Here is a 144179-nt window from a genome sequence, read left to right as displayed (position 1 = left end):
TCAGGAGAAGGAAGGTCATTCCCACCAGGGGGAAGAGAGGTTGTTGCAACCACCCTCCCTCTTCTCACACAGGCATCTGTACAAGGGTCCTACACAGACTTCAAGTAAGCTTGCATGTAGCCAGGGGCCATGTGCCTCCATTTCCTCAGAGATAGTTGGACACGCTTGGATCTTGAGGAAAAGTAGAGTCCCTCAAGGAACCAACAGGAGCTTGCTTTGGGAAGGAGGGACCTAGTCTGGCCTCTGGCAGACTGAGTCTGGGATCATGATGGGGAAGTTTTCCGAAGACCACACAATCCTGGGGCTGAAGGGTTTACCTCTTCCTGTCTAATCGAATCCCACCTGCTGCTGGAACCCCCTCTAAAGTATCCCAGTAAAGGTGCCTCCAGGGACAGGGGGCTCACCCCTCCCCATGCAGTCCTTTCTCAGTTACCTCTATTGTGATAATGGCTGGAAGATCTTCATAGGTGATTCTCACTGCTTGAGTGGCTCTCTGGGCATGTTCTCGGGTGTCAGTGACCACAGCACCAATGATGTGCCCAATGCAAGTCACCTGGGAACCGAGCCAAACTGTTAAAGCATATAATGCACTCCTCATGAAGCAAATGATTTTGGATTGCCCAAAAGGCGAAGGAAGTCCTTGCCCCCACAGTTTCCTAAGGGACATTCAGGAATGCCTCTGGGATCTTGGCATGTCTTTTCCTACTGTTTGGGATTATGTGCTTCTTCATTGAGGATTTAGAAGTAGTGGAACTGGACTAGGACTTGGAGGTCACGAGTATCAAGATGGCAAACTTGCTTTATCTCAGGGACCAATTTCATGATTTACCGCTGGCAGCTTGTTGAGAAGTTGCCCAGGATAGACAGTGGTGATTGATTAGTCATGACGCCATGAGCAGCAGAATGGGAGGTATGGAAACTTGATGTCTATTTGCTAACTCATATGCACTCCAACACCCTTGTTCTTCAGGTGAAGAGACGCAGACCCAGAAGGCAAGATCATGGTCTTGCCTTGGCTCGTTAATAGACCATGACTAAATCTCAGGCCCTGGCTTCCGGTTCCATATTCTTTCTAGCACCCCTCTCCCTTTGAATTTATGTTTCCAGATTTACACCAAAGCTTCTCAAAGGCAGCAATCATGTTTTACACTTCATCTAGATGCCCAGAAGCAGTACTTCCCAAATTCTGGTTCTCAGACTTGATAAATAAACCAGTTTTTTGTTAGATTTTCAGAACAATGATTGTCATTTTCTCACTACTTAATGATTCCACTCCTTCAGAGGCATTTTTCTTCCAAAAATCCCCAAACATGAACCAAAAAAAAATTGTCCAACTCATGACTTTGCAATATGAGGTTTCTGACAGTAGAAAGCCATACTGTCTCTGATAGTTATTTCTTAAGGACCCAGCTGAGTTGTTAACTTAATTGGTTTGTGCTCTGGTGGTTTATCCCAGCTAGTTCTCCCTAACCATTATGTTAGCAGTGGTCTTAGAGCTTCTCGAAATTTGCAAAAGCAATTTGTTCTTTTGTCAAATGGAGTCCTTGTGTCTCATAGTTGTAGTTTTTGATTCTCTCTTTCTCTTGTACATTAATAATAAAGTGAATATGCCCTTAGGCAACGCCAACTCATCTCCAATTTGCATTTGAACTGTATTGAAATTGTCATGTGCTTCCACCCTGAAAGTTTCGAAACGTGTGTGTGTGCCTGTGTGTGTCAAAACTCCATATATGCTTGACAGCAAAAGATGAATTTTCGTATAAGTGAATTTTCTTTTTTTTTTTTTTTTTAGATTTTTTTTTTCAACGTTTATTTATTTTTGGGACAGAGAGAGACAGAGCATGAACGGGGGAGGGGCAGAGAGAGAGGGAGACACAGAATCGGAAACAGACTCCAGGCTCTGAGCAGTCAGCACAGAGCCCGACGCGGGGCTCGAACTCACGGACCGCGAGATCGTGACCTGAGCTGAAGTCGGACGCTTAACCGACTGCGCCACCCAGGCGCCCCTCGTATAAGTGAATTTTCAATACACACAGTGACAATATTGTAATTTTTATTTTCTTTTCACAAAGGAGCTATTTATCCCCTGAAGAACCTAACTGGCAGTTTAAAAAATAATCACCAGTCTTGTTTTAATACCAGTTTGGCCTGGAGTCATCCTAACATGTGCAACAAGCCGCCAACAATGAAATAAACAAGTAAACACTAAGTGAAAGTTAAAAGTGCCACCAGACCGATTCCATCCCTGTACTGATCGCCCTGCACGATGAAGGCCACAGTATGTACCAATGTGTAATCTTTTGAAGATTAGGGATTTGGAGGAATGAGCACAAACTAAAACTCAAGTGCCCATTCCACTAACTTCATATCTAAAAACAAAATCCAACACATACCTTATCCTTTGCAAACACCATTTCATCATTACCAATTCCAGTTATATTACTCCCGGGAACATCATCAGCGGAGATAAAGCAGACAAACCCTGGCACCTTCTGAGCTTCTGAAGTATCTATGGACCTGCAAGAATGAGCACAGTGAGGGGCCCAGGCGGGAAACTGAAGCAGAAGACCCACCACCAACTGGATACCACGGTCCTCATGTTGATTTTTCCTCCACTCAAATTCCTTCCTTCTCCATCCACTAGTCTATGCTATCCTTTCCAGATTCTCTATTCTATCCTATCCTACATTCCATAGGCTATCCTACCCTATCCTATTCTGCAAATGCTCATGAAATACGTACCCTGTGAAGGCCACCATGCTGAGTGCTGCAGAGAACAGAAAATGAACAGGACAGGCCCACCCCCATGGACCTTCTACTACGGAACCACATCACAGTGAGTAGCATTTACTCTTGAGAGCTCCAGCTCACACCCACATCACAGCTAATACCCACACAGAATCAGCACTTTTGGGCCCTTGCTGCACCACTGATCGAATGTGCCTGAACATCGTCACAAAGCCAAATTTGTCTCCCCACCTTCATGAAGCTATCCCAGAAGAGCAGGGCAGCCCAGCCATCATCAGGCCCGAGAGGGAGAACACCTGGAGACTGTTTCACTAATAACAGTCTCAGCTATGTTCTGCTCACTCTGGCCCGGGCCCCCAAGGGGAGATAGAGCAGAGGCACCTCACAGAAAGATATGGAAACCACACTGAAGAGCCAAGCAACTTCCAACAGGCAAACCCACCAGAGCCCAGAACGTCATCATCATTATCCTCCTTCTACATTTGGGGCAACTCAAGCTCAGGGAAATTGAGCAGCTTTTCCAAAGTCACCCAGCCAGAGAGCAACGTAGGTGGGATTAGGACTGAGGTTAGGTTATGAAGAGCCAAAGCCAGGTCCTCGCTTCTTTCCAAGTGCACGCAGCCGGGAAAGCCCAGGTCATTGCCATTACTACAGAACCCCCCACCCTCCTCCATCCATTCACACATTGCTCAGATGGAACAAAGAGAGTAGACAATGTGGATCGTGGCCAGTGTGGTCAGTGTGGGCTCAAGACAAGGATAAAGCAAATGAATTTACCCTAGAGATGGCAACCACATCATCTGAAACAGTTTTTTTCAGAGAACTCGAAGACTTTGGGAAGATGGTGCATAAGAGGACGGACGCTGAGATCACCACACGTCCTGCTGATCACTTAGATTCCACCTACACCTGCCTCAATAACGCAGAACCTCCAGAAGACTAGCAGAACGGAGTCTCCGGAGCCAAGTGCAGACGAGAGGCCCACGGAAGAGGGTAGGAAGGGCGGAGAGGCGGTGCACACACCACGGACTGGCGGGAGGGAGCTGGGTCAGAGGGGCGGCCCGCCAGCCAAGCAGAGCCCCTGAGTCTGCCTTGCAAAAGTAGAGGGGCTGGACGGAGTGTGTTCAGACAGCAAGCAGGACTTGACATCTGTAAGATTATAAGCTAACAGCTCTGCTCAGAGAACGGGAGGGCTGGAGGACAACGGGAGGGAGAGTGGTTGAGCCACGGACGACAGAGCTCAGCTTGGCGGGGAACAAAGGCGCTCGCCAGCACCATCTCCCTCGCCCATCCCCCAGCCAAAATCCCAAAGGGAACCAGTTCCTGCCAGGGAACTAGCTTTCACCGCACAAACACCCAACTGTGTGCTTATGCAGATCCATCCCTCCGGTGGGTCTGACTCCCTCTCAGTACCGCAGGGCCCCTCCCGAAGCGGAACTCCAAGGAAAAGCGAGCCTGAGCCTGCCCCTCCCGCCCCTGTGCACCTTGCCGATCCACCCCAGCTAATACGCCAGATCCCCAGCACCACAAGCCTGGCAGTGTGCAAGTAGCCCAGATGGGCCACGCCACCCCAAGTGAATCCCGCCTGTAGGAGAGGGGAGGAGAAGGCACACACCAGTCTGACTGTGGCCCCAGCGGTGGGCTGGAGGTAGACATCAGATCTGCGGCCCCGCCCACCAACACAAGTTATTCAAGACAGCACAGGGGAAGTGCCCCGCAGTCCCGCACCACTCCAGGGACTATCCAAAATGACGAAACAGAAGAATTCCCCTCAGAAAAACGTCCAGGAAATAACAACAGCTAACGAACTGATCAAAAACGATTTAAACAATATAACAGAAAGTGAATTTAGAATAATAGTCATAAAATTAATCGCTGGGCTTGAAAACAGTATAAAGGACAGCAGATAATCTCTTGCTACAGAGATCGAGGGACTGAAGAACAGCCAGGAGGAGCTAAAAAATGCTATCAATGAGCTGCAAAATAAAATGGAGACAACTACGGCTCGGATTGAAGAGGCAGAGGAGAGAATAGGGGAACTAGAAGATAAAATTATGGAAAAAGAAGAAGCTGAGAAAAAGAGAGATAAAAAAATCCAGGAGTATGAGGGGGAAATTAGAGAACTAAGTGATGCACTAAAGAGAAATAATTTACACATAATTGGTATTCCAGAGGAGGAAGAGAGAGGGAAAGGTGCTGAAGGTGTACTTGAAGAAATAATAGCTGAGTACTTTCCAGATCTGGGGAAGGAAAAAAGCATTGAAATCCAAGAGGCACAGAGAACTCCCTTCAGACGTAACTTGAATCGATCTTCTGCACAACATATCATAGTGAAACTGGCAAAATACAAGGATAAAGAGAAAATTCTGAAAGCAGCCAAGGATAAACATGCTCTAACATATAAAGGGAGACCTATAAGACTCGTGACCGATCTCTCTACTGAAACTTGGCAGGCCAGAAAGGAATGGCAGGAGATCTTCCATGTGATGAACAGAAAAAATATGCAGCCGAAAATCCTTTGTCCAGCAAGTCTGTCATTTAGAGTAGAAGGAGAGATAAAGGTCTTCCCAAACAAACAAAAACTGAAGGAATTTGTCACCACTAAACCAGCCCTACAAGAGACCCTAAGGGGGATCCTGTGAGACAAAGTACCAGAGACATCGCTACAAGCATGAAACCTATGGACATCACAATGACTCTAAACCCATATCTTTCTATAATAACACTGAATGTAAATGGACTAAATGTGCCAACCAAAAGACATAGGGTATCAGAATGGATAAAAAAACAAGACCCATCTATTTGCTGTCTACAAGAGACTCATTCTAGACCTGAGGACACCTTCCGACTGAGAGTGAGGGGATGGAGAACTATTTATCATGCTACTGGAAGTCAAAAGAAAACTGGAGTAGCCATACTTATATCAGACAAACTAGACTTTAAATTAAAGGCCGTAACAAGAGATGAAGAAGGGTATTATATAAAAATCACAGGGTCTATCCGTCAGGAAGAGCTAACAATTATAAATGTTTATGCACCAAATACAGGGGCCCCCAAATACATAAAACAATTACTCACAAACATAAGCAACCTTATTCATAAGAATGTGGTAATTGCAAGGGACTTTAACACCCCACTTACAGAAATGGATAGATCATCTAGACACATGGTCAATAAAGAAACAAGGGCCCTGAATGATACATTAGATCAGATGGACTTGACAGATATATTTAGAACTCTGCATCCCAAAGCAACAGAATATACTTTTCTCTCGAGTGCACATGGAACATTCTCCATATAGATCACATACTGGGTCGCAAAACAGCCCTTCATAAGTATACAAGAATTGAGATCATACCATGCATACTTTCAGACCACAGTGCTATGAAGCTTGAAATCAACCACAGGAAAAAGTCTGGAAAACCTCCAAAAGCATGGAGGTTAAAGAACACCCTACTCAAGAATGAATGGGTCAACCAGGCAATTCGAGAAGAAATTAAAAAATATATGGAAATAAATGAAAATGAAAATACAACAATCCAAACGCTTTGGGATGCAGCGAAGGCAGTCCTGAGAAGAAAATACATTGCAATCCAGGCCTATCTCAAGAAACAAGAAAAATCCCAAATATAAAATCTAACAGCACACCTAATCGAAATAGAAGCAGAACAGCAAAGACAGCCTAAACCCAGCAGAAGAAGAGAAATAATAAAGATCAGAGCAGAAATAAACAATATAGAATCTAAAAACACTGTAGAGCAGATCAATGAAACCAAGGGTTGGTTTTTTGAAAAAATAAACAAAATTGATAAACCTCTAGCCATGCTTCTCAAAAAGAAAAGGGAGATGACCCATAGATAAAATCATGAATGAAAATGCAATTATTACAACCAATCCCTCAAATATACAAGCAATTATCAGGGAATACTATGAAAAATTATATGCCAACAAATTGGATAACCTGGAAGAAATGGACAAATTCCTAAACACCCACACGCTTCCAAAACTCAATCAGGAGGAAATAGAAAGCTTGAACAGACCCATAACCATAACCAGCGAAGAAATTGAATCAGTCATCAAAAATCTCCCAACAAATAAGAGTCGAGGGCCAGATGGCTTCCCAGGGGAGTTCTACCAGACGTTTAAAGCAGAGATAATACCTATCCTTCTCAAGCTATTCCAAAAAATAGAAAGGGAAGGAAAACTTCCAGACTCACTCTATGAAGCCAGTATTACTTTGATTCCTAAACCAGACAGAGACCCAGTAAAAAAAGAGAACTACAGGCCAATATCCCTGATGAATATGGATGCAAAAATTCTCAATAAGATACTAGCAAATCGAATTCAACAGCATATAAAAAGAATTATTCACCATGACCAAGTGCGATTCATTCCTGGGATGCAGGGCTGGTTCAACATTCGCAAATCAATCAACGTGATACATCACATTAATAAAAGAAAAGATAAGAACCATATGATCCTGTCAATCAATGCAGAAAAGGCCTTTGACAAAATTCAGCAACGTTTCTTAATAAAAACCCTCCAGAAAGTTGGGATAGAAGGAACATACTTAAAGATCATAAAAGCCATTTATGAAAAGCCCACAGCTAACATCATCCTCAATGGGGAAAAACTGAGAGCTTTTTCCCTGAGATCAGGAACACGACAGGGATGTCCACTCTCACTGCTGTTGTTTAACATAGTGTTGGAAGTTCTAGCATCAGGAATTAGACAAAAAAAGGAAATCACAGGCATCAAAATTGGCAAAGATCAAGTTAAGCTTTCACTTTTTGCAGATGACATATTATACATGGAAAATGTGATAGACTCCACCAGAAGTCTGCTAGAACTGATATATGAATTTAGCAAAGTTGCAGGATACATATTCAACGTACAGAAACCAGTTGCATTCTTATACACTAATAATGAAGCAACAGAAAGACAAAAAAACTGATCACATTCACAATTGCACCAACAAGCATAATACCTAGGAATAAATCTAACCAAAGATGTAAAAGATCTGTATGCTGAAAACTATAGAAAGCTTATGAAAGAAATTGAAGAAGATATAAAGAAATGGAAAAATATTCCGTGCTCACTGATTGGAAGAATAAATATTGTCAAAATGTCAATACTACCCAAAGCTATCTACACATTCAATGCAATCCCAATCAAAATTGCACCAGCACTCTTCTCAAAACTAGAACAAGCAATCCTAAAATTCATATGGAACCACAAAATGCCCCAAATAGCCAAAGTAATTTTGAAGAAGACCAAAGCAGCAGGCATCACAATCCCAGACTTTAGCCTCTACTACAAAGCTGTAATCATCAAGACAGCATGGTATTCGCACAAAAACAGACACATAGGCCAATGGAATAGAATAGAAACCCTAGAACTAGACGCACAAACGTATGGCCAACTAATCTTTGACAAAGCAGGAAAGAATATCCAATGGAAAAAAGACAGTCTCTTTAACAAATAGTGCTGGGAGAACTGGACAGCAACATGCAGAAGGTTGAAACTAGACCACTTTCTCACACCATTCACAAAAATAAACTCAAAATGGATAAAGGACCTGAATGTGAGACATGAAACCATCAAAACCCTAGAGGAGAACACAGAAAAAGACCTCTCTGACCTCAGCCACAGCAATTTCTTACTTGACACATCCCGAAAGGCAAGGGAATTAAAAGCAAAAATGAACTACTGGGACCTTACTAAGATAAAAAGCTTCTGCACAGCAAAGGAAACAACCAACAAACTAAAAGGCAACCAATGGAATGGGAGAAGATCTTTGCAAAGGACATATCGGACAAAGGTCTAGTATCCAAAATCTATAAAGAGCTCACCGAACTCCACACCCAAAAAACAAATAACCCAGTGAAGAAATGGGCAGAAGGCATGAATAGACACTTGTCTAAAGAAGACATCTGGATGGCCAACAGGCCCATCAAAAGATGCTCAACGTCACTCCTCATCAGGGAAATACAAATCAAAACCACACTCAGATATCACCTCATGCCAGTCAGAGTGGCCAAAATGAACAAATCAGCAGACTATAGATGCTGGAGAGGATGTGGAGAAACGGGAACTCTCTTGCACTGTTGGTGGGAATGCAAATTGTTGTAGCCACTCTGGAAAACAGTGTGGAGGTTCCTCAAAAAATTAAAAATACACCTACCCTATGACCCAGCAATAGCACTGCTAGGAATTTACCCAAGGGATACAGGAGTACTGATGCATAGGGGCACTTGTACCCCAATGTTTATAGCAGCACTCTCAACAATAGCCAAATTATGGAAAGAGCCTAAATGCCCATCAACTGATGAATGGATAAAGAAATTGTGGTTTATTTATTTATTTTTTTAAATTTTTAACGTTTTATTTATTTTTGAGACAGACAGAGACAGAACATGAATGGGGGAGGGGCAGAGAGAGAGGGAGACACAGAATGGGAAGCAGGCTCCAGGCTCTGAGCCATCAGCCCAGAGCCCGACGCGGGGCTTGAACTCACGGACCGCGAGATCATGACCTGAGCTGAAGTCGGACGCTTAACCGACTGAGCCACCCAGGCGCCCCAAGAAATTGTGGTTTATATACACAATGGAGTACTACGTGGCAATGAGAAAGAATGAAATATGGCCCTTTGTAGCAACATGGATGGAACTGGAGAGTGTTGTGCTAAGTGAAATAAGCCATACAGAGAAAGACAGATACCATATGGTTTCACTCTTATGTGCATCCTGAGAAACCTAACAGAAACCCATGGGGGAGGGGAAGGAAAAAAAAAAAAGAAGTTAGAGTGGAAGAGAGCCAAAGCATAAGAGACTCTTAAAAACTGAGAACAAACTGAGGGTTGATGGAGGGTGGGAGGGAGGGAGGGTGGATGACGGGTATTGAGGAGGGCACCTTTTGGGATGAGCACTGGGTGTTGTATGAAAAAAAATTGACAATAAACTTCATATATTGAAAAAAAAAGAACTGGAAGACTTTACTTACCTGTTAAGTTTTCTCGGTGTCCAGGTTACCATTCCTACAGCCTGTCTCCAGGCAGCTAGGAGCGGCAGAGGGAAAAACCAGTGATGGGGAGAAGGGATCCCTAATCCAAGCAGTGGCAGCACCCAAGGGAGGGTTTCTCCTAGCTGCTCTGTTCAACAGGATATGTGTCTGATGCCCACCAGGAGATCAATGCAGTCTCTGGCCTGAACATCAAGAGGCAGCACAGCTCAGCTGCTAATGCTGCCTGGCTTCAAACTCCCGCTTGGCTGCTTACCAACTCTGTGCCCTCGGGCACGTAACTTACCACCCTTGTGCCTCAGCTTCCTTATCTGGAACATGGGGATCATAACAGGACCTGCCTGTAGGGTTGTTTTGAGGAGTAGAGGTGCCAATGTATGTAAAACGCTTTAAAGGCCGCAGCAAATATTAAGTGCCACGTGAGTGTTGGGTATTAGTATTATTATAGAGGTGGCGATGCTTGTCATTTGGGCTTTCCAAATTCAACAGACAGGCACGGGTGGCTCTTCTCTGCTAGGTCCTTTGCAGACTCTGTCACTGATCATCATGAAAACACCCGGCTATGAATAGAGAAACTGCGAGCTTAGGCATCCCAGGCCAAGGTCACAGCTGGTAAACACTGGAACAGAGACTCAATCCCGGGTCGGTCTGACTCTAAGGCCACGCTCTTCCCCTTAGTGCTGACTCCAGTTCTCCTGAAATACTGCATTGAAGTTTAGCCCAATATCAAAGTGCAGAGCTGACCTGCTCCTGTTAAAAGCTCCTCGCTGCTTTTTGGCTCAAGTGCAATGTCCTGGTTCAGCATTCCGAGGCTCTCCTGTTCTGGCCCCTGCCTATGCCTCCAACAGCATCCCCTCACCCTGCCAGGCACCACTGAGTCCCTAACCTCTCCCGCTCCTCTCCAGGCTGGTTTTCAGGTGAGTTCCCAGTCCCTCTCTAGACTGGAAGGCCCTGGAGGAGCCTCCCAGCACCCTCCTCCCTCAGGATATTTACTCCACTCACTTGATCTTGGCGTGGGCCCGGGTGCTGGTGACCAACCGGAGGGACAGCTCATTCTCGTAGCGAGGGATGTCGTCACAGTACACGGCCTCCCCAGACGCTTGCATGGCCGCGGCCAGGTGGGGCAGGGGCCGACCCACCATGTCCTCCTCGCACTGACCCTTGGGCACCTCCTGGAACAACATGGTCATCAGTCAAGCTGAGCTGCATAAGACACTGTTTCCCTACAGGCCTGGGGAAACTGCAGGGAGCTTCAGGCCAAAGCAAACCTGAGTGAAGATGGAGGAGGCAGGAGGGACACAGGGCAAAGGAACAGAAAGGCAGAGCAGAGGTGGTCATAGTGTCCCCATATGGGGGGAGAAAGAAATAACTAAACAAGAACCTCAATGTGCACTCATGGGGGGTGGAGTAAAAAGCTGGTGCTCCGTGCATCCAATCAAACGGTATGCAACTATTAAGACATACTTTTGAAGACTTTAAATTAGAAGGCAAGAATGTTCACATTACATGTAAACACAGGACATAAAACATTGTGTGTGCGTATGACGATTTGAATTCTGTAGGGAAAATATGTATGTTATAAACATAGCATGTCAATGTCCATATATGCGTAGGAAAAAATGGAAAGAAGTCAACAAAAATATCATGATTTTCTCTTGGAGGTGGGATCTTGGGTCATTTTTGTTTTCTTCTTTATATCTTTCTGTACTTGCCAAAGTGTTCCAAAATGGATTTGTAACAAAATTCTGTTGCATGTGGTTTTTCAAAGACATAATAATAATGGCTAACATGTCACTGAGTATTTAATATATCCCAGGAGCTAATCTAAGCTATTTACTTTTACTAACACATTTAATCCTCAGAACCATCCTAGGAAACAGGTGCCATCATTAGGGACACTTGCAGGTGGGCACACTTAACTTGCCCAAAAGCCACACAGAGGAAGTGACTTGTCGAAGGTTACACAGTTACAAACTGGCAGAGTTTGAATTCAAGTCGTGGCAGTGGAGCCCAGAGTTCACACTCTGGACCACTAGCCTCTACTGCATGGTTCCACAAATCGTGGCCTGTGGGCCAAATCTGGCCCACTGCCTGCTTCTATAAATAAAGTTTTATTGGTACATACCACACACATTCATTTATGTATTACCTCTGGTTGCTTTTATGCTATAATGACAAAGTTGAGGAGTATCAACTGAAACTATAGGGTCCACAAAATCCAAAGTGTCTACAGAAAAAGTTGACCCTTTCCCTAGTGCTTCTCAAAAACTTGCCATTGAGGGGCGCCTGGGTGGCGCAGTCGGTTAAGCGTCCGACTTCAGCCAGGTCACGATCTCGCGGTCCGTGAGTTCGAGCCCCGCGTCGGGCTCTGGGCTGATGGCTCGGAGCCTGGAGCCTGTTTCCAATTCTGTGTCTCCCTCTCTCTCTGTCCCTCCCCCGTTCATGCTCTGTCTCTCTCTGTCCCAAAAATAAATAAACGTTGAAAAAAAAAATTTTTTTTAAAAAAAAACTTGCCATTGACAGAAAGTTGTTGTTTTGTTGTTATGGCCAGGAGAACTCCTGGCTTTGCACATCAGCCCCACAGAGGCACCAGAAAAGACAAAATCGGGACTTTTTTTTTTATTCTTTAAGGAGCAGGTGAAGATGAGAGTAATCCCAAGAGAGACAAAATTTAGGTAAGGAACGAGGAAAAGAGCTTCGTTGACATTAATATGATTCCCATTTTCTTCACCGGATATTTATGCAAAGCAGTAAGAGCTTTGAGCACCCACACACGACTAAAGCCAGTCATTCACCAAAGGTCAGCATCATCTGATGTGCCCTTGCAGGGCACTGCCCTGTGAGATCAGCCATACATCAGGTATACTCACTTGGAAGAGCTGGACGTTGGCTGGAGGGTCTTTCTGAAAGAGTAAGGTGGCACTGGCATGGGTGGGGTCCAGCTTGCCACACTTCTGTGGAGGTAAGTTAACAGTAGTGATCATGACCAGTTCTATCATTGATCCCACCCTTGGTTGTCCCCAAGTGGCAACACTAACAACTGTTCCCCTCACCTCCTCATTGTACACTCCTCGTGCCGGCTGGATCTATCTCAACGTCAGAACGTGGGCTCTGAGAGCCCAGCATTTTATAACAGCCTCGGGCCCCTTCCCACCCCTGCAGCCTGCATGGTGAATGGTTTGTGCTTCCTCCAACAAACCAAATGGTTTCCCTCCCTCCTGCATTTATTCACGCTGCTCTCTCTCTCTCCTTGCCTTGCTGGAAACCTTCTTCCTCCTAGTTTCTATGGGAAATATTTAATGATACGGAAAATGCGCACAATATAATCTCAACAGAATCAGGGGAAATGGAAAACTCTATATGCAGCATGACCCTAAATCTGTTTAGAAAATGATGTGTCCAGATCAAAAGATAGGAAGACGATAGGTATATAGAGAGAGGGATGGAAGGAGTGATAGAAAGAGGAAGAGAAAAGAGAGAATGACAGATGGACAAATGAATGTAGGAAAAAGATCAGAGGAAAAAGCAAGACAAGTAGCAGTGGTTTCCTCTAGAATCTGAGAGAAAAGCATATTTAATTAAAAAGAAAAGTAATAAAAAAGTATTTAATTTCTTATTTAAAAAGTTGAAATGTTTTTTAATTTTCTATTTTAATTTTTAATATATTTCTGTGTTTTTAAGTTTGCCACAGGAAATGTATTACTCTTATAATCAGAAAAAAACTCAAGGTGCCTTGGTGGCTCAGTCAATTAAGCATCTGACCCTTGCTTTCAGCTCAGGTCATGATCTCACAGTTCTGAGGTCAAGCCCCACGTTGGGCTCTGTGCTGTCAGTGCAGAGCCTACTTGGGATTCTCTCTCTGCCCCTGCCCGCTCACGTGCACACGTGGACTCTCTCTCTCTGTCTCTCAAAATAAATAAATAAATGCTTTTTAAAAAGAAAAAGAAGAAAGCTATTAGGGATGCTTTTTAAAGAGGGATTTCTGTCTGCGGTCCCCACATCTGTGGAAGCTTCTCTCCTTTGCACTCCCCATGCCATCTGCTCAGTTGTCACTCTAGGCTGGCCTTTAGTGATCACGTTCTCTCCCACACGAGGCTGCCCCCGGTGCCAAGTGCAATGTTATGCATAGACGGTGCAAAGTAAATGCTTACTGAACCAATATGGGGAGCTGGGCTTCCGCTCAGCCACACCCGTTCCAGAGCGCACACCTTCTCAGTGACCACCGTCTCCTGACTGTAGCAGCACCTGTTACATTCTCATTCCACCCTCTACCTTCTCATCTCACTCCACATTCCATTCTAACTACAAAACCACAGTTGAAACAGCTAGCCTGTCAAAAGGATCATCTGGTCTACCACCCAGATCAGCAGATTTCCCAACTGAGACTTAAAGAGAGTTGTGACCTATTCAAGTTTCAAGTGAGGTAACGATTCAGTCGGGACCAGAACCCTAGTCGTTGACGCCCAGTTCAGTGTTCTGCCTCTCAACCATCCTGTTGGTTCCCATCTGCATGTGGCTCCCTGGGCCGTGTGTCCTTGGAGCAAAGCCTCCTCTGTCCTTAGATGTCAGAAGGGAGAAGCCAATTTACCACCTGGTCCACTGTACCCCTCCCTCAGACTGGCTTCTTAAATTCCCAAACAAAAGTCCTGCAGAGAGTCTGTATCTTGCCCACACCCCACACTCACATCTTTTGAGTTCTGTATGCCCAGTTTCTGAAGCACTGTCAGGTAGAACTTGAAGAAGAAGCTGAGGGTGAGGGTACGCCGAAACTCCACCATGCCGCCAGGGGCGTCGGGGACCAGGGACAACTCCTCTGCCAGGCCCGCACACACGTTCTGCAGCAGCTCCTCGTTCCAGAAACTGCCAGAGAGCAGAAGGTGGGAGAGCGCTCCTACTCAGCCATCAGAATCACTTGTGTGGGGTGGTAGGCACAGGGCGTAGTCATATGAAACTTGGTTCAAAATTTGGCTTGGATACTTATACTTGTGTAACTTTAGGTAAGTTACTTGCTTGAGCCTTAGTTTCCTCATCTTTTTTAAAAAACCTTTTTTTAATGTTTTTTTTTTTTTCTTTTTGAGAAAGAAGTCAAGCAGGGGAGGGGCAGAGAGTGAGGGACACTAGGAATCTGAAGCAGGCTCCAGGCTCCGCGCTGTTGGCACAGACCCGACATGGGGCTCAAGCTCATGAACCCTGAGATCATGACCCTGAGATCAAGCCAAAGTCAGACACTTAACCGAGTGAGGCACCCGGGCACCCCTCAGTTTCCTAAAATTTAAAACTAGACACAATTTGGGTGCCTTGATGGCTCAGTCGGTTGAGCACCCAACTCTTCATTGCTGCTCAAGTCAGCCCCACTTCTTTTTTTTTTTTTTAACGTTTATTCATTTTTGAGACAGAGAGAGACAGAGCATGAACGGGGGAGGGTCAGAGAGAGGGACACACAGAATCTAAAACAGGCTCCAGGCTCTGAGCTGTCAGCATAGAGCCTGATGCAGGGCTCGAACTCGCGGACAGCAAGATCGTGACCTGAGCCGAAGTCGGCCGCTTAACCGACAGAGCCACCCAGGCGCCCCCAGCCCCACTTCTTAAGATTCTCTCTCTGTCTCTCTCTGTCTCTCCCTCTGTCCCTCTCCCCTGCTCTTGCTCTCTCTCTCTCTCTCTCGCTAAAATATAAAAATAAATATAAATAAATAAATAAATAAATAAATAAATAAATACAGAAATAATACAAATAAAAATAGACACAATTTTAAAACGACCACAAAATTATACTAATTAAATCTATTCAGTCCTTACAATGCCCTGAGCAATGTCCTCCGTGCTTTTTACGAAGGATCACTTTTCATTTCCATGTAAAAGTGTAGCATGGAAAATTTGTATACTCCTTTACCGATGAGGAAACTGAGGCACGGGAAGATTCGGTAACTTGACTTCTCTGAGCCGTCTGGGAAGTGTTGGAGCCAGGCATCGGAACCAAAGAGCCAAACGCCCAATGCCAAACGTAAGCCTTGTTTACCCATCTGCTTATTGGCAGCGTTACAGAGGCCAGCGCTGGGGAAGGGCTCGGGATAACTGCTGCCACACACTAGCCATAGTAGTAGGAGTAGCCACAGTCAGAGTGCAGCGGGAGTGGCAGCAGCAACCGTAGGAGGGATACTAGCAGTGGCCCAACAGTAGCAGCAGAAGTAACAGCCGTGGTAGAAGCGAAAGCAGAAGGCGTAGAAGTCGTGGAAAGAGGAACAGTGGTGAGAGCAGTAGCAGCAGCGCTGGCGACACTGTGACTAGTAGCGGGAGGAGCAGCAGAGGCGCGACCGTGAGTCGTGGCGAGAGTCACGGTGGGGACACACACAACAGTGGCAGCAACAGCATTAACACAGTGGCAGCAGGAACGCCGTGGGCAGTGCTCTCGGGAGGAGCCGCAGGAAGAGTAGAGCCGCAATACGAGCATCGGCGGTAGAGAGACCGCAGTGGTGGCGTCACTGGGAACAGCAGTGGAAGCCACAGCGGCAACACTAGTCCGAGGGGTGACGGTGGCAGAAACAGCAGCAGTGGCAACAGCGGGAAGAGGAGCGACAGAAGTAGCAGTACCAGTGTGAGTAGTGCCAGCCGCAGTAACTGGGGTAGAGGCCCAGCCGTGAGAGCGATGGCAACGGTGGCCGCCCGTGGCCGCAGCAACGGCGGGCCCAGCGGCACCAAGAGCAGCGGAGCCCTAGCAGGCAGGGTGGAACCGGCGCAGCCACAGCCATGCTACCAGGAATCGAGCTACGGGTAGCGGCAGTCAGGGTAGCAGCAGCGGTAACCCCGGTGAGGGCGGAAGTCATGGCTGTAGCGGCGGCAAGAGTAACGGCGCCGGCAGTCCCGGCAGCTAGCAGCACTGCGGGAGTCGGAGCGGCACTGGCCGTTTCACTCTGCCGGCAGCTCTCACTTTGATATCTGCTTCCGCGTGGTCTTGAGGGCTGAGACGGTTCTGTCGTGCATTCCGCCGTAGCAAAGGGCCAGCTCCTTCACCTGCGCGGTTCCCGGGTTGAACAGGACCCTCATGCCGCTGGTCACCTTGGCGATGTCATCTTCTCTCCGAGAGGCCTGCTTGAAGGCTGAGAAATACTCACCCTGCAAAACAAGAGAAAGGTTCCTGCTTCTCCCCTGCATTTGCTACAACTGCGGATGGTGAGGCTGAAGCACGGGGGAGAAAGGGCAGGTGAAGGGACAGGGCCATCGCAACCCCGCAAGGGGCTGCCGGTGGGACTCAAAGATGTGGGCGGCGCCGACTGTCCCCTGCTCAGCACGAGGCCCGGACAACACTCCCAGCATCCGGGAAAGGGGCGAGATTTCCCCTGTCGGTCAGGAACACCCAAAGTCAAGGAAAAGGAGAGCAGGGTTCTCTCAACCAACAGCTGGGAAGAGGAAAGACATGTTCACAAAGGCTGCTCAGGGTCCCCCAGCCCCCAGTCCTCCCATCCTGGTGCCCAGCTTCAGAGCCCACCCAGCCTCTCGGCTGTGCCCAAACCTCTGTTGGCTTAACTGCCTCTCCAGCAGATACAACGAGATGCCACCGGGAGTGTGAAACGCACCCTCACCCACGCCTGTGCACGTGCTCTCTCTAGCTTGTCTCTCCCACTGGTCTATTGTTCACGGTTAGAACCCTTGCCTCCTGAAAGAATGAACCACACTATGAAACACTAGCTGCCTTTGTGCTTTGAGCACACATTTCCCGCTGGGCTCCAGGCAGGCCCTGTCTGTCAGGATAGGAGGCCCGCGTGAGTCACTTTCCAGGTAAGAACGATCTCATATCAAGCCCTTTCTGGCCAGGTTCTGCTGGAGGTCTGAACCCACCTGGCACCGCAAATTCTGATTAACGTCAAAGGCAGAGGCTCAAGGGAAGCGTTGTTGAGAAAGCCCAACGAGGCTCACTGTGGACGCCCACACTGGCCACAAGCTTCTGTTCGAAGAAGTCATCGGGCTTCCTCCTGACCATGACGCTAGTCCGGATTCCCGATGTCAAGCATGGCCCCGGGACCGTGAGCCTGGAGTCTGCGCTTGGTTCTGGAACAGGACTGTGCCAGTCCACGGTGACGTGTCCACTGGGGTGCCACACCATGTCAGTGTCAGATTGGCAGCTGTCCTTTCTTGAGAAAGCCTCCCTACTTCTGGGTATTAAAATCTCCTTTCTGTCATGACATGTTTTTTGTTTTTAAAGATTTTCTTCAGTGTATTTATTTATTTTTGAGAGAGAGACAGAATGAGCAGAGGAGGGACAGAGACAGAGAGAGAGGGACAGAGGATCTGAAGCGGGCTCTGTGCCGACAGCAGAGAGCCCGATGTGGGGCTTGCACTCACGAACCGTGAGATCGTGACCTGAGCTGAAGTCGGAAGCTTAGCTGACTGAGCCACCCGGGTGCCCCTATGACATGTTTTTGGCTAATGTCCCTATCTGGCAAAATAAAAACCGGACTCTTGTATGCCTGTTCCCTCCTCCCTTCTCCAACTCATAATTAAAAAGAGGAAAATTTACTGATCTGTGAAATACAAAAACTCTGGGAATCACTGCTCAAAATGGTCTATAAGGACAAGCTAGAAAATCAGTTAAGAAACCACCTCAGGGACATCATGGCTCTAATTTAATTAGCATTCTCATTAAGGGGGCAAAATTAGCAAGGGCGAACATGCCTTGTAACGCGCGCTCAAGCGCTACCTGGGTAAAACTCCTAATACTCTCCATTACAGCTGCTTTCCCAGCCTCACACAGATCACTTTTCTACACGGCCCATTATGGAATGTGTAGCTGGTGAGGGAGGAGAGAAAGGCACCTGGTGACGACACCACGGGCCCCCAGGAACAACAGCGAGGCAGCCAGAAGTGCCCAGACTTGCCTCAACAGGACAGAAAAACCTCCCATGAGCAGAAATGCAACCACGCCAACTCAGAGCAAGGTCAGCAAATAAACACCTCATCAACATGTGTGGGCCTGACCCACGGGCAGCCCCTCCACTCAGCGTGCAAGCCCCAGTCTCCTCTGACCTGGGGCAGAAGTGCTCAGTGGCTGGATGTGCTCTTGAAATCATGTTGCTAGCTACCAGATGGAGATCCCCACTGGTTTCTGGACATCGGCCTGGAACCTTAGGCATACCTGATTTCAAGCCTCACAATGACCTCCCGGGTAGGTAACACTGTGTCCGTTTTACAGACGAGCAAGCCGAGGCTCAGAAATCTGAAACGATTTGCCCAGGATCATGTGCCATGAGTCCGTGGAATGCCCTCTTCCCTGCCCTGAAGCTCTTCATTGCCCAGAGAACACTATGGCTGGTGAAAGGCAGTGTTCAGAGACTTTGTTAAAGTTGAGAGATGCTGAGCTTGGTCCCCGAGGCAGACTCTGGTCTCTTGTCTGGAGCCTCGCTGCGGTAAGAGTGGTATGGGACGCTCCTGAGCAGCTCACCTCCCTGCTGTAGGGGATCTCGATGGAAAGCAGTATCTCCTCCGGAGCTAGCAGGGTCTTTCTGTACGCGGGGAAGAAGGTGTGATCCATCCGAACCGTTCTCCTGGTGCCTGTACACAGGCCGGATGCAGAGATGTGAGAAAGCAGAGAACGAGGCACTGGTAAATTCCCCATCCTGGTCTCTGGTACCCACAGTCAGAGGGCAGTGCTGGCACAATTAGGGCCAAGGTCCTCCATCTAAAATCCTTACGCAGGGATGTGCTGGTGAATGTTTAACAATGGACTATGTGTGGGCGGAGGGAGTCCTGATTTGCAGTACTTGCTAATTTCTACGGTATCAATACTCCCACCATAGCCAATTTCAGGCTCCCGGAGTGACATCAGTGACCATGAAGTTGGAAAGAGGGTAGCAAAGAGTTGACACGACACGCCTGCTGTCCTCTGAAAGGACTGCCTCCAAAGGTTGGCCATGGCTGTCTTCTGGGAACTTGGATTTCAGCAGATTCCCCGATAAGATGACTGACTGTGTCTACACAACTGTTCATACAAACAGCATGGTTTATGCTGAACATCTGCTTTCTGTCCGGGTGCCTGGGCTTTTGGTACCTGACAAGAAGGGCTACGCAACCAACCCCCCAAAAAGCCCTAGCTGTTCAGTCTCTGACGAGCTTCCCCGGCAGACAACACTTCACGTGCGTTATCACAATGCAGCTTGTGACTGAGGGAATGATGTGTGTCCTGTGTGACGCCACCGGGAGAAGTCTCTGGAAGCTTGTGCCTGGATTCCTCCAGACTATGCCCCATGTCCCTCTTCACTTTGCCAAGTTTACTTTGTGTCCTCCCACTTAATAAGTCATGGCCATGAGTATGACGATAGGCTGAGTCCTGGGAGTCCTCCCTGACTTCCCAGGAGTCATCAAAACTGGGGATGGTCTCGAGGACCCTCCAACAGGACGGTGCATAGCAGCATATCATTACTTAGCATTTCCACTCTACAGATATAACAGACGGGAATAACTCTAAGGGCATGGGCAATAGTAAAATAAACTCAAATATTAGGATGTGATGAATTTTGAGCACTTATTACCTTTATTTTTAATGTAATTTATTTTATTGTAAGTTTCTACAATTCAATTTTTCATAATGGCCATGTCTATCAAACACTCACAGACTCCCTGAAAATCCAGCTGTGGGCTGTGGCGAGCCAGTGCATTCTGGCTCCAGCACACTACTAGGTAGGGCTTCTAGGTGACAGATCCTGTTGGGAATTCTTAATAAGGAAATGGTCTGGCTCTCCTGGCCCCCAATCTGGGTATATCTCCCTTGCAGTTCCCAGGGATCCAAACCTTAGGACGGCTGGGTCATTGACTTGTGGGCCCTGTCTCTCCAAAAAGTCACCTATCTTGTGAGCCTTCTCCCCCGTGGGGCCCTCTTTCCTGACTTGCGCATGACGTAGCTCTCACCTGTGGACACGATGGTCAGCTTGGCCCCACTGGCCATGAACACAGGGTTGAGGTCAGAGATGGGGCTGGCGGTGATGATGTTCCCTCCGATGGACTAGAACAAGCAGAGAGTGTGCGTGAGAGCCCAGCCCACCCAGGAAAACCTTGCTCTCACAGCAGGCTGCAGAACTCAGGCCAGGTGGGGGACACCTGCTCGCTGAAAGCACAAGACCAGCGTAACTGAAGCATCCAGAACCACGTGCAAAACCTGAGATCCGAACACTTGGGATTGGATCTCAGCTCTAAAATTTACTCGTTGGTAATGTGGGTCAGCTCCTTGAAATCTGCTCAATTTCATCCAAACGTTTTCTGAAAGGGTTGAGGTGGTTTATCACATGATGCAAGCAAATACTTCCTGGAAGTAGATTCCCACCCAGCTGGAGAATTTAGGGGAGCTTTCTGAGCTTCTGTCCACTCAGCCACAATCAGAGGTGTCAGGTGCTTGGGGTAGGGTGAGGGAACAGGGTGGGGGCTGTTTCCTTTGGGTTTTGTTCTAATTGAAAACAACAAAATAGAATGGACGGGGTGGCTTTCCTTCCCCCCCCAACCCCCGCCAACCCTACACCGTCAGCTGTTGTGAGCCGGCCAATGGTCCTGGGTGTGTGAATGCCGCTAGCAAATGGGGAACCCGGGGGCTAGTCTGGAGTTTAGTTGTGAACAGTCAACAGCTGGACCCCTCCCTCCTCTCTGGGGGTGTCTGCCTCTGGCTCTGCCCCCAACGATGAAAGGTAGTCCAAGACTACATTTGGCTCAATCTCTCCTCCACTTGCTGATAGCTTCGGCCAAGTTCAGGAACAAGGTGGGCAGGAGGCTCCATCTTGCCAACCTCAGGGGTAAAGACTGAGGCACACAGCATGTGTTTCCAAGAGTGACCCGCAGGCCCCCTTCCCCAGAAGCACCTTTGGGGCTCCATCCCAGCCCTACTGAGTCGGAATCTCTGAGAGCAGTGCCCAGGAAACTGCATTTTTAACAAACACCCCACATAGCGCTAAGCACTAGAGTTTGGGGCGCACCGGATCTTCAGCAGAGGACAGACTAGCGCATCTGCCTCGTGACAAAAGGCCCCATGACCTCAGCCTTGAGGGCTCCTGAACAGGGACTCACCGCCACAGACTTGACCTGCTTTCCAGCAAACCAGCGCAGCTGCTCCAAAACACCTTTGAACACCTCTGTTTGGTGGGCAGGAAGGTTGGCGACTGCATCGAGCAGCGTCTTTTCCACAAAGCTCAAGGGACACGAGGCTCCGAAGGAGATACCTGGGAACACATGCACAGAAAAACAGCGATTCCCTTCACAGTTCAGAAAACACTTGGACACACAGCCCCTACCATGCTTTACTGGTACCTGAGTGACGCTGAACCAGCTCTCACATCCTTATAGGGATGAGGAAATTAACGCCCAGAGAGGTGAAGTGACTTGCCCCATGCCACCCAGCTAATACACCAGCCAGGACTCAACCACAGCCCTCTTGATCCTACAACCAGCATGCTCTCTTCTCTAAACCAGTGGTTCTCATCTCAATACAATCAGGTCTCTGAGGGAGAAGTCCTGTTTCTTTAACAAAGTACCCAAGACCTCCCACACTGACCCCCTTCCCCTATGAGCGATTCTAATGTGGACCCAGGATTGAGGATGCCTGTGGAGAATCTCACAGCCCCCCTTGCCCCCTGGCAGTCTGCCACAGATGCTCAGTGGAGGAAGGCAATGAAGGGCGTCCCTGCTCCCCACGCAAGGCAGCTCCAGGAGAAGCAGGTGGCAGCGCAGCCAAAGGAGAGGCTCTCCTGGCACCAGCCACCCCTCCCAAGGGACCCATCCCCAGCATCCCAGCCTTCCGTGGGCTCAGGGCAAACCCCTCCTTACCCTCAGGTCCATGCTCCACTGAATTCAGCTCAGGGATCCAGGCTGGGCAGACCATCTTAGGAAACAGCTTATTCTTAAATTTCATCTCAATGCCTCGAGAAAAACAAGAAACCCGAAGTTAACAGGCTACTACCAGGCGGGCCTCGGCATTGTTCCCACCACGCACACAGGACCTATGACATATTCATGATCGCATCATGCTCTGTGGGTGTCTTAGGACTGGCAGGTGCAGGAGATAAGATGTGGGGTTCAGTACGGTTTCCACAATATCAGCCGGCAAACTGTGTCTTTCTCTCCCTCCCCCCAAAAATCCTAGTGGAATTCAGATGAGATGAAATTCTTTTTTGCCTTTTGATTTCTTTTATCACCCAGAAAAGCTTCCTTTTTTTTAAATTTAGCTTTCTGACTCTGTGCTTGGACCTTCAACACCTTCAGATTTTCTGCTCTTCAGTAAGGAGAGCCTGCTTGATCCTGTCATACACACTTCGCACACATGGAACCACCATAGGCCCTTCTGACGTGTCTTTTAGTGTTAAATGAGACGAAATGGGAATTAACCTGTGTGTGTGAGGGTGTGTCTGTGTGTGGGCAGGGGTGGGGGATAGTAGATGAAGCCGCAGCATGCTAAAATATGTCAGGAACCCGTGTAAGCACTTTACATGTTTTAACACATTAAATCCTCACAATAGCCTTGGGAGATACTGTGATTTTCAGTTTATAGGAAGAGAAACTGAGGCACAGGAAGGTGAGGCTCTTGCCCACATTACACAGCTAAGAACAGACAATTCTTAGAGTTGGGGTATAATAGTCCTAATAACACGAAAGTCTAGCATTCAGACAAAAAGGAAAATCGTCTGAGAGAGAAAACATCAAATCTGCTACTGGTCCCCGACATCTGCCTGAGCAGGACTTTGCAGGACCACACGTCTCTACCGGCCTTCTGTCAAGTTAGAAAGGTCTGTGAGCAGACGCCCCTCTGTTCTGTTCCTGAGACCTGGTTAGCTCTGCACCTCCCAGCCCCTCCCACAGACCTACAGATGGGAAGGTTCAGAAAGAAATGTCTGCCCATCCTCCCCACCCTCTCGGGGGCTATTCAGAGTGTCTGATGGGTGGCCCAGGCTTTGCGGAGTCTGGCCTGTTTGAATACCGGTTCCCAGGATAAAGACTGCAGACAGAGGCCATCCATGGCCTGTCTTGACAAGGTTCTCTCTATGCCCAGCTTCCCCAGCACCCTACCCTGGCTGTCAGTGGTTACACTGCTGCATGTATGTATGAGGGAGAAGGGGTGAGGCAGAGGGAGTGTTCGTCAGAAATTCCCTCTCACTTGGAGCTCATGAAATTTTTATGGATTCCCTTCTATTAGAATCTAACTGGGTCCAGGATGTTAGGTGACCCATGACAAGGAACATGTCACATGTCAAAGGAGATCAAAGACTCTTCCAGACAGTCGTCCTCCACTTTAACTCGTGCTGCCCTGGACCCCAGGGCCACAGCTACGCAGACCCTCAGGACCACATCACCTGAGGCACATCTCACGTGTCCACGTTACTGCAGCTGGGGTCTCTGTACCACACCTGTGCTCACGGGGCCGGGGCCGCATCTGTACTCTGCTAGCTTAGAGCCAAGCCAGGCCCTCCTCTCTGTGTCCTCAGATCCAACAAAAACCCAGGACCCAGGGGACTCTTTCCAGAACAATAGCCAGGAGTCTCCCACAGGATGGTTGTGGCGGCTTAAAAGTACGTCAATTGCCCCGAAACCAGAGGTCCTCTAAGACCTTGGCTATGCCACGATCCTCTCCTTGGAGCCTCCCTGGGCTTGGGAGCCAGCAAAGGAGAAAAGGGCCAAGCCAGCTCCAGGAACGGATGGACATTAGCAGCGACCTGGGCACCTCTGCTTCCATCCCTTCGAGCACGGGGGAAGAGAGCTACACATCCCTCAGCCACCCTGGCCCATTCACGTATTGTGAGCTTCATGTCCCAGGTGGTGGCAGGAACAGGGCCGGTGGCCACAGTCGTGGGCAACACAGACACAGTCACATTGGCACATCTCTCCTTTGCCTTTACCACATCACCCCCCAGAAAAAGGGGGGGACGAGAGAATGTCATTTCTGGAACCCCTAGCATCTGTCACTGGCCTAGAACCTTACTTCCACTGCTCCCCCCTCACTTCCACTGGGAGGTACTCCAGAGAACGAACAAAGACACTGATCTGGGTAGCCCAGCTCCTCCCACAGTTCCCGGCACATAGCCGGCACCCGACGTGTTTCCGGAGAGCGGTCAGTAAAGATCTCATCCAACACTCAGAACAGCCCTTTGAGGAGGTGTTATTCCCCCCTATATACAATGGGAACCAGGGCCAGGGGAGGAAAAGCAAGTTTTCTGAGGACACACAGCCAGCGTGGGGTTGCCCAGGCAGACTGGCCCCTTGCAGGCTGCAGGCCGGCCCCGCTCTCACCGATCTCCGTGTTCCCCACCACCAGCTTGGCCTCGGGGTCCTGGGCTTTGAGGTCCAGCAGCTCCTGCAGGGTTGAGGCCTGGATCCAGGTCACTCGCTCGCCTTCAAAACGCAGCTGCTTCTGAGGAGTATCTTTCAGCCTCTGGAAAATGTAGTTTCTTGCCACACAGTCTCCTTCCTACGGCCATTCCCTGATGAATTTAGGTCCCCAAAGGGGTCTAGTCTTCTACTGATTCGTTCAATACTGAATTCAGAACGAGGATCCAGGTCCGGGGAGAAGGGAGGGGAACTTCCACGTACTGAGGCAGGGAGGATGTGGCACACACATGATCTCACTTAGGCTTTAGGAGACTTCCGGGGAGGAAGCATCGTTAGCCCCACCTTTCACAGGTGCAGGACGAACCTGAGGACCCAGGAGGTTATGGGACCTTCACCTGCCACCAGGTGACCTGGACTGTTCTGACCAAAAGCCCAGGTTCAGTGCAGTGCCCCCTGTCCCACCCCTGCTGTCCCCAGCAGGTGCAGTGGACAAGGTGTGGGGGGGATGAGGTAGCAAAGGAAGGGGCGTCAGGAGGGAACGCAGCAGAGGCTGGTTCTAGTGTGTGAGGGGTGACCTGGGGCTGGGCGAGAGAAACCCCAAATCAAACTGACAGTTTGCTCAAGGTTACACGATCCAGAGAAAGGTGTGCCGGTGGCCTGCCCCAAAGCCCTTCCTTCTGTCCCATTGGACTCAACAGGCTGTCTTCATGTGCTCAACACCCCCCAGGGAATCTGCACTCGGGAACTTAGAGACAGGCACGATTCTTTCTTTGCCATGAATGTGGGAGCGAAGAAGCAGAATCGTCACGGTGGGAGGGTGGGTGTGAGAGTGTCCTTAAACCAGAGCAGCAAGCCATGCGTTGTGCCCTCTGAGTACAGCTTTGCTTCTTTGTTGTTGGTTTGTAAAACAATGGACTGCTTGCAAGGAGGAGAATGGGTGCTAAGGGACTTACTTTTACATTCGACGTAGCCAGGTCAGCAGATGCTTCTGGAGCACCTGTTACTCTACACAGGGTCCTGGAGGGATCCACTCTCTGTGCTCAGAGTGACATGTGTGCGACAAGTGTGGGTCCCTTTGGGAGTATGTGACAGAGGGACTTGACCTCCAGTGTCAGAAGGAGAAAGGAAAACCCAAAGGACAAGGACACAAAGGTCCCCATTGGTATGAATAAAGTGGGTCTCCAGGGGCTCATGGCACACAGACTTAGCAGGGCCTCTCCGTGGGGCATCACCTACCAGCAACTCTGGGGGGAAGATGGGCTCCTGGGTGGGATCCAGGGGTGTGAACTCCTCCGGGTTGAATAGAGATGGCGAGAGAGTGATCTGCTGGGAAAGGGAACAGATGAGTGATACCTCATCTCCTCCTCTAAACGCCTGTATGATCTACCCAATCCTTTGTCCAAGCGAGCTTGTTTGCACCTCCCCACCCCCACCCCAGGAGGCTTGGCGGGGGGCCGTGCTGCTCCTGGGAAGCAGGAACAAGGAGGTCTCCCCAGAAGCCCCGGGGCTAATGTGCACATTCACCCCCCGCTCAGGGTGGGCATCAACGTTTCCTCTTCTGGCCGCACTGCTGAGGTTGTGAAGAGAGTCCGCTGCTCCTTGGATCTGAGATTGGCCCCCAGGCTTCCAGGGAAAGGAGGTCCCACTCACCTTGTGGTCTGTCTTCTGGTTCATGCAACAGTTCAGGTCGTTCCCACTTCCTCCGCAGCACCCACCATCCTAGAAAGATGACAGATATTCACACAGAAATATTTGCAAAGAGTTTTCACAGAAGCTAAAGACCCTGGATCGTGAATATTCAACGAAACTGAGGCCTGCTGCTGCGCCAGCATCGGTAGAAACAGCCGCCAGCCGCTCCCATTCCACTGACCTCTGCGCAGACGGAAGACCTCTGCTCTAACCACTCTCCCTTTCTTGGTTGATGGAGACTAAGTCACTCACGACTAGACAAGTAAGATCTCTCCTGGAAGCACCAGGAAATTTTGAGAAAATGTCTCTATTAAAGCTAAGTCCTACTCTACCAAAACATATCTTTAGGTCCATTTTCCCCCTTCATTCTCTGGGCCCCCAAGAGCCTCTACTTCTACATCAGTCAAGCTCTGAGGGGGCCCAGATGGGCTCTTTCCAGGCTGGGGTCTGGTGGAGCTCCTTCAAAGCATGTCTGGGACCAGTGTTGGGTTCAAAGAGGTGTCCAGCCAGTGTGCCAGATGACCTCACGAAAGCTAGACATACTTCCTTCCTCACTGTGATCCTATGCTTGAGGATGGGTACAGGTCTGATGACCCATCACCCTGGGGAAAGACTAGCTCAAGATCTTTCAGGGTGCCAGGGGCAGAGCACAGGGTAGAGCTCCCAGAACGAAGGAAATCAGGGTGGGGAAGGGGTGGGTCCACCTGAGTGATCCATCCTGAGAAGACGGGAGTCTCAGCTGAGGACCTGGGAGACACTCTGGAATCATGGAATCATGCTCAGAGGCAAAGGTGGGAGAAACTCCCAGACAATGCCCCGGGCACGCCTCCAAGGCAGCCAGTTCCTACAGCAGCAGGTCTGGGGTGGGCCTTCTGCACTTGAATCATGGGAAACACCATTCCGTGCTGCCAGTTCCCAAGGGATGAGTCACACCCCACTAGTGGGCCCAGGAAAGTCCCCAAAGGGCCACGGAGGCTGAAAGTATGGCCTTTAAGAAAGTGCTGTTAGACCTGTCACCAACAGAGAACCCTGCCCTGGCCTCAGACCCTGCACGTGCTGCCCCGTGCACAGCCGCCTTCTGCACAGCCTTGCCTTGGACGTCATAGTGCTGTCTCCTCTGGACCCTCCCACCACGGCCTTGCCTTTTCTTCTGGAAGAAATAAATGTCCCTGTAGTGTCTCTTCTCAGCTGTCTTCCTGGAGAGGGGTGATGCAGGAGAATCACCAGGCCCTAACCAAAGCGAGGGAACCTGCATACAGCAAGCCATCGGCCTCGCTCACCCGGTGCTTGGCGGGGGAAGGACATATTTCACCAAAGTACCCTTTCTGGATGAAGTGTCAGCTCATTCTTCCTGAAACTGTTCTTCTTGATAATCCATTGCCATGGCCATGACATAAATTACTGGGATATACAATAATGTGTCACTCCCTCAATGTCTAATGTCAATGAGGTTGGATAAGGCTGGGTTTTTCTCCCCTGGAGAGATATCTCCTTTTTTCAGCATACTAGACTACTAGGCTTGTGCTCGTTTTACTGTTCCTCCATTTCCTTCCTTGCTGCTAGATGGACAGTGCCATTTCTTGCTGTGAACAGTGTGCCTCCTTCCGGCAAATCCTCCTCACTTACCTAATGTGTGCTATGGGCATGAAAATGAGGTAGGCAGGTTTGTTAGAACTGTGGGTAAAGTCAGAGTTCAATGGCTCTGAATAAGACCTTGGGGACAGGGGTCTCCAATGACTGGTGTGCATGAGCTTCTGAGCACACCCTGTGTGCGAGTCATTTGGGGAGCTCAGGCCACTCAGCTCTACACCGTCTGGCAGCTGGTCGAGGACCATTTCAACGATGACAAAACTCCAACCCTGAGAAGGGACATAACCATCTACTACACTCAAAAGCCCTTCACTTTTTCAGAAAGTAGGAGGGCTGATAAGATTGTAGCTCTTTGAGAAGTCTCTTAAGAAATAATTACGTGGGCAAGATTAACAATCCTTGGCTCTCAGGGAAGCTTGAGCAATTTATGTGGATCAAATATTGCGTGATAGAAAAAATACTTAATATTTAAGATATGCCAGGCACTGTTTAAGGGCTTTACAAGAAGTACTTTCCACAAACACTATAAGAATCATTATAGGCATTATTATAATTTTGTAATATTATTATAATTATATATGTATTATTACAACGTTATAATATTGTATGTGCCATTATAATCCCCATTTGAGAAACAAGGAAATTGCCCAGGGTCATACATCGGGTAAGTGAAAGACTAGGATTTGAATGAACCCAGGTCTGCAGACTCCAAGACTGGAGGAGTCTTTGGATCTTTTTCATTTAAATCCGCACCTCCTTGTTCTTTGTCATCAAACGCCTTCAGCAGAGTGGGCTGCCCTCCCTCCCATAGGCTCTGTCTGTGTCTCCACTCTTTGTGGTCATCTGGATACAATATCCTTTTCCTAATGTAGCACCCCGAAAGGTCAGTGAAAGGCATCTGACTCTGCCCCCAACCCAAAATTAAATTGAGATGAGACGGTTTGATTGGGGTCAGAGTCAACTCGACCCTGTTGGGGGGTCAGGTAGAAGCTGCGGAGAGAAACCAAGAAGGGAGAGGCCAGCCCTCTGTCCCCCTCCCCTGGCAGATGGCAGGTGTGTGTCGTGTTTATGTAATCAGTGCCCGCACAACAGCCCCAGACTTCTCCCTCGGAGGTGTACGAACACTGCAGGGATTCACACTGTCTGGAGATCTCATTAGCAGGTTTATAGGCCCCGCAGAGTGCCAACCACGGAAAGCAGCTCGGAGAGGAAGGAGGAGAGGCGCAGCTGCGGAGTGGGCTGGGTTGTTACTTAACACCAGGGCTCAGCACCTGGGCCACAAGAGCACTGTCAGACCCAAATGCCCTGGAGGAAATTAGCCTTGGGCATCGGTGCCTCTTCCAGGAACAAGCCTTCCCTGGAAGGGAAGTCCTCGTGCTACTGACGTGGACGGAACAAAGACAACAGAGTCCAACGCAGGTAGATCCACCAGCTGGCCATCCCCCCTTTTCCTCTTCCTCCAGGGGCCCTTGGACCCTACCAACTGGGATTTTGGAGTGTCGCTGCTTGAGGAGCTGTCCCAGAGCCCCCACTTACCCTGGCGAAGGTCCGGAAGCCCTGGAGGATGGGTCTGTAGCCCGTGCAGCGACACAGGTTTCCTGTGGGCCAAGGGACAAAGCTGCATTGTCAGCACAGGCACCGGGGGCAGGTGAGGGGCTTGTGACTTTACTCCTGGCTCAGTTGAATACTCACTTTACATATTCTGTTGTCTCTGCCTGGAACACCCTGTCCTCCTCCTCGTATTTCTGACTTCAAAACATCTATCACTTCTTCCAGGAAGCCTTCCTACACTGCCCAGACCGAATCAGGTGTCTTCTGAGCACTCCCCTGGTGTCTGGTCATGGCCTTCTCAATGAGTTTATCAAACTACATTATAACCTCTCTTCCCATTCAGGCTGCAAACTCCGTGAGCGTAGAGACCATCTTTCATCCCCTGGGACATCCCTATGTCTCTTGTACCTTGTATAGTGCCTGACATATGATAGGACTCAATACAACTGATTGAGTCGATGATGAATTGAAATGGTGAAAGGATGCAAGTCTTCTCTGTTCAATTCAGAGGCACAGACACCATGCCCAGGGTCCTGGGCCCATTCACAAAAGGCCAAGTGGGAAGCCAGTTCCTGCCCAAGGCTCAGAATCACAGCCACCTTCCTCATTAAGTGGCCTTTGCAGGATCCTGTCTAATAAAACTGAGAAGAATGGAAGCCACGTGACTAGCCTCTGTGGAATTTTCCACATGATCTCCTCCTGTGCCAACCAGGCAGTGCCACCCCATCCGAACGCTGAAGGACACCTCGGGAAGATGAACACTAGGGTAGGAGACCCAGGAGGTCTCCAGACCATGGGAGTGTTCTTCAAACTCAGAGAGGGCTAAGCTCCCAGCAGACCGTAGCCACCACGCTGGGGTACCTGAGCCTTTCCTCCAAAAGACAGTGCCCCATCTCCCAACCCATTCCTGGCTGACACTCTGGCCCTTCCCTAACCTCCGCAAAGCCCCAGCTGCTATTCGACCCCTTAGGCTGTGCCTCCAGGCCCGTACCTTGGAAGGCATCCTCGATCTCCTCAATGGTGGGCTCAGGCTGGTTCCGGAGCAGCGTGTACATGCTCATGACGATGCCAGGCGTGCAGAACCCGCACTGGGAGCCATGGCTTTTGGCAATTCTCTCCTAAAAGGGACAGACCACATAGACATATGCATTGGCACAAACGCTCTCAGGCTCTCTAGATGACCCAGCTGAAGCCAGTCCATGTCGACAGGTGGCGTGGGGTAGCAGTCACTGCCCAAAGTCAGTCTTAGTGCCGACTGTGGCCTTGGCCAGGTTAGCAACCCTCTCGGGAGCCATAGGCCCCTCATCTGTATCATGACGACCACCCTAGTACTTATCTCTGGGGCTGTGGTGAGGAGTTAATGACATAATTCACATGACACCCTTGACATTATCATACTTGGCACATAACAGGTAGTCGACCAATGCTAGTTATTCACAGAAAAGCCTCTTCAAAGAAAACTGACCAGTAGAACCGGAAGGGCTTCTCACCCTCCATTCTCTGCACTGGACACAGGACGAAGCAGGCCCAGAGTTTTAAAAGATTTAGCCAAAATCGCACATGGTGAATGGAAGAGCTGTGTCATATTCTTTTAATGCACTAGCCTGCAATCCAACTCAATCAGCATTTTAAAAACATTTTTTATGTTTATTTACTTTTCAGAGACAGACAGAGACAGAGTGTGAGCGGGGGAGGGTCAGAGAGAGAGGGACACACAGAATCTGAAGCAGGCTCCAGGCTCTGAGCTGTCTGCACAGAGCCCGACACAGGCTTGGGATCTCAAACCCAAGAACTGTGAGATCATGACCCGAGCCGAGGTCAGAGGCTTAACCGACTGAGCCATCCCGGCACCCCTCAATCAGCGTTTATTAAGAACGAGATGAACGTGGGCGCCAACTTGGAAGTAGGAGGAATTCGAGCAAAGCGTAGTGTCATAGGAACCACAAGAAAAAAGCCAATGGAAAAGCAGAAGTGAAATCTGGCTCTACAACTTACTTGGGGCCAAAATAAGTGCATTGGGAATAAGAATCTGTACCATTGGAAATGAGGGTTTTGGCTGATTATTCAGACATGATCCCTGTGTTTAAACTGTTCTTTCATCTGCTTTCAAAGAAATTTAAGCTCAAAAATTTCATGCCTCCCCAAGAATGTAGCCAGCTTGCTCAGCCAGAGGCCCTGGCCCCACATTCACATAAAGTGCCCAAGAAAGGCACGATCTGAGCAACATGTCTCCTCAAATGGCCAGTGGGCCTGCCTCTGGTACCTTCTGTGATTGTAATGTCCAGAAGACCCCTGCATCAGTTTCCTCACACAAAGAGCTCTGGAAACAATGGCCTTCCCTTCCCACAGTGCTCTGCTGTCATTTCTTTCCACGTTGTCCCAAAGCATTGGATTCTCTCCACAAAACCTCTCAGATTACTGTCCACTCTTTGTACCTAATTTCCATCCACTGCCAGGTGGCCTGATACCATCAGGAAAAAAGCCTCGGTCAGACATTCAGATGCCTCTATTCTCTTCTTAAGCCCGTCCTAACCTCCATGTTAGTGAGGATAGAGGCATTGTAGCTCACATCTGTATTATCTGCAGGCAGGACATGAGAGGAGCCATGGGATTACCATTGGAGGGAGCAGGGAATAGGCAGGCTTCTTAATCAAGAGCACAGAGCTTTTGGAATCTTGAATATGAGATGACAGGGGTTCCCTAAGCACACTCGGGGGGCTGGGTGGGGAGATCCATCACCGCTCCCCCCTCCGGGTCTGGCATGACCCGACTGCCCTGGCCACCAGATCTGGTTGACCTCGTGGTTCCCTCGGGGTCATGCAATGTTCCCAGGAGGGAGCTTTAGGCCTGGGGCCTCGTCTTTCCACCTCATCACCTTCAGAGGAGATGGAGAGGTGGCCGGGCCACAGCGCCTCCCGGCCTGACAGTGACACTCAGCCTCACATTCCCAAGAAAGTCTGTAGCCCTGGCCTGAGCTTCTGTTTCCTCCAGTTACCTGCACAGGATGCAGCCTCGACTTGGTGCTTCCTATTCCTTCCACAGTCGTCACGGCAACATGATGCAAAGAGCAGATGGGGGCCAGGCAGGCATTGGCAGAAAAGTGTCTGGAGCCCCAGATTAAGGTCATTTCAGTGTCCACACAGGCCATCAGAGACTTTGAGACGCTTTGTGTCATTACTCCTCACTCTACGTTACATTCTGGCCTCTTCCACCGCTGTCCTCAAGTCTCCACCCAGGACTCTGGGCTAGCAACAAAGGAAGCCCCCCCCCCGACGCCCCAGGGAGACACGAGCCCCTGCAGGGTCCTATGGAGCATGCATCAGTGCATCCTAGGCCTCCGAGCTGGAACACGGGCGCCAGGGTCACCCGCAGTCACCTCTTAGCCCGACCCTGGAGGCTGAGTCAAGAGGAAGTTGCCAAAGGTTCCAGGCCCAGCTCATGCTCCTCTCTCTGTAGGGCCCTTCCAAAGCCTCTCCAGTTTCAGAAGCTCCAGTCCCTTTTGCTCCCAGGCTCTCAGCTACCTCCTTTCTCCCATCCTCTGTGGGGAACAGGGAGGGGCAGTCCCTGGGAAACATGAGACACCAGCCCCTTACACAGAGCTTCCTGATATCCATTTTTCTATGAACCCCTCATCCATTTACTCAACATCAGTTACTGAGGGCCAGTCACATGCCAGGCATTCTGCTGAGGGCTGAGGAAATGGAGGTGTGTACGATGCTCTTTAGAAGTCTGCGGTCAACTCAGGAAAACAGAAGCCAGCATAAAGTTGCAATCTAAAGAGTTTATAGTAAGCGTTTCAGGAGGGCTGAGCACAGGGCGCTGTGGGACCTGCACAGACAAGGGGTACCCAACCCAACCTTAGGAGGTCAAGGAAGGCTTCCCAGAGCAGGTAATATTTTACCCAGTCCGAAAGAGCTAGCAAGAGTTAGCCAAGTAGAGAAGGCCTAGAAAAAGGGCACTCTAAGACTTGGATAACAACTTATGCAAAGACCAGGAAATCAGCAGGAAGAGAGTGTTAGGAGTCCATAGTTGTCCTACAGATGGGATGCTGGTCCCACAAAAGGAGAAAGCTGGAGATGGTAAGGTGGGGCACACCTTCCTCTATGGGTCATGAGTGCTAAGCACAGTGATTGGACTTTATCCCGTAGGCAGTTGAGACCAAGTAAAGCATTTTGTGGGATGGGAAATTAATCTGGATCTAGAAAGGTCTCAGGAGAGTCTGGGTGGCTCAGTCGGTTAAGCCTCTGACTTTGGCTCAGGTTATGATCTTGCCGTTTGTTAGTACGAGCCCCGCCTCAGGCTCTGTGCTGACAGCTCAAGTCTGGAGCCTGCTTCGGATTCTGTGTCTCCCTCTCTCTCTGCCCCTCGCCCATCATGCTCTGTCTCTCTCTTTCTCAAAAATAAATAAACATCAAGAAAGGTCTCGTGTGCATGCACACACACACATGCACACACACACTCACAACCTGACCCCTGCATCACAGTCCTTGCATGGACAATCAGTCAGCCGGCAAAGGATACACGATCTTGTTCTGGAAACGATCATACTTGGAAAGCATCACCGTGCAAGCCCCACAGCCCCCTTCTCCACAGCCCAGCTTGGTCCCGCTCAGCCCCACTGGATGGTCGAGGGTTAAGGAACATGAGCTCACAGAAGTGTCTTTGCTGGACCGCTGGGAAGTGCATGTGCAGAGCCAGCCATCGCCCCACATAGGCTCAAGCCCCTCAACCCAAGGAGGTAGCAGACCCACACAGCCTCTGTCTCCAGAAAAGCCTACACTGCACCCCAGAAGGCAGAGAACGGGATCATCCCCACTGCACAGAAGAAAGGTATCAGCGTCCCATCAGACAGCACCCAAGTATTCCCTGGGACTGGGGTCCCACTGCTCTCCAATCCTGGAGATTTTTCTTGACTGCAGGGTCTTCCTGGCATGCTCTTCTAGGCTCCCAACCCTGTGGTCTCACTGGGCCGGTGAATCTGGCACCTCAAAGGCTGAGCATGTGGGGCAGCCCTCACATCATCCTGGCTGGGTATGCAATGAAGCCACTCTGGCCGGAAAGAGACTTTGATCTCTTCTGGGACGTACTGAGTGCCAACTCTTCACCTTGAACCTTTTGGGTTGATGAAGTCCAGGAACCAAAATTAGGGTTGGATGAGGGGCTTTTGAATATCCACCCATAGGCTATGTGAACATAAATTAAAAGGAAGATTCTTTGAGGTTGGGGACCGCTATTGGAGCCATCTCTTACATACACTGGCAGGAACTGATAACTTTGAGTTTGTTAACATGCCTAAGGAATAGGCCAGACTTGCCCTCTCCAGATGGAAAATCCAGGACAAAGTACACGAGAGCCAGACACCATCCGGTAAGAGGTGAGTGAACTAGAGGTAAGCCCATGGACTTCAGACTTTTTTCTGTGGGAACTGAAAAAATCCTTTGTTGTCCCAGGACATATCACCTGAATGAGCCACTGGACATCCCTGCCCCTGGGGTGAGAGGAGGTCAGGATGAGCATCATCCCGACAACCAACCCTGAATAGTTTCCAGTACGGGTGGGAGGTTAAGAGCCTGGCTCTGGGCTTTAGCCTGGGCTCTGTTAGCATTTGCCCAGAACAGGAGCAAGAAGCAGGACCTTCTCATGTGCCAGCCTCACTTCCTCCTCTGTCAAAGGAATGGCTATGGGGATCAGTGAGATCACGTATGAAAATCACCTTGAACTCCACCTACTTATAGTAAATGCTCTTTAAATGCCAGCTCCTATCATATTTTCTCTGTTGTTTCTGTTCTGGGGTCTCAGAGTACTTTCCTACCTTGAAAGACCACAAGGTATTAGATGTTACAGAACCCTGCCTTCGCTGAGGGAAGAGGAGCATCCCAAGGGCCCCTCAGGACTCCACTGTCCCTTGCCTCCTGGGGCCCACCATCTCCACAATGGATGGCACCTCTATACAGTTCCCCAGTTCAGGCATCCTTTCCCAAAGAACACCCCTTCCTCCGACCTTCCCTCCACTTTCACAGAGCTGGGAAGATTGCCAGGAAGCCCTCTATGGGTCAGCAGGGATCTCCTGAGGAAGGCCCCCTCCTCAAGGGGAATGGTGGCGAAGCTTAACCAGGGCTAATGAGGGCCATTCACAGCTCTTCATTTTACACGTCCTGGATTAAACCCTGGCATCACTTGAGTCTTACCTGGAAGAGATCTTAAGAAATATCAGGAAGAATCCTCTCAGTGAACAGCAGGTAATTTTACTCCTGGAAGGTTCAGATGACTTCCCAGAGTCACACAGCTACTGAGTGACAGAGCTACAAAGCAGGGGCCCAGAGCCAGATTCTAGGGCTCTGTCCTCCACACTTCACGGCCTCCCACCCGTCACTAGAAAGTGACATAAGGCCTAGAGAATGAGTCCCCATCGCCCCCTCCCCCTCCAAAGTCAGGATACATTTTCTTCTCAGGTAGGCCAAAAGGGTTGTTTCTGGGTCCGCATTCTTCTCCACCACCTATAAGAGTCAAAAAAGAAAGAAAATAAATCCTAGGTATACTTAGCCACTGTCTTGCCCAAGAATCTGTGGAGTTAATAAGGATGTGCTAAATATGTCATGAAAACCAAGGTCTTTTTCTTGATAATTCCACAAGAATGAACATACGAACTACAAGCCGTTCTGTGTACATGCGGATATTCTCCAATTCTAAAATTCTACCTTAGTGCTTTGCTCTGGACCTACCACGGAGGGCTTAGGTATTGCACCTGCCGTGTTGGGCTGGCCAGGCAGAGCCCCCTTAAAGTCAAACATCTCATTTCCAGCTGTTAGGTCACACCTGTGAATGCCAGGGACAGCTAAGAATGGCAGCATGCAGGTCTCTGGCTATGCCTCCCAGCATGTACATTCTCAGACGGTAGAGAGCCGGTCTGTTGGCCTGTGTTCACAGGGAGTATTGTGTGTGTTGGGCTAGCACAGTCAATAACATTAACACATGTGAGATGTGGAGGAGATCTCAACCCAAAGGCCCACAAATGATGTATTCAACAAGAGGAAAATGTGGTCTACAAAGTGAGGTACCAGTTTTCAATGCAAATAGTCAAAGGAAATCCATGACAACCTGTTTCACTACTCACATTCATCCTATGTTATCAAGGGTAATAGGGTTTGGGTGATTGGGATGATTAAAGAGAGAGAATTTGTGACAAGAATTTCTTTCCAGAGAATGGTGCTGTGAGACTTACATCTTCTTAAGCTTCAGGAGAGGAGGTATCTCACGCCTCAAACTTTGTGAGGGGGCTTCCATAGTCCTACATGTGAAGCTAACATACTGCCCTTGTAGAACAGGGGATATAGCGGTCTGCGTATCTAAAAGCTAGAGATAGGCTTACTGAAGAAGAAATGGCAGCATTGGAATTGGTGAGCACTCTCAGAGTTTGGGAAAGCAGAGGATGTGGAGGGTTGCCTGAGGACCTAGTGTAGTCCATGCAGAAGAGGGAAAGTTGGTGTGGAGTTGTTTAAATCATCCCCAGAACGCTGACTGCAGAGGGTGATGGGACCTCCAACAGAGTCTGTGTGGAGTAGTCCTCCCTAAACTGGAGACTGAGGAAGAGCAGCAGGCCAGAGGAAAACACATGCCTGATGTCGTGAGACTTGCAGTTGAATGCTCCCCGTGGTGGGAAGCCATCTTAACCAGCACTGATTAGATGAGAACTTTCTTGCTATCCTCACCTCTCTATCCTGAATTGAGACTGTGTATGGAAACATAGAAATGACCACAGCACTGCTTTATTGATTAGGAGCAACCCAACAAGTCATAAAACTGACAGAATTTGCCCCTTGAAGAAAGTTTAAAGGAAAATAGAAAAACAAATTAGCTTTCTTTTATTACACCCCACAGATCCAGTTTGTCCAAAGTCCTGGTTACAAGGTGCACACAAGGAGTTATTTCTTTTCTCTCAGAGAAGTCATAAACACACAAATAAAGATCCCTGCCTCCTTTCCTGCAGGAATAAGCCTCTTAGCTTACTACTTCCCCCCAAATTGTAGCTTCTGCTTATCGTCCAACTCAGCTTTCTTCACATCTGCCCCCTGTTCTGTGCCTTCTGTGCCTTCCCATGTGTTCAAGATAACATCCAAGTTCCTTAGACTGTCTTCCAAGGCCTTTTTCCATTATGTTACTAATCTTCATTTTCAGCCTTTTCTTCTTCTACTATCCTGACAATATAGTCTTTATACTATAGTGAAACCTCTCCAGCAAAGACTTTTTATATCACTCCAGGCACACTTGGTCCAACCTTCCTTGAATTCCTACAGAGAATGGCTGTGCCACCTCACAGCACGGCTACAGGGTTGCTCCGGTAAACTCCACAGAATCCTCTCTCAACAGGACGCCAGTGGGCATTCTGAAGGACAAACGCTTCGTGGGGATATGAGCTTAGGAAATGCTGGGTTCAGCAGATTGCTCTGATAAAATTTAAGCATCAAAACAAATAATAGCTCTAATGGATTATAAACCATTAAATAAAACTAAAATTACGAGTCCAAAGTGGTAACTGATAAATAAACAGACTGGAGAGAAAGAAAGTTCTTTCTGACAGAAGAGTTCCAACTAATGAATACAGTTAGCCTAATCTTGCAATCAGCACAATAACTGACCAAGTCAAGAAACATCAATGGGAGCTAAAACTAGTGGGTGAAAGGTTGATGATCAAGATAGTTTCACAGACTCAGAGGATCTTCTCATGAATTATGGATTTACTCATCCCTAAAGAAGAGTAGAATCTTGTCCTGTCACACACAAACTGATGGCATAACAAATAATAGAATCTTAGAGTAAGACACGGCCTTGGAAGTCACTGAATCCAGGTGCTCAGTCGCAAACATTGACTAGAAAAATTCCACAGAAGATGCTTTGTGCGGGTAGCCCTTCCAGAAAGCCAACTCTACTGTTTCTTGACACTCTCCAACGCAACCGCTGAGTGCAACAAAGTTGTTGGAAATGTCAGATGCCAAAGTCTCACAAGCGTCAACAGGGAAGTTTGCCCTGCCTCATGGCTAGCTGCCAGATGCCAGTCCTAAAAAGAAATCTACAGGGAGAGACACACCGAACCCGGAAGAACACGGCTGACCTCATCCTCAGTGCCTCCTGGTGGCACCCCTCAAACTAAATCCAACGGTCTTCAGAGCACGGATGTTGCCATGGCTCATGCAATTCCCTTGCTAGTCACGCAAACACATCCTGACAATTTAACCACTGCACGCCCTGTGAAGTACATTTTCGTTCTTGAAAATTACCTCAAACGTCACCCAATCTCTCAACTCAAAAGTGACAATAGAGCAAAACAGATAAAACTACCCTTGTTTGGAGGGGGTTGGGCACCTTGGACACATTTATCACTCACACCATCCACATGGCCATTTACAAGATAAAACTATGGCTGTCCTTTTACTGTCCCTCTCATTCCCTACTGGGTTTCCGGAGCAGGCCAGGCTACCCCAGCAGTGGTGGGGAGGAAGGGGATGGGATTAGGCACGTGCTTACACCCCCCCCCCCCCCTCACCTGCAGTGAAATTGGCAAACATTCATAGCCTTGCTGTGCCTGGAAGACTGGGACCCACATCATAAGGCCCCCTCTGCTCCACAACCCCTACCTTCTCCACATCCCTATGCACCAGTGGAGGTCACCCAAGGGGCTATTTTATCAAAGTAAGAGACTAGAAACATTTATTGCAATACTGGGGAGGGGGAGAGGGGGAGAGAAACATGCCCCTTACGGGGAGGAAAAAAAAAAAACAAAAAACTGTGGCTTGCCACAAGGTGTCAGTAAATGTCCTCACAAGTTAGCTGTCATATTTACCTATGTGAAATATCTGAATCAAAGGCTACGAACATCTTCTATCTCGGTATTAGCAAGAAAACAAGTTCCTGCTCCTTCTCTCAGTAAAGACAACAACGAAAGCCTCAGGATGTGTTGGAATAAACACAAAGACGGAGGCGTGGCGGGTGACCTCCAGTCCCATCCAGGACCCTGTGCCCTTTTCCGGCTTTGTGCCAGGGTCTCTGCTGCTGCAGAGTCGCTGGCAACTCAGACCGCTCTTCTCGCCTGCCTCCCCCCCCCCACTCCTTTGCCCCTGGAGTGTTTTGACTGTGTTCTAGCTCTGAGAAGGTTTTCTCTCCCCAGTGTTACCCCAAATGCAGCAAGGCTTTGGAGGGAGAGAGAGAAAGAGAATAGGAAAGAGAGAACAGGCCTCTTCCAAAGGACAAACTTCAATTCTGGGGAGCGGAGAAGCCAAACCAAAGGCCAGCTGGATCTTACCTTTTTGCCATTCACAAAGAAAACCAACTCATCCGCTGTCATTGTTACGGGATGGGGTGTGGGCCCCCTGCCTCCAGGTGCTTTGCTCCCAAGAGGCACCAGCAGTTATGGCCCCTTGACAACTTGGAAACTACACCTCCCAATAAAATGAAACCTGGCCAGCCAATGGGAAGAAACCAGCCTAGAGCCTCAGGGCACAGGGTGTTCTTGGCAAAAGCTACCGGTTTACATAATCAAGAAAAATGCAAACACTCCTACCTGGTAAATCGCCCTCCCCACACCTGTGTCAAAGAGCACAGTGGGAGGCCCGTGCAGAAACCCAGAAACCCGGAAGGGGAGGGCCTTGCCACCAAGTGACCTGCTGTCATTAGCACTGCCCTCATGGAACCTGCTTCTCCCCACTGCCGCAGCCACAGAAGGAAGAAGGGCCATGCGCAGAGCCACGGCAGTAGAAATGACCCACACCCTCCACGTCCACACTTGTCATTTTACCATTCAGGTTTACAGCAACCCAGACTCAGCACTTAGACAAAGGACTCATTCTCCCACAGCCTGGAGGACCACAGGGGTCACAAGCCACGGAGCCCAGTGATCCAGAAGCAAAACCTAGCATTGGACCTCAGCATTGTCGTCCTCAGAACTCAGCTGGTTTCATCCTGTAAATGGGTATATGCATGACCCCAAGAGCTGAGTGCCTGAGAGGCAAATGATACGTTTTAGCAGTACTTGGTAAGTTTGCCAAGAACCCAAATATTTCCAACTATTGCACCTGTATTCTCAACAGCACAACAAAAATCATCCTGATAACAAACCATTTTTGAAGTTTTTCTTTTGTTTATTTCTCTCAGGGAAAGGCCTCTCATTGGCTCCCAGAGTAACTCCTAAGAATATTTCAAAATATCAACAATAAACCAAAATCGATATCAATTAGTTAAAACAGCCACACCATAGAGGCACAGGCCAACTTAACACAGAGCTGAAAGCCTTCTCCCATCCAGTATGAATTTCTGGTGTGAACACACCTGAACGTCGCCCACCTGGGCAGCGCCATAGGCTCTCTGTGGTCAGCACCCACCTGTGCCTCCCAGCTCACACACGTGCACACACACGAGTGTTCCCGCCCATCTTCTTCAGTCCTCTAACAACGCACGTGGCCACTCAGCCAGCCTCTCTGAAGGAGGTCACTTCCCCTGAGCCCCTCGAAGGCTACCTGGAGGAAGAAAGGAGGATCAGGCAGAAGTAGTCGGTGTAGCAACAGCTCACTGAAACCGCAGACTGCCAGGACATTGTCAACACAATGCCCTCTTGCTCCACAGACTTTATTTAAGCAGGAGATAAAATCTCACTTGTAGGGTGACCAAGCGTCCCTGTTTGGTCCCCACTATCCTGCTTTAAACACTGATACTGGGACCAACCTCTCAGTCCAGGACAAAGTGGGATGACCGGTCACCATAAAACAATGGTTCTTAACTGGGGGGTTGGCGGGAGGAGATATTCCCATGTCCTTACCGTGACTGAGAGGTGCTACTGGCATCTAGTGGATAAGAAACTGGGGACTGGGGATGCTACTAAACACCCTGCAATGCAGAGGACAGCACCCCCCTCCCCGCCACACACACACACACACACACACACACACACACACACACACCAAAGAATTATCTGGTCTTTAAATGTCAATAGAGGCAAGATTGAGAAGTGCTCCAAAAGGAAGAAGAAGGAAGGAGGTGGGAGAGGTAGAAGGACTGAGTCTGGGTGGTATTTCATAATAGGGCAATATTCCCCTGACCACACTCACATCTCTGTGGTTGACAGGCTTTTCCTCCATCCACTGATCCAACCAGTTTTGCAAGGGTTCCACTTCCTCCTGGCTAGACTGCAGCCAAAGCCCCAGGAGACTCTCAAGGTGAAGGTGGGGGGCAGAGGAAAGAGCTCAGTGTTGAGGGTTGGGTAGTCAGGCTTAAATAATGGCTCTAGAACTGCTGTGTGACCTTTGGCAAAAATCACTCTCTTGGTCTCAATCTCATCTGTGAAATGGGGGTGACTGCCTACTTTGTAAGAATCCTGTCTAGTAAGAATTAAATGAGACCCAGGTTAGGCAGCTGACCTTCAGCCTCTTTCTCTAGTCTAGACGTGAAATTCCTTGGTTACTGTGAGCATTAAAAAAACAAAAGAGTAATAAATGTTTAATAACGGCCTTTGTTGTCATTCAGATTTTATTTCTGTACTAACTGTAGTAACTGTTTTATCTCCGGAATACTGAGATTTGGCAAAACTTTGACTTTGTACCCTTGCTCATTATCCAACAGAAAACAAGGACCATTTCCTTCTCTGTAAGTTTTCAACATGTCACAAATTAGAAGAAAACAGTCCAAAGTAAGCATTTCCTCCCCGCCCCCCACCTACCGCCCAGCTGAAGAATTTCTGTATATGCTTTCCAGGTTGGGATGAATTCTTAAATTTGGGCTGAATGAATGGGATCTCAGGGCTTGAGATAGGGCCACTATGGCTTACACTATGTGAACTTACCCTGTTTTCCCTAAGGAATGCCTTGGTTTATAATAGATACTGTGTGGGCACGTGAAGTCTCAAAGTCCACAGAAAAGCCAAATGAGTCCCGAGGCCCCCTGAACAGAAGCATCGTCCCTTCTGGAACAACACTTGTGGGAAATCACTAGAGTGAAGAATGAAAACACTGCCGAGAGAAGTCCTTATTTCTGGAACAGTGAGCTCCCTTGGGTCCAAGCACCCCCTGGAGGAAAAGCAACTCAGGAGAACTTTTGGAATATTCTCTGGAGGTCTGATCAGAGCCAGACAACAGCTGTCCAGCCTCTATTACTTTGGAGGGGTGCTCCGGCAGGCAGGCCACGCACACATCCGGACAGGTCCTGATGCCTGCAGAAGTCCTGCTCCCAGTCCTGAACCAGCCTGGGCTGCCTCACTCTGTTGGGGCTCCCTTCTTTGCTTCACACCTGAATTTGCATTTTGATCTGTACTTTAGGGCATTTTCTGTTTTTGTTTTTTTTTTTTTTCACTTTCGACAAACTTCACTTGAAAAGAAAAAACTGGGGTACCTGGGTGTCTCAGTCGGTTAAGCATCCAACTTCATCTCAGGTCATGATCTTGTGGTTGGTGGGTTCAAGCCCCATATCAGGCTCTCTGCTAACAGCACAGAACCTGGAGCCTGCTTCAGATTCTGTGTCTCCTCCTCTCTCTGCTCTTCCCATGCTCATGCTTTGTCTCTCTCTCTCATAGCAAATAAATGATAAGAAAAAAAAGAATCACTTTTCTTTCAAAATATTCCATTGCTCGGTTTTTTTTTTTTTTTTTTGGCGGGGGGTGGGTTTCTTTTATGAAGTTTGTTTTTGTTTTTTGTTTCTTTCCTAAGACTGGTCTCCCTCTTAGATATGCTCATGCTGGATTCAAGATTTTGCTATGTTCCCGGAACATCGCTGTGCAGGACCTGCCTTCCCGTGTGCTCCCAGACATCTAGATTGTTATCCAGCCCTAATCACATTCTTGACACCTGAATAGCGTATTATGATTTCATTTGATCTTTATAGCAGCCCTGCAAGATGAGCAGGGAAGTTATTATTATCTCCTCTTTCCAGACAAAGAAGATGAGGGGCAAAGAGGTTGACTTGCCAATAATGCCACAGCACGCTTGTCTGTTACCCACTCCCCAGCAGAGAAATCATCTCTTGGACGGTTCTCCCCTAACGTGGAGCATACACGCAGGACTGTCAGCGTGGCATTCTCAGTGCAGCTGGAATCCAGCCTGCTGGTGGCTGAAGTGTCTTCCATGCCTGGGTGGTGAGCCCTGGGTGGGGAGCAGAACTGCGTCACTGCTGTGTCGCCGGGGCCTAGTGTACTGCCAGGTGTGCAAGAAGGATCAATAAATGCTGTTGGATGAGCCCACAATGCAAGAATAGGGTGTATTTTCAGAAATGTCTAAGCCCCTGACTTTTTTCTTGATTCATTAGATTTTTTTTTAGTATAGTTGGCACAGATTACATTGGTTTCAACTGTATAACGTAGGTATTAAATGCCTCTGTATATTGTGCTGTGCTCACCACAGACGTAGCTCCCTTCTGTCACCATACGACACTATTACGATATCACTGACTACATTCCCTATGCTGTACTTGTCATCCGTATCACTTATTCGTTCCATAACTAGAAGCCCACACTTCCCACACCCCTTCACCCGTTTGCCCATCCCTCTACCGCCCTCCCCCTGGCAACCAGCAGGTCTCTGTATGGATAGATCCGATTCTGATTTGTGTTTGTTTGTTCACTTCTTTTGTTTCTTTAGATTCCCCATATAACTGAAGTCGTATGGTATTTGGCTTTCTCAATCTGACTTTTCTCACTTAGCATAATGCCCACTAGGTCCCCTGACTCTTATTGAATAACAGAACTTTCTTCCATGTTATTAGCAACATTCAGTTCCTTCCTAGCTCCTTTCCAACTAACCTTCTATTGTTGATATTAGGTAACCAGCTAGTATTCGTCAGCAACAAGTCATCCTTTATTACTTTGGAGGAAATCAACCCTTGATATTCTACACACATCTGGGAAGTAGATCCTTCTAGAATCAAGAAGTTGGTATTATTGAAAAAGGAACTGAGTCAAAACTAAAAGCTTCTGAATTTCACCCTAGGCCAGTTATTGCAGGCACACAAAAGCTCAAGGAATAGAAAAAGCCCAGAAGCAATTTAAACCCACTTTGTCTGCATCTGTTATGTTTTTTGATAACGTCTTTTGTACTCAATAAACTCTGTAACCCTGGGGGCATTTGTGGCGAGGACAATATGGGCTTGTCTGGACAGAATGTAAGGTCTCTCTTTCCAATCTGAGCGCTCCAGCACAACGCAGGAAGGAGAGTCCTTAGTTGTAGCTCATGCAAAGGATCAACTCACATTTGCTCTGTAGACAATATGGCCCAGTGAGTAGCCATGTAGGAAAATTATTTTCACAATTTGTTTGCACCTCCTATTCCTCTCACCTGACTTGTTTTCCTTATTATCATCTGAAATACTATACAATGTACCCACTTATGTGTTTATTGTCTGCACCCTGGTCTCTCTGCACCCAAGAGAATACAAGTATGGCAGACATGTCTACCTTTTCACCAAATATTCATGCCCTCCTTCTCTAATGAAGAGTTTCTGCTGAGAGATCACTCACCATTTCCCATCCCCTTATATGCGAGGCAGCCCTATGACTGGGTCCTCATGAATATAATATGGCCGAATGTGGTGTTCACAGTATCCTGGCTCCCACTCTCTCTCTCTCTCCCACTTTCTGATCACTAATGTCAATGCCCAGGGTGACCTTGGAAGTCACACACTGAAAATGGCAGAACTTCCAGTTAGCCCAAGTGCTTTAAAAAATCAATCTAGGAGGAGCCAAGATGGTGAAACAGCATGGAAGTTTTTTGTGTGTCTCGCGTCCATGATATACAGCCAGACCAACACTAAACCATCCTGCACACCTAGAAAACTGACCTGAGGATTAACACAACAATCTGCACACCCCGAACCACAGAATTCAGGAGGTATACGGCGCAGAGAGGTGAACTGGGGGAGAGAGAAACCTCTGAGGGAAGGATGTGTTTTTCTGTGTGGGGAGAGGACAGACAGGGGAGGGAGAATAGAAGAAAAGCACCTCCCCCCACCCCTGAAAGCAGCTGGAGAGAAAGCAGAAACTTGGGAACAGCCATAGGGACTGAACTAAAAAGGGAGAAAGGAGAAAGGAGAGGGATTAAATTCCATTAAGACTGTAAACAAGGGGAGCTCAGAGTGCAACTTTGCAGCTCGATACCTGGTGGTGCTCTGGTGGGAAGGGCAAATCCCCAGGAGCAGAGTGGGGTGTGGGAGGTTCTTGGGCCACAAGGGGAAGAGCAGTTCCATGGCTGGAAGGACATTTGGTAGCGGCTGTGAGACAACCTGGGCCCAGCAAGACCCCAGAGAACGGCCACATTCGCTGGTGCTGGAACAAGGTCATTAAGGGTGAAACCTGGTGCCAGATGTGCGTTGTGATTTTCCACAATCCTTGAAACGCTGCTGCTACACTATCTCGCGAACCTTTTCTGGGGTGGGTGGCCCCTGGCCACAGTCTCGGGACACCGGCAACAGCAGGGTCCAGCGAGCGTTCCTGGGTGCAGCCGGCATTGGGCCATTGCTCATTCGGCCATTGTTCAGTGAGACCCTCCCACAGGGGGGGAACAGGTCAAAGCCGCAGTCCTTCGGAAGTAAAGGGCCGGGGAAAACAGCCACCTCTGAGACAAAACTTGGGAGAGAGGTACTGCCTGGGGCCTGGTTACAGAGAGTGAAAAAGCGGGGAGTGACGAGAGCTGAAGACAGACGAAGGTGTGCGATTGCTGATCCGGGAGAACAGACTAGCTGGAGGGCGCCATTGTCGCTGTGCCCGCGCATGCACATACGCACCTATGAGCGCCGCAACAAATCACCCGGCAGGCTAGCAGTGCCATCTAGTGGAGAGCGGAGCTGTTACACCGAGCCCCGCCCACTGGGCCAACTTGGCTCTTCAAGAACACAATTCTCACCACTGGCTAATTTATGGAATATAAAGAGCTACATGGACTCACCTCTAGGGGAAATGAAACAATTTCAGTCCTACTTCAATCTGTTAGCAGGTTCATCTATTCAATTGTTTTTTCTTTTTCCATTCTCTCTTTTAAATTCTTTTCTTTTTCTTGAATGCAGGAAGAGAAAAACTTCATTTTTACTTTCAATCCTTTTTAAAAATATTTTTATTTAATTTTTCTTACTATATTTTTTGCTTTTATGTAATTTTTAAAATCGATCTTACTAATTTTATTTTGTCTACTCCAGTGTATTCACTTTTTCAAATTTTCAAATGATTTTTTTTCCTTTTTTCTTATCTTTTTTCTCTTTTTTGTTTCTTTTCTTTTTTCTTAAAAACAGACAATGAAAAAATTCATATTTCTTTTTAATTTTTATCAAAAATATTTTCCTTTATTTTTTTCTACTATATTCTTTACTTTTGTGTATATTTTTTCAAATTCTATTTTACCCCCATCATCTCATTTTAGTCTACTTCAGTGTATTCATTTTTTCAAATTCTCAAATGATTTCCTTTTTTCCCCCACCCCCCGTTTTTTTTCTTTTTTTTTCTCTAATCTGTCAAACCACTTTCAACACACAGACCAAAGCACACCTAGGATCTAGCATCATCTATTCCTTTTGGGTGTGTGTGTGTTTAATTTTTAATATTAATATTTTTTTAATTTTCATATTTTTCATTTCAATTTTTCTACCTCATTAATTCCTTTTCTCCCTTCAAAATGACGAAATTAAGGAATTCACCCCAAAAGAAAAAGCACAAAGAAAAGACAGCCAGGGATTTAACCAACACAGATACAAGCAAGATGTCTGAACCAGAATTTAGAATCACGATAATAAGAATACTAGCTGGAGTTGAAAATAGATTCAAATCCCTTCTGCAGGGATAAAAGAAGTAAAAAATAGCCAGAATGAAATTAAAAATGCTACAACTGACTTGCAATCACAGATTGCAAGCGGCAAGGATGGATGAGACAGAACAGAGAATCAGCGATAGAGAGGACAAACTTATAGAGAATAACAAAGCAGAAAAAAAGAGGGAGATTAAGGCAAAAGAGCACTATTTAAGAATTGGAGAAATCAGTGACTCATTAAAAAGGAACAACATCAGAATCATAGGGGTCCCAGAAGAGGAAGAGAGAGAAATAGAGGTAGAAGGGTTATGTGAGCAAATCATAGCGAAACACTTTCCTAACCTGGGGATAGACAGAGACATTGAAATCCAGGAAGCACAGAGGACCCCCATTAGATTCAACAAAAACTGACCATCCCCAAGGCATATCATAGTCAAATTCACAAAATACTCAGGCAAGGAGAGAATCATGAAAGCATCAAGGGAAAAAAAGCCCCTAACCTACAAGGGAAGACAGATCAGGCTTGCAGCAGTCCTATCCAAAGAAACTTGGCTGGCCAGAAAGGAGTAGCAGGATATATTCAGTGTGCTGAATCAGAAAAATATGCAGCCAAGAATTCTTTATCCAGCAAGGCTGTCATTCAAAATAGAAGGAGAGATAAAAAGTTTCCCACACAAACCAAACTTAAACGACCATGTGACCACCAAACCAGCCCTGCAAGAAATTTTAAGGGGGACTCTCTGAGGGGAGAAAAGATGAAAAAAAAAAATATATATATATATAGAGAGAGAGAGAGAGAGACAGAGAGAGAGAGAACAGATTCTCTGAAGCCAAGCGCAGATGAGAGGCCCACGGAAGAGGGTAGGAAGGGCGGAGAGGCGGTGCGCACTACACGGACTGGCGGGAGGGAGCCAGGGTGGAGGGGCAGCCTGCCGGCCAAGCAGAGCCCCTGAGTCTGGCTTGCTAATGCGGAGTGGCCAGATGGAGTGTGTTCTGACAGCAAGCAGGACTTAACATCTGGAAGGTTATAAGGTAACAGCTCTGCTCGGAGAGCAGGAAGGCTGGAGGACAAGGGGAGGGAGAGTTGCTGAGCCCCGGACGACAGAGCTCAGCTTGGTGGGGAACAAAGGCGCTCGCCAGCCAGCGCCACCTCCCTCGCCCATCCCCCAGCCAAAATCCCAAAGGGAACCAGTTCCTGTCAGGGAACTCGCTTGCACCACACAAACACCCAACGCTGTGCTTCTGCGGATCCATCCCTCCAGCTGCGGGTCTGACTCCCTCCAGTTGCTGCAGGGCCCCTCCCAAGGCGGATCACCTAAGGAGAAGCGAGCTGAGCCTGCCCCTTCCACTCCTGTGCACCTTGCTGATCCACCCCAGCTAATACACCAGATCCCAGCACCACAAGTCTGGCAGTGTGCAAGTAGCCCAGACGGGCCACGGCACCCCACAGTGAAACCTGCCCCTTGGAGAGGGGAAGAGAAGGTACACACCAGTCTGACTGTGACCCCAGCGGTGGGCTGGGGGCAGACATCAGGTCTGACTGCAGCCCCGCACACCAATGCAAGTTATTCAAGACAGCACAGGGGAACTATCCTGCAGTTCTGTCCAAAATGATGAAACGGAAGAATTCCCCTCAAAAGAATCTCCAGGAAATAACAACAGCTAACAAACTGATCAAAAACGATTTAAACAATATAACAGAAAGTGAATTTAGAATAATAGTCATAAAATTAATCGCTGGGCTTGAAAACAGTATAGAGGACAGCAGAGAATCTCTTGCTACAGAGATCAAGGGACTGAAGAACAGCCAGGAGGAGCTAAAAAATGCTATCAATGAGCTGCATAATAAAATGGAGACAACTACGGCTCGGATTGAAGAGGCAGAGGAGAGAATAGGGGAACTAGAAGATAAAGTTATGGAAAAGAGGAAGCTGAGAAAAAGAGAGATAAAAAAAAATCCAGGAGTATGAGGGGAAAATTAGAGAACTAAGTGATGCACTAAAGAGAAATAATTTACGCATAATTGGTATTCCAGAGGAGGAAGAGAGAGGGAAAGGTGCTGAAGGTGTACTTGAAGAAATAATAGCTGAGTACTTCCCAGATCTGGGGAAGGAAAAAAGCATTGAAATCCAAGAGGCACAGAGAACTCCCTTCAGACGTAACTTGAATCGATCTTCTGCACGACATATCATAGTGAAACTGGCAAAATACAAGGATAAAGAGAAAATTCTGAAAGCAGCCAGGGATAAACATGCTCTAACATATAAAGGGAGACCTATAAGACTCGTGACCAATCTCTCTACTGAAACTCAGCAGGCCAGAAAGGAATGGCAGGAGATCTTCCATGTGATGAACAGAAAAAATATGCAGCCGAGAATCCTTTATCCAGCAAGTCTGTCATTTAGAATAGAAGGAGAGATAAAGGTCTTCCCAAACAAACAAAAACTGAAGGAATTCGTCACCACTAAACCAGCCCTACAAGAGATCCTAAGGGGGATCCTGTGAGACAAAGTACCAGAGACATCGCTACAAGCATGAAACCTATGGACATCACAATGACTCTAAACCCATATCTTTCTATAATAACACTGAACATAAATGGACTAAATGTGCCAACCAAAAGACATAGGGTATCAGAATGGATAAAAAAACAAGACCCATCTATTTGCTGTCTACAAGAGACTCATTTTAGACCTGAGGACACCTTCAGATTAAAAGTGAGGGGATGGAGAACTATTTATCATGCTACTGGAAGTCAAAAGAAAGCTGGAGTAGCCATACTTATATCAGACAAACTAGACTTTAAATTAAAGGCTATAACAAGAGATCAAGAAGGACATTATATAATAATTACAGGGTCTATCCATCAAGAAGAACTAACAATTATAAATGTCTATGCGCAGAATACGGGAGCCCCCAAATATATAACACAATTACTCACAAACGTAAGCAACCTTTTTGATAAGAATGTGGTAATTGCAGGGGACTTTAACACTCCACTTACAGAAATGGATAGATCAGCTAGACACAAGGTCAATAAAGAAACAAGGGCCCTGAATGATACATTGGATCAGATGGACTTGACAGATATATTTAGAACTCTGCATCCCAAAGCAACAGAATACACTTTCTTCTTGAGTGCACATGGGACATTCTCCAAGATAGATCACATATTGGGACACAAAACAGCCCTTCATAAGTATACAAGAATTGAGATCATACCATGCATACTTTCAGACCACAGTGCCATGAAGCTTGAAATCAACCACAGAAAAAAGTCTGGAAAACCTCCAAAAGCATGGAGGTTAAAGAACACCCTACTCAAGAATGAGTGGGTCAACTAGGCAATTAGAGAAGACATTTAAAAATATATGGAAACAAACGAAAATGAAAATACAACAATCCAAACGCTTTGGGATGCAGTGAAGGCAGTCCTGAGAGGAAAATACATTGCAATCCAGGCCTATCTCAAGAAACAAGAAATATCCCAAATATAAAATCTAACAGCACACCTAATCGAAATAGAAGCAGAACAGCAAAGGCAGGCTAAACCCAGCAGAAGAAAAGAAATAATAAAGATCAGAGCAGAAATACACAATATAGAATCTAAAAACACTGTAGAGCAGATCAATGAAACCAAGGGTTGTTTTTTTTTTGAAAAAAATAAACAAAATTGACAAACCTCTAGCCAGGCTTCTCAAAAAGAAAAGGGAGATGACCCACATAGATAAAATCATGAATGAAAATGGAATTATTACAACCAATCCCTCAAATATACAAGCAATTATCAGGGAATACTATGAAAAATTATATGCCAACAAATTGGACAACCTGGAAGAAATGGACAAATTCCTAAACACCCACACGCTTCCAAAACTCAATCAGGAGGAAATAGAAAGCTTGAACAGACCCATAACCATAACCAGCGAAGAAATTGAATCAGTCATCAAAAATCTCCCAACAAATAAGAGTTGAGGGCCAGTTGGCTTCCCAGGGGAGTTCTACCAGACGTTTAAAGCAGAGATAATACCTATCCTTCTCAAGCTATTCCAAAAAATAGAAAGGGAAGGAAAACTTCCAGACTCACTCTATGAAGCCAGTATTACTTTGATTCCTAAACCAGACAGAGACCCAGTAAAAAAAGAGAACTACAGGCCAATATCCCTGATGAATATGGATGCAAAAATTCTCAATAAGATACTAGCAAATCGAATTCAACAGCATATAAAAAGAGTTATTCACCATGATCAAGTGGGATTCATCCCTGGGATGCAGGGCTGGTTCAACATTCGCAAATCAATCAACGTGAAACATCACATTAATAAAAGAAAAGATAAGAACCATATGATCTTGTCAATCGATGCAGAAAAGGCCTTTGACAAAATACAGCAACGTTTCTTAATAAAAACCCTCCAGAAAGTTGGGATAGAAGGAACGTACTTAAAGATCATAAAAGCCATTTATGAAAAGCCCACAGCTAACATCATCCTCAATGGGGAAAAACTGAGAGCTTTATCCCTGAGATCAGGAACACGACAGGGATGTCCACTCTCACCGCTGTTGTTTACCCTAGTGTTGGAATTTCTAGCATCAGCAATCAGACAACAAAAGGAACTCAAAGGCATCAAAATGGGCAAAGCTTTCACTTTTTGCAGATGACATGATATTATACATGGAAAATCCGATAGACTCCACCAAAAGTCTTCTAGAACTGATACATGAATTCAGCAAAGTCGTAGGATGCAAAATCAATGTACAGAAATCAGTTGCATTCTTATATACTAACAATGAAGCAACAGAAAGACAAATAAAGAAACTTGTCCCATTCACAATTGCACCAAGAAGCATAAAATACCTAGGCATAAATCTAACCAAAGATGTAAAAGAGCTGTATGCTGAAAACTATAGAAAGCTTATGAAGGAAATTGAAGAAGATATAAAGAAATGGAAAAACATTCCGTGCTCATGGATTGGAAGAACAAATCTTGTCAAAATGTCAATACTACATATACTACACATTCAATGCAATCCCAATCAAAATTGCACCAGCATTCTTCTAGAAGCTACAACAAGCAATCCTAAAATTCATAGGGAACCACAAAAGGCCCCGAATAGCCAAAGTAATTTTGAAGAAGAAGACCAAAGCGGGAGGCATCACAATCCCAGACTTTAGCCTCTACTACAAAGCTGTAATCATCAAGACAGCATGGTATTTGCACAAAAACAGACACACAGACCAATGGAATAGAATAGAAACCCCAGAACTAGACCCACAAATGTATGGCCAACTCATCTTTGACAAAGCAGGAAAGAACATCCAATGGAAAAGAGACAGTCTCTTTAACAAATGGTGCTGGGAGAACTGGACAGCAACATGCAGAAGGTTGAAACTAGACCACTTTCTCACACCATTCACAAAAATAAACTCAAAATGGATAAAGGACCTGAATGTGAGACAGGAAACCATCAAAACCCTAGAGGAGAAAGCAGGAAAAGACCTCTCTGACCTCAGTCGTAGCAATTTCTTGCTTGACACATCCCCAAAGGCAAGGGAATTAAAAGCAAAAATGAACTATTGGGACCTCATGAAGATAAAAAGCTTCTGCACAGCAAAGGAAACAACCAGCAAAACTGAAAGGCAACCACCGGAATGGGAAAAGATATTTGCAAATGACATATCGGACAAAGGGCTAGTATCCAAAATCTTAAAGAGCTCACCAAACTCCACACCCGAAAAACAAATAACCCAGTGAAGAATGGACAGAAAACATGAATAGACACTTCTCTAAAGAAGACATCCCGATGGCCAACAGGCACATGAAAAGATGCTCAACGTCGCTCCTCATCAGGGAAATACAAATCAAAACCACACTCAGATATCACCTCACGCCAGTCAGAGTGGCCAAAATGAACAAATCAGCAGACTATAGATGCTGGAGAGGATGTGGAGAAATGGGAACCCTCTTGCACTGTTGGTGGGAATGCAAATTGGTGCAGCCACTCTGGAAAACAGTGTGGAGGTTCCTCAAAAAATTAAAAAAGACCTACCCTATGACCCAGCAATATCACTGCTAGAAATTAACCCAAGGGATACAGGAGTACGGATGCATAGGGGCACTTGTACTCCAATGTTTATAGCAGCACTGTCAACAATAGCCCAATTATGGAAAGAGCCTAAATGTCCATCAACTGACGAATGGATAAAGAAATTGTGGTTTGTATACACAATGGAGTACTACGTGGCAATGAGAAAGAATGAAATATGGCCCTTTGTAGCAATGTGGTTGGAACTGGAGAGCGTTATGCTAAGTGAAATAAGCCATACAGAGAAAGACAGATACCATATGTTTTCACTCTTATGTGGATCCTGAGAAAGTTAACAGAAACCCATGGGGGAGAGGAAGGAAAAAAAAAAAAGAGGTTAGAGTGGGAGAGAGCCAAAGCATAAGAGACTCTTAAAAACTGAGACTAAACTGAGGGTTGGTGGGGGGTGGGAGGGAGGGGAAGGTGGGTGATGGGTATTCAGGAGGGCACATTTTGGGATGAGCACTGGGTGCTGTATGGAAACCAATTTGACAATAAATTTCATATATTGAATATATATATATTTGACAATAAATTTCATATATTGAATATATATATATGTATATACCAAAGGCAAGAAAAGATTAGAAAGGACCAGAGAACGCCACCAGAAACTCCAAATCTACAAGCGACATAATGGCAATAAATTCTTATCTTTCAGTACTCACTCTAAATGTCAATGGACTCAATGCTCCAATCAAAAGACATAGGGTAACAGAATGGATAAGAAAACAAGATCCATCTATATACTACTTAGAAGAGACCCACTTTAGACCTAAAGACACCTTCAGATTGAAAGTAAGGGGATGGAGAACCATCTATCATGCTAATGGTCAACAAAAGAAAGCCGGAGTAGCCATACTCATATCAGACAATCTAGACTTTAAAATAAAGACTGTATCAAGAGATGCAGAAGGGTATTATATCATAATCAAGGGGTCTATCCACCAAGAAGACCTAGCAATTGTAAACATCTATGCACCAAATGTGGAAGTACACCAATATAAAAATCAATTAATCACAAACATGAAGAAACTCATCAATAGTAATACCATAATAGTAGGAGACTTCAACACCCCACTCACCGAAATGGACAGATCATCTAATCAAAAAATCAACAAGGAAACAATGGCTTTGAATGACACACTGGACCAGATGGACTTAACAGATATATTCAGAACATTGCATCCTAAAGCAGCACAATATACATTCTTCTCCAGTGCACATGGAATGTTCTCCAGAATACACCATACAGTGGGACACAAATCAGCGCTAAGTAAGTACAAAAAGATTGAGATCATACTGTGCATATTTTCAGAACACAACACTATGAAACTCAAAATCAACCACAAGAAAAATTTGGAAAGGTAACAAATCCTTGGAGACTGAAGAACATCCTACTAAGGAATGAATGGGCTAACCAAGCAGTTAAAGAGAAATTAAAAAGTATATGGAAGTCAATGAAAATGATAACACCACAAGCCAAAACCTCTGGGAGGCAGCAAAGGTGGTCATAAGAGGAAAGTGTATAGGAATCCAGGCCTTCCAAAGAAGGAAGAAAGATCTCAGATATACAACCTAACCTTACGCCTTAAGGAGCTGGAAAAAGAACAGCAAACAAAACCCAAAACCAGCAGAAGACAGGAAGTAATAAAGATGAGAGCAGAAATTAATGCTATCAAATCCAAAAAAAAAAAAAAAAAACAGTAGAACAGATCAATGAAACCAGAAGCTGGTTCTTGGAAAGAATTAACAAAACTGATAAACCACTAACCAGCCTGATCATGAAGAAAAAGGAAAGGACCCAAATAAATGAAATCAAGAATGAAAGACGAGGGGCGCCTGGGTGGCGCAGTCGGTTAAGCGTCCGACTTCAGCCAGGTCACGATCTTGCGGTCCATGAGTTCGAGCCCCGCGTCGGGCTCTGGGCTGATGGCTCAGAGCCTGGAGCCTGTTTCCGATTCTGTGTGTGTCTCTCTCTCTCTGCCCCTCCCCCGTTCATGCTCTGTCTCTCTCTGTCCCAAAAAATAAATAAACGTTGAAAAAAAAAATTAAAAAAAAAAAAAGAATGAAAGACGAGAGATCACAACTAACACAACAGAAATACAAGCAATAATAAGAGAAAATTATGAGCAATTATATGCCAATAAAATGGGCAATATGGAAGAAATGGACAAATTCCTAGAAACATACACACGACCAAAACTGAAACAGGAAGAAATAGAAAATTTGAAAGACCTATAACCAGGAAGGAAATCGAATTAGTCATCAAAAATCTGCAAAACACAAGAGTCCAGGGCCAGATGGCTTTCCAGGGGAATTCTACCAAACATTGAAGGAAGAGTTCATACCTATTCTCTGGAAACTGTTCCAAAAAATAGAAACGGAAGGAAAATTTCCAAACTCTTTCTATGAAGCCAGCATTACCGTGATTCCAAAACCAGACACAGACCCCACTAAAGAGGAGAACTAGAGACCAATTTCCCTGATGAACATGGATGCAAAAATCCTCAACAAGATATTAGCCAACCGAATCTAACAATACTTTAAAAAAATTATTCACCACGACCAAGCGGGATTTAAACCTGGGATGCAGGGCTGGTTCAATATCCGCAAAACAATCAATGTGACTCATCACATCAATAAAAGAAAGGACAAGAACCATATGATCCTCTCAATAGATGCACAGAAAGCATTTGACAAAATACAGCCTCCTTTCTTGATAAAAACCCTCAAGAAAGTAGGCATAGAAGGATCATACTTCAAGATCATACAAGCCATATATGAATGTCCCAAAGCTAATAACATCCTTGATGCGGAAAAACTGAGAGCTTTCCCCCTGAGGTCAGGAGCAAGACAGGGATGTCCACTCTCGCCACTGTAATTCAACACAGTATTGGAAGTCTTAGCCTCTGCAATCAGACAACACAAAGAAATAAAAGGCATCCAAATCGGCTAGGAGGAGGTCAAACTTTCACTCTTCGCAGATGACATGATATCTACATGGAAAACCCAAAATATTCCACCAAAAATCTGTTAGAACTGATTCATGAATTCAGCAAAGTTGCAGGTTATAAAATCAATGCCCAGAAATCGGTTGCATTCCTATACACCTACAATGAAGCGACAGAAAGAGAAATCAAGAATTCAATCCCATTTACAGTTGCACCAAAACCCATAAAATGGGCAGGAATAAATCTAATCAAAGAGGTGAAAAATCTATACAATGAAAACTGTAGAAAGCTTATGAAATTGAAGAAGACACAAAAAAATGGAAAAAGATTCCATGCTCCTGGATAGGAAGAACAAATATTGTTAAAATGCTGATACTACCCAAAGCAATCTACATATTCAATGCAATCCCTGGTGAAGAACACCAGCATTCTTCTCAGAGCTGGAACAAACAATCCTAAAATTTGTATGGAACCAGAAAAGACCCCGAATAGAAAAAGCAATCTTGAAAAAGAAAACCAAAGCAGGAGGCATCACAATCCCAGACTTCAAGCTATACTACAAAGCTATAATCATCAAGACAGTTTGGTATTGGCACAAGAACAGACCCTCAGATCAATGGAACAGAATAGAGAACGCAGAAATGGACCCACAAACATATGGCCGACTAATCTTTGTCAAAGTAGGAAAGAATATCCAATGGAATAAAGACAGTCTCTTCAGCAAGTGGTGCCAGGAAAACTGGTCCATGAAATGAAGAAGAATGAACCTGGACCACTTTCTTACACCATACAGAAAAATAAACCCAAAATGGATGAAAGACCTCAATGTAAGACAGAAAGCCATCACAATCCCCGAGGAGAAAGCAAGCAAAAATCTCTTTGATCTTGCCTGCAGCAATTTCTTACTCAACACGTCTCGGGAGGCAAGGGAAACAAAAGCAAAAATGAACTACTGGGTCCCCATCAAAATAAAAAGCTTCTGCACATTGAAAGAAACAATCAGCAAAACTGAAAGGCAACCGACAGAATGGGGAAAATATTTGCAAACGACATATGAGATAAAGGGTGAGTATCGAAATCTATAAAGAACTTCTCAAACTCAACACCCAAGAAACAAATAATCCAGTGAAGAAGTGGGAAAAAGACATGAATAGACACTTCTCCAAAGAACATATCCAGATGGCCAACCGACACATGAAAAATGCTCAACATCACTCATCATCAGAGAAATACAAATCAAAACCACAATGAGATGCCACCTCACGCCTGTCAGAATGGCTAACATTAACAACTCAGACAACAACAGATGTTGGTGAGGATTCAGAGAAAGAGGATCTCTTTTGCACTGTTGGTGGGAATGCAAACTGGTGCAGCCACTCTGGAAAATGGTATGGAGGTTCCTCAAAAAATTAAAAATAGAACTACCCTACAACCCAGCAATTGCACTACTAGGTATTTATCCAAGGGATACAGGTATGCTGCTTCAAAGGAGCACATGCACCCCCATGTTTATAGCAGCACTATCAACAATAGCCAAAGTATGGAAAGAGCCCAAATGTCCATCGGTGGATGAATGGATAAAGAAGATGTAGTATATATATATATATATATATATATATATATATATACACATATACATATGTATATATATACACATATACATATGTATATATATACATATACATATATATACATATATATATATATATATATACACACACAATAGAGTATTGCTCAGCAATCAAAAAGAATGAAATCTTGCCATTTGCAACTACGTGGATGGAACTAGAGAGTATTATGCTAAGCGAAATTAGTCACTCAGAGAAAGACAAAAATCATATGACTTCACTCATATGAGGATGTTAAGACACAGAACAGATGAACATCAGGGAAGGGAAGCAAAAATTTTTAAAAAATTAAAAGAATACCAGAAATTGGATGGTTTATAAACAACAGAAAAAAAAATTCAACTTCTGACAATGTGAAGTTTTAATTAAATGAATGTTCTGCTGCTTCAAATGGATATAAATGTTGTAGAAAATGTAAAATCATTCAGCACCCAGCTGAGCTCAAAAGAGAGAAAGGGAAACCCCCAAGTTCTGTAAAGGAAGAGGGAACTCAAAGTCAGAATGTCGAGAGCAAGAGCTCCAAAAACAGATTCCTAACCCAGTTGGTGCAACTACCAGATGGGGGGGGGGGCTGTGTTATCCTTGGTCTCTGGGTGACTATGTAAAGTGGACCCCCATCAACATCCTTTGATATTGACATGGGAATGAAGAAACTAAATCCCAAGCATAATAAATTAAAAGTTTCTCCATACCAGGACACCTGGGTGGCTCAGTGGGTTAAGCATCTGACTTTGGCTCAGGTCATGATCTCACAGTTTGTGAGTTTGAGCCCTGCATCGGGCTCTGTGCTGACATCGGAGCCTGCTTGGGATTCTCTCTCTCACTCTCTCTCTCTGCCCTGCCCCCAAAATAAATAAACATTTTTTAAAAAATAAATAAAAAGTTTCTCCCTACACCTAGATAATGGAACACCCTAAAATAAAATATCTTAACAGAAGAAAAGCAGCTAGTGAGGGAGAAGATATTTTACCTGCCAAGGAAAGACCCTTAGGCTGCCATCAGAAAAACATGGTCCATAGATTGGGAGACACCACTGCCACCTGCAATGCAGTGCCCAGCGAAAGCATTATTTGAGAAGGAAGGAAAAAATAAAGACATTTTTACAAAAGACTGAGTTGACCATTTATAATGTCTGAAAAAACTGCTAAAGGATGTGTTTCTGAAAGAAGGAAAGTGAACGCAGAAGGAAGGAGTGGGTTATGAAAGCTGGGATGAGAAAACCAAAGCTAAACATGAGTGCAGATAAATATCGGACTCTTCAGGAATAACACCGCCATGACTGTTCCAAGCAGGGGAAACGGCGGCACTCAGTGATGACCGCGTGGTGGGAGACAAAGATCCCAGTGGATGCATTCAAGGTTCTTCTCTGTGTGCTGACAGCGTATGAATAGTAAATAAATGTTTCCTTTGCTAAAGACAGTGGGCAGGTTAAAAATGTCACAATTACCTGAGCGGCTGGGTGGCTCAGTCGGTTAAGCACCCGACTTTGGCTCAGGTCATGATCTCCCAGTCTTTTTCTAAATGGACACTCGAGAGGTATCACCAAGCATGAGGAATTACCCTCCTTGCAATATATACATGTATTATGAAGATGTCCACCTTTAATATTTGCTTCCAGTCCTATTATTTATTCTGTACTACAGTTTCTTAAAACATTTCTATATATTCACACAGTTATACCCAGGAGGGGAATGTCTGATCTATTAGCCAAGTTTCAAGTGGTGTATTTTATAACCAGATACACTGTGACTTTGTTTGCTTCCGTATGAAGGGTGTCGTTTTTCTTTTAAGACCTTTTTTCCTTAAATGAAAAAAATTAATTATAGTATAAATCAAACCTAAGTATCATGGAGAAAAATCAAAGACACACATACACTTCCCACCCAGTTCTAAAAATGTTTCTTTGCCGTGTTTAAAAATTAATGTTGTGAGTATCGCAAAGCCTTCTGTTGTATCTTCTACCCTCAGGCTTTCCTCTCAGCCTGGAGGTAGTCAGTGTCCTGAGGTCGGTGTCCATCCTTCCCATTCATGTTTGTATATTTTCTATGTGTATATCCAGATGCAATGCACAGTACTTGTGCATGAGTGTGTTGTAAAATCATATCCATCCACCACTAGAATAGCTAACATTTAACAGATGAAAAACTGGAAAACCCAAAAGACTCCACCAAAAGAATGCTAGAACTGATACATGAATTCAGCAAAGTCGCAGGATACAAAATTAATGTACAGAAATCAGTTGCATTCTTCTACACTAATGATGAAACAACAGAAAGACACATAAAGAAACTGATCCCATTCACAGTTCACCAAGAAGCATAAAATACCTAGGCATAAACCTAACCAAAGATATAAAAGATCTGTATGCTGAAAACTATAGAAAGCTTGTGAAGAAATTAAAGAAGATATAAAGAAATGGAAAAACATTCCGTGCTCACGGATTGGAAGAATATTGTTAAACTATCAATACTACCCAACGCAATCTACACATTCAATACAATCCCAATCAAAATTGCACCAGCATTCTTCTCGAAGCTAGAACAAGCAATCCTAAAATTTCTATGGAACCACAAAAGACCCCAAATAGCCAAAGTAATATTGAAGAAGACCAAAGCGGAAGGCACCACAATCCCAGACTTTAGCCTCTACCACAAAGCTCTAATCCTCAAGACAGTATGGTATTGGCACAAAAGCAGACACATAGACCAATGGAATAGAAGAGAGACTCCAGAATTGGACCCATAAAAGTATGGCCAACTAATCTTTGACAAAGCAGGCAAGAATATCCAATGGAAAAAAGACCGTCTCTTTAACAAATGGTGCTGGGAGAACTGGACAGCAACATGCAGAAGAATGAAACTAGACGACTTTCTTACACCATTCACAAAAATAAACTCAAAATGCATAAAGGACCTGAATGTGAGACAGGAAACCATCAAAACCCTAGAAGTGAAAGCAGGAAAAAACCTCTCTGACCTCAGCCGCAGCAATTTCTTACTTGACACATCCCCAAAGGCAAGGGAATTAAAAGCAAAAATGAACTATTGGGACCTCATGAAGATAAAAAGCTTCTGCACTGCAAAGGAAACAATCAACAAAACAAAAAGGCAACTGACAGAATGGGAAAAGATATTTGCAAACGACATATCAGACAAAGGGCTAGTATCCAAAATCTATAAAGAACTCACCAAACTCCACACCCAAGAAAACAAATAATCCAATGAAGAAATGGGCAGAAGGCATGAATAGACGCTTCTCTAAAGAAGACATCCATGTGGCCAACAGGCACATTACAGATGCTCAACATCACTCCTCACCAGGGAAACACAAATCAAAACCACACTGAGATAACCTCATGCCAGTCAGAGTGGCTAAAATGAACAAATCAGGAGACCATAGATGCTGGCGAGGATGTGGAGAAATGAGAACCCTCTTGCACTGTTGGGAGTGCAAACTGTTGCAGCCTCTCTGGAAAACAGTGTGGAGCTTCCTCAAAACATTAAAAAAAGATCTACCCTATGACCCAGCAATAGCACTGCTAGGAATTTACCCCAGGGATACAGGAGTGCTGATGCATAGGAGCACTTGTACCCTAATGTTTATAGCAGCACTCTCAACAATAGCCAAATTGTGGAAAGAGCCTAAATGTCCATCAACTGATGAATGGATACAGAAACTGTGGTTTATATACACAATGGAATACTACGTGGCAATGAGTAAGAATGAAATATGGCCTTTTGTAGCAACATGGATGGAACTGGACAGTGTCATGCTAAGTGAAATAAGTCATACAGAGAAAGATACCATAGGTTTCCACTCTTATGTGGATCCTGAGAAACTTAACAGAAGACCATGGGGGAGGGAAAGGAAAAAAAAAGTTACAGAGAGGGAGGGAGGCAAACCATAAGAGACTCTTAAAAACTGAGACTAAACTGAGGGTTGATGGGGGGTGGGAGGGAGGGGAAAGTGGGTGATGGGCATTGAGGAGGGCACCTGTTGGGATGAGCACTGGTTGTTGTATGGAAACCAATTTGACAATCAATTTCCTATGAAAAAAATAAATAATAAAAAAGGATTTCAAATTATTAAAAAATAAAAAAAATAAAAAATAAAAGTTGAGAAACTATTGGGGTGCCTGGGTGGCTCAGTCAGGTAAGTGTCCCACTTCAGCTCGGGTCATGATCTCACAGTCCGTGAGTTTGAACCCTGCATCAGGCTCTGTGCTGACAGCTCAGAGCCTGGAACCTGCTTCCGATTCTGTGTGTCTCTCTCTTTCTCTGCCCCACCCCTACTCGGGCTCTCTCTCTCCTTCTCTCTCACTCTTTCTTGTTCTCTCTCTCTCTCAAAAATTAAATGTAAAAAAAAAATTTAAAAGATGGAAAAGCCAAGTGTAAACAAGATGCAGAGTAACCTTCGACTTCCCCTGTGGTCACACCGGTACCCTTGCCTGGACACTGGAGAATGCGTGGCTCGCTCACACTCCCTTCCTGCTGCTTCTGGCTCATCCAACCACAGCTTCTCAAGGGACGGTCACGGTTTGGGTCCTTGAGTGGTCCACTGGAAACTCCCCCTCCAATGGCCTGGTTGGGGAGACCTTCCCCCTATAATACACACATACTCTCTCTCTCCCCCTCCCACCCCACCACTCTCTCTCCTCTTTGGCAGGGAGGATGTACAGCTTGCTATCTTCAGAGAAATCCTCTCTCTCCAATCTCTCAAATTCCATTTCAACCGTTTGTTTCCTGGAGGTAGGGGATGAGCTAAATGGCTCCGTTTCCAGCCACCCCCTCTACGAGTCTTGGGTAGGTGAGTGAGCATCTCACTCTGGAATGAGGGGGATGTTTTCCACTTACTGTTTTATTCCAATCCGTGGGGCTTAAGAAAGAATCCCATTTTAGCATCCTGCCCCCCTTGCCACAGTGTTTGTCTTGGGCCCCAAGCCTTCCATATCTTCTTCCCAACCAGCATAACTGGATTTCTATCTGACCCCCCAGAAATCTGACCCATTTGCATAAGAGAAGGCCCACTTGATGAGCAGAGGTCTGATTTAGAGAGTCTGGACCAGGAATCTGGCACCCTTGTCACAAGCCCGTGTCTCACGCTGAAGGGCTGTGGGACCCCAAACAAGTCAATTACCCTCTCTGGGCTTAGGTTTCTCAGGTCTGAAACAAAGAGCTTGACCTTGACGGTACCCACACTCCAGAGCGCTGAGTTGATCTGGGGGATGGTGCAAGACCAGGGCTGGGCCAGTTCAAGGGCAAAGCCTCATATTTCCCCTTCCATCCATGGGCTGCTGTGTTGCAGGTGACAAGATTGTCACAAGATCTGTCTCCTGCCTTGGGAACGCGTAATCTTCTAATTCAGGATAGAGACAAAACGAAAGGGCAGGCCTCCGGGCCCAGGGGCCGCAGGGTGATGTCAAGCTTCAGCACGTCCAGGAAGCTACATGTTCCAAATAGCCTTATCCCAGGATCTAAAATAGGCAGCAAATGGTTTCCAGGCTCCCCCTCGGCTAGAGATAAAAACAGCCAAGGCTCAGGGATGTTCCCAGTCCTAAACCGATAGGCTAGGCCCCTTTCTGTTCCCAGCCTTTGCCTGGGGTTCCTCCTGTGATCTCCATGCAGCCTGTCGTCTCCATCCTGGCCCTCCAGCCACCCCAGCTCTGGTTAGGGCCACGTTCCTCAGCTGCCTTTGGACAACAGTTCAGCAGCTTGGCCAAGCCAGCGTTACAACCCAACACCGCCTCCGGGGGAAGAGACAGCATCCAGGGGCCTCCGGCAGCCTCTGCCAGCCTGCTGAGCCCGAGTCCGCGCTGTCACGCTCAACGACTCCCGGTCTACAGCAGGCTCGCCGAGGGCACCGCCTGTGGTGTTTCCCCAGCAGTAAACACCCCCGACTGGAAAGTCCTCTGTGGAGTTGCGGGTAGGGCTTCTCCTTCAGAGATTGAGTGAACACTTTCTTAAGGCCCCTGGGAGGGTTCAAGGAAACCCTGCAGGTAAAGCACGAAATGTGGCATCTGGCAAGTTGCAGATGCTCAGGGAAGAAGACTTGCCTTTCCCTTCCCCATACTAGCCCCGCATCAAAAGCCCACTGCCCCGGGCTCTTTGGCGGAGATTTTGCCTTTCTGAAGCCCTAAGTCGGCTTTAGGTCCAACTCCTGGAGGGGCCTTTGAAGACACTCGGTGCACTCCGAGATGCTCAGTCAGTTCCCTGGTAACTGATCCCAGAGGTGGTGCCCCTGGAGGCTTTGGTCTCGTGTCCGGTCGTCTTCCGCCCTCTGCAGGTCGCGGTGCGATACTGCAGGCGCTGTTGGCAGGAACACCAGGCACCCTGCCTCACAGACTCCAGAAGGTTTACAGGTTAGGACAGCAGGGCAAGGCCAGGTGTCTGAGAACACCACCTCGGCATAACAGTGATGTACAGCGCACAGAGCGCTCGCTTGTTTGATTTTCTTAACCACCCTGCCTTGCCTCTGTTGCTAAGCTCAGGAGAGAATTCACAGTCATTATCCAGTGCTTACAGCCTGGCTAATAACAGCTGACACATCTCCATCTTGGGCTACTGTCCAAATGTTCTAGAACATTCCAGATAGTCAATGAAACGGACCTGCATGGATCTCCATGGAACTATTAGTTCAACTTAAACTGTCCCTCACTTTTAAAGAATGAAATCTGGCCATTTGTAGCAATGTGGATGGAACCGGAGAGTGTTATGCTGAGCGAAATAAGTCAGGAAAGAAAGACAGATGCCATATGTTTTCACTCATATGTGGATCCTGAGAAACTCCACAGAAGACCGGGGGGAGGAGAATGGTGGGGGGGGGGGACTTACAGAGAGGGAAGGAGGCAAACTATAAGAGACTCTTAAATACTGAGAACAAACTGAGGGTTGATGGGGGGGTGGGGTGAGGGGAAAATGGGTGATGGGCATTGAGGAGGGTATCTGTTGGGATGAGCACTGATTGTTGTATGGAAACCAATTTGACAATAAATTACATATAAAATAAAATAAAATAATAAAATAAAATAAGATAAAATAAAATAAAATGTTCCTCACTTTTAACTGTGCTGTAACATGGCTGGCATATCTAGACTATTCTGAGGAAAGGAATTTTGTAAGAAAGTGTGTGTGTGTAGTGTGTGGGCACGTGTGTGAGTGTTTTGTGTACCTGTGTTCTCTAGAAATGAAGACTGGCTAAGATATGGCAGATATTCACATTTGGTGAGATCATGATGGTTAATAAGCATTTCTCACATGCCAACCAGTTGACCGTTTCATTTCTTAGCGGCATCAAGCGCTGGGCTCAACTGCACAGTTTCCCCTCTTCTCCCTCCGTGGCCAGAGCCATGGCCCCATCTGGGACAAGGTTGGGTGTTTGGAGCAGTGAAAGCACAGGATGATGTCACATCGTTCACCCAGCACCATACAGCGACGAAATCATCTGTGGGAACAGCTAGAGGGATGCTTGCTCCTCTCCTGCGCTCTTTACCAACTTCAAGAACTTGGGAGAATCGAAGCAGAGTTCAATAAGCCCAGATGTCACATGACAGTAAGGGAGCCATGTCTCTGATAGCTGCAGATCCCTTATGTAACTGAAGTTTTCGGGTCGTATATTTATAGGCTTTCAGAGCCACGGAAGGCCTTCGAGATTAGTCCAGTCCAGTTCTTTCCGTCTAGAGTAAGGAAAAGCACAGAAAAGAGAAGTGACAGACTGAGGTCACACAGATAGAGACGCCGCTGGGATGAGAACCCAGGCTTCTTGACTGTGATTCTTCGGGCTGATCTTGATTTTGGTAGCGTGATTTCTAAATGGAAATTACTCTGGCAACGAATGAAGATTTATAATTTTTTATATAGTTTATTGGTTTCGAGAGACAGAGAGAACATGCACATGGGAGAGGCAGAGACAGAGGGAGAAAGAGAGAGAGAAGATCCCAATCAGGCTCTGTGCACTGTCAGCACAGAGCCCAGCGCTGGGCTCGATCTCACGAACCGTGACATCATGACCTGAGCCAAAATCAAGAATCAGACGTTTAACCAACTGAGCCACCCAGGAGCCCCTCAAGTGAAACATTTTAAACCTGATTTCTTTTACTGTACAAAGGGGAAGAGGAAGAAACCTAGCACATTGTAGGTGCTCAGTAAATGTGTTGGTCGGCTTTGGATGGTATAGAATAATTTCCTTGCTGCCACTTAACAAGGTTAGATTAACCTTGAATTCGTTTCAGTGTCTATTCTCTTCAATGATCAAAGGTGGTTAGGGATTTGAATCTCACCCCACTGTCCCATTGCAAAGTTGACTATGGGTCAGCGGTTATAATGTGATGTTCATTGGTTTGAAGGGAAGACTTTCTGGTTTAGGATGGAAGATTCCGGAGGCTGGGGGGGGCATCTTCTTTGAAGGACAGACACTGTCAGCATCTGAGGCTATACAGCCTTGCCTGTGAGCTGGGACAGAGCACGTACACCTATTTGACATACATGATTAAAGCAGACATACAAAGATTCTCATTGCATATTAGCCACATGGGCCTAAGAGTTCTGAATTTGCTTATCATTATGTTTGCAAACCATATTTTTGATCAAAATCTTCAGCGAAAACAAAACAAAATCTTCCAATGCATTCCGTGTGCTTCCACACATCATCCTGATGACTCACAGCACCGTCACCCCATGACATGTATAGATCATGTTCTGCGGGCATGTCTCAAGCTCCATGGAAACTCCCGCGCATAATAAGCAGCCTCTGCTGGGGGCTTTGTCGTCAGACCCTCACAGACCAGGGCTTACAGCTTTCTGCAGTGCCAGTGACACACTAGGAAGGAATGATAGAAAACTCATCACCGGCGTCTTCCCATAGCACAGGACACGTTGCCCACTCGGATGCCCATGCCACCTCCCACCACTACCGGCCACCATTCCAAGGCCAGCCATCCCTCTGCAGTCTCAGCTGTTGGGAGTGCCCCCAGGTCAGGGCCCCCTAACTGCCTAGTCGTTCCTTTAGTTTCGCCAAGCACTTCCCATGTGGGAGGCACTCTAGTAGGCCCCGAAGCCACAGGAATGACCAAATACGGAAGTGGTCCCTTCACACATGCTACACACAGTCCCTGAAATCATGGTTGGGTCATAGAATCAGTTACTCATGCAAACCTGCTGCAGGGATTTAACTCACTGGTGTGTTATAACAGAGCAAAGGGGCTTGGGTCAGAATCTGTGCTTTAGGTCCGAGGACCTGGAGGGCCTCATTAAATCAATGAATTCTGCATCAGACTCTTTTCAAGGAGCTAACTTGGCCACCTGGGTAAGCTTATCCGGAGCCAGGCAGCACCTCGTCTCCCAGGGAAGGGTTTGGGAAACTGTCAGCATGTGGCCATGGTGAGAAGGTTCTGGGCTGTGGGAAGGTTGCTGCAGAGTTGTGGGCATCCTTGCTGCCTGGAAACTCGACACGTGGTCTGGTGGTCATACCCCATAGCTAAAGCTATTGGCAGATGACAGTGGCCTACCTGGGGACCCCTCGGTCTCCCTCACCCTTGGTGCTGAGGCCTGAAAAGGCAGACTGGCCTGCTTTCAAGACTCTCCCGCAACCTCCCATGCCTGGAACTCTTTTGGTCCACGAGTACCCATTTCACCTCTAAACCAAAAAGGCCCAACAAATCTTCCACAAATACCCAGGAGGAAATCCAACTTGGGTTATCAGGAAGAATCTGGCTCTGCTAACTCAACAGAGGCTGCTGTTGCAACGGCAGTTGGAGGGTCCTGTGTGGGCGGAGCCCACTTCAGCACAACTCAGAGGCAACAGGGGAAGAACCTGTCCCTGCATGGTCCTCTGTGGCCAGGCGTTGTGCACTACAAGTATCATGGAAGCGCTTCCCATGGTCCAAAGACCATAGAATTCCTCCTACATGCTGCTATGTACACTAAGGTCATAACCAGCCACCGCAAAATACAATTAGCTGGTTTCCTAAAAGACCACAAAGTCTCTGTGGGCATCCGTGTGTGCCAGCATCGGTATGGCATGTAGTCATCGCAGAACGAACGTGCTGCATCTAATCAATTCCTTAACTCCGCTTTTTGTCTCTGTCTCCACAGCACTCACACGGTGGCTTTCGCAAAGAAGGGTCCCCAAAGTGCTAGTGATGGACGCTAAAGACTAGGCTCTTCTGGACGTTTACCCATCACCCTCATCTTCAAGGGAAAAAATTGAATCTGTGGTTGACAGCTGTGCACCAAAGAGCCCTCTTTCCTCTAAGGAAGCCCAGCTACAAGCTTCATTTCTTGCTCTTTTCCAGCAAGATCAAGGGGGCGCCTCAACGGCACAAGGAAGGCAGCGAGGACCCAAGGCTGCCCAGTGGACAGGGAGCCTGGCATCCCGCTCTCCTCTCTGCATGGGCCGCCTCTGCCCGGCCTCCCCCCAACGGAGTGGGTGCTCGAGGGGCCTCATACCAGCCTGGTGAACTGGTCCACGCAGGCGTTGCGGATCTTCTCCGGGGTGGCGGGGCTGTTTAGCTGGAAAAGCTTCTTCGTCTTACAATCCGGGTTCCCAGCTCGAGCTGCATGGATGGCATCCTTGATGGCGAAGAAGATGGAGGCTGCCAGGAAGAGGGGCGGTTCGCCGACAGCCTGGGCGGACAGAGCGCAGGACAGGGAGTCAGGCAACAGGACCCCAGCCTCTGCGCCAGGAGGGCTGGAGATGCCAGGAACCCCAGCCAGCCCCAGCGGGCCACGGCCAGCAAGACAGGAAGGCTGCTCATAATTCTTCAGGGCTGAGAACAATCAATCTGGTAAATGACTCAACCTCGATGGCATTCTCAACTCTTACTGTGTCACTTTTCTCTGATGACACCATGCAAAGAAAATGTACCATTCAAAGCTGTTTTAAATAATTATATTTTATGGACAAAGTGTCTGACATGAATTTGGACCCTTCCTCGCAGTTATAAGGCTGGGGGAATCCTCTACCTGCAACTCTGACACCCACATTTACAGGCACCTTAATTATACTTGTAGGCACCCTAATTATACTTACAGCGTCGTCTGGAATCTAGGCATCACGACCAATAGGAATTGAACATTTTCTAGCAGAGTTGGTTTTGTTCCCCCAAAGCACTGACCAGAAATTCCATGTATCAAAAGCACTAGAGATGCTTATTAAAAATGCATGTTGCAGGGTCCTACTCCAGCCCTCCTGAATCAAATTTCTAGGGACAGGTCTCACCAAAATGTATTTTTTTCGTGAGCCTGCAGTGATCCCAAGGCATGCTAAAGCGTGAGAGTCGATGGCGAGATCACAAAGTGTCCCAGACCCAACCACGGTGAAGTAAATCATGAAAGGAACAAATGGGTATGTTTCACTGGTTACAAGTGATTACGTGTTTTCCTTCTTTGATTAGGACTGTATCAATCAGCTTATGGGATTTTCAACCATTTTTCATAATTACTGGGGACCGGGAGGAAATAAGGGATGATTCTAATCCTTGAGACATGCAGATCGAGTTTCAAGTCAGGTGCCAGCCACTGAAGGAGGCACAAGAGTTTGCACAGAAGTATTGCCCCATCTGCAGTGAATGTGCTATTTTTAAGGGATAACAGGGAGGGGTGTGTACCTGTGGGGTCCACTTTAGGACGAAGCTCAAGATAGATGCACACCTGAGACATAGATGTCAGTCAGGACTTGACCTACAGGACTGGATTAAAGGCATCTCTCCGAGTGCGCCCAAAGGAGCTGGCTTTCACCACACAGAGCTGGTGTCATCCCAGTTTTCTTTTTCCCAGGCAGGGACTGCCCATCGCTCCACCATCCTCGCCAAAACTCGTGTCAAGCACCCTGGTCTCTTCCAGACAAGGCCCCTGCAGACCCACGCGGTAGGTGGGTCTTACCCCCATGTCCTCCTACAGCGTAGACCCAGGGCAACAGTACCTTGGACGCATAGATGGCCTTCTTGTTGGGACAGTCACGGAGCAGCGATACCCTGAACTCACTGGGGATGCTGCCAAACGCAGGGATCTTGTAGGTGCTGGGGCCACGGGTGTGCAGGCTCCCCTCCGGGGAGTAGTGCAGCTCCTCCAGGGTGAATAGGCCAAGGCCCTGGACAAACGCCCCTTCTACCTGCAGGCCAGACAGAGACCGTGGCCACTCTGCCTACCCCTCCCCAAGGACGGATACCGCTTCCCACAATAGGCGCCAAGCCCCACGGGGAGTGGGTGTGGAAAGAAGCTGAAAACAGCCCTCTGCAGACAGCCTAGCTGGCTCCTGCCCGGCCTGGGATCAGCTATCTGGGCCTTCGCCAGGCAGTGGTGTAGGCAGAGCAAAGGCATTAGCACTGAAGGTTGGCCAAGTCCATGACCACCCTGGTCACCCATGTGCCTTACCTGTCCAATATCAATGGCAGGGTTCAGACTGGAGCCGACATCCATGACAATATCTGTGCGGAGGTTCTAAAGTGGATGGCAAAGTACAAATAGTGTGAGAAGAAAGGAATGTGCGGAATGATAGATGGGGCTCAGTGACACTTAAATTATTGTGTCAACCCAGATAGGACTTTCAGAAGCAGCGTGCCCCGGGCATGCTCAGGCAGGGTGCTCCTATCCCTGTCAGTCTGCACTGGTATCGTGAATGCCGAGGTTTGAGTCTGTGACCACTAGGCAGGGGAAGGGAGTGGCCACACTCTTCAGGCGATCAGAAGGAACTGTGGACACACACACACACACCCATGAGCAGGAAGGCTGGTTCCCAGGCTCCTGGGACTTGGAACCTGAGTCTGGACAGATAGTGTAAGGAAGGGGACAACAAACTGCATTCCACAGGCTGATTCCAGTCTGTGCCCTGCTTTTGTAGGCCCTGTGAGCTAATTATGGTGTTTACGTTTTCTTAAAATTTTTGGAATGTTTTGTTGATTTGTGAGAGAGAGAGAGAGACAGAGTACGAGCAGGGCAGGGATAGAGAGAGAGGGAGACACAGAGTCTGAAGCAGGCTCCAGGCTCTGAGCTATTAGCACAGAGCCGAATGTGGGGTCCAAATCCATCAACCGTGACATCATGACCTGAGCCCAAGCCGGACATTAACCGACTGAGCCACCCAGGTGCCCCAGTGGTGTTTACGGTTTTAGATGACTGACAAAAATAAGAATATGTCGCGACATGTGAAAACTATGAGAAATTCACATTCAGTGTGCACAAATCACATCATACTGGAACACAGCCATGCCCATTTGTTTGCATACATCTATGGCTGATCTTGTGCTACAGTGATGGAATTGAGTAGTTGAGGCAGAGTCTTTGTGGCCCAGAAAGCCTCAAATATTTACTCTCTGGTCCTTCATCGGAAGTTTGCCAGGCTGTGACATCACACATTATTCTCCCAGCCAGAAAGTGGGTCTCTATTGGTTCTTGATGTTTGCAACTCACTTGTTTCTCTTCTCTTTCCCCTAACTTAGTACTAAGATTTTGCAAACCTCTTACTTTATGATCTCCTGTTAAGCAGTCGATTTCCACTTCAGAGCAAGCCACCCCATAGCTGAAGTAGTGGAAGGGATTCCCAGAGTTCGTCTCAAAGCTGTAGCCAAGGTTGGGTGTTCTGGAGGAGACAACAGAAAACACTGCATATGTATTAAGATTAACATGCCCCCCCCACCTACACACACACGCACACACACGCACACACACACACACACACAGCTTGTCCCACAAAATCCTAAGACTCCACAGATTTTATTTTTTCATTCAGCTGCCCTTCAAAAGAGTCCACGTGTTTTTAATATTTTGGACCTGTTAATGAAACCCAGGTATTCCAGAGTTTCTTGCCTCATGTCTGCTAGGATCTGCCAATGGCCCTTATGTGACTCCTTCTGTACAGCCCAGGGGTGTATAGTATCCGTGTGCCCACCTCTATGTGGTAGAAGCAGGTGACACATTTGCCCAAGCTCACGAAGGACACGAAAACCACACCCAAAGGAAGTGTTGGATTAGAGTTCAAGCTCTCAGAACCAAAGCCCCTGCCTGTGCCACCTCCTGGGCTGCTCACCTTTCTCCAGGGGAGAGTTAAGGTCAGCATCTCATGTCAGCCTGGGTGTACCTTTAACCCCTTGCCTGCATTTCTCCTTGGCTACTGGCCCCTTCTCGCTGTCAACAAATGATTCAGGGAAAGTGCTATTCATAAAAGCAGATGCTCTCTTCTACGTTATTCTTCTTTGATCCTGAGTATCTTATACAATTCCAAGTTCACACGAGCCACACGTGTGTGCGTGCATATTCTCCCACCTGGAGTTCACAGTACTCTGCCTCTCTTGTTTTTCTACGCATGACACAGAAATAACGTGAGCTGAAGGGATCGGAATCTGCATGAAAACAAAACCAACTCGGAGCTGAGGGAAAAGGCTTCTCCCAGGAGAACCCACCACCTCCTTTGACCTCTGAGGTCATCATCTTCACCTGGGTGTTCCTGTATCCCACCCAGTCTTACCAACTCTGACAATGGAACGAGAACGTCCGAGAACATCTGCTCTAATCTCTGCCTGTGCAGGTCAAATGTCACATAACCCAAGGAGCACTGGCAAAACGTGACTTTGCCTAACATGCATACTGAACTATTTTTCCAAACCCACTGATCTGTTAAAGAAAAGGTCCTAATTAAATTCTCCAGAGAAAACTAGAACATTATGGGAGATAGCAAATTGGATCGTATCTTCTTCCAGCCTTTACATCAGCTGGGCGGGGTCTCTAGCTCTTCGTACTGCTACTGGAGTTCAAATTAGCAGAAGGCGTGTGCTCTTTTCCAAGTCCCACATCAAGTTCCCCTGAACTCTGCACTTTGTAACAAGGCCACGTGTTCTAAATCTTCCTCTCTTTCTGTCCCAGGAAAGCCTCTGTAAACAAAGCCAACGCACACAGCAGAGTAACTAACACACAAGGGTAACGCCACATAGCAGACAGCCCTGGGTCTAGGGGAATGCCAAGGGAGGATGGTCCCACCATGTCGTAAATGAGGAAAAGGGTCAGAGAGAATCCCTCATTTCTCCAAATGGAATGGTACACTTTAAGACCAGAACTAGAACACAGGTCTTCTCTTAATGGCAGCTCATGCTTTTGCCTCGTTGGCACATAGGTTGGCAATGCCAGGTATTTCAGAGCATCTTTCAATTGAAATTGACACAAGTCCACTGAAGCGTCTCGGTGGGACTGCTCTCTCCTGACCAAAGGCTGAGAGCATTTGGTGCGGGAGGGGACTTCAGAGGCTAGGATGACAACAGTTTGTGAGGTGGGTGACAGCAGCATTGTCCTTACTTATAAAACCCGGTAGCAGACAAGCTCACTGCGTCCAGATAGGCAGCTGTGACCTGAGGAGAGGACAGAGACAACAGGAAGGGCTTAGCATGGGTGCCAGAATCCCTGACCCAGCACTAAGATTTCATGAGCTTCCCCTCCTCCTCCGGAAGCTGACCAACTATTTGTACCGGTCGTCCTCGCTTCCACACCCTGCCTCACATTCTCACTGCACTGGGTGACCGCACCGTGCTCTCACCTGCACTAGGTCCCCGCCATTGGAAGCCTGGGGGGCTACAGTAGCCTCTTAACTGGTCTTCCCCCATCACGTAGCCTCCCCACGCTGCCAGGTAGCCCAACCCAATCACAGTGAGCATCTTAACATACCATACTGCCTACATCACTCCCCTACTCTACAACTTTGGCTGACTCCCCATTGTCCATAGAGCAAATGCTTCACATTAAGGACCCCAATCCTCTCTCTGGCTTTATGTTGCCCACGCGTCATCGCCATGCCAGCCAAACTCATGTATTTTAGTCCCTCCATGTCCCCACACCTCTGCACCTCCATTCATGTGGTTCCTGCATTGTATCTGTCCTGATCCTTTTCTCCCCTCAACAACCAGCTCAAGTTTGCCTCTCCGGGTCTCCATGCTAAAAATCCAAACTACCAAAGTCAACCTACATTCATGGGGTATTTATGTGTGCGGTATCTGTGAGTGTAGGAAGGGAAGTAGAGGTCACGTGCGGCACAGTAAGGTGAGTGGGTCTGAGAAAAATAGCTTATTTTCTTTGAGTCTATGGAGGGAGACTAGTACAATCTGAGGTGGGTCAGGTGTGGGCTCAGTTTCTATGTTCCCACTGTGCTCACTTTCCCACCCCAACTCTACTCTGGGAGATGGTAAAGCAGGGCTGCCACTGAGATGTCTGCTTGTTGGAAGAGATGAAGCCCCCCGCCTGCCCCCAGAGACAGACTTCCTTAACGCTTCCCTCTGAGGGTTCCCGACACACAGGCACCAAACCAGAAACCAGAGAACTGGGCTCATTCTTGTGATGAGAAGAGTGGCTTGCCTGCCACTTGTAAAACCACAGGAAGGATATAAACTCTTGGGAAATGTCTTTTTCCCCACTCCTTCACAGATGGAGCCTCAGTGGACCCAGACTCCAGAGCTGAGGAAGGGGAAGTGCTGCGAAGCAGCCCTCTGAGAGCACGTTTGAGGAAAACCAGACTCCTCAAGCCTCAGGACAAGCGGGGTACAGAACCAGGCCCGAGTCAGGCACCTTCAGTGGTCGCCCTACCTTCTCAGGCTCAGGGCAGCCAAACCCCCAGTCGCCATGGGGTTGTCAAGATCCTGGCTCAGAAGTTTTCCTCCAGTGCCTTCCCTCCACTATGAAAACCATGGAGAAAGGGGCCCAGCAAGGTGGAGCATTTACTTGTGCTGTGAAACCCTACAGACCACTCAGCTTCTCTGCCTCTGGGACTAGATCGTGACCTATTCCTGCTGCGGCAGGGACAGAGAACCTGCCTTTAATTTCTCTCCTCTTCAAAAGCAAGTTGGATCAGCTCAGACTTACCCAGTCTTCCCAGGAGCCACTGGGATTCTTTTTCTTGAAGGGTTCCAGCCTTTTCAGAATGGTCTGACAAGCTTCCTAAGAACACATGCCCACACACCAGACATATCAGTCTTCCGTATTTCCTGGCCCAGGCCAAACCCCAAGGGCCTCAGCAAGGCTACCTCCAAGTAATGCTGTGCCCAAGGTGCCACTCAAATAGTCTTGCCACCGTCTTAAGAATGACTGGGTGGCTTCCACTCCAGGACCCTGCCACAGGAACTGGCATTGGCCCTTGCTGGGAGAACACCCGGTTCTTAGGCGACAGAAGATGAAATATTTGAGGGAACCCAAAGGAACTGACTTCTCCCATCAAACTCCTCTGTTAATTACAACCCCTATGTGGAAAGAGAAGTAAGTTGGTGGGACCCGGCCAGCTGCAAATACGAATTCCAATTTCAGTCCATGGTCTTGTGGCCAGTTCTAACACTGGGGAGTATGTCTTTCCAGAACACCCCCTGGGACCCTCCAAATCTCCTCCCCATCCTACACTCATCCTTCTTGACTTTGACAGAAGTGATTGTGGCTTTTAGGCCTCTCTTTCAACTTGGTATTGGGAGGAACAGCATTCTCTTGGATAAGACAGCCAAGGGCATGGCCACAGCCAAAGAGCCTATAAGGACCATTCCAGCTTCCACCCCAGGTAGCTCTGTGGGCCCAAAGCACTTGACTGGCCCTCAGCTCTGCTGGCTCCCCAGGCTCCTTACATAGACGGCCTGTCCGTTGAGGTCAGTGCTGACAGAGGCAGCTGTGGGAGAGGTGTTAGGCACGGTGTTCGTGCTTGTCTCGCTGATGTAAATCTTAGAGGTGGGGATTTTCAGTGTTCTGCTGGCCACCTGAGAAAAGAGACAACATCACTTTCTCAGGGAAGGCTTGGCGTGGGGCTTGGTTGCCTTCTCCCCAAGACCGTTTCAGGTTCACCATTACAGGCAATAAAATAATTTTATAAGCTATAAGCCTATTGAGACTGGGATGTTCTTATATCTGTCTCGATTTGAAGCAGAACATTTTGGAGTGATTTTGTTGCATAAAAAAATTCATAATCCTAATGGTGACTAGCAGTGCTTTTTAAAGCTAAGCTTGGCTTTTTAAAAAATCCACTCTGGTCAGTCCATGAACTAAGCAGGTGTTCCAACTCTACTCCAGTTCCAACGTCCTAGCTCCTCTGTGTGGGGGAAACCTTTATACACACAACACAGCCTCTTACACAGTGTTAGGGAAGGTCACCAAAAATATGTGACCTACCGGGGGGCTCCCTGGGGGCTCAGTTGGTTAAGTGTCTTACTCTTGGTTTCATCTCAGGTCATGATCTCACAGTTCATGAGTTCAAGCCCCAAGTCAGGTTCCGCACACTGACAGTGCAGAACTCTCTCTCCCTCTCTCTTTGTCCCTCCCCTGCTCATGCTCTATCTCTCTCGAAATAAATAAATAACCTTTTATTTGTTTTAAATGTGACCACCAGTTGACCCATGAGCCAGACTCAAAGGATCAGAGGCTCCTCACCACTTCCCCTGTCCTTGGAATGTGGGTTCTGCTTGCCTTTCTGGCTCCCAGGGGCTGCTTGTATGACACAGCCTGGAGATGATGACGTGGGATTGAGAACACCTGCACAGTAACTTGGCTAAACCCAGTTGAGGCCTCTCTCCCTACAAACTTTTAAGATATGGTGGGCGGGGGTAGGGATCCATTTGTCTTGCTGCCACCCAAGGCAAGCCTCTCAGGTAAGTTCCCTTTGCATCTTAAAACTGTGACCTGCCAACCTGGGCCTCTTTTTTCTGTCTGCCTCTGCCCTCTGAGTACAGGGGCCAGTTTTAGATTACTCCCAAGAAGTTCCCGAGCAACTTGTAAACCAACACAACCCCACGGCCCTAGAATGTGGGTAACGGAAGTGACCTGAGTGGTCACCCAGCCAACCGCTTTGCACTGAGGAAGACACAGAGGCCGAGAGGGGAGAAGACTTGCCCGAGGTCACACGTAAATGGGCAGCAGAGCCGGGACCGACCACAGCTGAGGCCGGCTTCTGCTTCTAAGGTGTGCCACCACTCACTTGCTCATAGCGTCCTCCCTCACGTGGACGCCATGATGTCGGAGAGCACCCCCCCATGTGCAGGCTGCTCACCTGGACCATCTTGGTGTGAAGACCTTGGCCCATCTCAGTGCCTCCATGGGTCAGCAGCACAGAGCCATCTGTATACACGTGAACCAGGGCTCCTGCCTACAGGAAGAGAAGGATTCCAAACACAAAATTGGGTCAATCCTAACTCAGCCAGATGCTTGGGGCCAATATTTCTGGAGCCCAGGAGAAAGAAAACTGGAAGCAGCATTTGGATTAAAGCCTCAGACTCCAATTAAAGCACCGTGAATCTTGTGATGTAATCATGTAGCCCTTCAACAGTTCCCGAAAAATTTCCACTCTCTCTCTTTCTGTGTGTCTTCCACAGAGGGAAGGAGGTCAAATATCTTTGCGCTCATTCTCAGATGAAGCCATAGGATCAGAAAGGCAGAGTAGCTGTCTGTAGCCCTTCAGTCAGGAAGAAGGAGACCTGAGAGTTGACCCCAGATCTCTGAGTCCCATGCTGCCCTCACTGACCTGTGACATCCTGGACAAATAGGGATATGCAAGTTCAAGTCCATTTAAACAGCAGAGAGCCCCTCCACTCTGCTCTGGCACCAGCCACAACGGCCTTTCCCATGTGATAGTGCAGACAGAGAGGGAAATGGGGCCCCAGCCGAGGGGAGAGGCACAAAATTATACAAGGCAATTACCTGATTCAGAAAAGGAACAGTGAAGCTTATTCCAAACTTGGTAGGAATTATGGACAACCCTCTCTTCTTCCAACAATTCTCCCTGGAGAAAAAAAGGAAGATTCGCATAGAATATTTTCTATCATGGTTGTGTCAGCTTAGATGTAGTTTCAGTCAACATCTTTGTAAAGTTGGAACAAGGCATCCTTGGAGCTGCCCACATGGTACTTATCATAACTGAGTTGTGCCCCAGTTGGGCAAACCAAATGAAAAAGGGGTGCGATTTGTGTTCTTCAGCTGCGCTGAAGGAGGACCCATCCCTGAGGGTCTGCACTTGAAAGTATCAAAACTTCCTCCCAGAGTGGAGCTCAAACAGAGTCAGGGTGCTGTGACTGTACCAGGGAAGACAGTCACTTATGACACTCACTGATGATAGTGGTAACACCTTCTCTGTGCTTTCTGTTTGGTTTTCTGGGTAACTTAGTGAGGAAAGAGGGCCAGTGTAATTACCCCCATTTTACAGATGTTGAAATTGGGGCCTAAGAAAATGGAGTGACTGTAAGGTCACAGTGATAGATTCATGCTAGAGGCCACTGCATCACTGTGGTGTTCTTAGTCCTTGGCTGGTGTGCTCCAACAGCAGATGAGTGTAAAGGTGAACCATATCGATGGGCTATGATACTGAGTGCAGCCTGTATATGCCCATCTGCCCCCAGGCTGAACAAATCATTTGAGTATCTTAAAGAGATGGCTGGGGGTGGGTCAGCAAACTCAGCACCCTCAAGCACCTTACTAGCTTGGTATTATGAGTATCGCAAATGTGCTGTAGAATATGAAAACCGAGAGAATGCCAGAATATCAGACTCCTCCCCTCCCGGTGCTTACTCGTTGAACTTGTCAACCTCCCTCTTCCGGGCATGATACTGAGAGCTTGCTAGGCATTCCTCCCAGCACCTGGACAAGGTGAACCCCTCAAGCTTCTGGTTGAAGTGGGTCAGGTCCCCTTCCTTATACATGTTTTTCCTTCGCACCTTTGCAAGGAGAGAGACACTGAGGCCTTGTTGGTGGCAAGAGATGAACGGATACAACCTAAAGTTAAGGTTCCAACCCCTCTCCTCTGCCCCCGTGGGAGATGCCCAAGACACAAAGCCAATGTCCCCTCAAAGTAGGTTAACCTGTGCCACCAAATTCCCAGCTTACCTCCTCTGCCGGCAGCCCACAGGTCACTGCGACTTCACTCATCCAATGCTCGGCAATGAACATTCCCTGGGGCCCCCCAAAGCCCCTGAAAGCCGTGTTGGAGGGCAGGTTGGTCTTGCACATCCGCCCAGTGCCCTGGATGTTGGGGATGTTATAACAGTTGTCCATGTGGAAGAGAGCTCGTTCCATTATCTGCAGCAGAGGAAACCAAAATGGGAGACAGCAGTGCACCGATTTCATTGGCTCCTCAAGAAAGGGATGTTGAGGGCTGCACCCATCCTTGCCTTTCCAGCCCCACTGGTCACTGCTCCTCCTCAGGCCCAAATTATTTCTTCTCTGGTACTGCAACAGACTCCTTACTGGGCTCCTGGCCTCTGTGTCTCTCCCTCCTCTAATCTCTGCCTCAAACTACAACATAAGGTCATTTCGTGTCAACCTCTTGCTTAAAAATGGCACTTAATCTCTTCGGAGTAAAGTTCATACATCTTTCAGCATGGAACTCAAGACTCTTTATGACTTTTCCCCAATATATTTTTTCCTCTCTTCTGACTACATGTTACTCTCACCTGACATGCCCGCCCTCCCCTGCACCTTTCCCATCTACTAACATCCTCATTCAGTTCCTCCCTGGGGAAGCCCTTCCCAGACTCCCCAGTTAGGACTGGTCAGTTGCCTCTATAAAAAAAGGAAGATAAGAAGAAAAGAAAAGAAAAGAAAAGAAAAGAGGTGATTTTATGAATTATTTTTAATTTTTTTAATGTTTATTTATTTTCTTGAATGATAGAGAGAGCACAAGTGGGGGAGGGGAAGAGAGAGGGAGACAGAATCTGAAGCAGGCTCCAGGCTCAGAGCTGTCAGCACAGAGCCTGATGCAGGGCTCAAACTCACAGACCACGAGATCATGTCCTGAGCCAAAGTCGGACGCTTAACCGACTGAGCCACCCAGGCACCCTTGAATTCTTTTTAAAGCAGTTTCTTTTCCCATTGAATTTGTATGGCAAGTAGTTTAAAGAGTCAAATACTTCATGGGGTACATTTTTGAAACTTGCATGTCTGAAATGTCTTTCTTCTCCTCTTACCCTTAACTAATGATTTGGATATATATAGGATTCTTGGTTGGAATTAGGTTTTCCAGTTTCCCTCAACATTCTGAAGGCATTTTGGTAGTGCATTCGAGCTCTCCAGTATTGACAAATCCAATCGATGTCTTTCCAGTTCTTGGAAATAGTTGTGTTTTTCTCCTCCCTGCAAGTTGTAAAATCTTTATCTCCAGGTTTCTCCAAGTCACAGTGATATAACTTAGCATAGTTCTATTTTCCTTCATTGTGCTTGTTACTGGATGGGCTCTTTTAATCTTAAAATGTATGCCCATTAGTTTGGGGAGATTTCTTTTTATTTTCAATATATGAAGTTTATTGTCAAATTGGTTTCCATACAACACCCAGTGCTCATCCCAAAAGGTGCCCTCCTCAATACCCATCACCCACCCTCCCTTCCCTCCCACCCTCCATTCCCTCCTACCCTCCATCAACCCTCAGTTTGTTCTCAGTTTTCAAGAGTCTCTTATGCTTTGGCTCTCTTCCACTCTAACCTCTCTTTTTTTTTTTTTTTCCTTCCCCTCCCCCATGGGTTTCTGTTAAGTTTCTCAGGATCCACATAAGAGTGAAACCATATGGTATCTGTCTTTGTCTGTATGGCTCATTTCATTTAGCATAACACTCTCTAGTTCCATAGTTTGGGGAGATTTCTTGAGTTACTTCTTGATAGTTGCCTCCTCTCTCTTGTTTCCATTCTTTCTCTCTGAAATTTCTATCGTTTGGGTCTCCTGGACTAGTCCTCGAATTTCGTTGTATTTTCTTTCCAATTTTTCTGTATTTTTTTTCTTTTGTTTGGAGAGATTTGCTGAAGTGTCTTTCAACCCTTTTGCTTTCAGAGTTTTATCTCACCAGAGTTAGTTTTTATTCTCCAAATGCTTCTTGTTTATGGCCTCCTATTCTTTCTTGAAGGTGTAATAACTCATCTTCCTGATGAGATCAATGGCAGCTTTTATTTGTTCATTTCATTTTGGGTTTGGTTTACTTCCCCATGTATATTCTCTCTCTCTCACAGGCTGTTTTTTGTGCCCTTGATTATTTTAGTCTTAGTCATCCTAGATGTTTTGAGTATGTCTCAATTAATTCAGTTTTTGCTTTCCCTTAGCACTCTGTCTAACTCGTACTTCTATTTCATTTGGTCTTTTTTTTTAAATTTTTTTTAACGTTTATTGATTTTTGAGACAGAGAGAGACAGAACATGAACAGGGGTGGGTCAGAGAGAGGGAGGGAGACACAGAATATGAAACAGGCTCCAGGCTCTGAGCTGTCAGCACAGAGCCTGATGCGGGGCTCGAACCCACAAACTGCGAGATCATGACCTGAGCCGAAGTCGGATGCTTAACCGACTGAGCCACCCAGGCACACCTCATTTTGTCTTTTGTTATCTGTCTCCCCCACCGTACTGTGAACTTCCTGGGGCAGAAACAATGCCATCTATTCTTTATGTTGCCACCCTAGGCGCTCAATAAATGTTCACTGGATTGGATTTAAAAGCTTCTAAGATCTTTGGGGACAAGCACTGTATCTTTTTCAACCTGATTTTTCCTACAACACGAAGAGGCCCAGGTTGCAAGTGGTGAGAAGACTAAATGTGTTGCTTTCTTTGAGCAGTTTTTACACTGCATCTGAAGTGTGAAGTTTTATAATGGAACCAGTTAGCCCCTAGCAAAGAGGAGTGGCATGGGGAGTGGGGGCTAACAGGAACTTCTGTTTGCCCTGAAATGTCTGACTGACTTTTATAAGAAAAATCTACGCGTTTGTACCTAGTATGGTTATAAAATTCGGATTTTAAAAAGTTATAAAAAGTAGTACCACAAAGGTAACTGGTAATTTCAAAATTAATAAAATTAACACAAAATTAACACAGATTAACAAAATTTCATGTCTACACAAGACTAGTATGAGAATGTTCAAAGTAGCCTTACCCGTAAAAGCTGAAAACAGGGAACAACTCAAAAGTATTTTAAGTGGTGAGTAGAAAACAAAAAATGGCCTATCCATATAATGAAATATTATCAAGAGAAAAGAATGAAGGACTAAGGAATCTTAAAACATTATCCTGAGGGGCACCTGGCTGGCTCAGTCAGAGAAGCGTGCAACTCTTGATCCCAGGCTTGTGAGTTTGAGCCCCATGTTGGGTGCAGAGATCACTTAAATAAATAAAACTATAAATAAATAATCAATCCTGAGAAAAAAAGCCGAACACAAAAGATTACACAGTGTAGAGTCTATTTATATGAATGGACTACAAGAGGAGAATCTATAAAGACAGAAAGTAGATTGGTGGATATCTGGGCTGGGTAGGGGGTGAGAACGGGAGTGACAGAAAGAGATCACGTTCAGTTGATGGAAGTGTTCGAAAACTACAGTATGATAATGGTTACATAATTCTTAATATTTACTAAAAACCCTTAAATTGTATATTTCAGTGAAACTGTTACCAAAAAAAAGAAGAAATTCATTACTTAAAATTCAAACATCACAAAAATATGTTACAAAGAAAATGACAGTGAGTAACCCTCCCTTCATCCCATCCAATCACTGTTTAGTATATGTCCTTTGGAATTTTCCAGGCACATCATTATATCTATACTAGAGGTATATTCATCTTACAGACACATACATACAATGTCACCATACTCTGCATAAAGTTTTGTAACTGACTTGGCTGGCTTGGCAAAATATCTGAAAAATAAGGAAGGATTTCCTTTTCTTTTTATTATTACTATGATTTTTTTTTTTTTTTTTTGATGCAGGACTCGATCTCAGATCGTGAGATCATGACCTGAGCTGAAATCCGATGATGCTTAACTGACTGAGCTACCCCGGCACCCCAAAGGAAGAATTTCCAATCAGAAAAGTAATAGGATTATCTCTGTGCTTTAGAGCTTAACCAGGGGTGGAGAGCCTCAAGATGGGGACCAACGGGGAGGCTACTGCAATAATCCCAGGCAGGAAGTGAGGAGGCCTATGCCTGTGGGGCTGTGGGGCCTGCCCGTGACCTCCCAGTCACCCCCCACCCAGAGGCATGGGTGCACCCTACTTACACTCTGGGAGAGATCCAGGGTGTTCCCCGCATTGCTGTAATGCTCCACCTTCAGAGCCACAACCCTCCCAGTCTTCATGAAGCCAACCTGATGAAAGGAGAGAGTTCTCGATAGTCCCTTTCCTCTGCCTAACCTGAGTCATCCCCTCCCACTCATGCTACCCGGAGGAAGCAGAAAGAATAAGACATCATGCCATGAAAATAAGGTCACCGGAGCTAACAGGTGAAGCAGAGAGGACCTGACATCTCTCCAGTGACGCTCCATGGGTCCTCAACCCTGGACACACCCTCTCCCCATGCTCCCCCTTCCTTCTACCTAGAACCTAGTACCACTGGCTCTGGTTCTACGAGAGGGAGTGAGGAAGCAGAAAGGGGAGAGCCGGGAAGAGAAACAGAGAGATACTGGAGATATGCCTCACACATTTTGGCCAGCAAGCCACAGCAACCAGGAATGTGCACAACAAGCAGGAATATGCTTTCACATCCCTGACCTTAGGTAGCCATCAGAACAAATTTTATAGGCCGTTTCATAAGTAAGGACCTGGGACTTTCTTCAGGTCTGCAAGAATTTGGGAAGAAGGGAAATATAATCCCGTCGGGGGAGTTCAATCATGAAACAAAACGAGAAGAGGTCACAGGGGGATGTTCAAAGCCACCTAATGGAGAGAAAGAGCTCCCAGACTGGGATCTGTCAGGTTGTACTAGTGTTTAGAGGGACAGGATGCTGGCCATCCACAGAGACTCAGCAAAGGGACCGCCACCCCTGGTCTGGTGGAGCAGGTGCCCACCCTAACAACCTGGAAGCTTTATTTCTCACTGTAAATTACAAAGTAATCATTCTGATCTTTACATCTGGCTATGAACACATTAGGTCATTCTGCAGGAGGGATTTATCCCAGGGCTGCTGAAAACTCATGCTTCCGAGCCTGAGAGGAGAAAGACTAGGTATGGGGCAGAGAAAATTCACAAAAGGTGTAAACACCACGCTGTGACCTCACTAGGGAAGTGGCCGGCCAGCCTCACCTTTCTATTTGCTGTTGGCAGATTTAAATTTTTCTCATTGCTATTTCTTCTTTGAACTTCTACAGGTATTCGTGAAAAACGTAAGAGTACATCCCAGGATCCCTGGACCTTCACCTCCAGGTTTCCCAGTGAAATGGCATTCCCCTTCCACCCCAACATAGCTCCCAACAACTAGAACCTTGTATCTGGCCAAGAAGGGATGTCTGCCACCAGTTATCAGCATGTCCTCGTCACGATCCAGCATGCAGCGCACGGGGCGGCCCGTCCTAAGGGAGGGATCAGAAGGTTAGAACCCTGGGAGCTTCTGCAACAGCCCAGTCTTTGGGTCTCAGGGAGGAAGCATGGGAGACTTCTTCTTCCACCTGGCGCACAAGCAGACTGGGGCTGGGTTGCTTCACTCTCTAGAAATAAAGCTGCTGGACACATGGGGAATGTAAGGATATGATGTGTGCCCTTGCCTTGAGGGCCCTCACAGCCAGGCAGGGGAGGCTAAACATGGATCAATGCATCGAACACAAAGAAACACATGGTGTTACCCTCACCCCAATGCCCAAGAGTTCTAAAAGCAGAAGGCTGTGAAAATTCAAAGCAAGGGAAATCTACTTCTAAAAGGGAGAAATCTAGAAAGCCTTCTTGGCAGAGGCAGCCTTATTTCCTTCTCTGAGCTGGCTAGGGGGACTCACTTGTATGCAGCCAGAGCCACTGCTGTGGATACCACAGTGCTCCGGGTCTCTTTCCCTCCAAAGCCTCCTCCCATTCTCTTCACCCGGACCAAAATCCGGTTTGCCGGAACCCCCAACATGTTTGCAACAAAGCTCTGTGGACAAAAGAAAAATTACTTGCACTGAACACATCATCTGGACTTACCTCACCCTGACCTAGAGCCGCCCGCCCTCCGCAAGCCTAATTAGTGCCGTCAATTCTGAAATTCCTTGATTCCTGAATCCCCCTCACCTCCCCAGGCAGCCCTTGATCTCGAGGTGCTGGAGTCTAACACTCATTAGTCACTGCAGACTGAATTCAGACACTTGTTTCTAGCAAGGGGGGTCAGCGGCTGGCCACAGCAGACTTTCAGAGCCAAAGTTCATTTCATCCAGCCAAGAACTGGTGAGTTGTGGGGGTAGGACCAGCTGCCCAAAATGCTGGCCAGTACTGTCGCCTTACCAGCAATAGAGAAATGGGGAGCCGCCATATTTGAGCTGCCACAGATAATTTAGTGGTCTCTGTGGCGATCACTAAACCCATCACCCACGTTTCACAGATGAGGAGCCTGAGATCGGATATGATTTGACCAAGGCCATATCTCACTGGAAAAATGAAAGCCAACTCTTATTAGGTGCTATCCAAGTAGTAAACATCTAGTCATTACAACACCCTACCAGGCCCATTTTATGGAAGAGAAAACCAAGAAAGGTTATGTCACAACTCAGTGACACAAGCTTGTTGGTTGATAGGGTCTGGCTCCAGGACCACTACCCTCAGATCCCCTTCTGGACCAGCCCAGATCTCCCTTTTCCCATGTCCTACATCACCAACTCCTAGTTGGCCAGAAGCTCCCCAGTGCCATGCCCAGGCCCTGGAGCTGACCCACAGGATGGTACCTGGGTCTTCGTGGTGTTCTGTGTAGACACAAAGAGTTCCATCTCCCCTGCCTCGCCTTTGGGGACAGCGATGGTGCAGTGAGTCTCCAGGTAGAAGTGCTCTTGGCCACCAATGTACAACTCGCCTGGGGAGGCAATGTGACCCCCACGGTGATCCAGAGTTTGCTGAAGGAGAGTGCACTTACCCAGGGCCCTGGGCAGCAACCAGCTGCTCACACACTGGTACCTCTAGGTTCCCAGCAGGGGTGAAAAGGGTCTCAAAGCCTTAGCCACCTGTGGGAGCCAAATCCCCCACCCCAACAAAGAAACCAGAATGATACCAAAATGCATCAGGCATGAAGCTTTCTTTCACTGCAGACCTTCAAACTCTTTCGTAAAATTTGGAGCATGGTAAAGAAGGAATTAACAGATGTGAGTGAAAAGCTAAAAATGAGAGCATCTTCTGGAATGGAAGCTATTAGGCCAGTTGCAGAGTTGACTCACCAGTGGCTTAGGAATACACTATGGACAATGTAGGAAACAATACCCAAAGGGATGTCACCAGCAGACGGGTGCCCCGCAGGCCCACAGGGAGGGCCAGGACCTGTAGCCACTAATTCCCCGGACAGCCTTCTAAATTTAACACACTCCCAGCTACCCAGAACCACATACACATATGTAACCTGGAGACAGGAGGTGGACATTAAGATGGCAGAGGGTCTAGGGGCACCTGGGTGGCTCAGTCAATGAAGCGTTCGACTTCGGCTCAGGTCATGATCCTGGTTGGTGAGTTTGAGCCGTTTGTAGGGCTCTGTGCAGACAGCTCAGAGCCTGGAGCCCACTTCCGAATCTGTGTCTCCCTCTCTCTCTACCCCTCCCCAGCCTATGCTCTGTCTCTCTCTCTCTCTCACACACACAGAAAAATAAATAAACATTTAAAAATTTAAAAAATGAGAGAGGGTCTTTCCCTGCCAACTGTCCACTATTTTGCTACAAACATCAGGAGGACTCTTCTGTTAAAAATTCACTCCCCTGCTCCAGGACTCAAGGTCCAGCTCTTGAATTTAATTCATAAACCAGGGCCAGCCCATACCCCAGGACTGTATGGCACGGCCGTACCTGAAACAATGTTGTCTGCTTCCGAAAACCCCTTCGTGAGGTTTCCTTTCTCTATCTTCAGCTCAGGCTCATAAAAGGAGTCTTTTGCTATAGCATCCTGAGGACCACAAAGACGATTCAGTGACCAGACTTGCAGGAGAAGAAAGGTTATTTCCCACCAGGGGGAAGAGACGCTGTTGGAACCACCCTCCCTCTTCTCACACAGGCATCTGTACAAGGGTCTTACACAGGCTTCAAGTAAGCTTGCATGTAGCCAGGGGCCATGTGCCTCCATTTCCTCAGAGATAGTTGGACACGCTTGGATCTTGAGGAAAAGTAGAGTCCCTCAAGGAACCAACGGGAGCTGGCATTGGAAGGAGGGACCTAGTCTGGCCTCTGGCAGACTGAGTCTGGGATCATGATGGGGAAGTTTTCTGAAGACCACACAATCCTGGGGCTGAAGGGTTTACCTCTTCCTGTCTAATCGAATCCCACCTGCTGCTGGAACCCCCTCTAAAGTATCCCAGTAAAGGTGCCTCCAGGGACAGGGGGCTCACCCCTCCCCATGCAGTCCTTTCTCAGTTACCTCTATTGTGATAATGGCTGGAAGATCTTCATAGGTGATTCTCACTGCTTGAGCGGCTCTCTGGGCATGTTCTCGGGTGTCAGTGACCACAGCACCAATGATGTGCCCAATGCAAGTCACCTGGGAACCGAGCCAAACTGTTAAAGCATATAATGCACTCCTCATGAAGCAAACGATTTTGGATTGCCCAAAAGGAAGTCCTTGCCCCCACAGTTTCCTTAAGGGACATCCAGGAATGCCTCTGGGATCTTGGCATGTCTTTGTCCTACTGTTTGGGATTATGTGCTTCTTCATTGAGGGTTTAGAAGTAGTGGAACTGGACTAGGACTTGGAGATCACGAGTATCAAGATGGCAAACTCGATTTATCTCAGGGACCAATTTCATGATTTACCGCTGGCAGCTTGTTGAGAAGTTGCCCAGGATAGACAGTGGTGATTGATTAGTCATGACGCCATGAGCAGCAGAATGGGAGGTATGGAAACCTGATGTCTATTTGCTAACTCATATGCACTCCAACACCCTTGTTCTTCAGGTGAAGAGACGCAGACCCAGAAGGCAAGATCATGGTCTTGCCTTGGCTCGTTAATAGACCATGACTAAATCTCAGGCCCTGGCTTCCGGTTCCATATTCTTTCTAGCACCCCTCTCCCTTTGAATTTCTGTTTCCAGATTTACACCAAAAGTTTCTCAAAGGCAGCAATCATGTCTTACACTTCATCTAGATGCCCAGAAGCAGTACTTCCCAAATTCTGGTTCTCAGACTTGATAAATAAACCAGTTTTTTGTTAGATTTTCAGAACAATGATTGTCATTTTCTCACCATTTAATGATTCCATTCCTTCAGAGGCATTTTTCTTCCAAAAATCCCCAAACATGAACCAAAAAAAAAATTGTCCAACTCATGACTTTGCAATATGAGGTTTCTGACAGTGGAAAGCTATACTGTCTCTGATAGTTATCTCTTGAGGACCCAGTTGAGTTGTTAACTTAATTGATTGGGCTGTGGTGGTTTATCCCAGCTAATTCTCACTAACCATCATGTTAGCAGTAGTCTTAGAGGTTCTCGAAATTTTCAAAAGCAATTTGTTCTCTTGTTAAATGGAGTCCTTGTGTCTCATAGTTGTAGTTTTTTATTCTCTCTTTCTCTTGTACATTAATAATAAAGTGAATATGCCGTTAGGCAACGCCAACTCATCTCCAATTTGCATTTGAACTGTATTAAAATTGTCAAGTGACTTCCACCCTGAAAGTTTCAAAATGTGTGTGTGTGTGCCTGTGTGTGTCAAAACTCCATATATGCTTGAGAGCAATAGATGAATTTTCGTATAAGTGAATTTTCAATACACATAGTGACAGTATTGTGATTTTTATTCTGGTAGTTTGTTTACCATATTTTCATTTTCTTTTCACAAAGGAGTTATTTATCCCCTGAAGAACCTAACTGGCAGTTTAAAAAATAATCACCAATCTTGTTTTAATACCAGTTTGGCCTGGAGTCATCCTAACATGTGCAACAAGCCACCAACAATGAAATAAACAAGTAAACACTAAGTGAAAGTTAAAAGTGCCACCAGACCGATTCCATCCCTGTACTGATCGCCCTGCATGATGAAGGCCACAGTATGTACCAATGTGTAATCTTTTGAAGATTAGGGATTTGGAGGAATGAGCACAAACTAAAACTCAAGTGCCCATTCCACTAACTTCATATCTAAAAACAAAATCCAACACATACCTTATCCTTTGCAAACACCATTTCATCATTACCAATTCCAGTTATATTACTCCCAGGAACATCATCAGCGGAGATAAAGCAGACAAACCCTGGCACCTTCTGAGCTTCTGAAGTATCTATGGACCTGCAAGAATGAGCACAGTGAGGGGCCCAGGCGGGAAACTGAAGCAGAAGACCCACCACCAACTGGATACCACGGTCCTCATGTTGATTTTTCCTCCACTCAAATTCCTTCCTTCTCCATCCACTAGTCTATGCTATCCTTTCCAGATTCTCTATTCTATCCTATCCTACATTCCATAGGCTATCCTACCCTATCCTATTCTGCAAATGCTCATGAAATACGTACCCTGTGAAGGCCACCATGCTGAGTGCTGCAGAGAACAGAAAATGAACAGGACAGGCCCACCCCCATGGACCTTCTACTACGGAACCACATCACAGTGAGTAGCATTTACTCTTGAGAGCTCCAGCTCACACCCACATCACAGCTAATACCCACACAGAATCAGCACTTTTGGGCCCTTGCTGCACCACTGATCGAATGTGCCTGAACATCGTCACACAGCCAAATTTGTCTCCCCACCTTCATGAAGCTATCCCAGAAGAGCAGGGCAGCCCAGCCATCATCAGGCCCGAGAGGGAGAACACCTGGAGACTGTTTCACTAATAACAGTCTCAGCTATGTTCTGCTCACTCTGTCCCGGGCCCCCAAGGGGAGATAGAGCAGAGGCACCTCACAGAAAGATATGGAAACCACACTGAAGAGCCAAGCAACTTCCAACAGGCAAACCCACCAGAGCCCAGAACGTCATCATCATTATCCTCCTTCTACATTTGGGGCAACTCAGGCTCAGGGAAATTGAGTAGCTTTTCCAAAGTCACCCAGCCAGAGAGCAACGTAGGTGGGATTAGGACTGAGGTTAGGTCATGAAGAGCCAAAGCCAGGTCCTCGCTTCTTTCCAAGTGCACGCAGCCGGGAAAGCCCAGGTCATTGCCATTACTACAGAACCCCCTACCCTCCTCCATCCATTCACACATTGCTCAGATGGAACAAAGAGAGTAGACAATGTGGATCGTGGCCAGTGTGGTCAGTGTGGGCTCAAGACAAGGATAAAGCAGATGAATTTACCCTAGAGATGGCAACCACATCATCTGAAACAGTTTTTTTCAGAGAACTGGAAGACTTTACTTACCTGTTAAGTTTTCTCAGTGTCTAGATTACCATTCGTGGAGCCTGTCTCCAGGCAGCTAGGAGCGGCAGAGGGAAAAACCAGTGATGGGGAGACGGGATCCCTAATCCAAGCAGTGGCAGCACCCAAGGGAGGGTTTCTCCTAGCTGCTCTGTTCAACAGGATATGTGTCTGATGCCCACCAGGAGATCAATGCAGTCTCTGGCCTGAACATCAAGAGGCAGCACAGCTCGGTGCTAATGCTGCCTGGCTTCAAACTCCCGCTTGGCTGCTTACCAACTCTGTGCCCTCAGGCACGTAACTTACCACCCTTGTGCCTCAGCTGCCTTATCTGAAACATGGGGATCATAACAGGACCTGCCTGTAGGGTTGTTTTGAGGAGTAGAGGTGCCAATGTATGTAAAACGCTTTAAAGGCCGCAGCAAATATTAAGTGCCACGTGAGTGTTGGGTATTAGTATTATTATAGAGGTGGCGATGCTTGTCATTTGGGCTTTCCAAATTCAACAGACAGGCACGGGTGGCACTTCTCTGCTAGGTCCTTTGCAGACTCTGTCACTGATCATCATGAAAACACCCGGCTATGAATAGAGAAACTGCGAGCTTAGGCATCCCAGGCCAAGGTCACAGCTGGTAAACACTGGAACAGAGACTCAATCCCGGGTCGGTCTGACTCTAAGGCCACGCTCTTCCCCTTAGTGCTGACTCCAGTTCTCCTGAAATACTGCATTGAAGTTTAGCCCAATATCAAAGTGCAGAGCTGACCTGCTCCTGTTAAAAGCTCCTCACTGCTTTTTGGCTCAAGTGCAATGTCCCGGTTCAGCATTCCGAGGCTCTCCTGTTCTGGCCCCTGCCTATGCCTCCAACAGCATCCCCTCACCCTGCCAGGCACCACTGAGTCCCTAACCTCTCCCGCTCCTCTCCAGGCTGGTTTTCAGGTGAGTTCCCAGTCCCTCTCTAGACTGGAAGGCCCTGGAGGAGCCTCCCAGCACCCTCCTCCCTCAGGATATTTACTCCACTCACTTGATCTTGGCGTGGGCCCGGGTGCTGGTGACCAACCGGAGGGACAGCTCATTCTCGTAGCGAGGGATGTCGTCACAGTACACGGCCTCCCCAGACGCTTGCATGGCCGCGGCCAGGTGGGGCAGGGGCCGACCCACCATGTCCTCCTCGCACTGACCCTTGGGCACCTCCTGGAACAACATGGTCATCAGTCAGTCAAGCTGAGCTGCATAAGACACTGTTTCCCTACAGGCCTGGGGAAACTGCAGGGAGCTTCAGGCCAAAGCAAACCTGAGTGAAGATGGAGGAGGCAGGAGGGACACAGGGCAAAGGAACAGAAAGGCAGAGCAGAGGTGGTCATAGTGTCCCCATATGGGGGGAGAAAGAAATAACTAAACAAGAACCTCAATGTGCACTCATGGGGGGTGGAGTAAAAAGCTGGTGCTCCGTGCATCCAATCAAACGGTATGCAACTATTAAGACATACTTTTGAAGACTTTAAATTAGAAGGCAAGAATGTTCACATTACATGTAAACACAGGACATAAAACATTGTGTGTGCGTATGACGATTTGAATTCTGTAGGGAAAATATGTATGTTATAAACATAGCATGTCAATGTCCATATATGCGTAGGAAAAAATGGAAAGAAGTCAACAAAAATATCATGATTTTCTCTTGGAGGTGGGATCTTGGGTCATTTTTGTTTTCTTCTTTATATCTTTCTGTACTTGCCAAAGTGTTCCAAAATGGATTTGTAACAAAATTCTGTTGCATGTGGTTTTTCAAAGACATAATAATAATGGCTAACATGTCACTGAGTATTTAATATATCCCAGGAGCTAACCTAAGCTATTTACTTTTACTAACACATTTAATCCTCAGAACCATCCTAGGAAACAGGTGCCATCATTAAGGACACTTGCAGGTGGGCATAATTAACTTGCCCAAAAGCCACACAGAGGAAGTGACTTGTCGAAGGTTACACAGTTACAAACTGGCAGAGTTTGAATTCAAGTCGTGGCAGTGGAGCCCAGAGTTCACACTCTGGACCACTAGCCTCTACTGCATGGTTCCACAATTTGTGGCCTGTGGGCCAAATCTGGCCCACTGCCTGCTTCTATAAATAAAGTTTGATTGGTACATACCACACACATTCATTTATGTATTACCTCCGGTTGCTTTTATGCTATAATGACAAAGTTGAGGAGTATCAACTGAAACTATAGGGCCCACAAAATCCAAAGTGTCTACAGAAAAAGTTGACCCTTTACCTAGTGCTTCTCAAAACATTGCCATTGACAGAAAGTTGTTGTTTTGTTGTTATGGCCAGAACTCCTGGCTTTGCACATCAGCCCCACAGAGGCACCAGAAAAGACAAAATCGGGACATTTTTTTTTATTTTTTAAGGAGCAGGTGAAGATGAGAGTAATCCCAAGAGAGACAAAATTTAGGTAAGGAACGAGGAAAAGAGCTTCATTGACATTAATACGATTCCCATTTTCTTCACCGGATATTTATGCAAAGCAGTAGGAGCTTTGAGCACCCACACACGACTAAAGCCAGTCATTCACCAAAGGTCAGCATCATCTGATGTGCCCTTGCAGGGCACTGCCCTGTGAGATCAGCCATACATCAGGTATACTCACTTGGAAGAGCTGGACGTTGGCTGGAGGGTCTTTCTGAAAGAGTAAGGTGGCACTGGCATGGGTGGGGTCCAGCTTGCCACACTTCTGTGGAGGTAAGTTAACAGTAGTGATCATGACCAGTTCTATCATTGATCCCACCCTTGGTTGTCCCCAAGTGGCAACACTAACAACTGTTCCCCTCACCTCCTCATTGTACACTCCTCGTGCCGGCTGGATCTATCTCAACGTCAGAACGTGGGCTCTGAGGGCCCAGCATTTTATAACAGCCTCGGGCCCCTTCCCACCCCTGCAGCCTGCATGGTGAATGGTTTGTGCTTCCTCCAACACACCAAATGGTTTCCCTCCCTCCTGCATTTATTCACGATGCTCTCTCTCTGTCCTTGCCTTGCTGGAAACCTTCTTCCTCCTCGTTTCTATGGGAAATATTTAATGATATGGAAAATGCGCACAATATAATCTCAACAGAATCAGGGGAAATGGAAAACTCTATATGCAGCATGACCCTAAATCTGTTTAGAAAATGATGTGTCCAGATCAAAAGATAGGAAGATGACAGGTATATAGAGAGAGGGATGGATGGAGAGCTACAAAGAGAAAGAGAAAAGAGAGAATGACAGAAGATGGACAAATGAATGTAGGAAAAAGATCAGAGGAAAAAGCATGACTAGTAGCAGTGTTTCCTCTAGAATCTGAGAGAAAAGCATATTTAATTAAAAAGAAACGTAATAAAAAAAGTATTTACTTTAATTTCTTATTTAAAAAGTTGAAATGTTTTTTAATTTTCTATTTTAATTTTTAATATATTTCTGTGTTTTCAAGTTTGCCACAGGAAATGTATTACTCTTATAATCAGAAAAAACTCAAGGTGCCTGGGTGGCTCAGTCAATTAAGCATCTGACCCTTGCTTTCAGCTCAGGTCATGATCTCACAGTTCTGAGGTCAAGCCCCACGTTGGGCTCTGTGCTGTCAGTGCAGAGCCTACTTGGGATTCTCTCTCTGCCCCTGCCCGCTCACGTGCACACGTGGACTCTCTCTCTCTGTCTCTCAAAATAAATAAATAAATGCTTTTTAAAAAGAAAAAGAAGAAAGCTATTAGGGATGCTTTTTAAAGAGGGATTTCTGTCTGCGGTCCCCACATCTGTGGAAGCTTCTCTCCTTTGCACTCCCCACGCCATCTGCTCAGTTGTCACTCTAGGCTGGCCTTTAGTGATCACGTTCTCTCCCACACGAGGCTGCCCCCGGTGCCAAGTGCAATGTTATGCATAGACGGTGCAAAGTAAATGCTTACTGAACCAATATGGGGAGCTGGGCTTCCGCTCAGCCACACCCGTTCCAGAACGCACACCTTCTCAGTGACCACCGTCTCCTGACTGTAGCAGCACCTGTTACATTCTCATTCCACCCTCTACCTTCTCATCTCACTCCACATTCCATTCTAACTACAAAACCACAGTTGAAACAGCTAGCCTGTCAAAAGGATCATCTGGTCTACCACCCAGATCAGCAGATTTCCCAACTGAGACTTAAAGAGAGTTGTGACCTATTCAAGTTTCAAGTGAGGTAACGATTCAGTCGGGACCAGAACCCTAGTCGTTGACGCCCAGTTCAGTGTTCTGCCTCTCAACCATCCTGTTGGTTCCCATCTGCATGTGGCTCCCTGGGCCGTGTGTCCTTGGAGCAAAGCCTCCTCTGTCCTTAGATGTCAGAAGGGAGAAGCCAATTTACCACCTGGTCCACTGTACCCCTCCCTCAGACTGGCTTCTTAAATTCCCAAACAAAAGTCCTGCAGAGAGTCTGTATCTTGCCCACACCCCACACTCACATCTTTTGAGTTCTGTATGCCCAGTTTCTGAAGCACTGTCAGGTAGAACTTGAAGAAGAAGCTGAGGGTGAGGGTACGCCGAAACTCCACCATGCCGCCAGGGGCGTCGGGGGCCAGGGACAACTCCTCCGCCAGGCCCGCACACACGTTCTGCAGCAGCTCCTCGTTCCAGAAACTGCCAGAGAGCAGAAGGTGGGAGAGCGCTCCTACTCAGCCATCAGAATCACTTGTGTGGGGTGGTAGGCACAGGGCGTAGTCATATGAAACTTGGTTCAAAATTTGGCTTGGATACTTATACTTGTGTAACTTTAGGTAAGTTACTTGCTTGAGCCTTAGTTTCCTCATCTTTTTTAAAAAACCTTTTTTTAATGTTTTTTTTTTTTTTTTTTTTTTTGAGAAAGAGAGATGGAAGTCAAGCAGGGGAGGGGCAGAGAGGGAGGGACACTAGGAATCTGAAGCAGGCTCCAGGCTCCGCGCTGTCGGCACAGACCCGACGTGGGGCTCAAACTCATGAACCCTGAGATCATGACCCTGAGATCAAGCCAAAGTCAGACACTTAACCGAGTGAGGCACCCCGGAACCCTTCGGTTTCCTAAAATTTAAAACTAGACACAATTTGGGTGCCTTGATGGCTCAGTCGGTTGAGCACCCAACTCTTCATTTCCACTCAGGTCAGCCCCACTTCTTTTTTTTTTTTTTTAACGTTTATTCATTTTTGAGACAGAGAGAGACAGAGCATGAACGGGGGAGGGTCAGAGAGAGGGACACACAGAATCTAAAACAGGCTCCAGGCTCTGAACTGTCAGCACAGAGCCTGATGAGGGGCTCGAACTCGCGGACAGCGAGTGGCCGAAGTCGGCCGCTCAACTGACAGAGCCACCCAGGTGCCCCCAGCCCCACTTCTTAAGATTCTCTCTCTGTCTCTCTCTGTCTCTCCCTCTGTCCCTCTCCCCTGCTCTTGCTCTCTCTCTCTCTCGCTAAAATATAAAAATAAATATAAATAAATAAATACAGAAATAAATAAATACAGAAATAATACAAATAAAAATAGACACAATTTTAAAACGACCACAAAATTATACTAATTAAATCTATTCAGTCCTTATAACGCCCTGAGCAATGTCCTCCGTGCTTTTTACGAAGGATCACTTTTCATTTCCATGTAAAAGTGTAGCATGGAAAATTTGTATACTCCTTTACCGATGAGGAAACTGAGGCACAGGAAGATTCGGTAACTTGACTTCTCTGAGCCGTCTGGGAAGTGTTGGAGCCAGGCATCGGAACCAAAGAGCCAAACGCCCAACGCCAAACGTAAGCCTTGTTTACCCATCTGCTTATTGGCAGCGTTACAGAGGCCAGCGCTGGGGAAGGGCTCGGGATAACTGCTGCCACACACTAGCCATAGTAGTAGGAGTAGCCACAGTCAGAGTGCAGCGGGAGTGGCAGCAGCAACCGTAGGAGGGATACTAGCAGTGGCCCAACAGTAGCAGCAGAAGTAACAGCCGTGGTAGAAGCGAAAGCAGAAGGCGTAGAAGTCGTGGAAAGAGGAACAGTGGTGAGAGCAGTAGCAGCAGCGCTGGCGACACTGTGACTAGTAGCGGGAGGAGCAGCAGAGGCGCGACCGTGAGTCGTGGCGAGAGTCACGGTGGGGACACACACAACAGTGGCAGCAACAGCATTAACACAGTGGCAGCAGGAACGCCGTGGGCAGTGCTCTCGGGAGGAGCCGCAGGAAGAGTAGAGCCGCAATACGAGCATCGGCGGTAGAGAGACCGCAGTGGTGGCATCGCTGGGAACAGCAGTGGAAGCCACAGCGGCAACACTAGTCCGAGGGGTGACGGTGGCAGAAACAGCAGCAGTGGCAGCAGCGGGAAGAGGAGCGACAGAAGTAGCAGTACCAGTGTGAGTAGTGCCAGCCGCAGTAACTGGGGTAGAGGCCCAGCCGTGAGAGCAATGGCAACGGTGGCCGCCCGTGGCCGCAGCAACGGCGGGCCCAGCGGCACCAAGAGCAGCGGAGCCCTAGCAGGCAGGGTGGAACCGGCGCAGCCACAGCCATGCTACCAGGAATCGAGCTACGGGTAGCGGCAGTCAGGGTAGCAGCAGCGGTAACCCCGGTGAGGGCGGAAGTCATGGCTGTAGCGGCGGCAAGAGTAACGGCGCCGGCAGTCCCGGCAGCTAGCAGCACTGCGGGAGTCGGAGCGGCACTGGCCGTTTCACTCTGCCGGCAGCTCTCACTTTGATATCTGCTTCCGCGTCGTCTTGAGGGCTGAGACGGTTCTGTCGTGCATTCCGCCGTAGCAAAGGGCCAGCTCCTTCACCTGCGCGGTTCCCGGGTTGAACAGGACCCTCATGCCGCTGGTCACCTTGGCGATGTCATCTTCTCTCCGAGAGGCCTGCTTGAAGGCTGAGAAATACTCACCCTGCAAAACAAGAGAAAGGTTCCTGCTTCTCCCCTGCATTTGCTACAACTGCGGATGGTGAGGCTGAAGCACGGGGGAGAAAGGGCAGGTGAAGGGACAGGGCCATCGCAACCCCGCAAGGGGCTGCCGGTGGGACTCAAAGATGTGGGCGGCGCCGACTGTCCCGTGCTCAGCACGAGGCCCGGACAACACTCCCAGCATCCGGGAAAGGGGCGAGATTTCCCCTGTCGGTCAGGAACACCCAAAGTCAAGGAAAAGGAGAGCAGGGTTCTCTCAACCAACAGCTGGGAAGAGGAAAGACATGTTCACAAAGGCTGCTCAGGGTCCCCCAGCCCCCAGTCCTCCCATCCTGGTGCCCAGCTTCAGAGCCCACCCAGCCTCTCGGCTGTGCCCAAACCTCTGTTGGCTTAACTGCCTCTCCAGCAGATACAACGAGATGCCACCGGGAGTGTGAAACGCACCCTCACCCACGCCTGTGCACGTGCTCTCTCTAGCTTGTCTCTCCCACTGGTCTATTGTTCACGGTTAGAACCCTTGCCTCCTGAAAGAATGAACCACACTATGAAACACTAGCTGCCTTTGTGCTTTGAGCACACATTTCCCGCTCCAGGCAGGGCTCCAGGCAGGCCCTGTCTGTCAGGATAGGAGGGCCGCGTGAGTCACTTTCCAGGTAAGAACGATCTCATATCAAGCCCTTTCTGGCCAGGTTCTGCTGGAGGTCTGAACCCACCTGGCACCGCAAATTCTGATTAACGTCAAAGGCAGAGGCTCAAGGGAAGCATTGTTGAGAAAGCCCAACGAGGCTCACTGTGGACGCCCACACTGGCCACAAGCTTCTGTTCGAAGAAGTCATCGGGCTTCCTCCTGACCATGACGCTAGTCCGGATTCCCGATGTCAAGCATGGCCCCGGGACCGTGAGCCTGGAGTCTGCGCTTGGTTCTGGAACAGGACTGTGCCAGTCCACGGTGACGTGTCCACTGGGGTGCCACACCATGTCAGTGTCAGATTGGCAGCTGTCCTTTCTTGAGAAAGCCTCCCTACTTCTGGGTATTAAAATCTCCTTTCTGTCATGACATGTTTTTTGTTTTTAAAGATTTTCTTCAGTGTATTTATTTATTTTTGAGAGAGAGACAGAATGAGCAGAGGAGGGACAGAGACAGAGAGAGAGGGACAGAGGATCTGAAGCGGGCTCTGTGCCGACAGCAGAGAGCCCGATGTGGGGCTTGCACTCACGAACCGTGAGATCGTGACCTGAGCTGAAATCGGAAGCTTAGCTGACTGAGCCACCCGGGCACCCCTATGACATGTTTTTGGCTAATGTCCCTATCTGGCAAAATAAAAACCGGACTCTTGTATGCCTGTTCCCTCCTCCCTTCTCCAACTCATAATTAAAAAGAGGAAAATTTACTGATCTGTGAAATACAAAAACTCTGGGAATCACTGCTCAAAATGGTCTATAAGGACAAGCTAGAAAATCAGTTAAGAAACCACCTCAGGGACATCATGGCTCTAATTTAATTAGCATTCTCATTAAGGGGGCAAAATTAGCAAGGGCGAACATGCCTTGTAACGCGCGCTCAAGCGCTACCTGGGTAAAACTCCTAATACTCTCCATTACAGCTGCTTTCCCAGCCTCACACAGATCACTTTTCTACACGGCCCATTATGGAATGTGTAGCTGGTGAGGGAGGAGAGAAAGGCACCTGGTGACGACACCACGGGCCCCCAGGAACAACAGCGAGGCAGCCAGAAGTGCCCAGACTTGCCTCAACAGGACAGAAAAACCTCCCATGAGCAGAAATGCAACCACGCCAACTCAGAGCAAGGTCAGCAAATAAACACCTCATCAACATGTGTGGGCCTGACCCACGGGCAGCCCCTCCACTCAGCGTGCAAGCCCCAGTCTCCTCTGACCTGGGGCGGAAGTGCTCAGTGGCTGGATGTGCTCTTGAAATCATGTTGCTAGCTACCAGATGGAGATCCCCACTGGTTTCTGGACATCGGCCTGGAACCTTAGGCATACCTGATTTCAAGCCTCACAATGACCTCCCGGGTAGGTAACACTGTGTCCGTTTTACAGACGAGCAAGCCGAGGCTCAGAAATCTGAAACGATTTGCCCAGGATCATGTGCCATGAGTCCGTGGAATGCCCTCTTCCCTGCCCTGAAGCTCTTCATTGCCCAGAGAACACTATGGCTGGTGAAAGGCAGTGTTCAGAGACTTTGTTAAAGTTGAAAGATGCTGAGCTTGGTCCCCGAGGCAGACTCTGGTCTCTTGTCTGGAGCCTCGCTGCGGTAAGAGTGGTATGGGACGCTCCTGAGCAGCTCACCTCCCTGCTGTAGGGGATCTCGATGGAAAGCAGTATCTCCTCCGGAGCTAGCAGGGTCTTTCTGTACGCGGGGAAGAAGGTGTGATCCATCCGAACCGTTCTCCTGGTGCCTGTACACAGGCCGGATGCAGAGATGTGAGAAAGCAGAGAACGAGGCACCGGTAAATTCCCCATCCTGGTCTCTGGTACCCACAGTCAGAGGGCAGTGCTGGCACAATTAGGGCCAAGGTCCTCCATCTAAAATCCTTACGCAGGGATGTGCTGGTGAATGTTTAACAATGGACTATGTGTGGGCGGAGGGAGTCCTGATTTGCAGTACTTGCTAATTTCTACGGTATCAATACTCCCACCATAGCCAATTTCAGGCTCCCGGAGTGACATCAGTGACCATGAAGTTGGAAAGAGGGTAGCAAAGAGTTGACACGACACGCCTGCTGTCCTCTGAAAGGACTGCCTCCAAAGGTTGGCCATGGCTGTCTTCTGGGAACTTGGATTTCAGCAGATTCCCCGATAAGATGACTGACTGTGTCTACACAACTGTTCATACAAACAGCATGGTTTATGCTGAACATCTGCTTTCTGTCCGGGTGCCTGGGCTTTTGGTACCTGCCAAGAAGGGCTATGCAACCAACCCCCCAAAAAGCCCTAGCTGTTCAGTCTCTGACGAGCTTCCCCGGCAGACAACACTTCACGTGCGTTATCACAATGCAGCTTGTGACTGAGGGAATGATGTGTGTCCTGTGTGACGCCACCGGGAGAAGTCTCTGGAAGCTTGTGCCTGGATTCCTCCAGACTGTGCCCCATGTCCCTCTTCACTTTGCCAAGTTTACTTTGTGTCCTCCCACTTAATAAGTCATGGCCATGAGTATGACGATAGGCTGAGTCCTGGGAGTCCTCCCTGACTTCCCAGGAGTCATCAAAACTGGGGATGGTCTCGAGGACCCTCCAACAGGACGGTGCATAGCAGCATATCATTACTTAGCATTTCCACTCTACAGTTATAACAGACGGGAATAACTCTAAGGGCATGGGCAATAGTAAAATAAACTCAAATATTAGGACGTGATGAATTTTGAGCACTTATTACCTTTATTTTTAATGTAATTTATTTTATTGTAAGTTTCTACAATTCAATTTTTCATAATGGCCATGTCTATCAAACACTCACAGACTCCCTGAAAATCCAGCTGTGGGCTGTGGGGAGCCAGTGCATTCTGGCTCTAGCACACTACTAGGTAAGGCTTCTAGGTGACAGATCCTGTTGGGAATTCTTAATAAGGAAATGGTCTGGCTCTCCTGGCCCCCAATCTGGGTATATCTCCCTTGCAGTTCCCAGGGATCCAAACCTTAGGACGGCTGGGTCATTGACTTGTGGGCCCTGTCTCTCCAAAAAGTCACCTATCTTGTGAGCCTTCTCCCCCATGGGGCCCTCTTTCCTGACTTGCGCATGACGTAGCTCTCACCTGTGGACACGATGGTCAGCTTGGCCCCACTGGCCATGAACACAGGGTTGAGGTCAGAGATGGGGCTGGCGGTGATGATGTTCCCTCCGATGGACTAGAACAAGCGGAGAGTGTGCGTGAGAGCCCAGCCCACCCAGGAAAACCTTGCTCTCACAGCAGGCTGCAGAACTCAGGCCAGGTGGGGGACACCTGCTCGCTGAAAGCACAAGACTGGCGTAACTGAAGCATCCAGAACCACGTGCAAAACCTGAGATCCGAACACTTGGGATTGGATCTCAGCTCTAAAATTTACTCGTCGGTAATGTGGGTCAGCTCCTTGAAATCTGCTCAATTTCATCCAAACGTTTTCTGAAAGGGTTGAGGTGGTTTATCACATGATGCAAGCAAATACTTCCTGGAAGTAGATTCCCACCCAGCTGGAGAATTTAGGGGAGCTTTCTGAGCTTCTGTCCACTCAGCCACAATCAGAGGTGTCAGGTCCTTGGGGTAGGGTGAGGGAACAGGGCGGGGGCTGTTTCCTTTGGGTTTTGTTCTAATTGAAAACAACAAAATAGAATGGACGGGGTGGCTTTCCTTCCCCCCCCAACCCCCGCCAACCCTACACCGTCAGCTGTTGTGAGCCGGCCAATGGTCCTGGGTGTGTGAATGCCGCTAGCAAATGGGGAACCTGGGGGCTAGTCTGGAGTTTAGTTGTAAACAGTCAACAGCTGGACCCCTCCCTCCTCTCTGGGGTTGTCTACCTCTGGCTCTGCCCCCAACGATGAAAGGTAGTCCAAGACTACATTTGGCTCAATCTCTCCTCCACTTGCTGATAGCTTCGGCCAAGTTCAGGAACAAGGTGGGCAGGAGGCTCCATCTTGCCAACCTCAGGGGTAAAGACTGAGGCACACAGCATGTGTTTCCAAGAGTGACCCGCAGGCCCCCTTCCCCAGAAGCACCTTTGGGGCTCCATCCCAGCCCTACTGAGTCGGAATCTCTGAGAGCAGTGCCCAGGAAACTGCATTTTTAACGAACACCCCACATAGCGCTAAGCACTAGAGTTTGGGGAGCACCGGATCTTCAGCAGAGGACAGACTAGCGCATCTGCCTCGTGACAAAAGGCCCCATGACCTCAGCCTTGAGGGCTCCTGAACAGGGACTCACCGCCACAGACTTGACCTGCTTTCCAGCAAACCAGCGCAGCTGCTCCAAAACACCTTTGAACACCTCTGTTTGGTGGGCAGGAAGCTTGGCGACTGCATCGAGCAGCGTCTTTTCCACAAAGCTCAAGGGACACGAGGCTCCGAAGGAGATACCTGGGAACACATGCACAGAAAAACAGCGATTCCCTTCACAGTTCAGAAAACACTTGGACACACAGCCCCTACCATGCTTTACTGGTACCTGAGTGACGATGAACCAGCTCTCACATCCTTATAGGGATGAGGAAATTAACGCCCAGAGAGGTGAAGTGACTTGCCCCATGCCACCCAGCTAATACACCAGCCAGGACTCAACCACAGCCCTCTTGATCCTACAACCAGCATGCTCTCTTCTCTAAACCAGTGGTTCTCATCTCAATACAATCAGGTCTCTGAGGGAGAAGTCCTGTTTCTTTAACAAAGTACCCAAGACCTCCCACACTGACCCCCTTCCCCTATGAGTGATTCTAATGTGGAGCCAGGATTGAGGATGACTGTGGAGAATCTCACAGCCCCCCTTGCCCCCTGGCAGTCTGCCACAGATGCTCAGTGGAGGAAGGCAATGAAGAGTGTCCCTGCTCCCCACGCAAGGCAGCTCCAGGAGAAGCAGGTGGCAGCGCAGCCAAAGGAGAGGCTCTCCTGGCACCAGCCACCCCTCCCAAGGGACCCATCCCCAGCATCCCAGCCTTCCGTGGGCTCAGGGCAAACCCCTCCTTACCCTCAGGTCCATGCTCCACTGAATTCAGCTCAGGGATCCAGGCTGGGCAGACCATCTTAGGAAACAGCTTATTCTTAAATTTCATCTCAATGCCTCGAGAAAAACAAGAAACCCGAAGTTAACAGGCTACTACCAGGCGGGCCTCGGCATTGTTCCCACCACGCACACAGGACCTATGACATATTCACGATCGCATCATGCTCTGTGGGTGTCTTAGGACTGGCAGGTGCAGGAGATAAGATGTGGGGTTCAGTACGGTTTCCACAATATCAGCCGGCAAACTGTGTCTTTCTCTCCCTCCCCCCAAAAATCCTAGTGGAATTCAGATGAGATGAAATTCTTTTTTGCCTTTTGATTTCTTTTATCACCCAGAAAAGCTTCCTTTTTTTTAAATTTAGCTTTCTGACTCTGTGCTTGGACCTTCAACACCTTCAGATTTTCTGCTCTTCAGTAAGGAGAGCCTGCTTGATCCTGTCATACACACTTCGCACACATGGAACCACCATAGGCCCTGCTGACGTGTCTTTTAGTGTTAAATGAGACGAAATGGGAATTAACCTGTGTGTGTGAGGGTGTGTCTGTGTGTGGGCAGGGGTGGGGGATAGTAGATGAAGCCGCAGCATGCTAAAATATGTCAGGAACCCGTGTAAGCACTTTACATGTTTTAACACATTAAATCCTCACAATAGCCTTGGGAGATACTGTGATTTTCAGTTTATAGGAAGAGAAACTGAGGCACAGGAAGGTGAGGCTCTTGCCCACATTACACAGCTAAGAACAGACAATTCTTAGAGTTGGGGTATAATAGTCCTAATAACACGAAAGTCTAGCATTCAGACAAAAAGGAAAATCGTCTGAGAGAGAAAACATCAAATCTGCCTCCTGGTCCCCGACATCTGCCTGAGCAGGACTTTGCGGGACCACACGTCTCTACCGGCCTTCTGTCAAGTTAGAAAGGTCTGTGAGCAGACGCCCCTCTGTTCTGTTCCTGAGACCTGGTTAGCTCTGCACCTCCCAGCCCCTCCCACAGACCTACAGATGGGAAGGTTCAGAAAGAAATGTCTGCCCATCCTCCCCACCCTCTCGGGGGCTATTCAGAGTGTCTGATGGGTGGCCCAGGCTTTGCGGAGTCTGGCCTGTTTGAATACCGGTTCCCAGGATAAAGACTGCAGACAGAGGCCATCCATGGCCTGTCTTGACAAGGTTCTCTCTATGCCCAGCTTCCCCAGCACCCTACCCTGGCCGTCAGTGGTTACACTGCTGCGTGTATGTATGAGGGAGAAGGGGTGAGGCAGAGGGAGTGGTCGTCAGAAATTCCCTCTCACTTGGAGCTCATGAAATTTTTATGGATTCCCTTCTATTAGAATCTAACTGGGTCCAGGATGTTAGGTGACCCATGACAAGGAACATGTCACATGTCAAAGGAGATCAAAGACTCTTCCAGACAGTCGTCCTCCACTTTAACTCGTGCTGCCCTGGACCCCAGGGCCACAGCTACGCAGACCCTCAGGACCACATCACCTGAGGCACATCTCACGTGTCCACGTTACTGCAGCTGGGGTCTCTGTACCACACCTGTGCTCACGGGGCCGGGGCCGCATCTGTACTCTGCTAGCTTAGAGCCAAGCCAGGCCCTCCTCTCTGTGTCCTCAGATCCAACAAAAACCCAGGACCCAGGGGACTCTTTCCAGAACAATAGCCAGGAGTCTCCCACAGGATGGTTGTGGCGGCTTAAAAGTATGTCGATTGCCCCGAAACCAGAGGTCCTCTAAGACCTTGGCTATGCCACGATCCTCTCCTTGGAGCCTCCCTGGGCTTGGGAGCCAGCAAAGGAGAAAAGGGCCAAGCCAGCTCCAGGAACGGATGGACATTAGCAGCGACCTGGGCACCTCTGCTTCCATCCCTTCGAGCACGGGGGAAGAGAGCTACACATCCCTCAGCCACCCTGGCCCATTCACGTATTGTGAGCTTCATGTCCCAGGTGGTGGCAGGAACAGGGCCGGTGGCCACAGTCGTGGGCAACACAGACACAGTCACATTGGCACATCTCTCCTTTGCCTTTACCACATCACCCCCCAGAAAAAGGGGGGGACGAGAGAATGTCATTTCTGGAACCCCTAGCATCTGTCACTGGCCTAGAACCTTACTTCCACTGCTCCCCCCTCACTTCCACTGGGAGGTACTCCAGAGAACGAACAAAGACACTGATCTGGGTAGCCCAGCTCCTCCCACAGTTCCCGGCACATAGCCGGCACCCGACGTGTTTCCGGAGAGCGGTCAGTAAAGATCTCATCCAACACTCAGAACAGCCCTTTGAGGAGGTGTTATTCCCCCCTATATACAATGGGAACCAGGGCCAGGGGAGAAAAAGCAAGTTTTCTGAGGACACACAGCCAGCGTGGGGTTGCCCAGGCAGACTGGCCCCTTGCAGGCTGCAGGCCGGCCCCGCTCTCACCGATCTCCGTGTTCCCCACCACCAGCTTGGCCTTGGGGTCCTGGGCTTTGAGGTCCAGCAGCTCCTGCAGGGTTGAGGCCTGGATCCAGGTCACTCGCTCGCCTTCAAAACGCAGCTGCTTCTGAGGAGTATCTTTCAGCCTCTGGAAAATGTAGTTTCTTGCCACACAGTCTCCTTCCTACGGCCATTCCCTGATGAATTTAGGTCCCCAAAGGGGTCTAGTCTTCTACTGATTCGTTCAATACTGAATTCAGAACGAGGATCCAGGTCCGGGGAGAAGGGAGGGGAACTTCCACGTACTGAGGCAGGGAGGATGTGGCACACACATGATCTCACTTAGGCTTTAGGAGACTTCCGGGGAGGAAGCATCGTTAGCCCCACCTTTCACAGGTGCAGGACGAACCTGAGGACCCAGGAGGTTATGGGACCTTCACCTGCCACCAGGTGACCTGGACTGTTCTGACCAAAAGCCCAGGTTCAGTGCACTGCCCCCTGCCCCACCCCCGCTGCCTCCAGCAGGTGCAGTGGACAAGGTGTGGGGGGGACGAGGTAGCAAAGGAAGGGGTGTCAGGAGGGAACGCAGCAGAGGCTGGTTCTAGTGTGTGAGGGGTGACCTGGGGCTGGGCGAGAGAAACCCCAAATCAAACTGACAGTTTGTTCAAGGTTACACGATCCAGAGAAAGGTGTGCCGGTGGCCTGCCCCAAAGCCCTTCCTTCTGTCCCATTGGACTCAACAGGCTGTCTTCATGTGCTCAACACCCCCCAGGGAATCTGCACTCGGGAACTTAGAGACAGGCACGATTCTTTCCTTGCCATGAATGTGGGAGCGAAGAAGCAGAATCGTCACGGTGGGAGGGTGGGTGTGAGAGTGTCCTTAAACCAGAGCAGCAAGCCATGCGTTGTGCCCTCTGAGTACAGCTTTGCTTCTTTGTTGTTGGTTTGTAAAACAATGGACTGCTTGCAAGGAGGAGAATGGGTGCTAAGGGACTTACTTTTACATTCGACATAGCCAGGTCAGCAGATGCTTCTGGAGCACCTGTTACTCTACACAGGGTCCTGGAGGGATCCACTCTCTGTGCTCAGAGTGACATGTGTGCGACAAGTGTGGGTCCCTTTGGGAGTATGTGACAGAGGGACTTGAACTCCAGTGTCAGAAGGAGAAAGGAAAACCCAAAGGACAAGGACACAAAGGTCCCCATTGGTATGAATAAAGTGGGTCTCCAGGGGCTCATGGCACACAGACTTAGCAGGACCTCTCCGCGGGGCATCACCTACCAGCAACTCTGGGGGGAAGATGGGCTCCTGGGTGGGATCCAGGGGCGTGAACTCCTCCGGGTTGAATAGAGATGGCGAGAGAGTGATCTGCTGGGAAAGGGAACAGATGAGTGATACCTCATCTCCTCCTCTAAACGCCTGTATGATCTACCCAATCCTTTGTCCAAGCGAGCTTGTTTGCACCTCCCCACCCCCACCCCAGGAGGCTTGGCAGGGGGCCGTGCTGCTCCTGGGAAGCAGGAACAAGGAGGTCTCCCCAGAAGCCCCGGGGCTAATGTGCACATTCACCCCCCGCTCAGGGTGGGCATCAACGTTTCCTCTTCTGGCCGCACTGCTGAGGTTGTGAAGAGAGTCCGCTGCTCCTTGGATCTGAGATTGGCCCCCAGGCTTCCAGGGAAAGGAGGTCCCACTCACCTTGTGGTCTGTCTTCTGGTTCATGCAACAGTTCAGGTTGTTCCCACTTCCTCCGCAGCACCCACCATCCTAGAAAGATGACAGATATTCACACAGAAATATTTGCAAAGAGTTTTCACAGAAGCTAAAGACCCTGGATCGTGAATATTCAACGAAACTGAGGCCTGCTGCTGCACCAGCATCGGTACAAACAGCCGCCAGCCGCTCCCATTCCACTGACCTCTGCGCAGACGGAAGACCTCTGCTCTAACCACTCTCCCTTTCTTGGTTGATGGAGACTAAGTCACTCACGACTAGACAAGTAAGATCTCTCCTGGAAGCACCAGGAAATTTTGAGAAAATGTCTCTATTAAAGCTAAGTCCTACTCTACCAAAACATATCTTTAGGTCCATTTTCCCCCTTCATTCTCTGGGCCCCCAAGAGCCTCTACTTCTACATCAGTCAAGCTCTGAGGGGGCCCAGATGGGCTCTTTCCAGGCTGGGGTCTGGTGGAGCTCCTTCAAAGCATGTCTGGGACCAGTGTTGGGTTCAAAGAGGTGTCCAGCCAGTGTGCCAGATGACCTCATGAAAGCTAGACATACTTCCTTCCTCACTGTGATCCTATGCTTGAGGATGGGTACAGGTCTGATGACCCATCACCCTGGGGAAAGACTAGCTCAAGATCTTTCAGGGTGCCAGGGGCAGAGCACAGGGTAGAGCTCCCAGAACGAAGGAAATGAGGGTGGGGAAGGGGTGGGTCCACCTGAGTGATCGTCCTGAGAAGACAGGAGTCTCAGCTCAGCACCTGGGAGACACTCTGGAATCATGGAATCATGCTCAGAGGCAAAGGTGGGAGAAACTCCCAGACAATGCCCCGGGCACGCCTCCAAAGCAGCCAGTTCCTACAGCAGCAGGTCTGGGGTGGGCCTTCTGCACTTGAATCATGGGAAACACCATTCCGTGCTGCCAGTTCCCAAGGGATGAGTCACACCCCACTAGTGGGCCCAGGAAAGTCCCCACAGGGCCACAGAGGCTGAAAGTATGGCCTTTAAGAAAGTGCTGTTAGACCTGTCACCAACAGAGAACCCTGCCCTGGCCTCAGCCCCTGCACGTGCTGCCCCGTGCACAGCCGCCTTCTGCCTTGGACGTCACAGTGCTGTCTCCTCTGGACCCTCCCACCACGGCCTTGCCTTTTCTTCTGGAAGAAATAAATGTCCCTGTAGTGTCTCTTCTCAGCTGTCTTCCTGGAGAGGGGTGATGCAGGAGAATCACCAGGCCCTAACCAAAGCGAGGGAACCTGCATACAGCAAGCCATCGGCCTCGCTCACCCGGTGCTTGGCGGGGGAAAGACATATTACACCAAAGTACCCTTTCCGGATGAAGTGTCAGCTCATTCTTCCTGAAACTGTTCTTCTTGATAATCCATTGCCATGGCCATGACATAAATTACTGGGATGTACAATAATGTGTCACTCCCTCAATGTCTAATGTCAATGAGGTTGGATAAGGCTGGGTTTTTCTCCCCTGGAGAGATTTCTCCTTTTCTCAGCATACTAGACTACTAGGCTTGTGCTCATTTTACTGTTCCTCCATTTCCTTCCCTGCTACTAGATGGACAGTGCCATTTCTGGCTGTGAACAGTGTGCCTCCTTCCGGCAAATCCTCCTCACTTACCTAATGTGTGCTATGGGCATGAAAATGAGGTAGGCAGGTTTGTTAGAACTGTGGGTAAAGTCAGAGTTCAAAGGCTCTGAATAAGACCTTGGGGACGGGGGTCTCCAACGAGTAGTGTGCATGAGCTTCTGAGCACACCCTGTGTGCTAGTCATTTGGGGAGCTCAGGCCACTCAGTTCTACACCGCCTGGCAGCTGGTCGAGGACCATTTCAACAATGATAAAACTCCAACCCTGAGAAGGGACATAACCATCCACTACACTCAAAAGCCCTTCACTTTTTCAGAAAGTAGGAGGGCTGATAAGATTGTAGCTCTTTGAGAAGCCTCTTAAGAAATAAATATGTGGGCGAGATTAACAATCCTTGGCTCTCAGGGAAGCTTGAGCAATTTATGTAGATCAAATATTGCGTGATAGAAGAAATACTTAGGGGCGCCTGGGTGGCGCAGTCGGTTAAGCGTCCGACTTCAGCCAGGTCACGATCTCGCGGTCCGTGAGTTCGAGCCCCGCGTCAGGCTCTGGGCTGATGGCTCAGAGCCTGGAGCCTGTTTCCGATTCTGTGTCTCCCTCTCTCTCTGCCCCTCCCCCGTTCATGCTCTGTCTCTCTCTGTCCCAAAAATAAATAAACGTTTAAAAAAAATTTATTATAAAAGAAGAAATACTTAATATTTAAGATGTGCCAGGCACTGTTTAAGGGCTTTACAAGAAGTACTTTCCACAAACACTATAAGAATTATTATAGGCTTTATTATAATTTTGTAATATTATTATAATTATATATGTATTATTATAATGTTATAATATTGTATGTGCCATTATAATCCCCATTTGAGAAACAAGGAAATTGCCCAGGGTTATACATCGGTTAAGTGAAAGACTAGGATTTGAACCCAGGTCTGCAGACTCCAAGACTGGAGGAGTCTTTGGATCTTTTTCATTTAAATCCGCACCTCCTTGTTCTTTGTCATCAAACGCCTTCAGCAGAGTGGGCTGCCCTCCCTCCCATAGGCTCTGTCTGTGTCTCCACTCTTTGTGGTCATCTGGATACAATATCCTTTTCCTAATGTAGCACCCCGAAAGGTCAGTGAAAGGCATCTGACTTTGCCCCCAACCCAAAATTAAATTGAGATGAGACGGTTTGATTGGGATCAGAGTCAACTCGACCCTGTTGGGGGGTCAGGTAGAAGCTGGGAGAGAAGCCAAGAAGGGAGAGGCCAGCCCTCTGTCCCCCTCCCCTGGCAGATGGCAGGTGTGTGTCGTGTTTATGTAATCAGTGCCCGCACAGCCAGCCCCAGACTTCTCCCTCGGAGGTGTACGAACACTGCAGGGATTCACACTGTCTGGAGATCTCATTAGCAGGTTTATAGGCCCCGCAGAGTGCCAACCACGGAAAGCAGCTCGGAGAGGAAGGAGGAGAGGCGCAGCTGCGGGGTGGGCTGGGTTGTTACTTAACACCAGGGCTCAGCGCCTGGCCACAAGAGCACTGTCAGACCCAAATGCCCTGGAGGAAATTAGCCTTGGGCATCGGTGCCTCTTCCAGGAAGAAGCCTTCCCTGGAAGGGAAGTCCTCGTGCTACTGACGTGGATGGAACAAAGACAACAGAGTCCAACGCAGGTAGATCCACCAGCTGGCCATCCCCCCTTTTCCTCTTCCTCCAGGGGCCCTTGGATCTCTCCCAACTGGGATTCTGGAGTGTCGCTGCTTGAGGAGCTGTCCCAGAGCCCCCACTTACCCTGGCGAAGGTCCGGAAGCCCTGGAGGATGGGTCTGTAGCCCGTGCAGCGACATAGATTTCCTGTGGGCCAAGGGACAAAGCTGCATTGTCAGCACAGGCACCGGGGGCAGGTGAGGGGCTTGTGACTTTACTCCTGGCTCAGTTGAATACTCACTTTACATATTCTGTTTTCTCTGCCTGGAACACCCTGTCCTCCTCCTCGTATTTCTGACTTCAAAACATCTATCACTTCTTCCAGGAAGCCTTCCTACACTGCCCAGACCGAATCAGGTGTCTTCTGAGCGCTCCCCTGGTGTCTGGTCATGGCCTTCTCAATGAGTTTATCAAACTACATTATAATCTCTCTTCCCATTCAGACTGCAAACTCCGTGAGCATAGAGACCATCTTTCATCCCCTGGGACGTCCCTGTGTCCCTTGTACCTTGTATAGTGCCTGACATATGATAGGACTCAATACAACTGATTGAGTCGATGATGAATTGAAATGGTGAAAGGATGCAAGTCTTCTCTGTTCAATTCAGAGGCACAGACACCATGCCCAGGGTCCTGGGCCCATTCACAAAAGGCCAAGTGGGAAGCCAGTTCCTGCCCAAGGCTCAGAATCACAGCCACCTTCCTCATTAAGTGGCCTTTGCAGGATCCTGTCTAATAAAAGCTGAGAAGAATGGAAGCCACGTGACTAGCCTCTGTGGAATTTTCCACATGATCTCCTCCTGTGCCAACCAGGCAGTGCCACCCCATCCGAACGCTGAAGGACACCTCGGGAAGATGAACACTAAGGCAGGAGACCCAGGAGGTCTCCAGACCATGGGAGTGTTCTTCAAACTCAGAGAGGGCTAAGCTCCCAGCAGACCGTAGCCACCACGCTGGGGTACCTGAGCCTTTCCTCCAAAAGGCAGTGCCCCATCTCCCAACCCATTCCTGGCTGACACTCTGGCCCTTCCCTAACCTCCGCAAAGCCCCAGCTGCTATTCGACCCCTTAGGCTGTGCCTCCAGGCCCGTACCTTGGAAGGCATCCTCGATCTCCTCAATGGTGGGCTCAGGCTGGTTCCGGAGCAGCGTGTACATGCTCATGACGATGCCAGGCGTGCAGAACCCGCACTGGGAGCCATGGCTTTTGGCAATTCTCTCCTAAAAGGGACAGACCACGTAGACATATGCATTGGCACAAACGCTCTCAGGCTCTCTAGATGACCCAGCTGAAGCCAGTCCATGTCGACATGTCGCGAGGGGTAGCAGTCACTGCCCAAAGTCAGTCTTAGTGCCGACTGTGGCCTTGGCCAGGTTAGCAACCCTCTCGGGAGCCATAGGCCCCTCATCTGTATCATGACGACCACCCTAGTACTTATCTCTGGGGCTGTGGTGAGGAGTTAATGACATAATTCACATGACACCCTTGACATTATCATACTTGGCACATAACAGGTAGTCGACCAATGCTAGTTATTCACAGAAAAGCCTCTTCAAAGAAAACTGACCAGTAGAACTGGAAGGGCTTCTCACCCTCCATTCTCTGCGCTGGACACAGGAAGAAGCAGGCCCAGAGTTTTAAAAGATTTAGCCAAAATCGCACATGGTGAATGGAAGAGCTGTGTCATATTCTTTTAATGCACTAGCCTGCAATCCAACTCAGTCAGCATTTTAAAAACATTTTTTATGTTTATTTACTTTTCAGAGACAGACAGAGACAGAGTGTGAGCGGGGGAGGGTCAGAGAGAGAGGGACACACAGAATCCGAAGCAGGCTCCAGGCTCTGAGCTGTCTGCACAGAGCCCGACACAGGCTTGGGATCTCAAACCCAAGAACTGTGAGATCATGACCCGAGCCGAGGTCAGAGGCTTAACCGACTGAGCCATCCCGACACCCCTCAATCAGCGTTTATTAAGAACGAGATGAACGTGGGCGCCAACTTGGAAGTAGGAGGAATTCGAGCAAAGCGTAGTGTCATAGGAACCACAAGAAAAAAGCCAATGGAAAAGCAGAAGTGAAATCTGGCTCTACAACTTACTTGGGGCCAAAATAAGTGCATTGGGAATAAGAATCTGTACCATTGGAAATTAGGGTTTTGGCTGATTATTCAGATATGATCCCTGTGGTTCAACTCTTCTGTCTTTCATCTGCTTGTTTCAAAGCAAATTACAAGCTCAAATTACCCCACTAACATCTCCTGCTGGTTGGAAAAGTTTAATGATTTCCCCCTACTGCTCCCTAAGAAAGGAAGCCATAGAGGTGAACCATTATCCCTGTGACCTCAGGTGACTGGTCAGGACACGCCTCCCCTAGAATACAGCCAGCTTGCTCAGCCAGAGCCCCTGGCCCCACATTCACGTAAAAGTGCCCAAGGAAGGCACGATCTGAGCAACATGTCTCCTCAAATGGCCAGTGGGCCTGCCTCTGGTACCTTCTATGACTATAATGTCCAGAAGACCCCTGCATCAGTTTCCCCACACAAAGAGCTCTGGAAACAATGGCCTTCCCTTCCCACAGTGCTCTGCTGTCATTTCTTTCCACATTGCCCCAAAGCATTGGATTCTCTCCACAAAACCTCTCAGATTACTGTCCACTCTTTGTACCTAATTTCCATCCACTGCCAGGTGGCCTGATACCATCAGGAAAAAAGCCTCGGTCAGACATTCAGATGCCTCTATTCCCTTCTTAAGCCCGTCCTAACCTCCATGTTAGTGAGGATAGAGGCATTGTAGCTCACATCTGTATTATCTGCAGGCAGGACATGAGAGGAGCCATGGGATTACCATTGGAGGGAGCAGGGAATAGGCAGGCTTCTTAATCAAGAGCACAGAGCTTTTGGAATCTTGAATATGAGATGACAGGGGTTCCCTAAGCACACTCGGGGGGCTGGGTGGGGAGACCATCACCGCTCCCCCCTCCGGGTCTGGCATGACCCGACTGCCCTGGCCACCAGATCTGGTTGACCTCGTGGTTCCCTCGGGGTCATGCAATGGTCCCAGGAGGGAGCTTTAGGCCTGGGGCCTCATCTTTCCACCTCATCACCCTCAGAGGAGATGGAGAGGTGGCCGGGCCACAGCGCCTCCCGGCCTGACAGTGACAGCCTCACATTCCCAAGAAAGTCTGTAGCCCTGGCCTGAGCTTCTGTTTCCTCCAGTTACCTGCACAGGATGCAGCCTCGACTTGGTGCTTCCTATTCCTTCCACAGTCGTCACGGCAACATGATGCAAAGAGCAGATGGGGGCCAGGCAGGCATTGGCAGAAAAGTGTCTGGAGCCCCAGATTAAGGTCATTTCATTGTCCACACAGGCCATCAGAGACTTTGAGACGCTTTGTGTCATTACTCCTCACTCTACGTTACATTCTGGCCTCTTCCACCGCTGTCCTCAAGTCTCCACCCAGGACTCTGGGCTAGCAACAAAGGAAGCCCCCCCCCCCCCCAACGCCCCAGGGAGACACGAGCCCCTGCAGGGTCCTATGGAGCATGCATCAGTGCATCCTAGGCCTCCGAGCTGGAACACGGGCGCCAGGGTCACCCGCAGTCACCTCTTAGCCCGACCCTGGAGGCTGAGTCAAGAGGAAGTTGCCAAAGGTTCCAGGCCCAGCTCATGCTCCTCTCTCTGTAGGGCCCTTCCAAAGCCTCTCCAGTTTCAGAAGCTCCAGTCCCTTTTGCTCCCAGGCTCTCAGCTACCTCCTTTCTCCCATCCTCTGTGGGGAACAGGGAGGGGCAGTCCCTGGGAAACATGAGACACCAGCCCCTTACACAGAGCTTCCTGATATCCATTTTTCTATGAACCCCTCATCCATTTACTCAACATCAGTTACTGAGGGCCAGTCACATGCCAGGCATTCTGCTGAGGGCTGAGGAAATGGAGGTGTGTACGATGCTCTTTAGAAGTCTGCGGTCAACTCAGGAAAACAGAAGCCAGCATAAAGTTGCAATCTAAAGAGTTTATAGTAAGCGTTTCAGGAGGGCTGAGCACAGGGCGCTGTGGGACCTGCACAGACAAGGGGTACCCAACCCAACCTTAGGAGGTCAAGGAAGGCTTCCCAGAGGAGGTAATATTTTACCCAGTCCGAAAGAGCTAGCAAGAGTTAGCCAAGTAGAGAAGGCCTAGAAAAAGGGCACTCTAAGACTTGGATAACAACTTATGCAAAGACCAGGAAATCAGCGGGAAGAGAATGTTAGGAGTCCACAGTTGTCCCAAGGGTGGGATGCTGGTCCCACGAAGGGAGAAAACTAGAGAGGCAAGGTGGGGCACACCTTCCTGTGTGGGCCATGAGTGCTAAGCACAGTGATTGGACTTTATCCCATATGCAGTTGAGACCAAGTAAAGGATTTCATAGGATGGGAAATTAATCTGGATCTTAGAAAGGTCTCAGGAGAGCCTGGGTGGCTCAGTCAGTTAAGCCTCTGACTTTGGCTCAGGTTATGATCTTGTAGTTTGTGAGTTTGAGTCCCACGTCAGGCTCTGTGCTGACAGCTCAAGTCTGGAGCCTGTTTCGGATTCTGTGTCTCCCTCTCTCTCTCTGCCCCTCGCCCATCATGCTCTGTCTCTCTCTGTCACAAAACTAAATAAACATCAAGAAAGGTCTCGTGTGCATGCACACACACACATGCACACACACACTCACAACCTGACCCCTGCATCACAGTCCTTGCATGGACAATCAGTCAGCCGGCAAAGGATACACGATCTTGTTCTGGAAACGATCATACTTGGAAAGCATCACCGTGCAAGCCCCACAGCCCCCTTCTCCACAGCCCAGCTTGGTCCCGCTCAGCCCCACTGGATGGTCGAGGGTTAAGGAACATGAACTCACAGAAGTGTCTTTGCTGGACCGCTGGGAAGTGCATGTGCAGAGCCAGTCATCGCCCCACATAGGCTCAAGCCCCTCAACCCAAGGAGGCAGCAGACCCACACAACCTCTGCCTCCAGAAAAGGCTGCACTGCACCCCAGAAGGCAGAGAACGGGATCATCCCCACTGCACAGAAGAAAGGTATCAGGGTCCCATCAGACAGCACCCAAGTATTCCCTGGGACTGGGGTCCCACTGCTCTCCAATCCTGGAGATTTTTCTTGACTGCAGGGTCTTCCTGGCATGCTCTTCTAGGCTCCCAACCCTGTGGTCTCACTGGGCCGGTGAATCTGGCACCTCAAAGGCTGAGCATGTGGGGCAGCCCTCACATCATCCTGGCTGGGTATGCAATGAAGCCACTCTGGCCGGAAAGAGACTTTGATCTCTTCTGGGACGTACTGAGTGCCAACTCTTCACCTTGAACCTTTTGGGTTGATGAAGTCCAGGAACCAAAATTAGGGTTGGATGAGGGGCTTTTGAATATCCACCCATAGGCTATGTGAACATAAATTAAAAGGAAGATTCTTTGAGGTTGGGGACCGCTATTGGAGCCATCTCTTACATACACTGGCAGGAATTGATAACTTTGAGTTTGTTAACATGCCTAAGGAATAGGCCAGACTTGCCCTCTCCAGATGGAAAATCCAGGACAAAGTACACGAGAGCCAGACACCATCCGGTAAGAGGTGAGTGAACTAGAGGTAAGCCCATGGACTTCAGACTTTTTTCTGTGGGAACTGAAAAAATCCTTTGTTGTCCCAGGACATATCACCTGAATGAGCCACTGGACATCCCTGCCCCTGGGGTGAGAGGAGGTCAGGATGAGCATCATCCCGACAACCAACCCTGAATAGTTTCCAGTACGGGTGGGAGGTTAAGAGCCTGGCTCTGGGCTTTAGCCTGGGCTCTGTTAGCATTTGCCCAGAACAGGAGCAAGAAGCAGGACCTTCTCATGTGCCAGCCTCACTTCCTCCTCTGTCAAAGGAATGGCTATGGGGATCAGTGAGATCACGTATGAAAATCACCTTGAACTCCACCTACTTATAGTAAATGCTCTTTAAATGCCAGCTCCTATCATATTTTCTCTGTTGTTTCTGTTCTGGGGTCTCAGAGTACTTTCCTACCTTGAAAGACCACAAGGTATTAGATGTTACAGAACCCTGCCTTCGCTGAGGGAAGAGGAGCATCCCAAGGGCCCCTCAGGACTCCACTGTCCCTTGCCTCCTGGGGCCCACCATCTCCACAATGGATGGCACCTCTATACAGTTCCCCAGTTCAGGCATCCTTTCCCAAAGAACACCCCTTCCTCCGACCTTCCCTCCGCCTTCACAGAGCTGGGAAGATTGCCAGAAAGCCCTCTATGGGTCAGCAGGGATCTCCTGAGGAAGGCCCCCTCCTCAAGGGGAATGGTGGCGAAGCTTAACCAGGGCTAATGAGGGCCATTCACAGCTCTTCATTTTACACGTCCTGGATTAAACCCTGGCATCACTTGAGTCTTACCTGGAAGAGATCTTAAGAAATATCAGGAAGAATCCTCTCAGTGGACAGCAGGTAATTTTACTCCTGGAAGGTTCAGATGACTTCCCAGAGTCACACAGCTACTGAGTGACAGAGCTACAAAGCAGGGGCCCAGAGCCAGACTCTAGGGCTCTGTCCACCACACTTCACGGCCTCCCACCCGTCACTAGAAAGTGACATAAGGCCTAGAGAATGAGTCCCCATCACCCCCTCCCCCTCCAAAGTCAGGATACATTTTCTTCTCAGGTAGGCCAAAAGGGTTGTTTCTGGGTCCGCATTCTTCTCCACCACCTATAAGAGTCAAAAAAGAAAGAAAATAAATCCTAGGTATACTTAGCCACTGTCTTGCCCAAGAATCTGTGGAGTTAATAGGGATATGCTAAATATATCATGAAAACCAAGGTCTTTTTCTTGATAATTCCACAAGAATGAACATACGAACTACAAGCCGTTCTGTGTACATGTGGATATTCTCCAATTCTAAAATTCTACCTTAGTGCTTTGCTCTGGACCTACCATGGAGGGCTTAGGTATTGCGCCTGCTCTGTTGGGCTGGCCAGGCAGAGCCCCCTTAAAGTCAAACATCTCATTTCCAGCTGTTAGGTCACACCTGTGAATGCCAGGGACAGCTAAGAATGGCAGCATGCAGGTCTCTGGCTATGCCTCCCAGCATGTACATTCTCAGACGGTAGAGAGCCGGTCTGTTGGCCTGTGTTCACAGGGAGTATTGTGTGTGTTGGGCTAGCACAGTCAATAACATCAACACATGTGAGATGTGGAGGAGATCTCAACCCAAAGGTCCACAAATGATATATTCAACAAGAGGAAAATGTGGTCTACAAAGTGAGGTACCAGTTTTCAATGCAAATAGTCTAAGGAAATCCATGACAACCTGTTTCACTACTCACATTCATCCTATGTTATCAAGGGTAATAGGGTTTGGGTGATTGGGATGATTAAAGAGAGAGAATTTGTGACAAGAATTTCTTTCCAGAGAATGGTGCTCTGAGACTTACATCTTCTTAAGCTTGAGGAGAGGAGGTATCTCACGCCTCAAATTTGTGAGGGGGCTTCCATAGTCCTACATGTGAAGCTAACATACTGCCCTTGTAGAACAGGGGATATAGTGGTCTGCATATCTAAAAGCTAGAGATAGGCTTACTGAAGAAGAAATGGCAGCATTGGAATTGGTGAGCACTCTCAGAGTTTGGGAAAGCAGAGGATGTGGAGAGTTGCCTGAGGACCTAGTGTAGTCCATGCAGAAGAGGGAAAGTTGGTGTGGAGTTGTTTAAATCATCCCCAGAACGCTGACTGCAGAGGGTGATGGGACCTCCAACAGAGTCTGTGTGGAGTAGTCCTCCCTAAACTGGAGACTGAGGAAGAGCTGCAAGCCAGAGGAAAACACATGCCCGATGTCGTGAGACTTGCAGTTGAATGCTCCCCATGGTGGGAAGCCATCTTAACCAGTACTGATTAGATGAGAACTTTCTTGCTATCCTCACCTCTCTATCCTGAATTGAGACTGTGTATGGAAACTTAGAAATGACCACAGCACTGCTTTATTGATTAGGAGCAACCCAACAAGTCATAAAACTGACAGAATTTGCCCCTTGAAGAAAGTTTAAAGGAAAGTAGAAAAACAAATTAGCTTTCTTTTATCACACCCCACAGATCCAGTTTGTCCAAAGTCCTAGTTACAAAGCGCACACAAGGAGTTATTTCTTTTCTCTCAGAGAAGTCATAAACACACAAATAAAGATTCCTACCTCCTTTCCTGCAGGAAGAAGCCTCTTAGCTTACTACTTCCCCCCAAATTGTAGCTTCTGCTTATCGTCCAACTCGGCTTTCATCACATCTGCCCCCTGTGCCGTGCCTTCTGTGCCTTCCCATATGTTCAAGATAACATCCAAGTTCCTTAGACTGTCTTCCAAGGCCTTTTTCCATTATGTTACTAATCTTCATTTTCAGCCTTTTCTTCTTCTACTTTCCTGACAATATAGTCTTTATACTATAGTGAAACCTCTCTGGCAAAGACTTTTTATACCACTCCAGGCACACTTGGTCCAACCTTCCTTGAATTCCTACAGAGAATGGCTGTGCCACCTCACAGCATGGCTACAGGGTTGCTCCGGCAAACACCACAGAATCCTCTCTTGACAGGGCCAGTGGGCATTCTGAAGGACAAACGCTTCGTGGGGATATGAGCTTAGGAAATGCTGGGTTCAGCAGATTGCTCTGATAAAATTTAAGCATCAAAACAAATAATAGCTCTAATGGATTATAAACCATTAAATAAAACTAAAATTTACGAGTCCAAAGTGGTAACTGATAAATAAACAGACTGGAGAGAAAGAAAGTTCTTTCTGACAGAAGAGTTCCAACTAATGAATACAGTTAGCCTAATCTTGCAATCAGCACAATAACTGACCAAGTCAAGAAACATCAATGGGAGCTAAAACTAGTGGGTGAAAGGTTGATGATCAAGATAGTTTCACAGACTCAGAGGATCTTCTCATAGATTACTGATTAACTCTAAAAGGTAAAAAAGTAATCTTAAAGAGGAGAAAACTGGTGGATGCCACCATAACCAAGTGATCAAAGTTTGCATCCCAAATAATAGAGGAGACTGACATCATGTGCCTCCTGATGCAACGCACTGAGAACCACTTATCACTTCTCTGGAATTCCTGCCCAAAATGCAGACTCTGAATCTAATCATAAGAAAGCATGACACAAACTCAAAATGAGAGACATTCTAAGAAATAGTGGTCTAGTCTGTTCATAAACATCAGTGTCACAAAAGACAAGGAAAGCTAAGGAGCCATTCCGGCTCGAGGGAAACTAACAGACATGGCAACAGACTGCCATAGTATGACCCTGGGTCCCGGGCTTGGGACCCTGCCGTGGTATGACCCAGGGACCCTAGGAGAAGTTAAAAATGACATTATTGGGGACATTGGAATATGCTGCAGAGGGGTGGCAGATTAGATAATAGTGTTATGTCAATATGACATTCCCTGATTTTTAGAGACACTGGCTCTATAAGAATATTCTTACGCTTGGTTTAAGAGGTAAAATGGCATATCAGAAATTTACCCTCAAATGGTTCAAGAAAAAAATTGTATACTCTATGTATTTATTTCTATTAATTACATACATAAATATATAAAATTAATTAGGTACTTATATACATCTATATATCTACATGCATATCTATAAATAGATACATAAAAATCTAATACGTGTGTGTACCATATAAACATCTCGACGTGTGTGTGTGCGTGTGTGTATGTGTGTGTACGTACAGAGAGAGAGAATGACAAATTTAATGATAAAGTAAAATATGACAAAATGTTAAGCTGGTGAATGTGAGTAGTCTATAATATCTCTTTGTATTCTTACAACGTTTTAGGCAAATTTAAGATAATTTCAAAGTGCAAAGTTTACAAACTAAATTTCTTCAGTAGAGGACTTCTAAGGGCTTTTAGTACTCATTCTGTCCTCATTAATTGGGCACCTACTATGTGCCAACACTGTGCTAAGTGGTTTAAGAAGGCGCGGCGGGAGGAGGGAAATGGGTGATGGGCATTGAGGAGGGCACTTGTTGGGATGAGCACTGGGTGTTGTATGTAAGTGATGAATCGTGGGAATCTACCCCCAAAACCAAGAGCACACTGTATACACTGTATGTTAGCTAACTTGACCATAAATTATATTAAAAAATAATAATAAAATAAAATTCTGGGCAGGCATAAAAAAAAATAAACAAATACACCCTCTTCCAAAACAGAAAAAGAATACCTGAAAAGAGGATCTCATGGGGAGAATTTTCTGTGAAACACATTTTGCAATATATTACTTTGCAGAATGAAAATCCTTCTCCTTAACTGGTTCACAAGCTCCTGAATGGCTGATGCCTGGTCTTAGAGATCATATTCCTCCAGTGTGTACATACCCAACAGGCTTAGTCCATGGAGGAGCTTGTAAATGGGGGTGAGTGAGTGAGTGGAAGCCACTGAGAGGCTCTCTGTAGCTGCCACCTGCTTCTTGTGGGGATCACTCGTGGACACCTTTGGCTGCGCCCCACGTGCCAAAGCTGCCAGATTCCTCCGGGTGCCACCATCTCCACGAAACAGTCACGGCCTCTGGAATCCCGCCCACCAAAATGACTCTCACTACGATAACACCAAAATCCTAGGCAGTTCTTTCTTTCCCTCCAACTCTGACTCTAGAACAGAGGATATGACACTGGTCATCAAGGCCCATCACTGCCACAGAAAACACTTGAGGTATTTGATCAGTGGCATCTTATACCCAGTCCAGAACCCGGGCTGGTGGAGACAGAGTCCTGGACAGTCTCACACAGGGAGAATAAGAGGCTTACATTTAAGAGTGAGTCACTAATTTCTGGGGTGCCTGAGTGGCTCAGTCGGTTAAGTGTCTGAATTTGCCTCAGGTCATGACCTTGCGGTTGGTGGGTTTGAGCCCCACATCGCGCTCTGTGCTCACAGCTCAGAGCCTGGAGTCTGCTTCAGATTCTGTGTGTGTGTGTGTCTCTCTCTCTGCCCTTCCCCGCTCATGCTCTGTCTGTCTCTCTCTCTCTCTCTCTCTCTCTCTCTCTCTCTTTATTTCAGGAATAAACATTAAAAATTTAAAAGAAAAAAAGAGTGAGTCACCAATTCCAGCAGCTTCTCTGGTAAGTTCTCTGCATAATATCCAACACCAAAAGAGTTAGATATAGAAAGGTCTTGGAAATAGAAATGGAAACAAACTTATTCACAGCTGCCTTGATCTGCCTGGGAATCCTTGCTTGGTCTTGTTTCCGAAGGACTGCTTTCACCTCATCACTTCTTATACTGCCTCTCCCCCTTTCTAGCAGATTCTCAAGAGGCCACAGGTTTATAACTTACAAACCCGAGTATGCATCACAGACACTGACAATAAGAAAAGCTTCCAGGGATAGGAGGGTTTGATGTGATGACACCATCTAGAAATTTGAAATTGCTCTTCTAAAGTGAAGCGGAAATACGCGGGACACAGCTTTGCCAAGCCAGTTGGACCCTGAAATGTCCTTTTCAGATCCAGTGGGTCACAGCACACCATCCCTAAAGAAGAGCAGAATCTTGTCCTGTCACACACAAACTGATGGCATAACAAATAATAGAATCTTAGAGTAAGACATGGCCTTGGAAGTCACTGAATCCAGGTGCTCAGTCGCAAACATTGACTAGAAAAATTCCACAGAAGATGCTTTGTGTGGGTAGCCCTTCCAGAAAGCCAACTCTACTGTTTCTTGACACTCTCCAACGCAACCGCTGAGTGCAACAAAGTTGTTGGAAATGTCAGATGCCAAAGTCTCACAAGCGTCAACAGGGAAGTTTGCCCTGCCTCATGGCTAGCTGCCAGATGCCAGTCCTAAAAAGAAATCTACAGGGAGAGACACACCGAACCCAGAAGAACACGGTTGACCTCATCCTCAGTGCCTCCCGGTGGCACCCCTCAAACTGAATGCAACGGTCTTCAGAGCACGGATGTTGCCATGGCTCATGCAATTCCCTTGCTAGTCACGCAAACACATCCTGACAATTTAACCACTACCCGCCCTGTGAAGTACATTTTCGTTCTTGAAAATTACCTCAAACGTCACCCAATCTCTCAACTCAAAAGTGCCAATAGAGCAAAACAGATAAAACTACCCTTGTTTGGAGGGGGTTGGGCACCTTGGACACATTCATCACTCACACCGTCCATATGGCCTTTTACAAGATAAAACTATGGCTGTCCTTTTACTGTCCCTCTCATTCCCTACTTGGTTTCTGGAGCAGACCAGGGTACCCCAGCAGTGGTGGGGGGGAAGGGGATGGGACTAGGCACGTGCTTACACCCCCCCACCCCTCACCTGCAGTGAAATTGGCAAAGATTCATAGCCTTGCTGTGCCTGGAAGACTGGGACCCACATCATAAGGCCCCCTCTGCTCCACAACCCCTACCTTCCCCACGTCCCTAGGCACCAATGGAGGTCATCCAGGGGGCAATTTTATCAAAGTAAGAGACTAGAAACATTTATTGCAATACTGGGGAGGGGGAGAGGGGGAGAGAAACATGCCCCGTACGGGGAGGAAAAAAAAAAAACCAAAAAACTGTGGCTTGCCACAAGATGTCAGTAAATGTCCTCACAAGTTAGCTGTCATATTTACCTATGTGAAATATCTGAATCAAAGGCTACGAACATCTTCTATCTCGGTATTAGCAAGAAAACAAGTTCCTGCTCCTTCTCTCAGTAAAGACAACAACGAAAGCCTCAGGATGTGTTGGAATAAACACAAAGACGGAGGCGTGGCGGGTGACCTCCAGTCTCACCCAGGACCCTGTGCCCTTTTCCGGCTTTGTGCCAGGGTCTCTGCTGCTGCAGAGTCGCCGGCAACTCAGACCGCTCTTCTCGCCTGCCTCACCCCCCCCCCCACTCCTTTGCCCCTGGAGTGTTTTGACTGTGTTCTAGCTCTGAGAAGGTTTTCTCTCCCCAGTGTTACCCCAAATGCAGCAAGGCTTTGGAGGGAGAGAGAGAAAGAGAATAGGAAAGAGAGAACAGGCCTCTTCCAAAGGACAAACTTCAATTCTGGGGAGCGGAGAAGCCAAACCAAAGGCCAGCTGGATCTTACCTTTTTGCCATTCACAAAGAAAACCAACTCATCCGCTGTCATTGTTACGGGATGGGGTGTGGGCCCCCTGCCTCCAGGTGCTTCACTCCCAAGAGGCACCAGCAGTTATGGCCCCTTGACAACTTGGAAACTACACCTCCCAATAAAATGAAACCTGGCCAGCCAATGGGAAGAAACCAGCCTAGAGCCTCAGGGCACAGGGTGTTCTTGGCAAAAGCTACCGGTTTACATAATCAAGAAAAATGCAAACACTCCTACCTGGTAAATCGCCCTCCCCACACCTGTGTCAAAGAGCACAGTGGGAGGCCCGTGCAGAAACCCAGAAACCCGGAAGGGGAGGGGGGAGGGCCTTGCCGCCAGGTGACCTGCTGTCATTAGCACTGCCCTCATGGAACCTGCTTCTCCCCACTGCCGCAGCCACAGAAGGAAGAAGGGCCATGCGCAGAGCCACGGCAGTAGAAATGACCCACACCCTCCACGTCCACACTTGTCATTTTACCATTCAGGTTCACAGCAACCCAGACTCAGCACTTAGACAAAGGACTCATTCTCCCACAGCCTGGAGGACCACAGGGGTCACAAGCCACGGAGCCCAGTGATCCAGAAGCAAAACCTAGCATTGGACCTCAGCATTGTCGTCCTCAGAACTCAGCTGGTTTCATCCTGTAAATGGGTATATGCATGACCCCAAGAGCTGAGTGCCTGAGAGGCAAATGATACGTTTTAGCAGTACTTGGTAAGTTTGCCAAGAACCCAAATATTTCCAACTATTGCACCTGTATTCTCAACAGCACAACAAAAATCATCCTGATAACAAACCATTTTTGAAGTTTTTCTTTTGTTTATTTCTCTCAGGGAAAGGCCTCTCATTGGCTCCCAGAGTAACTCCTAAGAATATTTCAAAATATCAACAATAAACCAAAATCGATATCAATTAGTTAAAACAGCCACACCATAGAGGCACAGGCCAACTTAACACAGAGCTGAAAGCCTTCTCCCATCCAGTATGAATTTCTGGTGTGAACACACCTGAACGTCGCCCACCTGGGCAGCGCCATAGGCTCTCTGTGGTCAGCACCCACCTGTGCCTCCCAGCTCACACACGTGCACACACACGAGTGTTCCCGCCCGTCTTCTTCAGTCCTCTAACAACGCACGTGGCCACTCAGCCAGCCTCTCTGAAGGAGGTCACTTCCCCTGAGCCCCTCGAAGGCTACCTGGAGGAAGAAAGGAGGATCAGGCAGAAGTAGTCGGTGTAGCAACAGCTCACTGAAACCGCAGACTGCCAGGACATTGTCAACACAATGCCCTCTTGCTCCACAGACTTTATTTAAGCAGGAGATAAAATCTCACTTGTAGGGTGACCAAGCGTCCCTGTTTGGTCCCCACTATCCTGCTTTAAACACTGATACTGGGACCAACCTCTCAGTCCAGGACAAAGTGGGATGACCGGTCACCATAAAACAATGGTTCTTAACTGGGGGGTTGGCGGGAGGAGATATTCCCATGTCCTTACCGTGACTGAGAGGTGCTACTGGCATCTAGTGGATAAGAAACTGGGGACTGGGGATGCTACTAAACACCCTGCAATGCAGAGGACAGCACCCCCCTCCCCGCCACACACACACACACACACACACACACACACACACACACACCAAAGAATTATCTGGTCTTTAAATGTCAATAGAGGCAAGATTGAGAAGTGCTCCAAAAGGAAGAAGAAGGAAGGAGGTGGGAGAGGTAGAAGGACTGAGTCTGGGTGGTATTTCATAATAGGGCAATACTCCCTGACCACACTCACATCTTCTGTGGTTGACAGGCTTTTCCTCTATCCACTGATCCAACCAGTTTTGCAAGCCCTTTACTTCCTCCTGGCTAGACTGCAGCCAAAGTCCTAGGAGACTCTCAATGTGAAGGTGGGGGGCAGGGGAAAGAGCTCAGTGTTGAGGGTTGGGTAATCAGGCTTAAATAATGGCTCTAGAACTGCTGTGTGACCTTTGGCAAAAATCACTCTCTTGGTCTCAATCTCATCTGTGAAATGGGGGTGACTGCCTACTTTGTAAGAATCCTGTCTAGTAAGAATTAAATGAGACCCAGGTTAGGCAGCCGACCTTCAGCCTCTTTCTCTATCTAGACGTGAAATTCCTCTGTTACTGTGAGCATTAAAAAAACAAAAGTGAAATAAATTTTTAATAAGGGCCTTTGTTGTCATTCAGGTTTTATTTCTGTACTAACTATAGTAACTGGTTTATCTCGGTAATACTGAGATTTGGCAAAACTTTGACTTTGTACCCTTGCTCATTATCCAACAGAAAACAAGGACCATTTCCTTCTCTGTAAGTTTTCAACATGTCACAAATTAGAAGAAAACAGTCCTAAGTAAGCATTTCCTCTCCCCACCTCCCCAAGCTGAAGATCTCCTGCATATGTTTTCAATGTTGGGATGAATTCTCAAATTTGGGCTGAATGAATGGGATCTCGGGGCTTGAAATAGGGCCACTATGGCTTACGCTATGTGAACTTACCCTGTTTTCCCTAAGGAATGCCTTGGTTTATAATAGATACTGTGTGGGCACGTGTAGACTCAAAGTCCACAGAAAAGCCAAATGAGTCCCGAGGCCCCCTGAACAGAAGCATCTTCTCTTCTGGAACAACACTTGTGGGAAATTACTAGAGTGAAGAATGAAAACACTGCCGAGAGAAGTCCTTATTTCTGGAACAGTGAGCTCCCTTGGGTCCAAGCACCCCCTGGAGGAAAAGCAATTCAGGAGAACTTCTGGAATATTCTCTGGAGGTCTGGTCAGGGCCAGACAACAGCTGTCCAGCCTCTATTACTTTGGAGGGGTTCTCGGGCAGGCAGGCCACACACATGTCCTGGCACGTCCAGATGCCTGCAGAAGTCCTCCTGCCAGTCCTGAACCAGCCTGGGCTGCCTCACTCCATGGGGGCTCCTTTCTTTGCTTCACACCTGAATTTGCATTTTGATCTGTACCTTAGGGCATTTTCTCTCTTTGTTTTGTTTTGTTTTTTTTTTTCACTTTTGACAAACTTCACTTGAAAAGAAAAAAACAGGGGTACCTGGGTGGCTCAGTGGGTTAAGTGTCCAACTTCATCTCAGGTCATGATCTTGTGGTTGGTGGGTTCGAGCCCCGTGTCAGGCTCCATGTAACAGCACAGAACCTGGAGCCTGCTTCAGATTCTGTGTCTCCTCCTCTCTCTGCTTTTCCCATGCTCATGCTTTGTCTCTCTCTGTCTCTCAATAGCAAATAAATGATAAGAAAAAAAGAATCACTTTTCTTTCAAAATATTCCATTACTCAGGTTTTTGTTGTTGTTGTTGTTGTTGTTGTTATTGTTGTTTTGCAGGGGTGAGGTGGGTTTCTTTTATGAAGTTTGTTTTTGTTTTTTGTTTCTTTCCTAAGACTGGTCTCCCACTTAGATATGCTCATGCTGGATTCAAGATTTTGCTATGTTCCCGGAACATCGCTGTGCAGGACCTGCCTTCCCGTGTGCTCCCAGACATCTAGATTGTTATCCAGCCCTAATCACATTCTTGACACCTGAATAGCGTATTATGATTTCATTTGATCTTTATAGCAGCCCTGCAAGATGAGCAGGGAAGTTATTATTATCTCCTCTTTCCAGACAAAGAAGATGAGGGGCAAAGAGGTTGACTTGCCAATAATGCCACAGCACGCTTGTCTGTTACCCACTCCCCAGCAGAGAAATCATCTCTTGGACGGTTCTCCCCTAACGTGGAGCATACACGCAGGACTGTCAGCGTGGCATTCTCAGTGCAGCTGGAATCCAGCCTGCTGGTGGCTGAAGTGTCTTCCATGCCTGGGTGGTGAGCCCTGGGTAGGGAGCAGAACTGCGTCACTGCTGTGTCGCCGGGGCCTAGTGTACTGCCAGGTGTGCAAGAAGGATCAATAAATGCTGTTGGATGAGCCCACAATGCAAGAATAGGGTGTATTTTCAGAAATGTCTAAGCCCCTGACTTTTTTCTTGATTCATTAGATTTTTTTTTAGTATAGTTGGCACAGATTACATTGGTTTCAACCGTATAACGTAGGTATTAAATGCCTCTGTATATTGTGCTGTGCTCACCACAGGCGTAGCTCCCTTCTGTCACCATACGACACTATTACGATATCACTGACTACATTCCCTATGCTGTACTTGTCATCCGCATCACTTATTCGTTCCATAACTAGAAGCCCGCACTTCCCACACCCCTTCACCCGTTTGCCCATCCCTCTACCGCCCTCCCCCTGGCAACCAGCAGGTCTCTGTATGGATAGATCCGATTCTGATTTGTGTTTGTTCACTTCTTTTGTTTCTTTAGATTCCCCATATAACTGAAGTAGTATGGTATTTGTCTTTCTCAATCTGACTTTTCTCACTTAGCATAATGCCCACTAGGTCCCCCTGACTCTTATTGAATAACAGAACTTTCTTCCATGTTATTAGCAACATTCAGTTCCTTCCTAGCTCCTTTCCAACTAACCTTCTATTGTTGATATTAGGTAACCAGCTAGTATTCGTCAGCAACAAGTCATCCTTTATTACTTTGGAGGAAATCAACCCTTGATATTCTACACACATCTGGGAAGTAGATCCTTCTAGAATCAAGAAGTTGGTATTATTGAAAAAGGAACTGAGTCAAAACTAAAAGCTTCTGAATTTCACCCTAGGCCAGTTATTGCAGGCACACAAAAGCTCAAGGAATAGAAAAAGCCCAGAAGCAATTTAAACCCACTTTATCTGTCTGCATCTGTTATGTTTTTTGATAACGTCTTTTGTACTCAATAAACTCTGTAACCCTGGGGGCATTTGTGGCGAGGACAATATGGGCTTGTCTGGACAGAATGTAAGGTCTCTCTTTCCAATCTGAGCGCTCCAGCACAACGCAGGAAGGAGAGTCCTTAGTTGTAGCTCATGCAAAGGATCAACTCACATTTGCTCTGTAGACAATATGGCCCAGTGAGTAGCCATGTAGGAAAATTATTTTCACAATTTGTTTGCACCTCCTATTCCTCTCACCTGACTTGTTTTCCTTATTATCATCTGAAATACTATACAATGTACCCACTTACGTGTTTATTGTCTGCACCCTGGTCTCTCTGCACCCAAGAGAATGTAAATATGGCAGACATGTCTACCTTTTCACCAAATATTCATGCCCTCCTTCTCTAATGAAGAGTTTCTGCTGGGAGATCACTCACCATTTCCCATCCCCTTATATGCGAGGCAGCCCTATGACTGGGTCCTCATGAATATAATATGGCCGAATGTGGTGTTCACAGTATCCTGGCTCCCACTCTCTCTCTCTCTCCCACTTTCTGATCACTAATGTCAATGCCCAGGGTGACCTTGGAAGCCACACACTGAAAATGGCAGAACTTCCAGTCAGTCAGCCTAAATGCTTTAAAAAGTATCGTAATCTGAGGTGCCTGGGTGGCTGAGTTGGTTAGGCATCCAACTCTTGCTATCGGCTCAGGTCATAATCTCATGGTTTGAGTCAGGCTCTGCGCTGATAGCATGAAGCCTACTTGGGATTCTCTCTCTCTCCCTCCCTCTCTCTACCTCTCCCACCACCCACCTCCTGCTTGTGCATACATGCTCGGTCTCTCTCTCTCTCTCTCTCTCTCTCTCAAAATAAACAAATAAACTTAAAAATAAATACAAAAATCTGAGTACTCCCTTCCACCACCCTTGTAGCTATTAGGAAGGAAGATTTTCCCCCTACTATTCAAGGTGATTCTAGACGGTCTAAGAATTAAATTGACAAGAGAGAGTTAAACAGGAGAAAAACAAGATTAATTACCTGCACACAGAGGACCAATAACAAAATTGAAACCCAAGTAAATGATCAAGCCTGGCAGTATGTCTATTTTTTAGACAAAGAAACAAATGTGTTAGGAAATGATAGGACAAAGAAAACTTATGTTCAAGAGCTTCAGTTGGTAAGGAATTTTAAACAGAATTTGGACTGGGTAGTAAATTAATAAAAGTAGCAAGGTTTATACAGTCTGCTTTGCCCTAAATTTCCTATCTATGGTGACAAAGACGTCTTGGTACAGAGAGGATACCTTTCACAGGGATAATTTATTTCCTGCTTTCTGGAGACAAAGGCTGGGGCTGGGGTGCAGTCAGGATGTTCTTCTTGTTCTGGTTATTTCTTAAATAACTTTAATTCAATAAAATTACTATGCCAAAATGGTAAATTTTGGGGGCAGCTTGCCCTTGGCTCCCACATCATCTAGGTGACTTTATAGGAACAAGAAATAAGTCTGTATTGTGCTTACCCACTGAGATTTCTGGGATTGTCTGTTACAGCACCTAGTATTACATCTACTAATATAATATGTTTGCCAAGGGCAGAGATGTTTATCTGTTTTCTTCAGTAGAAAACAGAGCCCCCTTGAGTGGAAAACACTACATGGACATGATAGACACAATATTTATTCAAAAAAATACTTGTTGAATAATGAATGAAGAACAAATGAATGAATAACAGCAAGGCCAGAACATGGTTTTAATTAAAGGCAAGTAAGCAGGGCTTGAATGTCTGACTTGGTCCACTTGCAAAGCTGCATGTGGAAGTAATGTCACCAAGGATCATGGGCTCCTGAACAGAAGACAACTTTGGTCTCATCCCCAGGTCCTTGGCCTTAAGTGTCCCCATCCCCACACTCTGTTTTAAGGATGGGCTCAGAGCAGCCCTTTACACCGGGCAATAGTCACACAACCATTTCATTTATCAGTTGTTTTGGGGGGGGGGGTCACAACCTAAAATTTTATTTTTTTATATCCAATTTATTGTCACATTGGTTTCCAAACAATACACAGTGCTCATCCCAACAGGTGCCCTCCTCAATACCCATCACCCACCCTCCCCTCCCTCCCACCCCCCATCAACCCTCAGTTCGTTCTCAGTTTTAAGAGTCTCTTATGCTTTGGCTCTCTCTCACTCTAGCCTCTTTTTTTTTCCCCCTCCCCCATGGTCTTCTGTTAAGTTTCTCAGGATCCACATAAGAGTGAAACCATATGGTATCTGTCTTTCTCTGTATGGCTTATTTCACTTAGCATCACACTCTCCAGTTCCATCCACGTTGCTACAAAGGGCCATATTTCGTTCTTTCTCCTTGCCACATAGTATTCCATTGTGTATATAAACCACAATTTCTGTATCCATTCATCAGTTGATGGACATTTAGGCTCTTCCAATAATTTGGCTATTGTTGAAAGTGCTGCTGTAACATTGGTATACAAGTGCCCTTACACATCAGCACTCCTGTATCCCTTGGGTAAATTCCTAGCAGTGCTATTGCTGGGTCATAGGGTAGGTCTATTTTTAATTTTCTGAGGAACCTCCACACTGTTTTCCAGAGCGGCTGCACCAGTTTGCATTCCCACCAGCAGTGCCAGAGGGTTCCCGTTTCTCCACATCCTCGCCAGCATCTATAGTCTCCTGATTTGTTCATTTTAACCACTCTGACTGGCGTTAGGTGGTATCTGAGTGTCGTTTTGATTTGTATTTCCCTGATGAGGAGTGACGTTGAGCATCTTTTCATGTGCCTATTGGCCATCCGGATGTCTTCTTTAGAGAAGTGTCTATTCATGTCTTCTGCCCGTTTCTTCACTGGATTATTTGTTTTTCAGGTGTGGAGTTTGGTGAGTTCTTTATAGATTTTGGATACTAGCCCTTTGTCCAATATGTCATTTGCAAATATCTTTTCCCGTTCCGGTGGTTGCCTTTTAGTTTTGTTGATTGTTTCCTTTGCTGTGCAGAAGCTTTTTATCTTCATGAGGTCCCAATAATTCATTTTTGCTTTTAATTCCCTTGCCTTTCGGGATGTGTCAAGTAAGAAATTGCTGCGGTTGGGGCACCTGGGTGGCTCAATTGGTTGAGCAACCGACTTCGGCTCAGGTCTTGATCTCACGGTTTGTGAGTTCGAGCCCTGTGTCAGGCTCTGTGCTGCCAGCTCAGAGCCTGGAACCTGTTTCGGATTCTGTGTCTCCCCCTCTCTCTGACCCTCCCCCACTCATGCTCTGTGTCTCTCTGCCTCAGAAATAAATAAACATTAAAAAAAATTTTAAAAGAAAGAAATTGCTGCGGCTGAGGTCAGAGAGGTCTTTTCCTGCTTTCTCCTCTAGGGTTTTGACGGTTTCCTATCTCACATTCAGGTCTTTCATCCATTTTGAGTTTATTTTTGTGAATGGTGTAAGAAAGTGGTCTAGTTTCATTCTTCTGCATGTTGCTGTCCAGTTCTCCCAGCACCATTTGTTAAAGAGACTGTCTTTTTTCCATTGGATATTCTTTCCTGCTTTGTCAAAGATTAGTTGGCCATATGTTTGTGGGTCTAGTTCTGGGGTTTCTATTCTATTCCATTGGTCTATGTGTCTGTCATTTATCAGTTTTAATGTTACTCTGCTGTATCCTAGACACTGTACTGCATATTGATCAACTATAGGGTCAGAGAGGCTTAAAGAGCACCTCATTGTACCTTACAGATAAGTCAGGATCCCTGAGCCAGCACTGTAGACCCAGAACTTACCTTCCTTCCTAAATATCAACACTCCCCAGTGCAGAGATGCAGAATTCAGTCTTATATACTGATATCCTCAAAGTATTTATCATATGAAAATTTGAGAGCTTCCTTCAGCCCTCCCCAACCCAGTTTTATTACAGTAGTCTGTCAGATGACAATTCAGGGTGCAGGCCTCTACAGGGAGATCACCTGTGCTGTTCCCATTCTAAATTTGTCATTGAACCAGAATGCTCCACAGGAACATAGTGGTGCTAATGCTGTTATTTGATTTTTCTTTTAAAAGGGAAGGAACTCCTTCTCTTCTGGAAAAAAAAAAAAAGTCCATTAAACCACTGTTAATATCCTAAAGCATACAACCCCAAAGTAGAACATAGTCCCCAAAGTAATCAGAGGCAGAAGGCGAGCTAGCCACCTCAGACTTGTTCTCTGGAAGGTTTCATTTTCCCAGTGTTCAGGGAGAAGATGTGGAAACTGGAGTCACCTGCATGGAGCCTTCCATCCTCACACATCCTTCACTGCGGTCTTGTCCCTGCCTGGACGATGCTGTCCGCTGCGGATGGCACCAGTGCCGCACTTTTGGAAGAGGTCTACCCCTTTCTCCAGAGCCATAAAAGCCAGCTGATCATTGCATCTGAGGGTTAATGTTTGAGATTTTAGCCATCCGTGAGTAATTCCCAAGTCTCAGGACATGATATCTGCTAGTTTTCTGAAGCATGGGTTTTAATCTCATGAGCTAGGCTGCCCCATCCATATCACAGCACACTGAGAAATTCTCACTGACAGATTTCAGGGGCTGCTTATACTGTTAGTTTTGTTTTAATACATTTCGTGACAACTGGAGAAATTAGGACGTCCACATCGCCTTACTGATTTAACAACTTGAAGCTCTTTTAGGCGAGTATATGGCTCTTGCTATAAAGGCTGCAGTGGGAGGCCTCCAGTTCTGAGGCCAGTCTACAGGCCAAAGCTAAATCACTTCCACAGTGGGAGACATTTTGAAGAGGACAAAGATTTACGAGGTCGCGAATATGTGCCAGGTCCTGGGCTGGTCATTCTATATGGATCTCATTTATTTTGTACAACATCCCTATGACCTAGATATAATTTCTTGTTTTCTATATAAGGAAGCTGTCTGGGATCAAAGGGGCTAAGTAACTCATGTCTGGTAAGGGGGAACCAGGATTTAAACCAAGTCCCTCTGAGACTAGAACCCTCAGACAGCAACAGAGAGCAGAGACTAGGCTTTCCCAGTTCGACGCCTCTCCTAGAATGGTCCTTTGACCCATTACAGGGGTTAGAGGCAGGGGAGAAACTGCTTCCTTGACAAAGTTCTCACTTAGCACTGAGGAAGAACCAGCACTGAGAAACGGCCAAGAGAGAGTCAGAGTGGGGGCAGCAGAGGAGGAAGCAGCAGGAGTCTAGGGTCTGTGGGGCTGAGGCAGGTACCAGCCCCGAGGCCTGTCTTCTGAAAAACCACACAGAGATGGTTTATAGCTATTTTTACTCTCATAATCCCTATAATGTGCTCTGAGGACCAAGAACACCCAGTAAACAGAAAACAGGTATCTGATTACGATCATATGGGAAATTCTACAATCCCAAAGAAATGTAGAATATAAAAAAGTTATAGGGAGAGAGAAGAACCAGACTGTGGGAAGGGAATCCAATCTTAGCTTTCACCCATCTGACATTTTGACTCCTTGGAGACCTAGAAAAGAGCCCAGGTCTCAGCCTCACTCTTCCAGAAGTAGAAGTAGATAAAATGCAACTTATGTAATACAGCCACCAGTCCCCCCAGAAGCCCAGACCCAGGGTGTGCAGAGAAGGTGGAGGCAGGATGGACTTGGCCCCTTTTCTGTCAGGAGAACCAGATGTATTGATAGACTTAAGAACCTGTGGGCCTGAGGTTTCCTGTATGGAGGCTAAAACATTTCCCCCCATGTTCCAAAAAGCTGCCTAGTCTAGAAGTCATAGACTTAAGACATAAGCAGATGTGAAGGAAGACAGAAGACCTAAAGGAAGGGAGAATAGGAGAGGATTCCAGGGATGGTGAACATAGAATGGCAACCACAGTTATTTCAGGGACACTTCATGGCCCCTTAGCAGATTTCCTATCCCTGTGATTCTTGGCTGCCCTTTCTCTCCAGTTGAGTAGCCAGACCAGAATACTTAATAGTCCTTAGTGACCTGGCATGTGTCATTTTTCAGTCTTGATCACTATCAGTGTCTTCCCTATATTGAATGTTCCCTATTCATTATTTCTATCTTATTATCACCATTATTCCAAGAATCTCACATGGAAGTAGGAACTGGAGTGACAAGAATCTTGTGAATGAATCATACAGCCCCAACAGCCCCATCTAGGGCGTCAATAAAGTGGCAACTCCAGGAAAGGCATGAAACACTTTGCCTGGAGCTAAATAGAAGTGCTTCCATGGTGGGTCTGTGAGCAGAGCTTGTGAATTTATCCCCCCACCCCACCAAAAGTACACACATGCGCGCACACACACACAAATATATACACATAAATATATAAAAAATGTAAATATAAATGTGTATATGTAAATATGTGTATATGTAAATATACACACACACACACACACACACACATTTTCCCAAGCTTCCCTATGCCTTTGTTATGAATAGACAGAGGCCCTACTCAACTGGTCTAGTGAATTTTGGCAACCAAGCATTGGGTTAGATGAAGCCATAGAAAAAGTCCCAGTGTAGGAGACAAGAGGCTCAGGTGACAGCCAAGGATCTGCTCTTCTCTCTGACATTTTTGGCAAGACCCCTTCCCATCTATAAAATTCCACAGGCACTTCGAGTTCTGACAGTGCTTGGGATAATGCTTGAATTCTTGGATTTTTTTTTTTTTTGTATCTTTCTTTCCAAAGACAAAGACTGCCCTAGTGTGCAATGGCTCTTTTTATTCATGTTCTCTGAGCCTTGCCCGGCTCTGAACAACTTGTACCTTGCTACAAGGACACTCCCATTTCTTGTCTAGCATTGGTGTAGCTAAGGAAAAGAAAATGATATCAGGTGATGGAAGTGCTCTAGTTTATTCCTTACTTATTTTCACATGTAACCGTGTGGACCAGTATTTCCTAATGTGGAGTATCCTCGAGTAGTCCTCTGAAAGTGGAGTATCCTCGAGTAGCAAGCTTCTGAAATGTTCCTGACAGTTTTGTAGAATTACAAAATATGTTGTCAGCCTGAGACTCTTGTCCACCAAAGCATAGAGCGGACTCCTTTAAAAGATCCATTGGTGGATGGAGGTGCCAAGAAGTTTCTTGCTGGCAAGGTCTGGGACTCCTACAAATTAAGCCCAGTAACTCTGAAAGCTGCACTCACCAACGATAGAAAATGGCTCACCATGGCCCTACCTTGAGGACAGGTGAGAGGTGGCCCTGCTCTGTCTTCCCTGTGCTCATGTCCCTCCCCACTAGGTAACAAGTTTTTTGGGCCTAAGGGAAGTAACCACTCATAGCCTATGTCACTCACCTTTTACAGCATGCCCCCACATACCCAGGTTTATGACAAACTGGCCCCCAACTCACACCCAAGACTCAGTCTAGCCATTTACCCTGGCCTGTCCCTCCAAAGGAGAGCCACGCTCCTTGTATGTGCCATCAAGACCCATCTGGGACCAGCTTATCTGCCAGCCTAATTTCTGGCCACCTCTCCCACAAAATCCATCTTTTGGCCGGTAGACTAGTCTCTGATTCCTGAACTCACCACCAAACTCCAATGCCTTTGCCCAGGTCATTCCTTCAGCCTAGAACTTCCTTTCCTCACTCCTTCCCCTACTGAATCCTCTAAAGCTCAGCTTAGATACAACCAGTTTCTCCAGGCCCATAGCCTCAGACTCACAGCAATATCCAGGACAATTCATTGGTCCCTCATCTGTTTCCATTATATTGTATTCCTACCTCTATTATGGCATGTAACACAGAGATCTGTTCTCGCTTATTTTTGTATCCCCAGTGACACATGGTAGTCATCTGTAAATATTTGCTCAGTGACCTCTACTCAGCTGAGGAAGGCAGAAGGAAAGGCATCCGTTCTTCTCACATGGTTTGCTTGAGTCTGCCTCCCTCCCATCCAGGAGAGAAAGTCATCATGATCTGACACTTATTTGTATCATTACTCTTCTCCTTTTTTCTTCCTTTCCACCATGATTGTCATCGTGTACTCTAATTTGTACAGTATTTTGATGCTTTTATTATATAGATCACTTTGTGGTATCCTCAGAAATTATAATATATGATATCATAAGCCTCATTTTCTTTTTTTTTCAATATATGAAGTTTATTGTCAAATTGGTTTCCATACAACACCCAGTGCTCATCCCAAAAGGTGCCCTCCTCAATACCCATCACCCACCTTCCCCTCCCTCCCACCTCCCATCAACCCTCAGTTTGTTCTCAGTTTTTAAGAGTCTCTTATGTTTTGGCTCTCTTCCACTCTAACCTCTTTTTTTTTTCCTTCCCCTCCCCCATGGGTTTCTGTTAAGTTTCTCGGGATCCACATAAGAGTGAAACCATATGGTATGTCTTTCTCTGTATGATAAGCCTCACTTTCAACTGAAGAAATTTCATTTTCAAATGAAGCCCCACTTTCATTTCACCTAAGAGTGAGCAGCAGTTTGAACTTGAACCCCACTTTTTTAATTCCAAAGTCAGTGCTCCTTCTACTCTTCTGGATCCCCAAGATTACAACTTGGGCACCCATGTTTCCCTCATGACCCAGAAGATCATGTAGACCCTGAGAACTGACCAGTACAGATATCTAGTTAACACTGGATTTGGACAAATAAGGAAAAGTTAGGGTACAAACCCTCACAAAATAGCAACAATGAAAATCTAGGGATTTGAATTAAGTAAACTCCAATCACCGAAATTCTGGTTTAAGTGAAGTAAAACTTTCCAGAAAACTGAAGGTCATATGAGAATCACTCATGGGTTGGAGCTCTGCCATAATCAATGATTGGTGCTTGCCCATGAGGAACATTTCAAAAGGGATTTGAAAGAATGTTTGCTAAAGGGATGGAAGCGGTTCAGAAATGGGTGAGTAAAGGGGCACCTGGGTGGCTCAGCCGGCTGAGCATCCGACTTCGGCTCAGGTCATGATCTCCCCGTCCGTGGGTTCGAGCCCTGCATCGAGCACTGTGCTGACAGCTCAGAGCCTGGAGCCTGCTTTGGATTCTGTGTCTCCCTCTTTCTCTGCCCCTGTACCGCTCACATTCTGTCTCTCTCAAAAATAAACATTAAAAAAAATTAAAAAAAAAAAAGAAATGGGTGAGTAAAGACTATAAGGGTGAGAAAGGGACATATAGGAGAACTGGTCTAGCAGAGGATGAAGAAGGACTCCAGGAAGTAGCTGAAAGAAAGCCAACCCTAGGCAGAGGCAGGGTGAGCTGGGCCCATCTGCCCACCTCTGTGGCCTCAGAGTGTTCAGAAGCATGATGCCAACTTAACTGCACCAAGTCAGGTGGGTCAGCTCTGGCAGGAAAGTGTCAGACCACGGACTTATCTGTCCCCACTCCAGAGAAAGCCCTGGAAAGCTAAGACAATCTTTTCTCACCTCTCTTACGGAAAGGAGTAGCTAGATACTGTGCTGGCTGCTCAAGTAGAACCTCCCTTTCTCTCCAGAAGGTTTCCCAGGGTCCCACTGTGCCCCCCTCAGAAAGCAAATGCCCCCAATCTCAAGTCCCTTTCTGCTTGGACATGAGTGGGGAAGCTCTTCCTCACTTTTATACTGTGTAGCAAGTGTCATGATGCTGTACTGGCCTTTGTAGAATGAGATAAGGAATAATATAGTGCCTGGCTCCTGCCGGTAAAGGCCAGTTTTCCAGGGTATAGGAATAGGGTATAAGAAGCAGATATCGGGGCACCTGGGTAGCTCAGTCAGTTAAGCGTCCGACTTCAACTCAGGTCATGATCTCACAGTCCGTGAGTTCGAGCCCCATGTCAGGCTCTGTGCTGACAGCTCAGAGCCTGGAGCCTGTTTCAGATTCTGTGTCTCTTTGTCTCTGCCCCTCCCCTGCTCATGCACTGTCTATCTCTGTCTCAAAAATAAATAAAAACATTTAAAAAAAATTTTTTTAATAAAAAAAAAAGAAGCAGATATCAACTCCAAGAAGCAGTAATTGGCATGACGTGAATTAAAGAGTCCAACTTTACACCCCTCTTCACATGCCTAGTGCCTGCCTTCTCCCTCATTAAAGACCTGGAGATCCAGCCCTTTCCTACCAAGCATCCATGGAAAGAAAGTAAAGCATGGGGAGGATGACTAGAAGCTTTGTTGCTGAACAAAGCTTAACATACATGTAGGTCATCCCAATTCCCACCAGGACATTTCTGGAGCCCCAAGTGACTGCAAGTCCTGAAACCCTTGGCAGAACTACTACCTGACGATTAGTCACCTCCAAGAGTTGCAGATCAACTTCAGGACAGACATGGCAGCAGCAAGTAGGAGCAGTGGGTGGCTCTGTCTGAGTGATAGTTGCCTGCAGCTGCCCCGGCATACCCCCTAATTACAGTGTGTTCTCCAACTTGAGAAGTCCACAGTTGGTGGGAGTTCTGGGAGGCATTCTGGGAGAGAGATCCCATGGCTGGCCTCCTCCTCTGGAGCATCTCACTGTGTTCACATGGACACTAGGTGATGCCTCAGGCATCTGAAGCATCTCTGAGAGGACTGTCTTGGACTGTCTTGGGCCACTGGCTCCAACTGGGAGCTCTATGAATCCCCGGTTTCCCACCTCAGCCCATCACAGCTGGAGCGAGAATAACCAACAGGAATCAGGAAAGGTCTTGCTATTTTGATTCTCAAAGCTTGCCCCCCTGGCCTCTTCCATTACACTCCTAAGAACTGATTTTTATCACACAAGAACTCTTTCCAGGAGACTGAAAATTTTCCTTTAACACCATGCCAGTAGGAAGAGCATTCAAGGAAAAAAATTCTAGGGATGAGATCTAGAGGAAGAAATACTAAGAGGATAGTGGTGGTGTATGCAGCGTCACTAACATATAGCGAGGGAGAGACAGAGACAGGGACAGAGCAAGAGACAGAAAGAGAAAGATTGAGAGAGAGAATAGAATTCAAATTTTTGTGTTCAAACCCAGGCTCTCCAGTCACACTCGCATTCTTGGGCAAGATCCCTACACTCTCTGAACTAATGTCACCATCTGTCTAATGGAGATATTATTTTCCTTACTTGGTGGTTATAAGGAAATAACTTCAATTGCCAGTAATAGAGCAGATATTCAGGAGATGTTTCTTGAAGCTGAATTTGGGGCTTGGCAGTATTTTATAAGGTATTTTAGTCACTTTCAAAAGAACCTCCTGGCCACATGCATCTGTCAATAAACCAGTGACGTCAATTAGGTACTTCTTGGAAAAAGACCCTGAGTCCCACACACCAGTGACAACCAGCAGATAGGGAGAAAGCATGGACTCCTAGCTTGCCTTGGGCCATACTGCCTCAGTAAGTACACAAAGTTCCTTGACTTCACTAGTGGTGAGCCACACAGAGATGGCATTTTGTGGTCTCTGACACCCAGGACTTCTTTGTAGGTCAGGTCCTATCCCAGCAAATGCAAAGGCAGCAGTAAGGATTTGGATCAGAGAGTCAAGGCACCTTTGTATCAGGTGCAGGAGATTTTCTTCCAGGCAATCTTATTTTCTCTCCCTTTATCAAGTCATAAATATCTACTCCTCTTTACATCTGTTGCTGTTTCATTCACCCCTCCACTGCATTTGGACCCGAAGTCATGACTTCTGAAGTCTAGAGAGACATGATCAAGCTAAACTCTCCCAGAAGTGATACAGATCACTTCTGCTCACATTTTGTTGGCCAAAGCAGTCACAATGGCCACACATAACTTCAAGGAAGTGCGTCTATCAGGCAGTTTAGTTTGGGTTAAACTGTGGCCACAATTAACCCCCAAAATGTCAATGGTTTAGAGGCAATTTATTTCTTGCTCATGTGACATGCTACCTAGAGGTCACCTAAAGCCTTGGGATCCAAGCTAAAGGAGCAGCTCCTACATGAGACATTGCCATTCTGACAACAGATGGGAAAGAGAGTTTGTGGATTGGTGCAGTGGCTGTAATGCTTCTTCTCAGAAGTGGCACACCTCCTTTCCCATAAGTCACGTGGCTATATCTGATATCAGAGAAATATAGTCCTTCAAATAGAGAAGTACCACAGGTCAGATGAGGAAGCCTGATGAGTAAGCCAAAGGGTCAGGAGGTGTAATAATCTTATCACAATGGAGGAGCAGAAGATATCAGGAATAATAACCTAACCTAACACAGTAGGAAAATATAATCTTACCTGTAACTCAAAGTGGGGGAGAATGGAATGTTAGGAATATCTACCATTAGTAGCATAGTAAATGTAAATACAGAAAGCTATAAACTACACTTTGTAGGAGCGATACATCCTGGATTAGGGATTAGGGGATTAGGAATAGTTGCAGAAAAACAGACAATTGATTCCATCCTGGGAAAATTATTATTTTTACCATATTAAACAATAAATTCATTCAACAAATACTTATTGAGCATCCACTACAGGCCAGGGACTGTAATTACTGATCTACAGGGGCAAACAAAACAGGCCTGGTCTCTATCTTCATGGGTATTAAACATCTTTAGAGAAAACTGACATTAAACAAATACACACACAAATAAACATATATTTACAAATTGGGTTGTTACAATAGAAAATACTGGACTGTCAAGACACAGAAAAACAGAGACCATACTGAGGAAGTGATGTTGGAACTGAGTGTATTGACTCAGAGGGAGCCAGGCAAAGAGTGGCAGAAAGAATGTCCCAGGCAGAGTGAACAGGTTGTACAAACTTCTTGAAAGGGAAGAGGTTGGTTACTCCAGGTACTAAGGTGAAGAGGGAAACCGATATAGTGAATGAGAGGAAAAGTGTTTCAAGGGGAGGTTGGTGAGGAAAACTACATCGTGTGCGTCCTTGAGACCATGTTAAGGGTTTTTAGGTTGTGTTTTAAGTGAAAAACTTCCTTGATAGTTTTCAATGCAGGGGGGTGGGGGGGACAGTTAAGGGTGAGTGGGAGATATTATCTTATACTCCTTTATTTAATCATTCTGGCTGCTACGTGGGAGTGGATTGAAGGGGGGCACGAGGTGAAATAGGAAGACCGATTGGAAGTTAGGCAGGAGTCAGACAAGAGGTGAGAATGGCTTGGGTTACATCTGTGCACAGGAATATGGACATGTCAATGATAATTTCAAGACATGTTTTAGAGATAAAATCCAGAGCAATTTGTGATGAATTAGAATATGTGTGTTGAGGGGAAGAGGACAAAAGAAGAAGGTAGCAGGAAAGATGGAGCTGGTTCTACTTTGGTGCAATGGACCCAAACATGGAAGAATAATGGAGGGGTGGAAATGGAGAAATCAATTATTTACTCTGGGACATGTTAATGTTGGGACTTCTGTGAGCCATCAAATTTAGAAATACTAAGTAAAAGTCATTGAATACAAGAGTCTGGGGACCAGAAGAAAGAGCTGGGCTACAGATAATCATTTAGGGGTCATAAGAGATAAAAATATAAATGCGTGGAATGAAGATTTAAGGGGAGAAGAAGAGGACCATGGACTGCTCCCTGAGGAACTCAAGTGTTAGAATTCAGGCAGGGGAGGAAGCAGAGGTGTCAGCAAAGGAGTCTGCGACCAGGAGTTAGGACAAAATCACGGGAGTTTGGTGCCATGGAAACCAAGAGAAGAAGCATAGCATTCCGAAGGTAGCAGTTAACAGACTAGAATGCCACAGAAAGTTCCAGTAAAAGAAGGACAGAGAAATCCTCACTGGCATGGCAGCGTGAAACCAACCACCTAACAAGATCAGTTTCTGTGGTGGGGAGGAGGCAGGAGCAAAACTGAATACACTGAAGAAAAAAGAACAAATAAGGATGTGACCTGGAAGCTCTTAGAAGAGCAGCTAAGTAGGAGATCAGGGCAATAGCTGGAGATTAGTGTGGCATACAGATGTTTGAATATTTATTGGATGGATCCAATAGAGAGCTAAGGGTTAAAGACAGTGAGAGCAGAAACCCTAACAAAGGAACAGTTGGATAAGGCAAATAGAGGGTGGGATCCAGTGCACCAATGGGTCCCTGACCTTGCAGAGGAGAGGAGGATACCACCTCCCAGACAAAGGAGAGAAGGAAAATTGGGTGGTAATGCCATGAGGTGTTTGGATTTGGTAGCAGGGAGAAATGGATAGACTCTCTTTATTATATGCTGTTTGGGGCTTTAAAAAAAATTAATACAAGTCAAAGTGATGAGCTAAGAGGAACACAGTATGGAATGAGTAAAGCTAGAATATTCCTTGAGGAGAGCAAAATAAGCTTGTCAGCAGGGGCAAAATAAGCTTGTCACGAGCTTAGAAGAAGGTTGGTCATCACAGAACTAGAGTCATGTCAGTCTACCCAGTTGTGGGATTTTTGCCCAGAAACACTCAGGTGCATGCAAGCAGGCACAGAACAAGCAGTGGCTTGCTTTATGCAGGGTTGAGCTGCAACTGGTAAATGGAATAGGAAGAAAAGAGGCAAAAGAGTTGAGGTTATCTACAAGGGAGCAATAATAATAATAATGGGCCGTGGACTCCATCCTGGTAGAGGGAAGTGAAGAAATGAGAGTGGTGGATAGAGAAAAATGGCAGGGCCGTCAAGGTGGAGAGACACGAGGTCAAGAAGAATGTAGTTCCAGTAGGATGTTTGAATTTGTGATTTAGGTAGGAATTAGTGGAATTTCTGGTGGTTACTATGTAAGAGAATTTTTTTCTTCCTTTTTAATTCACATACCATGCGGTGCACAGATCTTAGTTTCTATATCAGTAAGTTGTCACAAATGAATATACTTATTTCCCCCCATCATATCGATCATTCTAGAAAGTTTTTTAATGCTCTTTCCCAGTTAATCCCCACCCTCTATCCTCCAAAGTGGCAATGTCCTGATTTCTATCACAATAGATTACTTTTGTCTGCTTTAGAATTTTATACAATATGCACACTTTTGTATACATTGGTACATGATTTATTTCACTCAGCATGATGTTTTTGAGATTCACCCATGCTGTTGTGAGCTCTATTTGTTCATTCATTTTTACTGTTGAATTGTATTGCATTATAAGAATACACTACAATGCATTTATCCATTCTTCTATTGATAATATGTCTTTTTTCCAGTTTTGGGCTATCATGAATAAAACCACTCTGAACATTCATGTGCAAGTCTCAGTTGTGGACCCTGTTTTCTTTTTTCTTGGGTAAATAACCAGTGGCAAAAATTCTAGAGAGAATTCCCAAATAGGTGGCTGTTTAACTTCATAAGAAACTGCTAGTTTTTCTAGGTGGGTGTACCTTTTTACACTCCCACTGGCAACATACAAGAGTAATAGCTACTCCATGTCATGTCCAATATTTGCTGAGTCAGTCCCTTTCATTTTAACCATTTAAGTAGATATAAAGTGATGCCTTATTGTGGTTTTAATTTCCACTCTCTTGATAACTAATGATGTTGAGTATCTTTTCATATGCTTACTGAGCATTTGTAGTTCTTCTTTTGTGGAGTGTCTTTTAAATGGGGGTTTGGGGGACACCTGGGTGGCTCAGTTGGTTAAGCATCCAACTTGTGATTTCAGCTCAGGTCATGAGTTGTGGGATCTAGCCCTGTGTTGGGCTCCACACTGGGCATGCAGCCTGCTTAAGATTCAGTCTCTCTCGCTCTCTCTCTCTCTCCCTCCCTCTCTCTCAAAAAAAATCAAAAAAACAAAAACAAAAAACAAAAATAATAGTAATAATGGAGGGCTTTGTCTTTGTGTTGTTGAGCTGTGGAAATTCTGTATATATTCTGAATTTAAGTGTCTACTTGATGTAAACATACATCTCAATTACATATTCCCAGTCTGTAGCTTGCCTATTCATTTTCTTTTTTTAATGTTTATTTACTTTTGAGAGAAAGAGAGAGCGT

General features: G+C 47.2%; 2 protein-coding genes across 2 annotated transcripts in view; both read right to left on the bottom strand.

Annotated features, from left to right (window-relative positions):
* The window catches only part of LOC124503661 (xanthine dehydrogenase/oxidase-like), a 59820-nt gene extending 19595 nt beyond the window's left edge, over positions 1-40225 (bottom strand). The window contains exons 1-19 of the mRNA XM_047068872.1: positions 40184-40225; positions 36326-36383; positions 34408-34504; positions 32882-32990; positions 30878-31004; positions 29872-29933; positions 26707-26775; positions 26293-26379; positions 25018-25159; positions 22564-22656; positions 21808-21959; positions 20665-20758; positions 19202-19311; positions 16694-16878; positions 14454-14628; positions 12639-12722; positions 10771-10940; positions 2394-2517; positions 434-553 (exon numbers count right to left, since the gene is read on the bottom strand). Of these exons, the coding sequence (XP_046924828.1) occupies positions 434-553; positions 2394-2517; positions 10771-10940; positions 12639-12722; positions 14454-14628; positions 16694-16878; positions 19202-19311; positions 20665-20758; positions 21808-21959; positions 22564-22656; positions 25018-25159; positions 26293-26379; positions 26707-26775; positions 29872-29933; positions 30878-31004; positions 32882-32990; positions 34408-34504; positions 36326-36383; positions 40184-40225 (2100 nt within the window). The remainder of the gene's footprint in view (positions 1-433; positions 554-2393; positions 2518-10770; positions 10941-12638; positions 12723-14453; positions 14629-16693; positions 16879-19201; positions 19312-20664; positions 20759-21807; positions 21960-22563; positions 22657-25017; positions 25160-26292; positions 26380-26706; positions 26776-29871; positions 29934-30877; positions 31005-32881; positions 32991-34407; positions 34505-36325; positions 36384-40183) is intronic.
* Positions 40226-66155: 25930 nt separating this feature from the next.
* On the bottom strand, positions 66156-123646 carry LOC124503607 (xanthine dehydrogenase/oxidase). The gene is made up of 36 exons (XM_047068777.1): positions 123605-123646; positions 117179-117236; positions 115261-115357; positions 113729-113837; positions 111605-111731; positions 110598-110659; positions 107212-107280; positions 106798-106884; positions 105523-105664; positions 103068-103160; positions 102312-102463; positions 101169-101262; positions 99706-99815; positions 97191-97375; positions 94956-95130; positions 93134-93217; positions 91506-91675; positions 89291-89414; positions 87555-87674; positions 86990-87086; positions 85892-86016; positions 84974-85107; positions 84469-84556; positions 83269-83355; positions 79128-79319; positions 78813-78958; positions 77949-78030; positions 77302-77397; positions 75890-76018; positions 75147-75221; positions 73593-73645; positions 71772-71886; positions 70683-70748; positions 70231-70419; positions 68757-68933; positions 66156-67128 (listed from the first exon to the last, which is right to left on the bottom strand). Exons 1-36 carry the CDS (start codon positions 123644-123646, stop codon positions 67078-67080), a joined length of 4002 nt encoding a protein of 1333 aa, XP_046924733.1. The 3' UTR covers positions 66156-67077.
* Positions 123647-144179: the final 20533 nt, after the last annotated feature.

The sequence above is a fragment of the Lynx rufus genome, unplaced genomic scaffold, assembly GCF_022079265.1.
Source record: "Lynx rufus isolate CCGP_SWC_20201006 ecotype Redwood Valley unplaced genomic scaffold, mLynRuf1.p SCAF_8, whole genome shotgun sequence".
In the NCBI taxonomy this organism is placed as follows: domain Eukaryota; kingdom Metazoa; phylum Chordata; class Mammalia; order Carnivora; family Felidae; genus Lynx; species Lynx rufus.
This window is presented reverse-complemented; position numbering and strand designations above follow the sequence as displayed.

Coding starts and splice junctions, on each gene's coding strand:
- LOC124503607 (XM_047068777.1), bottom strand. CDS start 123,646: ATGACAGCGGATGAGTTGGTTTTCTTTGTGAATGGCAAAAAG. Junction 110,660..111,604: donor GATCGAGGATGCCTTCCAAG/GTACGGGCCTGG, acceptor CTTGGCCCACAG/GAAATCTATGTCGCTGCACG. Junction 107,281..110,597: donor GCTTCCGGACCTTCGCCAGG/GTAAGTGGGGGC, acceptor TCATCTTTCTAG/GATGGTGGGTGCTGCGGAGG.